General features: G+C 45.3%; 3 protein-coding genes and 3 long non-coding RNA genes across 9 annotated transcripts; 3 read left to right on the top strand and 3 right to left on the bottom strand.

Moving 5' to 3' along the window:
• Positions 1-8,511: 8,511 nt before the first annotated feature.
• Positions 8,512-10,983, bottom strand: LOC148111986 (uncharacterized). Its single transcript, XR_015730006.1, has 2 exons — positions 10,843-10,983; positions 8,512-10,510 (listed from the first exon to the last, which is right to left on the bottom strand). It is a non-coding gene; the product is annotated as an uncharacterized LOC148111986 (long non-coding RNA).
• Positions 10,984-31,583: 20,600 nt separating this feature from the next.
• Positions 31,584-36,093, bottom strand: LOC148111987 (vomeronasal type-2 receptor 26-like). Of its 2 annotated transcripts, none has more exons than XR_015729993.1 (2): positions 32,742-32,855; positions 31,584-32,473 (listed from the first exon to the last, which is right to left on the bottom strand). XR_015729993.1 is itself a non-coding variant. In XM_087879201.1 (2 exons), exons 1-2 carry the CDS (start codon positions 33,781-33,783, stop codon positions 31,631-31,633), a joined length of 981 nt encoding a protein of 326 aa, XP_087735327.1. In that variant the 5' UTR covers positions 33,784-36,093; the 3' UTR covers positions 31,584-31,630. The 2 variants fall into 2 exon arrangements, 1 of the variants encoding a protein (XP_087735327.1); XM_087879201.1 differs by lacking the exon at positions 32,742-32,855 and adding an exon at positions 33,646-36,093.
• A 6,984-nt stretch (positions 36,094-43,077) lies between these two features.
• Positions 43,078-47,797, top strand: LOC148111988 (uncharacterized). Its single transcript, XR_015729934.1, has 2 exons — positions 43,078-43,353; positions 47,025-47,797. It is a non-coding gene; the product is annotated as an uncharacterized LOC148111988 (long non-coding RNA).
• A 2,560-nt stretch (positions 47,798-50,357) lies between these two features.
• Positions 50,358-58,851, bottom strand: LOC117660304 (uncharacterized). Of its 3 annotated transcripts, XR_015729998.1 has the most exons (5): positions 58,388-58,851; positions 57,939-58,081; positions 56,072-57,419; positions 55,094-55,249; positions 50,358-51,277 (listed from the first exon to the last, which is right to left on the bottom strand). It is a non-coding gene; the product is annotated as an uncharacterized LOC117660304 (long non-coding RNA). The 3 variants fall into 3 exon arrangements; XR_015729997.1 differs by having other exon boundaries at positions 55,094-57,419; positions 57,944-58,081; positions 58,388-58,848; XR_015729996.1 differs by having other exon boundaries at positions 55,094-57,419; positions 58,388-58,847.
• Positions 58,852-68,775: 9,924 nt separating this feature from the next.
• Positions 68,776-78,991, top strand: LOC148111989 (vomeronasal type-2 receptor 26-like). Its single transcript, XM_087879200.1, has 2 exons — positions 68,776-70,697; positions 77,979-78,991. Exons 1-2 carry the CDS (start codon positions 70,560-70,562, stop codon positions 78,885-78,887), a joined length of 1,047 nt encoding a protein of 348 aa, XP_087735326.1. The 5' UTR covers positions 68,776-70,559; the 3' UTR covers positions 78,888-78,991.
• A 4,646-nt stretch (positions 78,992-83,637) lies between these two features.
• LOC148111990 (vomeronasal type-2 receptor 26-like) lies at positions 83,638-86,540 on the top strand. Its single transcript, XM_087879204.1, has one exon. It carries the CDS (start codon positions 85,262-85,264, stop codon positions 85,859-85,861), a length of 600 nt encoding a protein of 199 aa, XP_087735330.1. The 5' UTR covers positions 83,638-85,261; the 3' UTR covers positions 85,862-86,540.
• Positions 86,541-143,237: the final 56,697 nt, after the last annotated feature.

A 143,237-nucleotide genomic window follows, 5' to 3' on the forward strand; every position in this document is an offset into this window, starting at 1 on the left:
CTGTTCAATTTGTAGGAGTGCAAAGTTGAAGGCGAAATCTGCGCCCAAGAAGTCTCAGAGGTACTCTGAACACCCATTTCAGCTCGTCCACATGGATTTGGTGGGTCCATTTGCACCTTCCGTGGGTAAGAGACGGTACTTTCTTACCATAGTAGACGACCATAGCAGATTTGGATTCGTTTTTCCCCTAATGTCCAAGAGTGAAACGTTGACTAAGTTTAAGGAATTTTGTAACTTAGTCCAGAACCAGCACCAGGTCAGAGTTAAGAAGATCTTAACTGACAGGGGGACTGAATTTAATTCCAGGCAGTTCTCCAGCTGGTTGAGGAGTAAAGGCATAGTCCACTTACGCACCGCGCCTTACTCTAAGTTTCAAAATGGCGTTGCAGAACAGCGCAGCGATGTATTACAAACTATGATGCGGTGCGCCCTAGAGGATTCCGGACTAGACTTCGCGTACTGGGTAGAAGCAGTTAGATACGCGAATTACACCTTGAACCGAGTGTGGTCTAGTGTAGTGCAGAAGACCCCATACGAGGTGCTATACGGCCATAAGCCTAGCTTGGCACACCTCCACGTTTTCGGGGTGATGGCCGACGTTCATGTCCCGAAGGAGCTCAGGAGAAAGGGAGACCCAATCTCTGTTAAACTGAGATTTGTTGGTTATGAGCAGGGCTCCAAGGCATTTAGGTTTGCCTACCCTAACGGGAAATTAATGATATCAAGGTCTGCCACTTTTCACGAAGGGGCCAACTGGAGTAAGATCCATGCCAATGAGATTCTTACTCGGAACCCTTCCCGTAGTCGTCATAGGCAATCGGAGGATGTATCGGAAAACCTACCCGAGGATAGGGATACATCTGGTTCTGGGAAGCGTGCATCCCAGGCACCCTTGAAAAGGGTATTGAAGCGCAAGATGGGGGTAGCCAGGAAGGATAGGCGCCCAGCTTCTGAGATGCATAGTGATAGTCACGAGGTAGATGACTCATCGGATGACTCTGATGTAAGTGACTCCCCTAAAGGCAGACCAGTTAGGGTTACCAGGGGCAATAAGCCTAAGAGGTACGACGACTTTGTTACCTCAGTCGACCAGGTTTTGGCCACCCCTCAGAGATATGAGGATGTGTTGGCCTTACCTGACCATGAACGACAGAAGTGGCTGGCCGCCATGGATACAGAATTAGACAGCCTGAGAAGGCTTGATGTATTCATGCCAACAAGATTGCCCAAGGACAAGAGGGTGATCGGCACCAGGTGGCTTTTCAAGCAAAAGCCCATTGAAGGTGGGGGCTTTATCTATAAGGCGAGACTAGTGGCGCAGGGATTTTCGCAGAGATTCCCTGACGATTATGAGGACACCTTCTCGCCCACGGTGCACCCTGAGAGCGTGAGAACAGCTCTCACCATCGCTACCATGCGAGGCGAACATGTATATCAGTTCGATATTCAGACCGCGTACCTGCACGCCCAGTTAGACAAAGAGCTGTACGTGAGGATTCCTCAGGGAGTAAGCCATCGGGAAGACGATGTGTGGTTGTTGAACAAGAGCCTATATGGCTTAAAACAATCTGGTAAGCGATGGTACGAGTGTCTCACAAAAAGCCTGAGAGAGATGGGTTTTTTACCATCATCAGCTGACGAGTGTGTTTTTGTCAAGGAAGATCAGGGCATTAGGGAAACAGTACTGTTGTACGTCGATGACATACTATATATTTGTAGATCAGAGAACAGGCTTAAGAAGTTCTCTGAGGACCTAAGTAAGAGTTTCGCCCTAAAACCATTAGGTCACATTAGCAAATTTTTAGGGGTGCAATTCGTAAAAACCGAGAAGGGGTTTCGGCTCTCTCAGGAAGATAAGATTCAGGAATTGCTTAAAAAGTGTAGCATGGTAGAGGCGAAGCCATGCGATACCCCTATGGCAACAGACTTCCTTAAGAATATGTACACTGAGAGTACAGAGTTTGAGGATAAGACCCTTTACAAGTCCGTGATTGGGTCGTTGTTGTACATTGCAAATTGGACTAGACCAGACATCAGTCTAAGTGTAAATGTGTTATCTAGACATTCTGAACATCCCACACAGTACCATTGGAGCGGAATCAAACGACTCCTGAGATATTTAAAAGGTACTGTGAACTATTCATTGTTATTGGAACCAGAAGCAACTAGAGAATTAAGATTGAGTTGTTTTTCGGATGCCGATTGGGCAGGGGATGTTAGATCTAGAAAAAGTACCTCGGGGTACATTGTATACCTAAATAGTAGCCCCGTGTATTGGTACTCTGGGAAGCAGAAGTTAATTGCAACCTCCACAGCGGAAGCTGAGTATGTGAGTTTGTCCAAAGCTTCCAATAACCTAGTTTGGTTTGATGATCTTCTGGTAAGTTTATGGAGGCAGCCCATGCAACCTATAAAAGTTTATGAGGATAACATGGCTGCCATTAACATATCGGAAGCCGATGCTGTAGGCCAGAGATCGCGCCATATTGATATTAAAATCAAACATGTGAGGCAATTGGTGAAAACAGGTTTCATTAAGACTGTGTATTGTGAAACCAAGGAACAGGTAGCGGACGTGTTTACCAAACCGCTGCCCCGTGACCAACACCTCTATCTTCTGGGAAAAATGTCGATGGCTATGTGAATGTACTTACCATTGATGTATATATGTACCCAATGTAGAATGTATGTTTGTTAACCAGTCAAATAGCCGCAGAGAAGGGGATTGTCACGAGTGTTTCCAGGATTGCTGTGGCTATCTGCCTACTCACAAACAGTATGGTTTTAATCAACCCATCTGCTGTTGCCAATTACCTGCAAGCCTTCCCCGCCCTAGTTAATTGCAGGTTGACTCCCTATATAAGCAAGGACCTTTTGCTTGCTACCCGGGCCTAGTCTGATCTAGGCCTAAATGCACAGCTCCTGCAGGAAGCTTGTTGCAACGCCGCAGATGGGAGAAGAATGCAGATAAGGACTCCAGACGCCGCTACAGAGAGACTCCCACGGATGCTTGCCTTTTGCTGTTTTGTAGCACGCAAGCTATCATCGGGACTGCTGTTGCTGGACCTTCTTCCTCCCACAAGCTTCAAGCAATGTTTGCTTTTTGAACTGTTTTTACTTCAGGTGACTTTCAGCTGTGAAGCTCGTGCTGCTCCCATCATGATGGCCTTGATGATGTATCGACGCCGAAGCTGCTTACCTTCATGCTAGCTTTATTCTTTTGTGAACTGTTTTCGGTATTGTGGAGAGGGATCTAGGGAGATAGCCTTGCTTCACATACCCAGATAAGACTTTGTTTTTAATGTGTCTCCTTAAAGACATAGTGCTTTTTAAATGTTTTAAAGTAAATTATATTTTTACACAAGACGCCTCTGTCAGAATCATTTCAGTCTCAGTGTGTTTACTCATGAGCTGGTTCACGGTCCGGGGTACCCCTCAACCCCATTTCGTCACAAGGAGGATTTCTGCCCCCCCCTTGGGCACCTGCATCTTTTCTCTCCTCCCCCAAAGCCAAGGAAGCCCTTCCTTCTCCGGATGTTGCTGGCTACAGTTGTGGGAGTGAAGAAGGGCCCAGTTGTCTCAATCGTCTCCCCTCACCTGCAACTTATACACCCGACCCTGAGATCCGGGTGGAGGGGGAGGTTCAGGAGCCCCCAGGCCTCATCCCAGATGTCGCCCACAAAGGCAGAAGGGAAAGGGGGGGTCTGGCCTTGGGCACAGCTCCCCTCGCCCCTCCCTCCATTCGATTCTCAGGGTCTCCAAGGAAGAATCGCCCAAGTCTGTGCTCCATTGTCCAAAGGCATCGGAATGCAATGGGCTTTTGAGGGGCCTGGAGTCTCTCTGGAGCTGGGATGGGATTCTTTAGGAGGATGAAACACCTTTGGTCAAATTGTCCCTTCCTTGTGTCTCTTTCCTGCCTGATGTGGGCAGCAGGAACTGGCATGGGGGTCAGTGACGGGTGAGCCATTGGCCCTGCGCCCACCTGGCTGGACCCTGAGCTGAGAAGCTGGCAGATCATCAGGGAAGGACCTCCCCATCGCCCACACCCCATGGACCCCTCCCTCCCTCCCTCCCTCCCTCCCTTCCTTTGGGGCAGGGATGGTTAGCTGACTCTATTTCAAGATGGAGGCTAAGAACTCTTGAGCCACGTCTTCATTCTTGGCCTTTTGTGGAGGGTTGGAGGGTTCTTCTGAGGGGCTTGTCCAGAGCAACAGAGGCAGGAGAAGACACACAAGTGGGAGGCCGCCACTCAGGATGACTCATTGCAGGGGATTCTTCCTCTTTCCTGGAACTGAGGAGGGAGGCAGGAAGTGGGGGAGGGGAAAGCGCTCCTGGGTGCAAACATGGAGTCCATCTCCAGGAGGGGATCCAGGAGGCGTCTTGATCTGTCCCTGGGATGGCTTTCCTCATCTTGGCAATTTCAGATAGGTCCAACTACAACTCCCAGAATTCCCAGCAGAGCTTTGATTGCATCATCGTGGATGCTTGTGACCTATGGGCCACCCAGCCCTGGGCCTTCTTGGAATTGTAGTCGATGCACCTGCTGGATGATGGAAGGGAGAAGGGACTCCTGGAGGCCATCCATTCGTGTGCGATTTGCGGACTGGATTCAGGCAAAACATGAGGACGTAAACCCAAAGGAACCAAATTGTGGGCTTCCTATGCTGTTTAATCCAGTGTTTGTCAACTCTGGCAACTGAAATTTATTAATTATTAGTTTTAAATTTCTTGAATTAAGCTGGAGTAGAAAGAAGAAAAGAAGATAAGTATAGAAAAAAGACCATTGCACCACAAGACACAAACACACACACACACACAGAGTTCACAAATCCTTCATCTATGCAAGGTATAAAGGTTTTTGCAAGAGTTTCAGGAAAGGAGACCCATAGTTATAGCAGCCAAAGCCTACTTGACATCTTGAAGTAACTCTTCAGAAGCTGCAATTAAGAGCAGGATTTCCTTGAGGAATCAGGCCCACAAATTTCTCCTTCCAAGGTTGGAGATCAAAAGGCAGAGAGGCCATTTCTGTGCTCCCTCCATCAAGATCCAGAGAGCTGAGATGCCCTTCAAGAGGAGAGGGGCCTGGGCAGTTCCTGGGAGCTACCGGTCCAGGTGAAAGTCCAAGGATCTGCTCACTAATGTTGAGCTCCGCTGTTATTTTAGGTCTCCCGGGGCTTCAGCAGCAGACACAACATCAAAGGTTCGGTCTCCGGTCTACAAACGGAGCAGCACCAGTGTTGGCAAACACATCTGGGTCTTTCTCTGAGGAAGGTGGACTTGTTGCCAAGCATGAATCAGGACCAGGCATTCATTCACATCTGGAGGCCATCAGATTTGGGCAGGCTGTTCCAATTCATTATCAACCACTAACAGAGACTTAACAGCAATGAATGAACAGGCCCCTGTCCAGCAATTAAAGGTCGGTTCTGTCCTATTTTTTTAGATGTGATCACTGCAACCTCAAAGTGATGGTGCATTTCTTTAAGACACAAGAATTGTTCCTTTATCTGAGGAAAGTATTCACTACATGGGGAACAGTCAACTCTATCATATGCCTTTTTAGTCCCCTTCTTGGTAAATCGAATTGCATCAAATCAAGTTTATTACATCAAAGACCAGAGATCAGAACAAATAAAAACACTCAAGGAATATCCAGTTAAAAATCCTAGAATGAAATAATAAACAGATAAACTCTATATTAAAATCACAATTTGGCATCCAGTATCAGTTACACATGGCCTAAGGATATTATAATATCACTCCTTAAACTGTGGGGCCCACAGTCATTAAATGCAAAGGAGGAGTAATGCAAAAGGATTTGCTACCTTAGTTGTGGGAAATAGCTATGGTGGATTATTCCGTGTTTCCCATGAATCCCCAGAGCTGCTGCGGAGAATCTAGCCTCCTTTGCTGTAACCACAGTCTGTTCCTCCTTAAGCAGCCACTGGAGCTAAGCAGCCTCGGAATGGCCAGGATGCCTATTGGTTATTGGTTTAAAATATCTCCATAGAAAGAGCATCATTTCCAACTGTCTGTCCAGGAGAGGATGGAGGATTGGGGGAAGGAGGGAGGGAGGGAGGGAGGGAGGGAAGGAGGTGGGGTGGGGGACTTGCTACCTCGTGTGCCAGGTGAGTCTGGCCAGAGCCGGATCTGGGAGCCAGAACTGAGCAGCCGAATAGGCTGAGCAGTCGGGGGCCGAACAGCCTGCAGGAGAGGAGGAGAGAGGAGAGCAGCCAGAAGCTGGAGGGGAGCCCAGGGGTCTCCAGGAGAGGCCGAGGGGGAGCAAAGACCCCCAGAGGCCACAAGGCTGAGGGAGCAGGGGGGCAGAACGGGAGGACAGGGCTGGGTGGAGGGTCTTGGAGGCAGGCAGAAGCTCCTGCTGCTCCAGAGCCTCTCAGGGGAAAGCAAGAGGAGGAGGAGGCCATGCCTAACATCTACCTGCCCTTTTGCTCCCCCACATCCTCATGCAGACACCCCATACCACCCCATAGATGGCCTCTCCCACCAGTCAGACAAGCCCATCCACACCACACCAGACCCAACTCTCAGCCCATAAAGAAACTGGCAAACCTCCCATTCAGCCCCTCTGGCTCTAAGCCTCTGGGGAGCCCCCCAAACATACTTCATCAAGCCCAGGGAACTCAACCAACAGGAACAGTCCAAGAGGGTTGGAAGGGACCTTGGAGGTCTTCTGGTCCAAGCAATGCTCCAGCAGGCTGAGAGTTGAGTCTTCAGGAGAGCTGACTTCAACAAGCTAAGAGAGATCCAACAAAATGAAATTCAAAGTAGAGAAAAGTAAAAGTCTGACACTTGGGGAAGAAAAACCGAAAGTAGACATATAGACTGGGTGAAAGCAGGCTTAATAGCAGTAACTGTGAGAGGATCTTGGAGTCTTAGTGGACAACCAGTTAAATATGAGCCAGCAGCAAAAAAAAAAAGGCAATGCAATCCTAAATTGCATTAACAGAAGGATATAATCAAGAGAGGTACTAATACCACCCTATAAAGCCTTAGTAAGACCACACCTAGAATCTTTCATCCAGTTTTGGTCACCAGACTAGAAAAAAGATGCTGAGACTCTAGAAAAAGGGCAGAGAAGAGCAACCAAGAGGATTAGGGGACTGGAGGCTAAAACATGCAATGAAGGTTGCAGGAACTGGGCATGGCTGGTCTAGTGAAGAGAAGGACCAGGGGAGACATGATAGCAGTCTTCCAATATTTGAGGGGCTGCCACAGAGAGGAGGGGGTCAAGCTGTTTTCCAGGGCACCTGAAGGCCGGACAAGGAATAATGGATGGAAACTGAACAAGGAGAGGTTCAACCTGGAAATAAGGAGAAATTTTCTGACAGTGAGAGCAATCAATCCACGGAACAGAAGTTGCCTTCAGAAGTTTGTTTGTTTGTTTGTTTGTTTGTTTGTTTATTTATTTATTTATTTATTTATTTATTTATTTATTTATTTATTTATTTATTTATTTATTATTCAAATTTCTATACCGCCCTTCTCCTTTCGGACTCAGGGTGGTGAATAGCCAAAATAAAACATTTATACATAAAGTACGATTAAAAATAGATTTAAAATAATTTAAAATAAATAAAAAGAAGTTGTGGCAGCGTCATCACTGGAAGCTTTCAAGAAGAGACTGGACTGCCACCTGCCAGAAATGATGCAGGGTCTCCAGCTTGGGGGGAAGGGGGTTGGACCAGATGACCTCCAAGGTCCCTTCCAACTCCGTTAATCTGTTTCTAGTTTCTGGAGAGACTGGGAAGGATTCCACGTGTGAATGACCTATACGGTGAATGCAGAAATGCTTAATTCCTTCTTTGAATCTCTTTTTAGGAAAATAGAAAACAAAACAAAATATGAAAAGGACACCGAGAGAGATAGAATCGGGATACAATTCCAAATAGGCACAAAATTCCTAAGGTGGCTGACCAACCGGACACAGTGAGTGGTCCTTCATGGAGCTACATCTACATGGGGGGGGGAAGCATTCGGTGGGGTCCCTCAAGGTTCTGCCTTGGGCCCAGGACTCTTCCACCTCTTCCTCAAAGATCTACGTGAGGGGACAGAAAGGAAAGTCATCAGGTTTGCAGATGGCACCGAGCTTGTGGGAATTATTAGAACATCAGCTCAATTATCCAGAAGGATCTTGACAGATGTGAATGTTGGACCCCACCTAGCAAGATGCATTCACTGGTGAGAAAAGCCGGGATCTGCAGGATCCTTAGCAGGAATCCCCAATGCCTAGCTACAGAACAGGCGGCACCTGGCTCAGCAGTGGTCCCTGTGGAAGGATCTCCTGGCAAAGCACTTGAGGATCTGCCAGAACTCTGCTGCAGCTGACAAAAGAGGCCAAGGCAGCCTTAGGCAGCCATAAAAAGAGGGGTAGATCCAAGATGGCGAGAAGTTCTGGTACCGCTTTATGTCTCACTGGTCAGACCACCCTCAGAATACTTTGTCCAATTCTGGTCACCCCAGAAAAGAAAAAGTTGTGGAGATTCTGAAGAAAAGAGGAACAAAGATGATTTAAGGTCTGGAGTCTAAATCACTTGATGGACAGTTGAGGGAGTTTGCTATGTCTGGCTGAGACAAGGTGGAAAGGATTGGGCAGCCATGATAGAATCTTCCGGCACTTTTAGGGGCTCTGACAGAGAAGAGGGGAGGGGCTCCATCTCCAGAGCACTGGAGGGAAGGAGAAGAGGAAATGGGGGGGGGAGTTTGTTAAAGAGAGACCCAATCTAGAAGTCAGGAGACATTTTTCATACAGTAGGAACAATCGAGCAATGGAATAGGTTGCCTCCCAAAGGAGTGAGGGCTCCATCTCTGGAAGTTTCCAAAGTGGACAAGAGAACCGGAGGGTATAAAGTTCCTGCCTTGAGCAGAGGGTTGGACTAGAAGACCTCCAAAGTCCCTTCCAGCCCTATCAATCTATCTCCTATGTTCTACCATCCCCAAGACGACTTCTCCACCCACTGGCCACTGACCAGCTCTAGTTGGCCTTGGTGGCCCCCGGCTTCCCCCTCCTGTTGCTCCTCTCTTGCAGCCTCTGGAGCAGCAGGAGTTTCTGCCTGCCCCCGAGACCCTCAACCCAGCCCTGTCTTCCAGCTCTGCCACCAGCTCCATCAGCCTTGTGGCCTCCGGGGGTCTCTGCTGCCTCTGGGCATCTCCTGCAGACCCCTCAGCTCCCAGTTCGGCTTCTAGCTGTTCTCCTCTCTCCTCCTCTCCTGCGGCTGCCCTGCTCCCAGCTGCTCGGCTCCTTCGGGTGCTCAGTTCTGGCTCCCAGATCCAGCTCTGGCCAGACTCTCTGCTCTCCCCACAGCAGAGCCCTCACCCTCATCACTGCTGCCCCTCGGCCTCAGCTGGCACTCCGAAGGTTGGATCTGAGCCTGGGGACTCACCTTTACCAACCTCACCTCACCACTGCCATGGCCATCACCCCCACCCTCCTTCTTGGCTCGGAGCCCTGGGATTCCTCCGTGCTCTCAGGCCCTGATGCTGGGTGGCTGGGAGGCTTTCAGCTCAGCTGGCAGTCCTGCAGTGACTGGTAAGGTGGGGGTAAGGGAGGGGCTTCCCCTGGTAAGGGTGGGGCTCCCATGACTCCCCTGGCACACTGGGTGGCAAGTCAAGGGAAGGGAGGGGAAGAGTCTTTTTTCTTTCTCAAATGGGTAAAAGGCCCCCATTCCTCCATTCCAGCTATGGGGAGAGAGTGTCAGCAAAGTTCTGCCCTGTGCTGGTCACTCAGGAGTGCCAACATCATTTCTGAAGAAGCCCACTTGGCTGGTGACCTCTCTGTGGAGATCTTCTCTGACTTTCTCCAAACGCCTGTTCTGAAGCTCTGATTCTTGGATGGCCATTCTGACCTGGTTCATCCTTCTCTGTTGTCCTCCAGAGTTTTCTGCTGGTCTTCCATTGTGGTCTGGTAAACACAGCTCTGCTGCTGATGCCGATTGTTGAGGTGCTTCTTCCCATTTCCCCTCATATTCTGAAGAGGGGTGACTTTCTGCCTCAGTTGGCTGGAGGGGCTTTTCTCCACAAGGTGTAACTTTTGTCCCTCTCAGCCAGTTCATGCTGCAGACTCTAGAGGTGCTTCTTAAGTCCTTAAGAAGGTTCCAGACCTCTTTGAGGAGTTTCTCAGAGGTTCAGAGGCAGCCTTCTCAAGTCTTAGGAAGGCCACTTGGCTAGTAACCTCAGACATTTCTTCAGTGTGTTTCACCAAAGACTTGTTCTCTACCTCTAACTGGGGGATCATCGTGTTGGCATGGTCCAACCTTCCTTTGTTCTTCAGCAGAGTTTTCTGCAGGTCTTCTGTTGTGGTCTGAAGTTGATCCAATGTCTGCTTGAGACAACTGTGCTGCTCCTCCATCCGTTGTTTGTCTTTCTTGAATTCCTGGATCTGAAAGTCAAAGGAATCTCTCAGCTGGTTAATCTGGAGATGGAGGCCATCACTGCTCGCTGAGAGATTCCCCAAGGATCTTCCCTCAAGGACCTTTTCTTCCCTGGTGCTGACCTGTTTGAAAAATGGAGAGACACGGTCACTTCCTCTCTCAGTTCAGGGGACATTTTGCTAACCGGCCTTAAGTCCACAGATGCCTTCAAGGGGCCCAGTTTGAGAAACACTGACAGAATCCATCACAACTGGTCTCCCTTCAAACTGCCCTGACTTCCCATTTGATTCTGGCTCCAATTCGAGGCATCTCATCTATCGAAACTCTCCAAAGGAGTCAGAATCAGCGATTGATCAGTTCGGCCATCTCTGGCACTGCTAGGGGGCTTCTGGTCACAGGGAAAGGGGGAGGTGACCATTCGGATTAGGAAAGAGCCCCCCCTCCAAGAATTTACCAGTCCCATCCAAGGCACGAAAGCCTGGAGGGTCACCTTGGGCCAGTCCCTCCCTCTCAGCCATAGCCTATCTCACAAGGTTCTTGTGAGGGCAAAGGCGTCTTCAGTATGTTCATGCCTTGAGCTATTTAGAGAAACAATAAAGGTGGATAAAAACCTGAGTAATAAAAAATAAAAATATATAAATAAGTCAATCACCAGGCCTAGTCTGTTTGGGAAATAACTACGTCTGGCCAATGGAATCCCTTTTTAGGTTAATTTTTCCATGTCAGTTTTCAGCTTTGGGGCCTCAATGCCTCTCCAACTGGGACATCCGGAAGCCAATTTTTTCCCTAGTTCATATCGCTGCCCCCCAGTCGCTCGGCCCCAGCCCCTTTCCCGAGACAAGGACCTTCGAGATGGTGGATGAGGAGTTTGGAGACAGGTATGGAGGCTGCAGACACGGCAGGTATCAGCACGTCTGTCGTGTTTGGTTGAACCCCACTTCACTCATCTCCCCCCAATTAATTCTGCCTTAAAGGGGAGGGTCTCTCCCTCCTGAGGAGCCCAGGCGAGGGAGGCCCTGCGATGCCCCCAGCGCTGCCATCCAATCCAGCCACTTTCCAGGGATGCTGAGCAGAGCCTCCATGATGTGGTCCAGACTCCCCAAGGATGCTGGTGGTTGCCATGGTGAGCTCCAGCCAATGAGCTCAGGAGGAGCCTCTGATGTCACAAGCCAAGGCTCTGATTGGCCTGGGCCTGAGATTTGAATAATAACCCCCAACCGGCTGCCTTCACCTGGGGGCGGGGCTTATCCACTGAATCTTAAAGGGCTCTTACAAGGAAGCCCTGAATCGCGTCAATCAGAGCTCGTCCATCTGAACGGACAGCTGTCAGTTGTCTGGAGAGCTGGGAAGCCACAGGTTGTTCCCCTTGTTTGGGGGTGCAGTCCAAATTGAAACGTTGTCCCTTGTATCTGGAGTCCGGCATTAGAGAGCCAGGGAATCCAGGCTTTCCTCTCCAGGCCCGGCTGAAGAGGAGTTGGAAGAGAAATGGGAGGAAGGATCAGGGATCATTCAGCTGAAGAAGAGATGGTGAGAAGGTGGCTGAAGAAACGCAGGGATTCAATTTAACACCGTCCCTAATCAAGGACCCCGTAGTCGTCTTCTGCTTACAACCAGGAGAGTCCCAGGTTCTGATGGCCCTGAAAAAAGGGATTTATGACGGGTCCTCGCACGTATGACTGAAAGCAGCATCCCCATGGTCACACGCTCCTGACAACGGGCACGGAAATACGACAAGCAACATCAAAGGTGAAAGCTGAACTTGCTTAATGACCACCTGATTCACTAAACAATGCAGCGATTTGCTTAATAACCATGGCAGAAACATTGCAAAACTGAGAGCAACTCACTTAACGACCACCCAGCTTAGCAATTGCAATACTGGTCATAAGTCAAGGACTATCTTAAGAATGCAGCAGCGGATTGATCTGGAAAAGCTGAAGCAGGCTTGGATTTAAACAGGGTTGGTGACCACCAGGAGATGCCAAGGTTTGGTGGAGAAGGGAGTCGGAAGCCAAGGCCTTTTCTTTCTTTTTCTCCTTCTCCCTCCCCCATTTTTCCTACCATTTTCTCCTTCATTTTATATTATAAACTAAGAAAAAAATAGAAAAGCAGAGAGAGAGAAAAAGGCAGAGGCCGACCTCTCCTGCTCTCAAGAAAACCGCCTGGATGCAGCCGTCCAATTCATGGGGCTGATCCCACCACACCAAGGGCAGGGGGGCTTTCATTCCTCTGGGACCTGCAGAGTGACCAGCTGAAATACTCACTTAATGACAATGACTATTGCAAGGACCCACCTCCAGAACCCAAGGCGTTGGGGGGGAGCTATTTGTGTCGAGGAGTTTCTCTCCTTTGCTCTCGGATGGGGCTGCTCTACCCCAGAAAGACCCAGGGGGGAGGGGATGACTTGGGGTCCTGCTGGAAGACGAGGCAGCAGTGGTGATCAGCAGGGCCTTTGCTCAAAATCCGCCCTGCCTTAATAGTGACAATGGTTAAGGCATCAGGCTAGGAAGCAAGAGATCTGAGTTCAAGTCCTGCCTTAGCCCTGAAAGCCTGTTTGCTGACCTCGGGAAAGACCCTCTCTTTCAGACAAGCCCACCTCACAGGGTGATTGTTGTGGGGAAAAGAGGAAGAGGAAGAAGAGTTGGACATGTTCACCTCCTTTAGTTATTTGTAAAAATAATAAAACACTGGTGGAAAATCTAACAAATATAAAAACCAGCTTTCCTGCTTCTATTTGCATGGAATCTGTCACAGCCTTGTGCAGATACAGGAATTTCTCTTCTCACAAGGAGGAAGAGTTTTTTTATCATCCCTTCCAATTTCACTCACTCCCTTTTTTTCAGCCTTTGGGGGCATTGGACCCCCTCCCAGCCCTGGGACACAGCAGGTTTCCCTGTTTCTTTGGGAAAGATTCCTTCCCAATCAGAGTCCACCTGAGCCCCATCATCCACTTCCCTCCCTGCCTGGGATCAGCTGAATTACTCCATTCAGACAACAGGAAAAAGGGAGTTTGCACAAAATCTCAGGGTCAGCCTCCATTCTTCCACACAGAGGGTCCCACTCACTCTGCAAAGCCAAATTCTCCCTGCCTTCCTGGATACCTCCAGGCATCGCTTGGCTGAGCTCACAGCAGGGCCAGGGAGGCTGAGAATTGGGACGGAAGGGACCACAAACCTTTCCAGCCACAAGAGACTCTTAGACACAGACTGTGGCCTCCCACACACTCCTAAATGGTGCCTTTATGTGGCAGTGGGAAGGGTTATGGGCTCAATCTCACAACACTCACCCTATAGGGCTGCCCCATCTGTTGTCCCTGGTGGCAGATGGAAGATTGTGAATCCCACTCCTGACACCAGTTTCTGTGGAATCAAACACAGGAGCCAAAAAAAACCAATAATCCAGGCTCACTGCAGTTATTATTTATTTAGCATCCATTGGAGGAATTTCCCTCCAGAAAATAGTGGGAGGAAATCTTAAGACAGAAGGGTGCACTCATATTTATACATTCCAGGAAAGGAGGCGAAAAGGACAATCATACATATGTATATTTCATTTAATAGATGATGTAAGCATGAATATTCAGAATTAGCAAGACTCAAGTTACCTCCCCAGCCTTGTATTGTTGCTACCCTCAAGAAAGAGTTATTGTGTAAACAAAAAGAAACATCTCAGTTGCGTTGCCACAACAGTTTGGGTGAGATGTACTGAGAAATGAGGGCATCAACGTTGCTCCATACATTCCTTCTATATTTCTGTCTTGCTAACATGCTCCCATTTCTCCAAGAAATTGGTCTCCTCACAATCTTCCACACACCCTTTATTTATTTCAAGAAAAATAGTTGGCCCACTCATGCATGCAGAAGAGCGTGGATCATTTTCTACGTTTAGAGTGTGGAAAATGTTAAAAGTTGAAATTCCTCAGTCTCACATTTACACATTTCTTCTGGCTGTAAACTGCTCCTTTGTGAAGAATTCAATAATTTCCAAATTTGAAACATATACATACGATTTTCTTTGACTCCTGCATACTATCTAAATGGAAAGAATATCTCCTTTCAAATTCTTCCACTATCATATTTGTTTATATCTCATGTTTTTACATTTATTCTGGCTGTGAGCTGCTCCTTTGTGTTGAGGTCTGGCCTCAGAAGGATAATGTAGCACTTGGGGATGAAGATGCAGCCCAGCAGACCAGCACTGGAGGCCAGGATGGAGAAGACCTGCACAGCCACCATGTATTTCCCTTTGGTGCTCAGGTAGGTGGGCACAAAACTCACCCAGACACTGCAGAAGACCAGCATGCTGAAGGTGATCAGCTTGGCTTCGTTGAAGGCCCCAGGCAGATTCCTGGCCAGGAAAGCCACCGTGAAGCAGATGGCAGCCAGGAAGCCCATGTAGCTGAGGGTAACGTAGAACATGACAACGGCCCCTTCGTTGCATTGCAGGATGATCTCTCCAGGCTGGGAGTGGAGGTCAGAGTCAGGGAAGGGGGCAGAAACTCCCAGCCAGGTGGAGCAGATGATAATTTGGACAGCAGAACAAGAAAGGATGATGGAGTTGGCCAAGCTCTTCCCCAACCATCTCTTCACTCGGTTTCCTGGTTTTGTGGCCAGGAAGGCCAGCACCACCATGATGGTTTTGGCCAAGAGAGAAGAAACGGCAACTGAGAAGATGATGCTGAAAATCATTTGTCGGAGAAGGCAGGTGGCTTTCCTTGGTTGACCAATGAAGAGAGAAGGAGACAAGAAACAAAGCAGTAGGGAAACCAGGAGGATGTAGGAGAGGTCCCGGTTGTTGGCTTTGACCAAAGGAGTTTCTCGGTATTTCATGAAAATGTTTAAAACAAGCCCTGTGGTTAGAAACAAGAATAGGGCAAAAGAGACCAGGATGATGCCCAGAAGTTCTTCATAAGACAGGAAAGTTATAACTTTGGGGATACATTGGACTCTGGCCTCATTTGGATATTTATCATCTGGACATTCAGTGCATTTTTTGGTATCTGAGAAAGCCAAAAAGCAATATTTTTTTAATATTCTGTCCTTTCATATTTCAAGAAATACTTTTTTTGGACAATGCCTGATTCCAAGAACATTTCCAAGATTTGTTGCTTAACCATTCCACAGAAAAAAATGATAATATATTTTTCTAACAGCTATATAGCTAAGGTATATGAAATTCGAGGATTTCTAGTGCATTTTTAAAAAAGGAAGAAAAGAGTTGAGCTTCAATGCGTGTTTTAATTTGCACTTTCATCAAAATGCTGCGGATAAATCCATTTCCACCAGGCCTTCCTTTCCCCTGGTGTCACCCACCTTCCTGAGTGGAGAAGGTCCCCTCCGGACAAGGAACGCAGTCGTAGCAGCAAACTGGCTCTCCTTCTCGAGCCCTCTTGACAAATCCAGGATGACAACTTTCCACACATTTGGACTGAGGCAGGGACTGAGCAGAAGAAAAGGAATGGCAAAGAAAAGAGGTTAGGACTCTCCGTCCATGGAAAATGGGAGGAAAAAAGGACATTAGCCAAGTAGCCTCTATGCTTCACTGAAGTAAATATGAAATCTCTGACTCCTTCTAAACAGGTGTAGGAGATGTGACCCTGGCAGGTTCTTCCTTTAGTTCCTCCCTTTTGCTTCTGGCACAACACGTTGGAATAATAAAGGACTTTTCTACTTAATAAAGTCTGGAAGGTTGGAATTGAGAAAAGATTTAAGCATTGTGACAAAGTTAAAGGTTCCCCCTCATGACTCTATTAAAAGGCATTCCTCCACTCTTCATCTATCTATCCATGGTGATGAGGATCATATTACATTTTTAAATACAGTCGTCAAAGATTCATTAAATTATTTTATTTAATAAAGATTTATTTAAGTAGAGTAAAAGGTTATTAAAAAGGAAACTTCTGACCAGTAGGGTCTGGAAAGGTTTCTTCTGGATTAGTTCACTAGTTCAAAACAGTCTCCCCGTTAAGAGGCAAAGCAAAAATTCCTCATAAATTATAGCGGATGATGTTACCTAGTTGGGTAATGAAACGCCTGGAAGAAAACAAGCAAGCTCAGAGAGCACCAAGGAGCCCTCATGTCAACCCTGAGCTACCAATATTCTCCTTTATTAAGACTGAAGGTTTCTGCATAGTTTCTAGAACTGTAGTGAGATTGAGGGGAGATCATGAGAAGGTGTCCCTGAAAAAGATTAAGTTGCAAATCTTTGGCTGCAACAGAGGGGACATGAGTGTGAGTCCTGGGTCAGAAGGAGATATTTCTGAGGCCCATCCAGTTAGCCAAGAAAAAGTCCTTTGTGTTGAAGAACTCCTATTAAGAGACTCCAACTGGCACGGAAAGACAGACCCACATTTAATAGTAGTTGAATTTGGAGACTCCTTTTCAAGCAGAGGGACTGAAGATAGCTAACACTCACGATCAACAAGGCCATTCATTTTCAGATGAAGAGCCCTCTTAATTATCAAAGGCCAAATCTAAGTAGAATTTCCTGTTACAATCTGTCTCCTTACTTCTGAATCAGGAAGACCTTTTCTTTGAACTAAAGTTGTGTCTCAGGTTTCTGGTCAAGGGATTCTTTCACTGGTCACTCTCATTTTATGTGACCTGAAAGTCTTAGACCTCGTTCCTAGGGGCAGAAGATCAATTGCTCCCCCCAGTTGGGTGAAAGACAGATAGGGCTACCTTTGACCAGGTCTGGACTACTTAAAAACATTACAGACCATGGACCTGCCCTTTCAAGGAACCATTTCCCAATGGCCTTTCCCTAAGCAGGACAAGAGGAAGCTTCTCTCCAATGGGACCCCCAGGAGCTCCATCTAGCCATGATCCAATTTCATCTCATTCAGTCCAAACCTCAATTCAGGGTCTCTTCAACAGAATCCCCTTCTGCTTTGCTCTCTCAGGACAAGGAACAAGCGAACCTGAGGCTGTTAACAACACAACCTCCAGCACTTGAGGGTTTCTCATCCCAGGTTGGACATGGCTGAACCAGCTACAAAGAGTCTTCAGTATTACAGCAGCTGAAGAACAGCTTGGTCGATAGTGCTGAAGGCTCTCAAGTGGCCTATAGAAAGGAAACTATAAGGTTTCTACTCCCCATGTTCAATTCCCAGGGAAGGTCATGGACCCTGGAAACTAGGTTTAGTCCACATGAAATGGGTTCGAAATCTTTGGAAAAAACAGGAATTACACCAAAATTTCTCCCACCTGGTTGAGCAACTTTAGCTGTGAAAGAGCTCTTTGGTGGATAATAAGTCTCTGTCTTTCCAAAATCCCCATTCGAACTTCGATGGGATCCCCCTTGGGGAGAATCAACCAGCTCACAATTGCCAGATCTGCTGCTACATCTCCATTTTGATCTAAGTAGAGTTCTCTCTCAGAAATATTGCAATACTCATTCTTCTGCAGGAAAGGATGGAACTAGAAGGGGAACATCCAGGAAGTTTAAAATCTGAAAGCTTTTTTAAAAAATCCCATTTAGCCTTTACACATTTGAATCTTTTTTCTACAGCTGCCTAACATCAAAATATACATTTAGAAAAATAGGTGTTACTACCTTCATAAATAAAACAAAAGTTCAGCAAATTGCTCAACCCTATATTGGCAAAATATATATTAACAAAATATAATTGATGCAATTGGTGGGGGGACATTCTAGAGCAGATGATAAATGAAATGAATCATAGGAAAAAAGATTATTCATAAATGTCAGAAAACATCAGGTTGATTATGAAAAATGGTTCATTTAGTGACCATTTCAATGTTACAACGGCACTGATCATTTTCCCAGGATCATGGCAGCATCCCCAGGGTCTCCAGGTGATCAGGATCTGAATTCTTGGAATCCACTTATGATGGTTGCAGAGTTTTAGGGTCACCTGATCTCCTTTTGCGACTTCTGACAAGCAAAATCAACAGGGAAGCCAGATTCACTTAACAACCATGTTACTGACTTAACAACTGTGATGATTCACTTAACAAGAAAAGGCAAGAAAGTCATAAAATAGGGCAAAACTCACTTAATGACAGTCTTGCTTAGCAACAGAAATATTGAGCTCAGTTGTGGTCGTAAATCCAATCCTGCCTCTTCCAATAACTGGAAGAAGTTGCACAGAAGCTCCAGATCGCCTCCATGTTGCTCCAGATGCGGGGTGGGGGGTGGATGGGGCAATGAGCTCAGTCAGAAGGGAGGAGATTCTGGCTGAAGGAGAGGAAAAAGACCCTGAAAAGAGGAGCCATTTCAGAGCTGAGCCCCCAAAGCAGAGAAGTTCAGCCTCCCCTTCACTGAGGAGGCAAAGACTGAGCAGCCGTCAGTCAGAGAAGCTTTGACTGGGACTCCTGCAGAGAGGAGGGGTTGGGCTTGATGGTCTTTATAACTTTGAAGTTATAAAGGTAAAATTCAAACCCATAAAGACAATAATTTATTTAAAAATGCATGCATCCTTTTAAAATTAACTGTGTTTCGAACCAAAATCTATCTGTCGTGGGGCCTGGTGCTTAGAAGATGATGTCTCCAGCAATCAGATTGGCCCAACCGTTGACCTTCTGAAGCCCAATGTGGTTGAGAAGGTTCCCCTCCTTCTCCTTTGGGTTCCTTCTCTGAAGGACCTAAGATTGATGGATCCATATTGTTAGAAATAGGAAACCAGCAATAAAGCAAGGAAGGCAATCTGGTACCCAGAAGGAGCAAAAGTTTATCAAAGCATCTGCAATTAGCACAGCCCCCCAACCCCCCCAAGGCTATGTGTTCTCCCCACTTCTCTTCTCTCCGTATACCAATGACTGCATCTCCAAGGATCCATCTGTTAAACTACTGAAGTTCGCAGGTGACACAACAGTGATCGGCCTCATTCGAGACAATGATGAATCCGCATACAGACGGGAGGTTGAACAACTAGCCTTGTGGTGCAACCAGAACAATCTGGAACTGAAGACACTCAAAACTGTAGAAATGGTGGTGGACTTTAGGAGAAACCCTCCCATACTTCCACATCTCACAATACTAGACAACACAGTATCCACAGTAGAGACCTTCAAATTTCTAGGTTCTACCATATCGCAAGATCTAAAATGGACACCCAACATCAAAAACGTCATCAAAAAAGCTCAACAAAGAATGTTCTTTCTGCATCAACTCAGAAAGCTCAAACTGCCCAAGGAGCTGCTGATCCAGTTCTACAGAGGAATTATTGAGTCTGTCATCTGCACCTCCATAACTGTCTGCTTTGGCTCTGCAACCCAACAAGACAGACACCGACTTCAGAGGATCATTAGAACTACAGCTTCAATTACAAAACAGTGTGTCAGTTGGTTACAAGTCTTTTGTGCATCTTAACCAAATTCATAGCTTAAAATTTACAGTTTACCTAAATTCTCATATCATTAACCTAATATGTGTGTGTGTGTGTGTGTGTGTGTGTGTGTGTGTGTGTGTGTGTGTGTGTGTTTATGTTTTCCTCTAGCCAGGTTTTTCCTACGTTACCAAGGTTTTTCTGCAGCCCCAGCTCAGTAGAATCACATCCACTCGATTCTGGGTAATAAATACTTGCAGCCTGAATGAACACACTCTGAGGCGACATCCAACAGCAACCTTTTATCTTTATTAACGAACTACAGTTCGTTACAAAGCATAGCAACAACAACTCCCGCACTTGCCAGCTCCTTTTATACTGAGCTGTCAACGTCTTAACCAATCAGAACAGTTGGAGCAACCAGCCCTTCCACTAGGGGACGCACCTTCACTTTCTTAATATGTAACACTCCTTCCCCCTATAATTGCGCATGCGTTGCCATCAATCACAAATGTAGTCCCTTAAATACGCCGGTCGACGCCGGACCCGCCCTGAACGTCTAGGCTCCACCCCTTCAGCTAAGGTGGGCGGTGGGTTCGAGTACTCAGCACAACTCGGCTCCTCCCCTTGGGGTCTGGAATTTAAGGCTTCCCCTTCCTCCTGCCTAATCTGGTCATTGGCAGGTAAGTGTTCCGATCTTTCCTGGCCTGGGGTGGGTGTGTCAGCTGGAGTCAGGTCATCAGGGTCCTCAGCTGTTGGAGCGGAAGAGCCTACCCCTCATTCTCACTGCTAGATTGACCTGACACAATTCGCCGCGACCTCAATTGGTCCTTATGGCGTTTCCAAATCCTCCCCTGATCCACCTCTATGTGGTAGGAACAGAGTCCCAATATGCTTATGATCTTACCCGGCAGCCATAACGGCTGTCCACCATAGTTTCTGGCGTAAACCAGGTCCCCCAGTTGGAATGGTCGGTATCTACTGTGAGAATCTAACGGTTTGCTCGGGCAATAAAGAGGGTGCAACCGGTCTAACTGTGTGCGCAGTTTGCGGCCCATTAAAAGCTCAGCCGGGCTTTTATTTGTCAGTTGGCATGGCGTGGTATGTTGCGCCAATAAGTATTCCTCCACCCTTTCTAACCAACTCCCCGGTCCTATTTTTGTTAAAGCCTCTTTTGCTGAACGCACAGCTTGCCAGGAACTCCTGAAACGCTGTGGACATAAATTGGGCCCCATTGTCCGACACTAACACGTCGGGCAGCCCATGGGTGACAAACAATTGGCGTAGAGATCTAATTACGGCATCCGAAATGGTGGAACGCATGTGTACAACCTCTACCCACTTTGAAAATGCGTCCGCAACCACCAAGAACGACTGACCCTGCATAGGTCCAGCCAGATCTATATGCAACCGAGACCAGGGGGCCCTCGGTTCCTCCCACACCTGTGGCTGGTCCTTGACTGGCATTGCCATTTGGCTTTGGCACTGCGAGCATGTAGAGACCCATTCTAAGATGTCCCTATCTAGGTGTGGCCACCATATGTAACACCTGCCTAAAGCCTTCATGCGCACCACCCCTGGGTGGCCCAGGTGTAACTTTTTCAATAATGAGTGCCTGAGGGGGGGAGGAATCACCACACGATGTCCCCACAACAAACAGCCGTTCTGGGTGGACAACTCAAATTGTCTCAAAGCATAGGGAGAAGGGACTGGGCGGCCAACCCCGGGCCATCCAATCGAGGACTGTGGATAGGGTTCGGTCTTTCGCCAATAGAGGGGCAACCTCTGCGGCGGTGACAGGCAGCATGGAGTCTTCTATCAGGAACACCGAAGAGGCAGGTACCGGGTCTGCGAGGAGAGCAGGAAGGGGACAGCGGCTCAGTGCGTCAGCGTGCGCGATGTCTTTGCCTGGCCGATGAATCAACTTGTACGAGTAGGCGGCCAAGAACACGGAGTAATGAGTCATTCGAGGTGACAATATCTGCAGGGCTAAGCGGTCGCCGGCCAGGATGCCCAGAAGGGGCTTATGGTGGGTGTATAAATCAAACGAGCGACCGTACAGATAATGGTGGAACCGTTTGACACCGGCCACTAATGCGAGGGCTTCTTTATCGATTTGAGAGTAGTTCCGTTCCGCCGGGGCCAAGGTTTTGGAAAAATATGCTATAGGCAATTCCCGGCCATCGGGGAATTTATGGCTTAGAACTGCGCCTACCCCGTACGGAGACGCATCACAGGCGAGAGTCAGCGGAAGATGATGACAGAATTGCGTAAGGACTGCGTTAGAGGCAAGTAGGCGTTTAACGGAGTGGAAAGCAGTTCGTTCCCTGGCACCCCACTTCCAGGCCGCCCCGCGGTCCAATAAACAGTGCAATGGTTCCGCTACCGAGGCTTTATGCGGGAGGAAGACCGCGTAAAAATTCAAAAGTCCAAGAAAGGCCTGAAGGTTGGCTTTGCAACGTGGAGGCGGGGCATCCATGATGGCAGATGTCTTGGCAGCTGTTGGGTGAATGCCGGTGCTATCCACCAGAAACCCTAAGAACTCCACCTGGAGTACTGCAATGTGACATTTAGCTTTGTTCACTTTGAGACCGGCGTTGCTAAATTGGCGAAGGACCTGGCGAAGTCTGTCCATCAACTCTGGTGTGCTGGTTGCGGAAACCAGAACATCATCAAAGTAGGGTACAACCCCGGGGATTCCATGTAGCAGTCGTTCCATCATGCTCTGGAAAATCCCCGGGGCGACACTGACCTCAAATTGTAGGCGGCGACAACGGAACGTCCCTCCGGTGCATCACGATGGTTTGCACCTCTGCCGTTTTCCTGACTCGATGCGTCGCCAATCCTACTTCTGGGTAACTTGATTGATGATTGGGTGTACTGAGTGCCTATCAAAGTTTCTGTAGCCTTGGTACCGCCCCTTGTGACATTAACCCTTCAGTCTTTTTCACTCAGTGAAAGGGAGTACATCTCAGTGCCTATTCTCCACAGAGAACTTTTCCTTTTTTGTAATCTGTTTGGCTTTAAAATTCAATTTTCTGTACTTTCTGGATTTTTTCTATTTTGGATGCTATTTGGAGGCTTCAGGAGTCGCGGTATTCGGCGTTTGTGGCTAAATTGCCGATCCACCATTTTATCTCTTCATCTTGTGAGTCTGAGGCGCAAGTGGCGGTTTCGGCAGGAATTAAACTGCCGATCCAGCCCGCCTTCCCTAATCGCCGCAAGACAGCTGAGAGGCGCTTTTTGAAGCAGCCCTGCTGTAGGACGTCTGCGGATACCGTGTGAAGTGTCAGAGAGCCGGCCTGGTGGTTTGTGAGTACGGCCGGTAGCATACCGCTCATGGCGGCGTTTGCCTGCAACCTTATAAGTTCCTGGGGGTGCGGTTGGTAGTTGCGCTGATTTCGTGAGGTAATGGATCAGCTTCCACACATGTATTTTTGGGCATTATTGGCTTTGGTTCTCAGGGTCCCTGCGGAATACTTGCATACCCTGCTGCTTTCCCAATGGCGTGGTAACGGTTGTGCTTCCCGCCATTTTATTTTTCAAATGATTGCCCGCTATTAATGCTTTGCTTGTCTGTTTGTGATTGTGGGAAACTGGGGGTTTGCTCCCACCAATTGTTTTATTGCATTAAGAATTTTGGAAGTCTAATTTTGCCTTTTCTCTCTTTTTATGAGGTTTGGCATAGCGGTTTTTCTTTCCAGAATTGCCCTGCGGTCGCCATTTTGCTGAGGTCTCCACAGACAGCTTCCTGACAAAGTGCTGCGTGGCCTGCTAGCAAGATTTTGCAGCCACCTTCTTTTTCGCCCTTCTGACTACCTGGCGATTCATTGGCAGAAGGGAAGTGATTAATTCTAGTTCCTTATTATTAATCCATCTGTATATATATATATATATTTTCCCCAAAAAAACCAACCCAATAATAATAATAATCAAATCAAATCAATCCTTCTGATAATTGATTTCTTAATTTGTTGACCATTCACTTTAAAGTCATTTGATATATATTTTTACAAAAAAAATAAATAAATCTCAAATTAATTGCTGATTTCTTGGGCACATTTCTAAGTCTTCTTTGTGTATCAAGTCCTTTTATACTGTTTATTGAGAGTTATGGGTGATTCCCCTATGTCATCAGATGTTGAAAGGGAAGCTTCCCCTCGCAGGGCTCCTCCTCCCAAGTCTCCTGGTAAAAGAAAGGCCAAAACCAGGGGTGTAGTTAAAGCTGTCACAAAGCCTGTTCCAGCCGAAGCTGTTGTAGACAAGCAAGCTGCCAGTTTGCATAATGCTCTTGAAAAGCAGTTCAACAAGGCTCAGGCTGCTTTACAATCTGGAGAATCTGCTACATCACATGATGAGGACACTCTAGCTCAGCCATCTGGGCATCCTATGTCTGATTCTTCTGAGGCCAACTTGCCTGCTTGGCCACAGGGCGACATTCTTCTCGTACCTCAAGGACACGATCTGCTCTGTACACAGGGTGATCTTGTTATCCATCCATCTCCGGTGCAGTTGCCATCTGGGGCTCCAGATCCTGTCGCCGGTCCTTCCACGTCACAGCCTAATCTGATGACTACTTCTGTTCCGGGTCAAGTATTTGATTTTCAAGCTATGCTTTCCCAAGCATTTACAAATTTTTTATAGACTACTTTTCAACATTCTTCAATGCAGTCTTCAGCTGTGGCTTCAACCGGGCCAGTGCATTCTGCCTCTGCACCTCAACCTTCTACATCCAAGTCCGCGTCTAATGCCCATGGTTTAGAAGGTCCGGATTATGAGGAGGATTATTTTGATGACTTTGAGATGTCTGAGGACGATGAGCCTTCGTCCGACAGACCTCCTTTTCCGGGGCTCTTCAAACCGGCCCTTTTTTCTTCTTTGTTGCGTAAGGCCAAGGCGGCCGCTAATATGGGCAAAGTCATTGACCCTCCTTCTGCCTCACAGGACCAACTGTCTGTGTCTGATTCATTGTTCAAAATGCCTCAACCTGAGCATGAGTATATCCCTTTTCCGGATTTGTTTGGCCAGGTAATCCAACGTCCTTGGGAACGTCCCGGATCCTTGGCTGGTCCGTCGGGCCATAACAAGCGTATGTATTGTGCCACTCCAGACCTGGACTCCTTGCTGCAATTACCATCCATAGAGGAACCGGTGGCTAGTCTCATATCCTCTTCGGTCCTAGCTGGTGATGTCGGGGATGGACTGCAAATGGAGGACAAGCGTGCTGAACTATCGTGCAGAAAAACGCATCAAGAGGCGGCATGGGCAATTCGAGCGGCCACTGCAGCCTCATTTTTTAATAGGGCATCTCTTATTTGGCTTCGCCAATTACGGGACAGGGTGCCTCCAGAGGAGGCCAGAATTCAACAAGATATCACCAAGTTACTGGCTGCGGCTGAATTTGCAGCTGACGCTTCCTTGGATGCAGCAAAGTTCGCTTCAAGGGCCCTTACATCATCTGTTGTTTCTCGTCTTCTATTGTGGCTCAGGCAGTGGCGTGCTGACAATAAGTCCAAGTGGAAACTTACTACTGCTCCATTCAAGGGCTCCTCCCTATTTGGGTCAGCTTTGGACTCCATCCTTGTAGAGGGCCGCGACAAAAGGAAGGTGCTGCCCACATCCTTCAGAAGACTGGATCGAAGAGCTTCTCCTTACGGCCGGCAGTCCTTTCGGGCAGATTCCAACTCCAGCGGATCCTATTACAACCGATCCTACAATCAGGGATACGTCTCCTCAGCAAGTAGATCTTCCTTTCGTGACCGAGGAAGACACCAGACCACTTTCCGTAGACCATTCGGTGGTTCTGGGTCAAAAGTCTTCTGTCGAGGAAAATGACTTCCTGCCTCTCGTGCCGGTGGGGGGCCGTCTTCAGGCATTTTTCCATCAATGGGAGTCCACTTCCACAGATGCCTGGATTCTTCACACTGTCACACATGGCCTCAAATTGGAGTTCCTCTCCTCCCCATCGGATCGCTTCCTTCCATGTCCAACATCAGACAATCCCCTGAAACGTCAACTCATGCTACTCGAGATTCAACACTTGTTAGAAATACAGGCCATAGAACCGGTCCCCATTGACCAACTTGGGACCGGCTACTATTCAATTTTGTTCCTAGTTCCCAAAAGTTCGGGGGGCTGGAGAGGTATACTGAACCTCAAGGACCTGAATCCCTTCATTTTATATCGACGTTTCAAAATGCATTTGCTTCAAACAATTCTTGCATGCATAAGACGGGGAGACCTGATGCAATTTGTAGACATCAAGGAGGCGTATCTTCACATACCTATTCACCCAGACCACAGGCGATACCTCCGTTTCGCCTTCGAAGGACGCCATTTTCAGTACAGGGCCATGCCGTTTGGACTTACGTCAGCGCCCCGAACATTCACGAAAATACTAGCAGCTCTCTCGGCGTCTGTCCAGGAGCGTTCCATCCACATGGTCTGTTATCTGGACGATGTGTTGATCCTGTCATCCTCCAAGATCCAAACAGACAAGGACAGGCAGGTGGTCCTTCAGACTCTTCAGTGCCATGGATTTGTACTCAATCTTCCAAAGAGCCAGTTAATTCCAAGGTCTCGTATTCTCCATCTGGGATCTGTTATAGATTCCCTTCAAGGAATGGTCTTCCTGTCTCTGGACTGGCAAGCGAATATCAGGGACCTGGTGTGACAGGTGATTCTTCAACCAAAGGTGACTGTTTTGCTCCTATCCCAGTTGTTGGGAAAGTTCATCTCATGCATTCAAATAGTGCCGTGGGCTTGTCGCCATTTTCGCCTCCTTCAATGGTTCCTCCTGTCATTCCAAAGGACGGGACAGGCAGACTCTCTACTCAAAGTCACAGTTCCGGACACCGTCAAGACATCGCTACACTGGTGGGAATCCACAGCTCTGCAATGCGGGACTGTTTTTCTGGAACCTCCTCGTGTCACTGTAATGACAGATGCCAGTCTTCATGGTTGGGGGGCCCACCTGGACTCACACATTGCACAGGGCACCTGGGCTCCGTCCGAACTATGACACAGTATCAACTTCTTGGAACTCCGGGCGGTTCGACTTGCACTTCTGTCTTTCCAGCTTCATGTCTACAACAAACACGTCTTAATTCTGACAGACAATGTCACCACAAAGGCGCATGTCAACAGACAGGGGGGCACGCAATCCAAGATCCTGATGGCGGAGACAGAACGGCTGATGGCTTGGGCAGAGGCCAATGTTTTTTCAATAAAGGCAGAACACATTTCCGGCACCAGCAACCTGCAGGCCGATTACCTCAGCAGGAAACATCTGGATCCCTCAGAGTGGCAACTACATCCCCGCCTCTTTCACGACCTCACTCTCAGGTTCGGCAATCCGATTGTGGACCTCTTTGCGACTCCTCGGAATGCTCAGCTCCCCAGATATTCCACCAGATTCCTGTCTCCCACCGCAGAAGGCCACGATGCTCTCCGCTGCCCATGGTCTAATGTATGCCTTTCCCCCGATTCCAGTCCTGCCACGGCTCATCCGGAAGATTCTATCAGAAAAGGCCGAGATTCTGCTGGTAGCTCCTTACTGGCCGAGGAGGCCGTGGTTCGCTGATCTGAAGGGCCTGTCAGTCGGACCGCCTTGGCGAATCCCCAGGGACCAGTTGATACTTCTACAAGGCATGATTCAACATCCAGACCCAGACGTGTTAAAGTTGACCGTCTGGCACTTGAAAGCATCATCCTAAGGAAGGACAATATACCATCAAATACCATTTCAACTATTCAGGCAGCCAGGCGTCCTTCAACTATTTGAACTTATAACGCATCTTGGTCCTCCTTTGCCAGATGGTGTTCTACCAAGCTTGTAGACCCTACTTCACCAACAATTTCGGAAATTTTACAGTTTCTTCAATCGGGTCTGGACAAAGGTTTGGCCCCTTCTACTCTTCGACAGCAAGTGGTGGCCTTGGCCACTGTTTTACCTGGTGAAGGTCGTCAATCTCTCTCTCAAAATTCCAAGATTAAGGCCTTTTTAAGAGGAGCTGCCAATTTATCACCTCTGGTGATCCACCGTTTCCCGACTTGGAATTTGACATTAGTTTTGCAGGCCCTCACATCCGATCCATTCGAGCCCTTGGCCTCAGCCTCATTACGTTATTTGACCCTAAAAATGGCTTTTCTTCTGGCAATAACCTCTGCTAGGAGGGTTTCAGATATTGCTGCTCTGTCGATTCGTCCCGATCTCTGTGTGTTTTTCCCAGATAGGGTCGTTCTTAGACTGGATCCGGCCTTCATACCCAAAGTGAACTCCAAATTTCATAGAAGTCAGGAAATTACGCTCCCTAATTTCTGCCCTGACCCCCGCCATCCTTTAGAGAGACAGTGGTATACTTTAGACGTCCGTAGGGCCTTACAGCGTTATATTAAGCGCACTGCTTCTTTTAGAAGAACAGAGGCCTTACCGGTGTCTTTTTTACCAGCTTCCATGGGACAGAAAGTCTCTTCTCATACTGTAGGTCGGTAGCTAAAAGCCTGTATCTCAACTGCTTACCATTTGCAGGGCAGGGCTGTGCCTGGTGGCATTGTCCCCCATTCCACTCGAAGTGCCGCTACCTCGGCGGCTTGGGCCTCACAAGTGTCTGTGGATGACATTTGTAAGGCGGCGACGTGGTTGTCTTTGTCTTCCTTTGTTCGCCATTATCGTTTAGACTCCTTTGCTTCTGCTGATGCTGCCTTTGGCAGATGAGTTTTACAATCTGTAATATCCACCCAGGGACAGCCAGTGGCTCGACCCCTCCCAGACAATGAGTAAACTTGGGTATGTCCCAGAAGTAGGATTGGCGGCGCATCGAGTCAGGAAAATGGACGTTGTCCTACCTGAACGTCCCTTTTATGCTCGATGCACCGCCAATCCGGCCGACCCGTTTGTCGACCATGGCTGCTGTGGGTGGTGTGTGTTTTTCTTTTGTTTCCTTTTCTGCAGCGTTGCTTCTGTGATCCTGCTTTTGGATTATTCTGACCATGGGTCGGTGTCGTCCTCGTTATCTGCTTCGTGAAAAAGACTGAAGGGTTAACGTCACAAGGGGCGGTACCAAGGCTGCAGAAACTTTGATAGGCACTCAGTACACCCAATCATCAATCAAGTTACCCAGAAGTAGGATTGGCGGCGCATCGAGCATAAAAGGGACGTTCAGGTAGGACAACGTCCATTTCATCGTCCACCCTTAACTGCTGGTATGCCTGGGCCAGGTCTAGCTTGGCGAACACAGATCCCTGGCCCAGGGAATGTAGCAGGTGCTGCACTACCAGAACTGGGTAGGCGTGGCCGAGGAGTGCCTTATTTAATGTCACCCGGTAGTCAGCACAAATTTGGATCCAGCCATCTGCTTTTATAGGTGTAACAATCGGCGTCTCCCAACGGGCAAATTCTACTGGTTCGAGCACCCCTTGCGATATTAGTTTATCCAGTTCCGCATCTGCCCTCAATTTCAGTGCAAAAGGCACACGGTGTGGTTTGAGCCGCCGCGGGGGAACCTGTGGGTCCAGGCTAAATGATACAGGGGTGCCCTTATAACAACCCAGTTTGCCATCGAAGACTGATGGAAACTCGTGGATTAGAGTGTCTAGGTCGGTTGACCGGATGGCATTCACCCCACGAATGGTGAGCCCCAATGCCTCGAACCAATTCAATCCAAGCAAGCTCGGTAACGGGGATTCTACCACCACCAATGGAAGGCGGCCAGTGAACCCCTTAAATTTAACTCTGAAATGTCCAGAACCGATTATTGGAATAGGGGTACCCTGGTTGTCTCGTAAGTACAGGTGACAAGGTGCGAGGCGGCTTTTAGCTATACGAGGAACGAGCTGCTTCAAAGTACTCCATGAGACGATGGACGTCGCCAAGCCCGTGTCCACCTCCATCAGGCAGGGCCGTCCTTCAATTGAGACTGTTAAGCATATTTTCTGACGGACAGGCAGCTTAGCACCAGGATATACCATATTCACTCCCCCCATCTCTCGGCCCCATGAAAAATGGCCTCCTTGGGCACCCGCTCTTCTCAACGGCGCCCGCAATAACCTCTGAGGGGGGGGCGGGGGCGGCGCTGCTGGTTGCGGCGATCTGCAAACCCTGGCGATATGGCCCCTGCGACCACAATGGCGACAAATTGCCTCATTAAAACGGCAAACGGAGCGTGGGTGTTTTCCCCCACAGCTCTTGCAGTCCCCTTGCATCAACTTTGCTTGCCTGCTCGGCTGCTGTGTTTCTTTAATCCGGTCGACGTCCCCCTCTAGATTCTCTTCTCTGTCATCGCTCCACTCATCAGCGTTATAATGAATAGCCTCACATTTTTGTTTAATAAATGACTGTTGTTTAATAAATGACTGTTGGCCCCGGGGAAGGTCGGCGAGGGAGAGAGTGGCTAGCTCAGCGGCACATCAAGGGCCTCTTGGAATGTCAGCTCGGGTTTAGCAATCAGGCCCCATTTAAGATTCTCGTCCCTCACGCCGCTGACCAGTCTATCTAATAAATAGTCATCTAAGTCCACAAATTGGCAATGTCTCGCTGCTTTCCTTAGGGCCGCCACATACTGACTAATTGACTCCCCCTCAGCCTGATCCCGATGATAAAAATGCTGCCTTCTCGCAATCCAGGACGGTGCCGGGGCATAATGTTTTTTTAATTTAAGCATGAAGTCCTCCCAGTTACCAGCGTGAATGGACTGAGGGGCCATTAAAGTCATAGCTGTCTTGAACATTTCAGGCCCACAGAAGCTTAAAAAATACGCACGCTTCCGTTCACTAGACAAGTCCCGATAATCATTGGCTATTCAAACCGGGCTACATATGCCTCCCATGACTCCGTCTTAGGGTTGAACGGGGCAAAATTATGTGAAGCAGCCATTCCCTCCTCAGATCTCTGCGTTAACGTCACGAGAGGACTTTCTCTGTTAATGCAGACTCTCAGACTGCCCGGACACGCTTCTTTTTACTCACGGATGGCCGCCAATACGCATCCCATCCTCGTCGCCACTAATAAATACTTGCAACCTGAATGAACACACTCTGAAGCAACATCCAACAGCAACCTTTTATCTTTATTAACGAACTGTAACAAGCATAGCAACAACAACTCCCGCACTTGCCAGCTCCTTTTATACTGAGCTGTCAACGTCTTAACCAATCAGAACAGTTGGAGCAACCAGCCCTTCCACTAGGGGACGCACCTTCACTTTCTTAATATGTAACACTGGGCTTTTTTCCTTTCTGGCAACCAGTATTCCTGCTTGTTGCGGGGCCATTTTGGGTCTAGCACAGCTGCTTTTACATTGTGGGTGAGCCAGTTGTGTTGTGTTGTGTTTTGTAGGTTAAAAAAGGGCAAAGAAGTGACATTGACTTGGCCACGCCCACCCAGTCACCTTATCACCAAGCCCCGCCCACTAATTAAGCCACGCCCACAGAACCGATAGCAAAAAAAATTAGATTTCACCCCTGACTGAGAGCGTATGCACCAATACAAATTCCTTGTGTGTCCAATCACACTTGGCCAACAAAAATTCTATTCTATTCAAATCCACCAGGTGGACCTGGATGAAAGCATGCAGGAGGTTTTATGCTCTTCCTCCCGTCACTCAACACTGTCCTGTTTCCCCATTGGCTGGGGACTAGCAAGCTCTCGACCTATCCAGAGCTCCTGTTCAACTCCTGGCCTTATTTTCCCCAGCAACCCCGTCTCCATGGCCTGGTGTGATTCTGCATCACTAACTTCCCATTGTTCTTTTGCATAAATTGTTTATTTTTGAAATGTTTCCTGTTAAGCTATTGGTCAGAAAGCCCTCCCCCACTTTTCTTTCTAGACTTTTCTGAACCACTTTGTTCACTGTAAGAACAATACCATTTTAACTAGTTTTTCAAAAAGTTCCTTGACTTTCTAGTTCTTTATTTTCTTTATTTATTATGCAGAAGTGAAAGCTGTAATGAAACATTATTTTAGAAGCAATACTTCATATCCCATAATATCGGAATCCCATACCTGCCACGGCTGCAGCCTTGGAGCCCCCAACCTCCCTTCGCCCTCCTTCCTTCCCCTCCTCCATCTGGAGGAATAGGCAGCGTTCAAGGCCTGGACCAGAGTCTGAATGAGACTGTACACAAGGGGATAATTTGTGATCTTTCTTCTGTTCCATTTCCATTGGGTCTCCAGTGGGGCTTTCTGGGTGCATCTTCTGCGGCCTTTGACAGAAAAGACGTTCTTTGAAAGAGAACAGCGGAAATAAAGATCTTGAAACTTTTCTTCCACAAAGAAATGGGGTTCAAAGGCAGAATCCATTGGCCTTTCTTTTGCCAGATAACCAAAGTTCCAAATACTATGGATGTATTTGTAAAGTCTGTGCTTTGTCAAAATTAATCTTCCCAAAGCTGTACAGATCCAGACTTTCCCTTCAATGGATCCTGGCAAATGCATAAGTGTTAAATGGAAAGGAAGGATTCTGTCCTTAATGGGAACATTTTCTATGAAGTGAACAAAGACGTTGACTTGTCTCCACTTAGAGAGGGAATCCCTGAGGTATGCTGTAAATCCAGTTGTTGACAATCGTTGTGATATAACCACACAAATTCCACTCCTGACAAGCATAGGAATAAAAATCCTCATGAAATTCTCTCCCTTCTCTGTCTCTGAAGCAAAGAGGCCAATCAGGGTCCATCTGAAATGGAGGAGCACTTGGACAATTCTTGGGTACTGGAATCCTTCTTTGGGGAGCATCTGGTGGAAAAAGGGGAATTTCCTTTTATCACTCAGAGCCTCTGAAACAAGGTTATTACTGATCTGAAAAAGCAATGAAGAAAGTTGTGTTATATTGGGGGTCAGATAAAGTCCAAAACTTTATTTTTTAATAAATTCAACTTGGTATTGATGAACAAATTAAATAGATTATTGTTGATTAGTAATTATGCCATATCAATAAACAGAATATTAAGCACAGAGTGTTAACGACACTGTATATAAAAATGGAGCCCAAGAAACAAATTAAATAAAAAAGAATAAGAATAAAAAAACATATTTCTGTATCACAACTTATTACAATCAGACCCACATGTCTATGGAGATTCTCAGTCGTCCAGGTTCTTCAGCTCTGGATGAGAAGCAAAAGGTCTTCAAAGAAAAACCAGGAAGTCCAGTTGCCTCTTGAAAAAAGCACCTTTGGGACTATCAGATCCAGATGTGCAAGTGTCAAGTGAGAGTTTAGTTCCAATAAAGGGCCATATTATATCTTTAATTCTGACTGAACAGCAAATGTGTTGCTTTAACACAAGTTTCCCAATAGGTTGTTTGTCTAATGTGCAGCCCAAGACTCTCATCTCTCTCTTTCTTATGCAGTTGACATTCAATATTCCAGATTCTTGGTGAAGCAATATTTGTTTATTTATTTATCTACCACCTTGATTATTTTTGGGCCTGTTCTCTAGTTACACAAGAGATAGGGAGACCACAGCTCCTAATATAATTTGTCAGTTGCATAATCTTAGAGGGCTTTATTTGAAATTCTGCATCTTCTAACCCAGAGAACTTGGGGACTCTGTCAGGTTCCAGAGATTTAATTGTACACTAAGAAATTCATTATTGAATGTATTACTGAAATAAATGAACTTTTGCATGATATTCTAATTTTTCGAGTTTCACCTGTATATAGGTGCTACTATTGCCAGCTTGAATACAACTGCATATGGCAGGCGTTTTATCTATGTGAAAATCAACATGCCAATAGTTTATCCACAAATAGGATATTTTTTGAATAGCTGAATAGTTGGGAGAAAATCCTCTTCAATGACCTTATTGCTTTTCAGGCCTTGTATGAGAAATTTGAACAAGAACGTAAGAAAAAAAAAACACAACTGACATGTTTGCTAATATGGAGAAAAGCAACTCTTGAATTCCATGATTGCATCTATTGCTCACCCACCACTCACTTTACCAGAGAGAGAAAAACACACACAAACCTGCGGGACTTTATAAGGTGCTGCTAATGTTGACATCTGGATGGAAATTTCCCTGTCAGCTGCCTCAAGAAGAGCCAGGAGGTTCTCCTTCCTTCCACAGCCGTAGTTGGGGACATTGGCTTCTCCAGTGGAGAGCATGTCCAGCAAGGCATCTGAAGTGTGTAAAGTATTCAAATAGTTGTCATGGATGTTGTAGCCCAGTGTGAGGTTGTGCAGGAGCTGGGAGTTCTTGTTGACCCCTTGAATGTTGAAAATGAATAGTAGGGTGTATATAAAACTAGAAGAAAATGTACTGTGGAAAAATGTTCAAGTTATTATCAACAGTAACAACAAACTTTTTAAAAGAATTTATTCCTTTTTGCCTCCACAAACCTACTGAGTCTTAAGCCAATATTGATCCAAAACCAATAATCGGTTATAGAAACATGGGAATGGGCTGGGCAGAGGCAACTACAACTGTTTCAGTCCCTCCTTTAAATAAAATGAATTCAAGTGATGAACTCAGGAGTGAACGGGGAGAAGAAAATAATCTGCATTGCCTTCAGGTTTTTTAACCCCATCTTTGGATTTGAGTCTCTTCTACAAAATAAAAAAGGAGGCAAATTATAGAAATCAAAATCATTCAGGAAATTAGACAAGTCCTATAATATAAAAGTAAGTGAAATAAGACAAAAAAGAAGGAGAGTGTTAGAATGCAAATGGAGGGGATGCAACTCCATCACCGTGAATGACTTACGCATGAGAAGGTATAGAAGGAGCAGTGTGGAAAGGCAACATTATAGGTGATAATTGTGTTTCAGTTAAAACTATACCAACGAGATGGTCTCCTGGTCTGTAAAAGCTCAATGGTGTATTTTCATCCTGGTGGTCCAAACTCAGCAGGCATTTTCTTCCAAGCTTCCCAGAAACTGACTGGGACACCAGCAGCATCAGAAGCAGAAGCAGAAGCAGGAGGTCCATAATTCGTGGAGCTTTATTAATCTTCTTCCTGTTTCTAACACCCACAGCAGGAACAGTTGGGAGAATTCAAAACACTCTCAGAAGATTGAAATGCCAGCGACTTTCCTGATACAGAGAAACACTCAGCTTCACCTGGAAAGGAGAAAAGGGTACAATCAAGAGCACAGATCCTGCCTGCCCCAAAACTTGTTCCCACAGAGCTTGACTGAACAAATTTATCCTTTTCTGATACAAGATCCTTTGCTTATGGCTTCAATCTGATGTCTCTATCACAGGTATGGAGATCTCCAAGGCCCAGATAATCATTATTAATTACAAGGAGAAGCCACTTCTCCTCTTGGGATCCTGAACTTCTTCTGGGCTCCATGTGCAGAGGAGAGGATGGAGAAAAGCTTGTTTGTGAAAAGCCACAACTACACTCCTGAGGTCAATTCCTGTAGTGGTTGTGGTCCTTCCAGTCAGGATGTGTCAGGAAAGTGATGCTGGAGAAAGATAGTCCAATAACAAGGGAATTGACCTCTGCTGTCCTTCAACCGGGTCCCTTGTCTCCAGGGACTTGCAGGAGGTCACCCAGAAGTATGGAGTTTGGTGCCACTCTAGGTTGGTGACCCTTAACTCTTGTGCTGCCTTTCTTCTAAGGCTGAGGAAGCAATCAGTCCCCTTGGATTCTGCCTAAGGTGAAGAGTGGGGCCTCTTTGGGCTTTTCTTTTATGTCAGAACTTCATAAATTGGAACTGATTTTAAAAATGGGGGGCCCCTATGATGTTCCCATCTCTGAGGCTGTGGGGTGAAGCCCCCTTCCCTAAAAAGCCTCCGAGTGCTTTGAAGCTGCTCTTGGGGCACCTGAGTCCCTGGTTCATTGGGATCCATTGTTGACGGATTGTGTCTCTTCTCTGGATGAGGAAGACGGAGACGTCCCCCTTTGCCCAGAAGGGAGAACTGGGGAGGGGGCTGATCTGAAGGGAGAGGAGGGTCCCCATCCCAGGTTCTCCTCTCAGGGCCTGGCTAGGAGGTCCTGGGGGGCTCTGGGTGGAAGGCCAGGCGGAGGCCTGGGAAGGGGCTCCTCTCCTCCCGGAGGGTCTCTGCCGTGTCTCCCTGGAGCCTGGAGGGGCCCAGAGGGGAGGGGGCCAGAGAGAGACGGGGGCCCAGGAGAGGCCCAGGGGAGGGGGGCAGGGGCGGCTGGGGCCGCTTTCCTCTCAGGGAGGCCGGGGGGACCTTTCCCCACACTGGGCGAAGGAGAGTCTGGGCTGAAGAGGAGCCTCGCAGGAGGAAGAGCCTCTCCGGCTTCTCTCCCATGGTCTCCATCCAGGCTCCCACCTTCCTCCCCCCTGGATCCAGAGGCTTCGGGGCCCCCAAAGAGCTTCCTGGGCCGATCGGCCAGCAGGTCCCCCCTGAGGAGAGAAGCCAGGATGGAGGCTCTGAGGGGGGAAGGGAGGCCTGGCCCTTCCTCTCCCCTCGGCTCCCCCGGCTCTGCCTCGGCCTCTGCCCAGCAACGGAACCAGAAGGAAGAAGGTGGAGGCTTTAGATCCTCTGCTGATGGATGAGGAAAATAAACAATTTATATATATATATATATATATATATGTTAAAAAAGAGGGAAAAATCCTTCATTCCCTGGTTGCCCCCCAGTGTCCCATATCCCCCTCCTGCCCCCATGAAATCAGGGAAAAGGGGACGGGGGATTTGGGCCTCCCCCCCCTTGGGGGCCCTTCAGTGGAGGTCATCTGTCCGAGTGTCCAGTGCAGGGCCTCCCAGGGAAGGTGGCTCAACCTCAGCAAAGGCCTCTGGACTTCAACTCCCAGAATCCCCTGTCCAGCACTCGGGTCCTCTTTCCACGCTTTAGCTGTCCCTCACGCTGCCTGTAGGGGGCAGCCTACAGTCCGGCCTTTCAGCCCCAGCTGGCCCCCACAGGCAGTGAACAGGACAGCTAAAGAGGCCAAAGACCCCGCAGCGTCCTCCATTTTGTGGCCTCTTTTTTCCTGAGGCGATTCTCCCTCCCTCCATTTTGAGGGGAGAAAAAAGCTGAGGGAGATTTTCTCTCCTCTCCAGCCAGGAGTCGGGAAGGTTCCCCAAAGGGGGGGAGGGAGGTTGGGGGAGGGGAGATCTGCAGCCCCTCCCGGTTCTTTTGGGGGAGCCCCAGAGGATCCCAGGCACAGAGGGGCCCCCAGAGATCATCCAGCCAGACCCCGGCCCAAGCAGGAGCCCCTCCGCCCTCCTGGAGGTTTCCCTCCGGGGCCTCCGAGCTGCCTGTGGGCCCTTTGAGGGCAGCCTGTGTGGGTGGGTGTGGAGGAGGCCTGCAGAGCGGAGGACCAGGGGCCTCATCCTGGGTCGGCCATGGAGGCCCTGAAAACAGGGACTGAGATTCCGAAATAGGCTCCCTCCGTTTCCCTCGTTCTGGTGGGGGGGAACCTTCCCCTCCCTCCCTCCCTCCTTCCTTCCCTCCCTCCCTCCCTTCATCCTCCCTCCCTTCATCCTCCCTCCCTCCCTGTGTGGCTGAGGCTGAGCCCCGGTCCGGTTGCTGCCTTTGGGCCCTTTGAGGACTCCTGTGGCCCCCACAGCCCTCCTCTCCCCTCCCCCTGGACTCGGGGCCTCCTGTGGCCTCCCTGGCCCCCCCTCGGATCAGGCAGGGGACGATGGGCCTTTGCAGGTGGGACGTAGGGCTTCTGGATCCGGGGCTCTGGGCAGCACCTGCAGGGCTTGGAGGGAGCCGTGGCTGAGCCCATTTCCCCCCAAGTTTCCTCCCTTGAAGGCTCTGCTCCCAAGTGGGGCCTGCGAAACCTTGGCCAGGTGTGTCCTTGGAGGCTGCCTGGAGCCCTGGCTGTCTTTGGGAGGCCGAGGCCTTAGAGAGGCTCCAGAGGCCTTTCACGAGGAGAGTCTCTGCTCCCCATGGAAGCCCTCGGAGCCCTCAGAAGAGAGAAAGTTTAGGCCTGGATGGCCTTGAACTAGGCTGCCTCCCTCCCTCCCTCAGAATAGTTAGTGCAGAAGATCCTCTCCTCCCATTAGGCCCTGCCTGTTCCTGCCCCCTTTGCCTTCCAGTGCCATATTATCCCCTTCCAACCACAGGCCTCCCCTCCCCTCCCCTCTCGACTTCAGCCCTAAGAATAGGAAACGTCTGGAAGTCTCTCCCTGATCCTCTCCCCTTCCACCCTCCCCTGCCTCCCCTGGACCCCCCCCCACTTCTCCAGAGGTCCCTAAGGTCCCCCAGCCCCCCTCCCCTCCCCCTCCCCCCTCGACTGTCCCCACTTTTCTTTTATGTACCCTGAGAGCTTCTGCACCAAAGACAAATTCCTTCTGTCTCCAATCACACTTGGCCAATTAAAAAAAAAATTATTCTATTCCTATTCCTATTCCTATTCCTATTTCTTATTTTTATTCTTATTCTTATTCTTATTCTTATTCTTATTCTTATTCTTATTCTTATTCTTATTCTTATTCTTATTCTAATCCTATCCTATCCTATCCTATCCTATCCTATCCTATCCTATCCTATCCTATCCTATCCTATCCTATATGTACTCATTTCATGTGTTTATGGCTATGTTTTGCTAATTTATATCCATTTATTTGTGCCATTTTTTATGTGTCCATGTCTATGTTTAAACTGATACAAGTTTCCTTGTACTTGCTGACAAATTAAATAAACAAACAAACAAACAAACAATAAGCGAAGGGGGGTTGGCGGGATGTGTGAATCGGATCAGAGTTTGGCATTCAGGGAAAAGAGGTGGGAGAGTGGCAGAGGGACAGAGAGGCGTCTTGAGAGATTTGGGGGGGGGGGGTGTTCAGTGATTTCCCACAATTTCTGGACAAACCTTGATAAGAGACTTGCAGAGCTTTGTGGTTGTGTGTTCAGAGGATGGAATTGGTGACTTTGTATCAGCCGGATCTCCAGCCTGGGATTCTCCTTGGATGCATGCTTGTTATAAGCTGCCATAGTAATGGGAGGGGGTGGGGTACGGCATTTGGGTTGGGGGGCTGAGCTGGTGAGGTGGAGACCCATCTGAACTAAAAGGGAGGTTTGCTCTCATGAATGACTGCGCTGCTCAGTGGAGTTGTTTACACCCAGTCAAGGCCAACCGTCCTAGGACTCCAGGTGGACGAAAACACCTGAAGATGTGCCCCACACGACACTATGTGGGACGGGGATTGGATTTTCAGCCTGGGTCCCTGGGGGGGGGAGGGATGGGATTTGGGGAAACTTTCAACCTGTAACTTTCAAGCCTTTTGAATCAGATCTTGCCTTGCTTTTGCCGCTACCATTTCAAACTCAGTAAAAGGACCTTTTCTCTACTTCAATGGAGTCGGGGGGGGGGACTTTCTCGGGTTTTGAACGGAGGCAGGCCTGACACTTTGATCCCCCTCCTCCCACTTGGAGCCCCAGAGATGGCTTTGGATGCTGGTTTCCAGAATTCCCAGTGAGGCCATGGCTCAGGATACTGGGGCTGCTCCCCAGAGCAGAAAGGCTGAACGTGAATCCCATCAAACTGAAGAAGGGAGAATGTGGCTGTGACCCTCCCTGGGCTCCCTTCTCTCTCTCTCTCTCTCTCTCTCCTGCCAGGCGTTGGGAGGAAGAATGGAGGCTGCTGCTTTCATGAGGCTTTTTCCAAGTCCTTTGCTCAATGTTGGCTTAGAGAGTTCTTAGAACCAACCAGGAGGGCTTCCAAACCAGGATCAGGGTCTTAAGAGTTATTAGTCAGTCCAATTAATTGTGGCACTTCTGATGGCCATAACAAATCACAGTTTCTGCATTATGCAATCACTGGTGGTCTCTTCAGGCGTCCTTGTTCTTTTCCAAAATGGAGGCAACATGCGGAGAGTTGTTGGCCTGCATCCGTGTTTTTCAAACTTTAAGATGAATGGACTTCAATCCCCAGAATTCCCCACCCAACAATGCAGGGACTTCATCATGCTGGCCAGAAAATTCTGGGAATTAAAGTCCATTCATCTTAAAATTCCAAGTTTGAAAAATGCAGCTCTACATTCTTCCCTTCTATAAGGAGTTAAAGCCCTGCACCAAGAATTGGCTAACTCACACGTTGCTCAATAAGCCAGACACAATTTTTTCCCTCTCTCTCTCTCCGGGCAACCCCGGATCCCCCTTGGAAGACCCAGCCCTGCATGGCTTCTCCCCCAAAGGAGCCTCTCCTGGAAAGACATGGAACCCAAGGGAAGCTGGAGAAACCTGGGGGCTGCATCCCCCCAACATCCAACCCTGGACCCATAAACCAGTTTCGTCTCTTCCCAGTGTGGGAAGCCCCCCCCCCCACTCCTAGAAGAATGAAATATTTTGGGAAATATGAAAAAGGCAGAATATTATATTTCCCTAAAAGAGAAATGGAGAAAGAGGCTTTTAAAGACAGAAATCAGACTCGGTCTTTAGAATTAACCCACCACCACTTAGCAGAAGACACTACATGGCACAATTTCCTAAGGGCATTTCAGGCATTTAACAACCCCTCCCCCCCCAGCAGCAGCATTTCAGGACCTGCACAAAATCCTGGCATTCGTCCAGCTAGTTGTCCAGCAGGTCCAGAGCCCTGGTGGTTCTGCTTCATCAATCAATGGACCTTCTTCCCAAGGAGCCTCCATTTTATTTCCAGCGTCTTTCTCCGGATTGGAACTGAACCAGATGGATTTTCCCTTCCAACACCAGGAATGGGTGGGTGGGGGGGAGGATGGAGGGGGGGAGCTGCCCCAGATCCCCTCCTCCTTCCTGGCCATCCTGGGCCTTCTCTAGGGGTCTGGGCTTTGCTCCCCCCCCCAAGTGAAATGGAAAGAATATATGGAGAGAAGTAGCAGTGGAACATGGGATATGGTCTCCCCCATTTCCAGGACTCAGAAGATGGAACCTGGAGGGAGATTTTGCTCTGCTTTCCTTCCCCAACATGAGGCTCCCCAGCTTCCTTCTCCCAAGAGGGGCTCCCCACTCATCCAGGCAGAGTCCTGTCTGGCATCCCTGCAAGAGCCCCCTTGCCTGGCCTGGGCATGGGAAAGGGAGGCAGGGGAACATGGGATATGGGCTTCCTCATTCCCTGGTCTCAGAGAATGGAAGTTTGAAGGGGATTTTGCATAACTGCTTTCCATATCCCTCCCTCCCTCCCTCCCTCCTTTCCAGGGGTGAGTTGCTTCCTTTATTTCTCCATCTCTTTTCACTTGGTTTTCTCTCACTTCTCCCTCCCTCTGTTTGTCTGTGCATGTGGGGTGTTTTTCCAATTATACAAAGTTATGATAAGTAGTTTTTCACTATTTTTTCATTTAGTTCTTGGAGTCAGGCTACACTATTACATCAGCCCTTTTGTCATTGAGCATCAGCTTTCAAAGTAAAGTAAAGTTTGGCTCCAACTCAACAAGCAGATCCGTGACATGCTTGGGCATTAACTGTCCCCCGAGGTTTTCTCTCTAATTGCTATGCCAACAAATGTCACATTTCTTTTTATCTTCAGCCACAGGTGCCGTGTATTCCCTCTGGGGCCAATTTCAAGGCTGTAGATCCCAAAGCTCTCAATTCTAGATGACAGATTTAATTCCATCTCTACTCTACCATTATGAACCACATGGGGATTATTTCCCTCTCACTTCCCTCCAGAGAAACGCCCAACAATCTCGGAGTCCAAGAACTCGTAGAATTATCCAGGGATCCCTCTTGAGAGGGAGAATTATTATCCTCCGAGTTTCCTCTCTGCTCTTTAGCCGAATCTTCTAGGGGAGACTTTGGGCAGAGACCCGGGGAGTTGTGGGCAGCTTCTCTCTTCTCCCCAAAGGCCCCGAATGGAAAACTTTTCCTGCTGGAGAACTTGGCTTCAGGCAAAAAGTTTCACTGAACAATTTCAGACTCTGGACCTCCCTCCCCACTAAAGATCAGGGCTGCCCGGATCCCTTCCAATCAAAGGGGGCTTCCCTGGGGAAAAGAAGAGCTGAGGGCAAAGGGAACCCTCTTTCTGCCACCCAGGTTCACCCCCCAAAAGATCCCCCTTTTCCATCTTCCCAAAAGAGAGCTCTGCTTTCTTCCAACGGATGCAAGTTTCTTCTTGAGTCCCTTGTAATGTCCCCCTTCAACACCCCGCCCGCAAGCCCCTCTTTATGGTGTAGAAGGGTTGGGGGTCCTGAGCCTTCCAGATGTGGTGGGGTAAGAACTTTCCCCTTCTTCCACTGGGGAATGGGACCTTTGGGGCTCCTCCAGATGTGAAAGGGAGACATCACTTTGCTGGGCTGGGTAGTTATCAATATTCTACTCTGCCATTTGTGATAGTTTGTGTCTGTGTGAGAGGAGGGGGAGGGGAAAAAGAAAGAAACGCTAGAACAACCCCAGAACTCCACCCTCTAACAGATATCCTGGACCACAAAACCCATAATTCCCTCTTAATACCAGATTTCTACCCCCTCCCCCCATGGGATAATCCACTGCTCCTTTCCCATGGGGAGGGGCACCCAGGCCCTTTTAGCAGCGCCCTCCAAGAATCCCTCCTTTCCCCCCCTCTGCCAAAGGGGGGACCCAGAAAGGCCCCTTGTAGCCCCCCCACAGGCCCCTCAAACCCCCCGCGGCGCCCATCCAAACAGTTCAAGGCAGGGAAAAGGGAGGGGCCAAGGAGCCTTGGTAGTACTAGGGTTTAAGGCACCCTGTTATTAAGCTGCTTAAGACCAGCTGCCTGCAATTACTGCAGGGTTCGAATCTTGCCAAGGCTCAAGGTTGACTCAGCCTTCCATCCTTTCTAAGGTAGGTGAAATGAGGACCCAGTTGTGGGGGCAATAAGCTGACTTTGTATAAATATACAAAAGGATGAAGGCTATTGCTGAGCACATTGTAAGCCGCCCTGAGTCTTCGGAGAAGGGCGGCATATAAATCAAATTAAAAAAAAAAAAAAAAAAGTTCCCCTGGCCCCGCCTCCTTGCGGGGGGGCAGAGTTGAGCCGGATTACCTCTCCTTCCCCCCCCCCACTCCCCAGTTTGAGGGAAGCCTCCGAGCCTCACGCGCAGAACGCCCGGGAGAAGCGGCCTTGGCAGCTTCAGTGGACAAACGGAGCATGCGCAAGAGAGCGTTGCCCACAGTCACTCCCGGATGGAGGGGAGAGAATTCCACGTGGGAGGATCTTTTGCAAGGAAGCCAGAATTCCTTTCTGCTCTAGGACTCAACACCTCTCTGGCCTTAACCCTTGCGCTGCACCTCAGTCAGACCGGCATAGATGCTGTGGCCTATGTATGCAGACTACAGGCGGTCAGTTGGTGTTGGGGCTTTTCTCCTCTGTGTCCCGTCATCCACTCCCCCCACCCGTCAGATCTCAACCCCGCTTGGATGGCAGTGCGAAGGAGGCAAAGGCGCGTCTTCTGCAAGCGGAGCTGCTGTGGCCGGCGGGGACCACCAGGGGGCTCCCTCCGCAGGCGACGAAGTCCTGGCAGCCTGTGAGCCTCAGAAGGGAACTGAGCATGTGCCTGTGCCCTTTGCCCATCTCTGCTTCTCTCGCTCCCTCAACTGATGGAAAAACACGGGGGTCCCCTCCCCTCAGCCCTTTGCACTCAGACGCACCCCCAAACCCCCTCCGGGGCCAAGAGGCTGCAAGGGGGCCTGGCAGGGAGGGAGGGGCTTGGAGGAGCATCCCCAGGAAGGGGTTCCCACCAGATGGAAGGCTGCAGTGGGGGGGGGTCTCCTATCTCCTCCCAGCCACAATCACAGCCAACGCAGGAATTTCTCTCCTTTTAGGCTTCTTTTCCTCTCCATGCCAGGAAAGTTTGGATGCTCTCTGGGAGCCCCAGGTAGGAATCCCTCCCACCTTTTGGGGGTCTCCCCAGCATTGCCAAGCAAAGGGTGGGTGGCCATTGTCCCCCCCCCCACTTCCCCCCTGGAAAATCCAGGATTTCCCTGCAGGAAAGGAGCTGCTGGCAGCGTGTCTGGGTTTATTATTATTATTATTATTATTATTATTATTATTATTATTATTATTATTATTATTATTATTATTATTATTATTATTATTAGATTTATATGCTGCCCTTCTCTGGAGATTCAGGGTGGCTTACAATGTGCTCAGCAATAGCCTTCATCCTTTTGTATATTTATACAAAGTCAGTTTATTGCCCCCACAAACTGGGTCCTCAGTTTACCTACCTTAGAAAGGATGGAAGGCTGAGTCAACCTTGAGCCTGGCGAGATTCAAACTTACTTTAATTGCAGACAGCTGGTGTTAAATTACAGTGCCTTTGTCTGCAGAGCTATCCAGGTTCCCTGCAGGAGGCTGGGAGGGGGGCATTTTGGGACAAACCCCCCCCGGGAGGGAGATAGAGACAAGCCTTCCCCTCCCTCTGTCTGTGTGTGTCTGTGTGTCTGTCTGGGGCCCTTATGGCACTCCAGCAGAAAGTTGGGTGGGTCAATCCTCTCCAAGACTCAGAGTGGAGTGAGGTTGGGGGATCCTCGTGGGAAGGAGTGGGATCTAAACCTCCATATCATTAAATCTGTCAATCAGTCTGCCTGCCTGGCCCCTTATGGCCCCTCAGATGGACTGTGAGGTTGATGGGCTAATTCCGTCCAAGACTCAGCCTGGCTGGATCCCCCTCCCCTCCGCAGGTGGGAGACCAGAAGGGAGGGAGAAGGTTGGGAAGGGCCGTTTCTGCCCAACTCCAAGGAAGGGAGCCCTGGGCAGACTCCCTCCATCCACTTAGGGGACCCACTTGGGACCCCAGAGAGGGATGCTTGCTTGGTCCTGAAGAGCCAGCCTGGAGGGACCAGAGATCCCAGGCACTTTGGACGCCCTTCTCAACCAGAGACCCTGGAAGAACCGCTGGTGCTGGCCCAAAGGGATGGAGGCAGATTCTGTGCCCGGAGCAGGTGGGCAGAGGCCCCAGAATGTGCTGCTGGCTGCCCTGAACCCTTTCAGATCAAGGGAAATGAGAAAAATCCCCCTTTGCAAAGCCAAAGGAGAAAACAGCCTAGCCAGGACTGTGTTGGGGGGAATGCTGGTTATTTGGGGGGAAGAGGGGCAGCTGCATCCCATCGGATTGCACCCCCCAAAATACTCTTTCACCTGGAGGTGATCCGTGGGATCGGTTGGAAAGAGGAAAGGATCTCGTGTGACAAGGAAAGCTTCTCCCTGTCTGGAGGGGTAAAGAGCTCCTGGAACAGGCCGAGGGAATTCCTGGTCTCCAGAAACCACGTTCCTCTTGGCAGCTCCAGGAGGTTCCATGTCAGCCCCATGGAAAAGGGGCTTTGCAGGGCAGCAGAGGTGGGAAAAGCCCCCCCCATCCTTCTCGGAAATGGGCCCCTTGAGAAGCTCTGGCCGAGCCCCCACTTCAAGAGTTGTGTTACCTGGAGGGGCCCTGGGAAAACAGCAGCTGCCTCCACCATCCTGTGTGGCTGAAGCAGGAAGACCCCAGAAGCTCAGATGGGGCCCCTGGGGGTCCCAGAGCATCTCCGGCCATCCTGTCCCTGGAGACCAGAGCTGGATTTGGGACGGGGGAGGGGAGACCTTTCCCCAGCAGAAGGCTTCTTCCTCAGCCCGGAAGAGGAGGAGGAGCCGCAGGGGGAGGATTCCCAACAGGGGATAAGAGCTGATCCGTTTTCCTGCATCTTCCATGCCTCCCTGCTGGTCTTTTCTGGGACGGAGGCCGGGAAGAAAAAATCTCTCTTCCCCTTTGCTTTGCCCGGATCGTTTCCCTTCTCCCGGCTGGCTCAGAGCCTGCAAAATGGCAGCAGAGAGTTCAAATTCAGCCCTTCTTGGCTGCTGCCTTTGACTCCCCCTTTTCTTGGCTTCCAGGTGAAGAGGCTGTCAGGGAGGGGACCCCTCCCAGGCAAGAGGGAACCTGCACAGCCCCCCCCCAACAGCCACACTCGTGTGTGTGTGTGTGTGTGTGTGTGTGTGTGTGTGTGTTTGTGTGATCTCCCTGGGGGATCTAACTTGGGGCTCATCCCAGGGGAGGAAGGGATCCGTCTGAAGGCAGCAAAGTCCCAGGACTTCCCACCTGCCTCCATTCATCCCCTTCAGTCACAGTCGCACTCTGGCCCTTTGTGTGTGATTGTGTGTCTTTGTGTCGAATGTCACTTCACCATTTGGGAAGGAGGCCTCCAAATAGGTCCTCATCTTATGACCACAATGGAGCCCAGAATTTTATGTTGCTAAATAAGGCAGTCATTAAGTGAGTTTTGCTCCATTTTACAACCTTTCTTGCCACAGTTGTTAAGTGAATCACCACAGTTGTTAAGTTAGCAACACGGTCGTTAAGCAAATCTGGCTTCCCACTGACTTTGATTGCCAGAAGGTCCCCAAAGGCCATCATCTGAGTCCGAGACACTACGACCGTCATAAATTTGAGACAGTTACCAAGCATCTGAGTTTTGATCCCATGACCATGGGGATACTGCAATAATTGTAAGTGTGAAAAAGGGTCATAAGTCCTTTTTTAGTGTCCTCGTAACTTTGAACCATCACTAAATCAACCGTTGTAAGTCAAGGTCCCTTTGTTCTTTGTCCATCGCTGTTTCAGCAGAGACACAACTGTCCTTGCAGCTGCCTTCTGCCTCAGTCGGAGTCCCCAGATGCTCTCCAAGGGCAGCCCCACAGAGAAAGTTCTGCAGTAGTCCATCCTGGGGGCGAGCAGGGCGTGAGTGGCCATGAAGGGAGCCAGGTGGCCCAGGAAAGGGAGCGACTGGGGCAAAACCCAAAACTCTGCCATGGCCCCTCCTAACTACGGCTGCCCCCTGATCCTCAGGCAGGAGTTGTGGCTCCAGAAGGACCCCCAGATCAGGCCCTGGGGGGGGGTCTGGGCTGGTGCCCCCCATTCATCCATCCTCAGAGGTGATAAAGTCCCAGAACCAACAGGAGAAAACAACTCAGGAGCCTCCTTCACTCCTGCCAGGTTCAGCTGAAGGTTTTGTCCCCCATCCAAAGTGCTGGGACCTTCAGGCGCCTGGAGAAGGACCCTGGTCTCTCTTCTCGGGACCCCTTTGTCTTCCCAAAGAGAGGAAAGGAAAGTTGTGGGTGCTCCAAGAAGCAAAGTCTCCCCTTGTGGAGGGGCAGAAACAAAGACGAGGAGGGGGCTTTATAGAAGCAGGAGGGGCTCCTGGAGGAAAAGCTCCTTCAGGCCGCATTTCACTCCCCTCTGCAGGAGATGGAAAAAAGGTTTATGGTTTCTTAGAGGTGACTTTTTTCTCTTTAGTCCGGTCTTTCCTGCCACTCCCTCATTCTCTGAATCTAACGGAAGTGGGACCCACTTAGGAATAGAGACAAATCAGTTTCTCTTGGGACCGACAGGAAAGGCCCAGCAAGGAGGCCTTAAATTGTCTGGGACGGAGTCAGAAGGAAAACAATCTCAGGGTCCTCCAATTATAAGCAGAGAAGAAAAATATAGTGGTGGTGGTAAAAGAAGACACACAAAGTAGGTAGATGGATCTCTTGTTCTTCTATTTTAATGGGAGTTTCTTTATTTGTGTCTAGGAGTGGAGGAGCCAAATCTTGCAAGGAACTGGACGTAACCAGAGGAAAAGCATCCAGAGAGCCAAGAGGAGAAACCATTTCAACCCTTGATGGGTGGAAAGAGTCTCAGGAAGAGGCAATCCCTCCTTCCCATCAAAGGATCCTCTCAGGAGGAAACCAGATCCATGCACGGAGTGTGGAAAGTGTTAAGTGTGGGTTGAGTGAAGAGGCAAGACTCTCGGCTAAGACAACAGCTCGTTTATTTGGTAGACTGGTACAAGAAGTGAGTGAGTGAGTGTCCGGCAGCTCCCTCTTTTAAAGGGAGCTGTCTGACAGCTCAGCCACTGAGATCTCTATAATTTCCCACCTGTAGTGTGAACCAATCGATTTAAACCACCTGTCAGATCCCTAAAAGTGATACTGCCAATCAATTGGGAGAAGGAGAAGGCTTGAATTCAATTTACTTAGCATTGCCTGTGTCAACAGATATTTTACAACCTATATCCTGGCATCAAAGAGCCCTGAGATTCTCTTAACGTGGAGGAATGTTTATGATAGCCATGTGGGTAGTTTCACTTTAAAGGATAACGGTCGGAATGCATGTTTGTTCAGGTTCTCAGGGAAACTAGTAAAGAAAACATCTTCACACTTGTGTATTGGCTAAAATCTGCATTCTGACTTAAAGGGAGGGGTCTCTACTGCTTTAATCCTACTTATCTTGCCTAAGGGTATTCAGCTCTTTCTTTAACTGGGTTGCTATCACTTCTGCTTAATAAAAGGATCCTTTTGAACTATCATGTTTCAAGAGTCTTTACTTTCTTAAGTTGGAAGGAGAGGCAATCATTACAGATGGAGAAGAGGCTGAAGAAGCCAAGCCAAAGGGGGGGGGGGTCAAATAAAGAGCAAAATTCAAAGCTTTGGGGAGATGAGAAAGAGGCAAAAGCTCCCACAATTGCAGAGGGAGGGGGCTTAAGCCCCTTCCCCAGAAAAGGCTGCAATGAAGAGGATCTCCTCAGCTGGTGGCTCTGGAGGGGCCACAGGGGACCCCCAACTTCCTCAGAATCACGGAGGGTCCCCTCCAGGGTGAGGCTGGCTATCTTTTCCCCCAAGGCAATCCTGGATCCCCCTTGGAAGACCCAGCCCTGCATGGCTTCTCCCCACAGGAGCCTCTCCTGGAAAGACACAGAGCCCAAGCGAGGCTGGAGAAATCCTGGGGGCTGCGTCCGCCCAATATTCAACCCTGGGACCCATAAACCAGGTTGGTCTCTTCCCTGTAATGCACCAGATCCCCTCCTCCTCTCTGGCCATCCTGAGCTTTCTCCGTGGGTCTGGGCTTTGCTTTCCCTTGAGTGCCCCATGCATGGAAAGAGGTGGCTGAGCAACATGGGATATGGTCTCCCCCGTTTCCAGGATTCAGAAGATGGAACCTGGAGGGAGATTTGCAGATCTGCTTCCCTTCAGAAGTCAACGTCTTTATTCATTTCATAGAAAATGTTTCCATTTGGGAGAGAATTCTTCCTTTCCATTTAATATTTATGCGTCTGCCAGGACCCATTGAAGGGAAAGTCTGGATCCTCACAAATTTTCTACAGTATCCAATAGACAAGCGCAGACTTCTCAAATACATCCATAGTATTTTGAACTTTAGTTATCTGACAAAAAAAAGGCCAAGGGATTCTGCCTTTGAACTCCATTTCTCTGTGGAAGAAAAGTTTCAAGATCATTATTTCCGCTGTTCTCTTTCAAAGACCTTTTTTTCTGTCAAAGGACGCAGAAGATGCACCCAGAAAGCCCCACTGGAGACCCAGAAGAAAAGGAACAGAGGAAGGTTCCCAAATCACTATCAATATTACAGTATCATTCAGACTCTGGCCCAGGTCTTGAATGCTGCTTATTCCTCCAGATCGAGGAGGAGAAGGAAGGAGGGAGAAAAGACTTTGGGGTCTCCAAGGCTGCAGCCGTGGCAGGTATGGGGGTCCCTATATGGATCCATCAATCTTAGATCCCTTGGAGGAGGAATCCAGAGGAGAAGGAGGGGAACCATCTCAACAGATCTGTCCAATTCAATTACTCAGGGAATAATGGTTCCAAAGAGTAGATACCATGGCATTTTGATATTAAACTCTGCTCATTTGAAAATGCTGTATTCCTTCTTAGATGAATTCCTGTATTTGTGGGTTTGTGATTAGAATGGTGGAATTTCCCCTTTGTTCCGTCCCCACTGCAGGTGGGTCTGTGTGCAGCTCAACAGGCAGCTCAACCCCCCTCTTCTCCTCCAGTGAAAGGGAGCCTGGGGTGGATCTGGGTGTTTCATTGGGAGAAAAGGGCACGGAGAAACTGAGGAGATGCAAAGAGTGAGAATCAAATATAAATAGGAGATAGGCAGCATTAACTAACAGCCAACAAAGAAGCGGCTGGAACCTCTCCAGGGATGCACTGTGTCAACTAGGTGCGGCTAGAGCAACAACAGCACAACAGCACAACAGATACATGTTGTGGCGTGACAACCTTTATAAATTTTGAGGAGACCCTGAGACCATCTAGCCCAACCCCTCCTCTCTGCAGGAATCCCAGTTAAAGCTTCTCTGACTGATGGCTGCTCAGTCTCTGCATTCAGACAATCCATGAAGAGGAGACTGAAATTCTCTGCTTCACTGGCTCAGCTCTAAAACAGCTCATCCTTTTATTATATTTTTTTTCTTTCATTCAGTTAAAATCTCCTCTCTTGTAACTGAATTCCTTTTTCTTTGTTTGACACTCTGGAATAATAGTGAGCAGATCTTACACTCGTGTGTAACGTGTGTCAGTGATTGGAAGAGGGCTGCATCCTCCCTTCTCCAACCGAGAGTTTGTGTCAGTTGGAAAAGGGGCTCCCAGACTCCTCCTGATCTTCAGCTCTTCTCCTTGTTCTCTTTCCTCAAGGCTAAGAGCAGCTCCTCTGATCTCTTCCTTGGCTTATTTCTCCTTCCCTGAAGTTCACACGTAGATTTTGTGCAAATTCTCCTCCAAGAGTGGTGCCTGCAAGGGGACCTGGTCCTTGAGTTGGGGTCTCCCCTAACCAGAATGTTCACTTCCTGAGTTTCTTATGGCTGCAGTTGCCTTCTTTCCATGACCATCTCCCTACTGACTCAGATTCTGTTTCCAGTTAATTACGATTTTGAGATCATTTCCACAAACATAAATATCAAGTTTGGTATCCCTCATCCTTCTTCCAGTCCCTCATTAATGTTCTTATATGAGACTCTATTTTTAGTCAAGTCCTAGTTGCTAAAAATCAGATATTTTTCTATTGCTTTTTACTCATACATCTTTCTCTGTGTCCTAATCATAAATATTGTCTCTGGAAACTTGATATTCCTCTTATTAAATTTTATTTTATTCAAAAAGGTAAAATACAAGTTTTGGAAAATAAAACTATTACAAAGACAAAACAAAATTAGACAATTTTTTTTAAAAAAATGTGCATTAATAACATACAAAAACTTGCATATTGTCCCCCCAGTTGAATACAATACAGCAATAATAGTTTCTCCCCCTTGCAAAATAGGCCCACAGTTATAAACTACACATCTATTTGCAACTACTTGACGTGTCATCTATCTGCTGTATATAAAAAACGAAGTTAACAGGCAATCCAACAATAAAGTTAAATTTCAAAACTTCAAATTTCAAAACTGTCTATTATCTGCTATTGTATTTAACTCAGAGAAAAATTACAGGAGCTTCTTATCTACCACAGACCATAATCATTACCTCTGAGCCATCCAGAATCTGTCCAGGATTAAACATCATTGTTTGATTCTTAATAATAATGCATTTCCTTAAAATTTTAATTAGGATCTTTTCCAAGAACTGCTTTCCATTCCCCAAAGTCACAGGACCTTCTGTAAATTGAAACTCAATGACTCTTAAGATTTGTTTTCCAGTTAAATATGACAAGTCCATTCCCTCAATCTTCCTGAAAGAATCCATTTCTTCAGTCATCCGTTCTGCCCACTTTGAGTCTTCAGGGTCCATGGCCTCTCCAGCCCTCTCCAAGCAGCCTGCCTTCAAACCAGACTCCTCCTTCAGGGATGCCAGCAGCAAATTCAGTTCCAGTCCATCCATCCATCCAATCCATCCGATTCAACAATTGTTGATTGCTTCTGATTATCGCCTTTAAGTTGATTTAAAACCATTGTTATTTTATCAAACTTTTTAAATGATGTTTCAAATAAGGCTTGTAGAAAAATTGATGAGCAATGGCAAATGGTTATCCATCACCTTCAGGTTTCCTAGGAAAGATTTAAAAGGGTTAAAAATTATTTGTGTATCATTTTGGAGACAGTTTTTATCCACTTAGCTATCATACCATCCGCCTCTCAGGTTTCTAATCATACCACAAAATTGTTTGTGAGTCCTTTACTGAAATCCAGTTATGTCACCAGAGTTCCCATAATCTATTTAGGAAGTGTAATGATGGGTGAGAATGACTTTTGGGATGAGGGGAAGAGAGGCTGCCTAGGGAAGGATCAGAGAAGAGGGGAGAATCCTGCAGCTGCATAATGGGAGAGAAAGAAACTCAGAAAGGATCCTGGCTAACTTTTCAGGCTGAGAAAAGAGTTGGTGGGAGATTTGTTCTTTCAGATCTGCAACATTTTGTTAATTTTGCATTAAAATTAAATAAAATTAGCACATCTGGAGGTGTTTTCCGTCAGGATGACCAGGGATAAGATTAGCTTGACAACTTTCTTCTTGATCAACCCATGCTGCCTGGGAATCAACCTCTTTATTTTCAAAGAGTTTATGAATCATCTTTTTTTCTCTGTTCATTTTATTTGTCATCTGCTCTAGAATGTTCCCTATAATTGATCAGTTGTGTCACTTATATTTTCTCTATATTTTGTCAGTATTTGATTGACAATTTTTTCTCAAACTTTTTCATTTACTTTTGAAGATAATGGCAGTATTTGTATCCTAATTAAGCATATTTGGAGATTAGACAATTGTAGAAGAAAGATTCAATGTGGGATGAGAAACAAAGTTTTCTGTTTTTCAAATTCTTGGATGTTCCCATTCTAGTTTCATCCCTTTCTGGAGGGATGAAATATTTCAATATTTCCAGCATTAAACTGTACTTGGACCAAAATGGAGAGATAACAGCAGATCTGGGCATTAAAATTTTCTTGGTTCTCCCCAAGGAGGATGTCAGGAGAGAGATTCTGGCGTATTTTGAAAGACAGAGATTTACTATTCACCAAGATGCTTTTTCAAAGTTAAAGTTGCTCAATAAGGTGGGAGAAATTTTGGTGTCTTTTCTCTGTTTTCCAAAGCCTGAGATCCCATTTCCAGTGGGCAAAGCCAGGATGGTTGGCCTTCCATTGCAGTTGGTGTCATCTAATGGAAGTTCTTCAACAGACGGGACCTACTGTATTTTTTGGAGTATAAGATGCACCTTTCCCCCCCCCCAAAAAAAGAGGCTGAAAATTTGGGTGAGTCTTATACTCCGAATGTAGCTTTTTCGAAGTTTTTTTTCCGGCCCTAACGAGGTGCCAGCCAAGTGAAGCGCTCTCCCCCCCGTGCTTTGCCTGCTTCTCTCATTGCTGCTTCCTCTCAGCTGTGCCTTAAAAGCTGTTTTTCATCCCCAAGCAAGGAATAAAAAGTCAGCAAACTAATGTGCTGAGCTGACCAGACTAAGGACGCTAGCCAGATGAATACCTGGTAGGAAGATTTCCCCCCCACATTTTCCTCCCCCAAAATTAAGCTGCGTCTTATACTCCGAAAAATACGGTAAGTGGAGTAGCTTTGCCATGTTTTATGGAAACCTTTCAAGATCTTACTGGTCAGAGGTTTCTTTCTTCATCACAGTTTAATTTCGTATTAAAAAATCTAATGGAATAAAAGTTTCCTAAATATTTTACAGTAAACTTTTTTCAATTCCATCCTTCTTGACTTTGTTAAGTAGAAAAGTACTTTATTGTAATGTTTAATTCCAAAAGAAAAAGGGAGGAAATAAATGAAGAATCTGCCAGTTGTTTTACCTCCTGCATCTGTTTAGTCAGAGGTTTCATATTTACCTCAGTGAAGACCAGAAGCTATTTGTCTCCATCCATTTCTCCCCCCATTTTCCATGGATGGAGATCCTAACATATTTTCTTTGCCATTCCTTGTTTTTCTGCTCAGTCCCTGCCTCAGTCCAAATGTGTGGAAAGTTGCCATCCTGGATTTGTCAAGAGGGCTCGAGAAGGAGAGCCAGTTTGCTGCTATGACTGCGTTCCTTGTCCGGAGGGGACCTTCTCCACTCAGGAAGGTGGGTCACACTGAGGAAAATGGGAGGCTTTGTGGAACTGGATCCATCCAGAACCTTTTCATGAAAGTGCAACTTGAAAGACAGATTGAAGCTCACCTCATTTTTTATTTTTAATCTGCACAATTTCTCATCTAAAAGGAAGTAAATCAAAAAGACTTGGAAGGAGGGGCTGGGAAAGAGATGGGAGGAGGGGGTGGCCGACTGGGCAAGCTTTACTAACAGCAAAGGAAATATCTCTTCTGCTTTTTAGTTTGGATATGTGCTGCTAAGTTTACCTTTCTAGGAACCTCTGAGATCTTTGAAACTAGATAAATTGTTTCAGGTCCACCTTCTGAAAGACCTTTCAAGCCACTGTATATTGGATCCTCCCCTTGAGGATCACTGAGAAGGTGTCACTGGGCCATAATGGGGTGCTGTGGATAGTTATGGGGGGAACTCATTACACAATTATTCTGCCAGTCATGTAGATCAATCAATCAATCAATCAACAAATCAGAAAAGACCTGGAAGGGACTTTGGAGGTCCTCTAGCCCAGCCCCCTGCTCATGCAGGAGACCCTATACCATTTCAGAGAAGTGACTGTCCAGTCTCTTTTTAAAAACCTCCAATGTTGAAGCACCCACAACTTCTGGAGGCCAGCTGTTCCACTGGCTAATTCCTCTCACAAAGGAAGTTTTTCCTTAATTCCAGGTTGCTTCCAGAGGTTACAGGATATTGTAGGAATCCTCCAAGTCCAGGATATTAACTGCCATGGGGCAGGACTCAGGATGTTTGCCTAAACAGATTATATGATTCATTATTTACCTCTAATCATGTAGGTTCCTATGAAGATTCTACACATTACACAGGAAATAATTAACATCCTAGGACTTCCCTCAAGTTCATATACCTAGCTACATTTTTTAAAAAATATCCCTCTTATGCTCTTTTTAATGAAATAGCTAAGAAATACTTCTTGGAAAATGTCCATGGTAACAGCTGTCATCCAAAAAAGGTATTTCTTGACATGTAAAAAAAACCCAGTATATTAAATAAATATTGCTTTTTGGCTTTCTCAGACACACAAAAATGCACCAAGTGTCCAGATGATAAATATCCAAATGTGGACAGAGTCCAATGTATCCCCAGAGTCATAACCTTCCTTTCTTATGAGGAACATCTGGGCATCATCCTGGTCTCTTTTGCCCTATTCTTGTTCTTAATCACAGACCTTGTTTTCATCATCTTCATGAAATACCGAGAAACTCCCCTTGTCAAAGCCAACAACCGGGACCTCTCCTACATCCTCCTGGTCTCCCTCCTGCTTTGCTTCTTGTCTTCTTCTCTCTTCATTGGTCAACCAAGGAAAGCCACCTGCCTTCTCCGACAGACAGTCTTCAGCATCATCTTCTCAGTGGCCGTTTCTTCTCTCTTGGCCAAAACCATCACGGTGGTGCTGGCCTTCCTGGCCACAAAACCAGGAAACCGAGTGAAGAGATGGTTGGGGAAGAGCTTGGCCAACTCCATCATCCTTTCTTCTTCTGCTGTCCAAATTATCATCTGCTCCACCTGGCTGGGAGTTTCTCCCCCCTTCCCTGACTCTGACCTCCACTCCCAGCCTGGAGAGATCATCCTGCAATGCAACGAAGGGGCCGTTGTCATGTTCTACGTCACCCTCAGCTACATGGGCTTCCTGGCTGCCATCTGCTTCACGGTGGCTTTCCTGGCCAGGAACCTGCCTGGGGCCTTCAACGAAGCCAAGCTGATCACCTTCAGCATGCTGGTCTTCTGCAGTGTCTGGGTGACTTTTGTGCCCACCTACCTGAGCACCAAAGGGAAATACATGGTGGCTGTGCAGGTCTTCTCCATCCTGGCCTCCAGTGCTGGTCTGCTGGGCTGCATCTTCATCCCCAAGTGCTACATTATCCTTCTGAGGCCAGACCTCAACACAAAGGAGCAGCTCACAGGCAGAACAAATCTAAAAACATGAGATATAACACCATTATGATACTGGAAGAATTGTTAAAGGTTTATTTTATTTGAAAGGAGATATTCTTTACATTTAGATAGTATGCAGCAATCAAAGAAAATCATATTTATATGTTTCAGAATGGGAAACTGTTGAATGACTGGAATTCTTTTAGCTCCCTTTCTTTCCAGCTCACTAAATCAGCAACAGCTACTGAATGTGACACTTTATAAAAAATAATTTGGGCCCTTGTTCCTACTGACAGCATCTAAAAGTGTGCCTGAGAGAGAGAGAGAGCAAGCAGGAAAAGAGGTCAGGAGGAAGCTGTGGGAACCAGCCTGGTTGCCTGATCCTCTCCCTGAGAATGGCAGAATGATGTGAAATGCAGTGTTTGACTGGCTCTCAGCTGGGGAGGGAAATCTTCATCACTCTTATATTGTTCTGTCTTGATTTCCTGATTAAAACCTCCTTTGCAGAAAGAATTCAGCAGAATTGCTGTCTGGGATTTCAGTTTGGGGTTTTTATCTTGGTGTATACTTCACACCAAAATAAAAATAAATAAAAGAAATAAAAGAATAAAGTGTATAAAGAAATTTCCACTGTGTTTTTAACTTTCCTTCACCAGAGAAATAAAATAGCAGTTTTCAGGCCCTTTAATTTTCCACTCTACAATTTCTACCTAAAGCTTTTTCTCTGCTCCTTTTCCAAGCTTGCCTTGTCTGTGAAGGGCTGGAGAAGATGCCCAGAGAAAGGGGACCTGGAGACTCTCCCCAGGAGGAGGTTGAGGGGATCCTGTCTAAAGGCAGCCGCATCACTGACCAGGTCACAAACCTTCAATGCTGTATATTCATCCAGGTCCAAGAAGGGGGTGAATAGAGGGGGAAGGCGAGAACTTCCAGGTTTCTAGGAAGAGGCACCCATGGAAGCTGTTCTGCTCTCCAACCACAGATTGCTGATCAATTGGGAATCAATGTTTATGTTTCAGAATGGCTCCTAATTGCAAATAGGATCCCTTTGAAGCTCAGTCTAAGATCCACAATGAACACTCTGGTTCTCCCACAAGCAGAAGACAGAGAGACTTATGGCTTCACCCAACATGGAAAAGGCATCTTCCCACAATTTCACTTTCCTCCATCAAACCACACAGTTTTGGACACTCAGCCATCTCACACTCTAGGAATCCCCAATTCTGGTCTCCCACATTAATCTGAAAAAATATTTCCAAGTTTCACACCCGCAATCAAAAAGCACTAAGGCGGGACTGGAACTCAAGAGTCTCCTGGGGATTGGCCCAAAGTCACTCAGGAGATTTCATGCCTGTGGGAAGGTTAGAACTCAGAGCCTCCTGGACCTTGGCCCAAACTCCCCCAAGTGGCTTTCCTGCCTGAGGCAGAGCTAGAACTCCCAATCTCCCCGTGATTGTCTCAAAGGCGCCCATTTGGATTCTATTCTAGAGCTGCTTTGAAAACTTTAGTGAGGGGAGAAAAGTCCCTCGGCTGCCTTTGCTTCTCTGCACCCTCCCCGGACACTCCTGGCCCCCCTTCCCCCCCCCAGCACCCAAGGCTCCTCCTGCCCCTGCGCCTCCTGGCTCCCCCCTTGCCTCGCCCAGACAGACAGCTGTCACTCAAGCCCCTGTCCTGCAGCGCCACCCCCAGCAGGCGATCTGCCCGAGTCCCTCCCCTCCCGCCGCCTCGTCCCCGCAGAAGCCGCCTCAGGAGCCGGTCGGAGGGCAGCGGGCGGGCGGGCGGGCGGGCGAGTGCCTGGACGGGCTTCCTCCCAGCCACGCTGCGTGGGTGATTGGCGGGTCTCCCTGCGCTGCTTCCCTCCCAGCCACGTCGGGGCTCCGTCTCCAGAAGCTGCGGCGGCCCAGCCGAGGAGAGCGGCCCGCGGAACTGGGGGCAGGAGAAGCTCCGGGCGGCCTCTGGGGCTCGGAGCCCCCCGGGAAGCCTCCCTCCCTCCCCGCAGACTCTGCCAGGCGGGCGGGCGGGCGGGGGCGGCGGCGGGGGCGTCTCGGGAGGAGAGGAGCTGCCCCCGCCGGACTCCGGGCCAGGCTGCAGCCGTCGGGCGGGCAGGGGGGGAGGGGGGGCTCCGGCTCCACTCCAGGACAGGCGAGGCAGGAGCAGCAGCAGCTGCACAGGTGGAGGCTCTCGGAAAGGGGGGGGTCTTCTGGTGGCCGTGGCTGTGTGAGAGAGAGAGAAAATCCCCCCCTTTTTTTACTTGAATTCCGGCAAAGGGGGCTCCCTCTGCCCCTCCCGCCCCCTCAGTCCCTCCTCCGCCCTGCCCCTCCCACCCCGGCGCCCCTCCTGCCTGGCAGCTGGGAAAGCCCTGGAGGGGCAGCCGAGGCCCTCCCCCCCAGGACTGAAAAGCCCCCCCCTGCCCCTGGTTCCCCCCCCCTTCAGAGCCCTGATCGGAGGAGTTGGTGGTTTGGTGGGACGGTGCAAAGAAAGGTTTCCAGACCTCAAGGGGGGGGAGGGGAGGGGAGGGGGGAAAGGCGGGGGGAGGCTGCAGGGGCACCGCAGGCGGAGGCTCCCCAAAGGACAGCCAGGGGTTCGGGCAGCGCGGGGCGAGGCCTCCGAAGGCAGCGGAGGGGCTGCGGTGCCCTGTTCCCACTTTCCCCGGGTGCAAGAGGGAGGGGCGGGCAAGGGGCGGCCGCCACGGCTCTGTCTTTGGGCAGGGCGAGGGGGAGGCGGGGAAGCACCTTACTGTCCATCCGTCCATCCGTGTCTGAGACTAGGTTGAGCGTCCGTCTCTCTCTCCGCTAAACCAACAAAGGGAAGGCGGGGTTTCTATTTAGCCTCCTGTCCAACGGCCTCATCCAGGCCCTCCGGGAGGAGGAGGAATCTGCGGGAAACGAGAAGGAAAAGAGGGATTGAAAGAGAAGGAGGGAAGGGAGGGGGAGGGGAGGGAACCCCCAATCCCCTTTCCTTGTCTTTGGATGGTTTTCTAAGTTCAAACACCCGAACAAGAATCTGCCTGACTTGCTCAAAACTTCCGAGATCAAAGCAATGGGAAGGCCGCTCTCTTCAGAAGGGACCCCCTGCAGCTGTCTGGGCTTCTGGGCATTGCCTGATTTCCCTCCCTCCCTCCCTCCCCCTCTTCCCCCTCCCTCCCGTCTTTCCTGTCCACGGACTTTTCCCCCCTCCTCACCTGCCACCAGGTGTCCACAGAGTATTTGTCACGTTCCCTTACGCAGCTCTTACCCAGCAGAGCAAACCCCACTCAGACAGCCAACCTCAAAACCAACCCAAAGTACCCAGGAGCTGTCAATCATCCCTGCCCAGGTCGAGGTCCCTGCCACAGTTGAAGAGGAAGGGATCCAGTGGGACGGCCGAGGAAGGGAGGGTCTCCTGGGACTGAAGGGGCCTCTGCAGATCCCCAGAGCCGGAAGGTCTGGACAGGGAGGAACTGGGTCCGCCTCAACTCGAACAAAAGGAGGATTTTTGGGGGCCCTGAATCTGGGCAGCTGCATCTTTTCTCTCCTCCCCCAAGGCAGAGGAAGCCCCTCCTTCTCCAGATGTTGCTCTCTACAGTTGTGGGAGTGACGAAGGGCCCAGTTGTCCCAATCACCCCTCCCCCCCACCTGCAACTTCCTAATAAACCCGACTCTGAGATCGGAGGGGGGGGGGTTGGGAGCCCAGCCGCCATTGAAAAAGGCAGAGGGGGAAAGGGGGTTTCTGGCCTTGGGCACAGCTCCCCTTGCCCCTCCCTCCATTCGCTTCTCAGCCAGCAGGGGGCAGGAGGAGCGCAGCAGGCGAGGAAAGACGGGGGTGGGGGTGGGGGTTGGATGGGTTTCCTCCCAGGCTGGATGCAGGATCGGGGAGGCAAGGGCAGTCTGCGCCTCTTCCCCCAACCCAAAAACCCCTCGGCCTCCGTGGGCAGCGCAGAGCAAGAAAGAGGGTGGAGGGTCCGGAGGCTGAACCAGGGGGTGACGGATGAAGGGACGGGGAATGTCCGGTCTAAGGAAGGGAAGGGCTGCAGGGGATGGGACAGCATCGCCCAATGCTTGGGTGGCTCTCAGGGAGAAGAGGGGCTCCATTCATCCTCCGGAGCCCCTGAAGGCAGGAAGAGAAGCAACGGGTGGAAGCCCAGCGAAGAGAAATGCAACCTAGAAGTCAGGAGAGATTTCCTGACAGGGAGAACTAATAATCAGGGGAAGAGTTTGCACCCCAGAAGTTGTGGCTGCTCCATTGAGGGAGGTTTTCAAGAAGAGATTGGACAAGCCTTTCTCTGGAATCCTTTGGCATCTCCGGCTTGAACAGAGGGTTGGTCTTGAGGACCTCCAAGGTCCCTTTCAAATTCTATCCTATCCTATCCTATCCTATCCTATCCTATCCTATCCTATCCTATCCTTTCCTTTCCTTTCCTTTCCTTTCCTTTCCTTTCCTTTCCTTTCCTTTCCTTTCCTTTCCTTTCCTTTCCTTTCCTTTCCATTCTCCTTTCTTCCTCCACCTCCTCCTCTCCTATCATATTCTCTAGTGAATAAAGAGATTTTAAGCTTTATTATTAATTGAAGCAAATTAAACCAAAATGCAAATGTGAAGCCTAAGAAAAATAGGCGAAGTAGGATGATACCCAGCCTCCCCCAAACGTTTCTTACTGAGGACAATCAAGAGACCTGAAGGGTGACTAATTTCCAGAGGACCCAGCGCCAAGCTCCATCCAGAGGCTCCCAGGTCAAAGGCAACTTTGGGGCTTCCATCCCACTCTGGACTCAGGACCTCCTGCCTGTTTGTAGGGCACCTCAACTGGGGGAGCCCAGCCTGGCTGCATGGGAACCCTGGTTAAGCAGGTTAGCTCAGAAGGAACTCTTAATTTAGGGAATCTTCTTAGTGTTCAGAAGAAAGCAAAACCTGTCATTTGGAACAGGCAGCTGTCACTCAAACCCCTGTCCTGCCCCTCTCCCTGACGCCCAGGTCGGGCAGGGCCACCCCCCCCCGGCGCGGGGAGGGTTGGGGGCTCCTGGAAGGGGAGACGAGGGGTGGGGAGCCAACCATCTCTTGCGTGGGAGGGGGGAGATCTCAGTATCCCCCCCCTTTCCTTTTCCTTGCCTCGATCCCGGTAAGGCCAGAAGAGCAGAAGAGCTTTTCATCGGCTATAGATTCAGCTGTCTCAATTCTGCCCCTCCCCCCATCTGGAAAGCCCCCCACTTTCTTCCCCCTCCCCCCATAGTGGCTTCCCCGAGCCGGCGCTCCTAGGGCGGTGCTCCTGCCTGGCAGCTGCCTGCTGAGCAGCCAGCGGAGAGTCAGCCGAAGACCAACCCCCCCCAAAGGCCCCTTTCTCCCTCGGCCTTTCTCAGCGGCTGCGCCCAGGCCCAGGAACTCCCGGAGCCCCCAGTTCGACCGTCTCTTTGCTGGGCAGTTGCCGGGGGAGGATGGGGAAGGCTCAGCTAGTGAGGGCAACACCTGGGCCAGGTGGGGCTTCTTCTGACTTAAGGGGGATGCTGAAGGCGGCAGCCCTCGGGGCACAGGGGGCCTGGAACCGGCCTTTGCTTCGGGGTGAGGGGAGCCAGTTCCTCCCGGTCCAGACCGTCCCAGGCATCTCCCTCCGGCCATTCGGCAATGCCCGCGAATAGCATTGCTCACCCACCGGGTTCAGCGGCTGCTGCTGCCTTTGATGAACGCCGGCGTTTTGCGAGACCTTTGGGCGAAGACTTTTGGGGGAACAGGAGGGCGCAGGAGGAGGCCCTTCTGGAGATCCCCCGGAGCACGGAGGGAGAGGAAGCAGCTCCCATCGCTCAGAAGGAAAGGGACAGGAGGGGGCCGGGAGACTTAAGGGACTCCCCACTCTCTCTCTGAGGGTCCCTGCCCGCCTCCCCGAGCCAGAGAGGGGGAATCCCTCCAGATCCCCTCCTTTCTCGCGTGTCCTCCGGGAAGATCAAGCAAGCTGCCCCTCCCGTCTCTCCCCCCCCATTATTCCACCCTGGAATTCAGCAGCAGCTGACACTCATTCCCCCCACCACCCCCAATTCTTTCGAGACCTTGTCATGTATAAATGCCTCACTCATACCAAATGAGAAAGTATGTCTTGGGATGACTAGGGTTAATCCTTTCCCCTCTTCTGAATGTATCATTCCCAAACCACTCCCTACCTTTAATCCCGCCTCCTTGATATAAAAGGTGGAGTAAATCTCTCCTTCTGTCTTCTTCCTTCAATCACTCTGTGAATGAAGAATGACATCTATAAATAAAATATCTTCTGATTGAATAAAACAAGCCTGAGCATATTATTGAGTCTGATCCTCGAATTATGGCAACAATATGGTAGCAGAGGATGGTTTGATGACTCAATAAAAAGCAGACATGCCAAAGAAAGAAAACTCCAGAAACAAAAAGGAAAGACCCAACACCAGGGCACACACCAAAGAAATGGAAACAGATCAGTGAAATTACAATGAAAATGACAAAAGAACCCGAAAACCTCACTACAGACGAAGAGGTAATCGATGAATCCAGCGACCAAGAAGCAAGCGAGACAGAAAGCAACACACTTAGATTAGAAATACTAAGACTACTAAAGAGCCAAAAAGACGACAAAAATCTCATCGCGAACCTCCAAGACATCATGAAGGATAGCGGAGCAGCGAGAGAAAACTACACCAACACATCAGAGCCAAAAGACCACGAACTGGTAAGCGACTTACACATAGACGAAAATATGACTAAGGCAAAGGCTAGTGATCCCACGCAAAATTTCAAATGGCAGCCATCTTTGATTTGTCAGCCCGCCAAAATGACTGACCCAGAACCAATCAGAAAGCAGAGTTCAAAATGGCCGGCGCGAAAAACTCTACACAGCAAGAAAAATAAAAAAGAAAAATTCTACTGATCAGAAGAATCAGACACAGACACCGAAGAGACACCAACTGAACTACAAATCGAAACAGCTATGAAAACACTTTTCGCAGCCTTCGGTCCGAATTTAAAAATTTCAAAAGAACCACCAAAAACGCCAAAGACAGCCAATCAAATAACAAAGAAAAGACAAACTGTAAGCTCTAAACAAGAAGATACAGAAACAAACAAACAAACGTCCCAGCATCAATTAAAATCAACTCCGATCCGACCGACGAGGCCACTAACACCTGAACCCAGAGGATCATGCAAGTACTCACCCACACCACAGACACTTCCGGGAGCCAGAGACCTCAGCCAGGACGATTACAAAGAAAAAGGACAAGCCCCGCTTCACATCTGGACACCCAAAGCCGAACCAGAAAGCGAATCTTCAGAGGAAGACCACTACGAGGGAGCTACAGCGGCGAGGCCCTTCCCCGACAGCTTCAGGAACAAAATGATCTATGCGCATGCACAAATACATCCAGACGAACATAGAAGCAGTAAAGAGCAGAAAGAACCGTTCAGACTAGCCGCGAGTATTCCTACACCATTCTGCAATTATCAGCATATACAGGACCATGGACAGCCACCAGCTGTAAGTAATGCAACAAATAACATTGGAAATTTGCCTAGTGATTTTCCCAAATTAAGGATAGACGGTGTTAATTTACAGGAATGGAGTCAACAACTCCAGGTTGTTTTTTTAAAAGAAAATTTATTATTTTTCATAACTAACCCTCCTAAAAAACCATGGACACTAAAATTGGACTGCCTACATCACAGAGCATTTTATTTACTAATCTCCAGTATCTCACCTGCTATTTATCATAGTATTAAGCATAACTTAACTGTTTCAGAAATAATTCATTGTATGTTTAAACTGTTTCATAGTGAGAGTGTAGCAACCACAACTAGAATGTCTAAAAACTTTTTCTCAGCCAGGATAAAATCTGGAACTATTATAAGTGAACATCTATTATCACTAAACACTACTAGAGCAGAACTACATTTAAGAGGAGAAATAATATCTGACCAGACAATGAAAAGCGTCATTATTAATTCATTAGACTCATCATGGGACAACTTCATATCACATCTAGATACAATTAACTTAGGCTATCTATCTATAGAGAGTTTATCAAACAGACTAATTGCTGAGGATAATTTGAGAAAAAGCTGCTAAAATATACATAAAGAGCATAGACAAGTCAAAAGAGTAGCATTCCAAGGCAGGCACCAGGACACAATAGAGTGTTATAACTGTGGGTCTAAAGAACATTACAGAAGAGACTGCCCAAAACTTCCTAGAGAGAGACAAAGACATGACACAAGAAACAGATATCATGATAGACAATCATCCATTGACAGATATAGACACAGAAATTCACCAAACTTTAGAGAACATAGAGGGGGCAGAGACAGCTCAAGGGACAGGAAGTCTGGGTCATTGTATGGAATAGATAAATACACTAAAATCAAAAATCAAGACACAAAAGACAGTGCTTGGCTCATTGATTCCGGAGCAACAAATCATACAACACATGATAAGAAAATATTATCTTCTTTCATTGAAGATAAATTTTTAATTAAAGTAGCAAACCAAGACGAAGTTCAAGTTGTCGGAAAAGGAAATGTAGAATTACCCGGCCTAGGGAAAATAGAGGGGGTACTATTAGTACCTAAAATACCCCATAACATTCTCAGTGCAATAAAATTAAGCAGGGAGTCTAACATAGACATAACATTTTCAAAGGGAAAAGTAACATTAGAAAGAAACAAAACAAACATAAGCAACATAATTATCAAGGGAGATCTACCATATTTAATTACAGAAGAAAAATGGCTACACAACATAAATTCAAACATAGAATCAAACACCAACACAGAAATAGAAGATGGTATAGATAGTGACAGTGAAGAACGTGAAACAGAACATGGTGATGAAACTATACCAGATAACAACACATACACATACAGGAAACCCATAATTGGAAAGCCAATTCATGATGAGTGTGCGCACATATTACATAGAAAGTTAGGACATGCCAAGTTTCCTGTAATACAAAAAATGAGTGAACATGCTGAAGGTATTAAAATAAAAGACTGTAAAAATTACTTGGAATGTTCAGTATGTAAATGTTCAAAATTGAAAACCAAGCCCAGGCCCAAAAAGGCAACAAGGTCAACAAATCATATTTTCAATCTAGTACATATGGATCTAGTTGGTCTATTAACCCCATCAATTTTGAAAAGAATCGGAAAAGACGCCTGGAGAGCAGTTGGAGGGCCAGCCGTTCTGAATCTGACCGAACACTGGTAAGGTCTCATATTAAGACCTACCTGGTAGCAATAAAAGCGGCAAAATGTAACTATTTTTCCGCTCTTATTGCGTCATTAGATAATCGCCCGGCCGCCCTGTTTAGGGTGACCAGCTCCCTGCTCCAACAGGAAGCGCGGAAGGACCCCTTGGAGGGTAGAGCCGAGGACTTTGTACAATATTTGTATGACAAAATCGCTCAGATTCGGGAAAATTTGGACTCTGACTGGGTAGATTCGGGAGGGAGGATGGAGGCAAGTCTTGAGAATATTATCTGGGAAGAGTTTGATTCTGTGACTCTGGAAAACGTGGACAACATACTGGGCAGACTAAGCGCGGCCACATGTTTATTGGACCCGTGTCCCTCCTGGCTGGTGCTGGCCTCTCGGGAGGTTACACGAGGCTGGCTCCAGGGGATTATAAATGCTTCCTTGAGAGAGGGTGTCTTCCCTGCTGCCTTGAAGGAGGCGGTGGTGAGGCCTCTCCTCAAGAAGCCTTCTCTGGACCCAGCAGTGTTGGCTAATTACCGTCCAGTCTCCAACCTTCGCTTCATTGCGAAGGTTGTTGAGAGTGTGGTAGCACGACAGCTTCCTCAGTACTTGGATGAATCGGCTTATCTAGATCCGTTCCAGTCGGGCTTCAGGCCTGGATACAGCACGGAAACGGCATTGGTCGCATTGGTAGATGATCTCTGGAGGGCCCGGGACAGGGGTTGCTCCTCTATCCTGGTCCTATTAGACCTCTCAGCAGCTTTTGATACCATTGACCATGGTATCATGCTGCACCGGTTGGAGGAGTTAGGGGTGGGAGGCACCGTGTTGCGGTGGTTCTCCTCCTTTCTATCTGATCGGTCGCAGTCTGTGTTGACAGGGGGGCAGAGGTCGACCCCGAAGCCCCTTGTATGTGGGGTGCCACAGGGGTCGGTTCTCTCACCCCTTCTGTTCAACATTTATGTGAAGCCGCTGGGTGAGATCATCCGTGGTTTTGGGGTGAAGTATCATCAGTATGCTGATGATACTCAGCTATACATCTCCACCCCGGACCACCCCAATGATGCCCTTAAAGTGATGTCCCAGTGCCTGGAGGCTGTACGGATCTGGATGGGGAGGAACAGACTCAGGCTCAACCCATCCAAGACCGAGTGGCTGTGGTTTCCGACGTCCCGATATAGTCAATTGGTGCCATCACTGACTATTGGGGATGAGTCATTGCCCCCCACGGAGAGGGTTCGCAACTTAGGCGTCCTCTTGGACTCACGGCTGTCTTTAGAAGAACACTTGACGGCTGTGGCCGGGAGGTCTTTTTATCAGGTTCGCCTGATTCGCCAGTTGCGTCCCTTTCTGGATCGGGACTCGTTAAAAACGGTCACTCATGCCCTCGTCACTTCACGCCTGGACTACTGTAATGCTCTCTACATGGGGCTCCCCTTGAAGAGCACCCGGAGGCTCCAGCTGGTCCAGAATGCGGCCGCGTGGGTAGTTATGGGAGCATCATGGCGCTCCCATGTGGCTCCCCTCCTGCGCGAGCTGCACTGGCTCCCTGTGGTCTTCCGGGTGCGCTTCAAGGTCTTAGTTACCACCTTTAGAGCGCTCCATGGCTTAGGACCGGGGTACTTACGAGACCGCCTTCTGCCACCAATAGCCTCTCACCGCCCAGTACGTTCCCATAGAGAGGGGCTTCTCAGGGTGCCGTCAGCCAAACAATGTCGACTGGCGGCCCCCAGGGGGAGAGCATTTTCTGTGAGGGCACCCACCATCTCGAACGAGCTCCCCCCAGAGATACAGAAGATTCCGGATCTGCGCACTTTCCGCCGTGCCCTCAAAACATTCCTGTTTCAGCAGGCCGGCCTGGCCTAACTTTCCCTTTATATTGCTTTTTGATTTTATTTTAAACTGGGATGTCTTGAATTATCTAGGACCAGAATGTTTAGTATATTTTAATTGTTTTTTTTATTATTAACGTTTGTATTACATGTATTTTTATCGTTTGCTGTTCACCGCCCTGAGTCCCTTAGGAATAGGGCGGTATATAAATTTAATAAATAATAATAATAATGATGATGATGATAATAATAATAATAATAATAATTACATACAAAAAATGATATTTTCTTACTGTTGTAGATGACTTCAGTCGTTATGGTTTTGTCTACACTCTAAGACATAAAGATGAAGCATTCCAAAAATTTAAAGAATTTCATAAGCGTGTAGAGACACAACATCACATACATATCAAACAAATCATGACAGACAGAGGGTCTGAATTCATGTCAAAAGAATTCTCTCATTGGCTTAAATCAAAGGGAATGGTGCACTTCAGCTCTAGTCCTTTCTCAGCTTTTCAAAATGGAGTAGTAGAACGACGGAACTCGACATTACAAACCATGATTAGATGTACATTAGAAGATGCAGAATTAGGTAAGCATTTCTGGTCAGAAGCCCTGGTATATTCCAATTATGCACTCAACCGACTTTGGTCTAGCGTCATAAACAAAATGCCATACGAATTGATGTATAACAAAAAACCTCAGATAGCTCATCTGCATGTGTTTGGAGTTACAGCAGATGTACATATACCAAAACAATTACGACGTAAGGGAGACAAGGTATCCAGAAGGCTTAGATTCATGGGTTATGAAACGGGCACAAAAGGATATAGGTTTATTGACAGTAACAACAAATTCATAGTTTCTAGGACTGCTGTATTTCATGAACAAACAAATTGGTCCAAATTACATCTCAATGAAATACTTCCAATAACAAGGCCCAACGTTAATCAACAAAATAAAACTAAGAAAAAGGAACAGACATACAATACACAGGAAAACAATACTAAATTATGGATAGGAAATCGTCCCAAAGTCAAAATAGATTCTCTAACACAAAAGGAGGCGAGATACTTACATGATAATAATGATAGACCAGAGAGGACAATTAGATGTAACAGAAATCAAGTACCTGAACGTTTCAAAGACTATATAATGCACATACACAATGAACCAACAACTCCAAACACTTATGAAGATGTATTAAAACTCCCTTTAGAAGAAAGAAACAAATGGGAACTAGCCATGACTAAAGAAATGGACAGCTTACGGGAACTTAACGTATTCACTCCAGCCCCAGTTCCAAAGGATAAAACAATCATAGGCACTAGGTGGATATTTAAGATTAAAAATTTGGAAGAGGGTAACACACTATATAAAGCACGATTAGTAGCACAGGGTTTTGCCCAAAGATATCCTGAGGATTATACCGACACATACTCTCCTACAGTGAGAACGGAGAGTGTTAAGACAGCTTTAGTGATAGCTTCAGCACTCAATCTTGAAGTTTTTCAGTATGATATACAAACTGCATATCTATATGCCAAACTTGATAAAGAAATTTATGTAAGAGCTCCACACAGCAAAGACACAAATAAAAATGACACATGGTTGTTGAACAAAAGTCTATATGGATTAAAACAATCCGGCAAACATTGGTACAAATGTCTGGTTAATGTACTTAAAGCCATGAACTTTAATGCCACAACAGCCCTGGGGGAAAAGACAGCCAGCCTCACCCCGAAGGGGACCCTCAGTGACTCTGAGGAAGATGGGGGTCCCCTGTGGCCCCTCCAGAACCCCCAGCTGAGGAGAGCCTCTTCATTGCAGCCTTTTTTTCTTTTTTTTCTTCCTCAGAGTAAACGGGGGGTCCCCTCCAGGGTGAGTCCAGTTGCCTTTTCCTCCCGGGCAACCCCAGATCCCACTTGGAAGACCCAGCCCTGCATGGCTTCTCCCCCACAGGAGCCTCTCCTGGAAAGACACGGAGCCCAAGAGAGGTTGGAGAAACCCCGGGGGCTGTGTCCCCCCCAACATTCAACCCTGGGACCCATAAACCATGTTAGTCTCTTCCCAGGAATGCCCCAGATCCCTTCATCTTTCCTGGCCATCCTAGGCCTTCTCTGTGGATCTGGGCTTTGCTTTCCCCTGGGTGCCCCATGCATGGAAAGAGGTGGCTGAGCAACATGGGATATGGTCTCCCCCCTTCCCAGGACTCAACATGGAACCTGGAGGGGGATTTTGCAGATCTGCTTACCTTCTCCACCACAAGGCTCTCCAGCTTCCTTCTCCCAAGAGGGGCTCCCCACTCAGCCGGGCAGAGTCCTGTCTGGCATCTCTGCAAGAGCCCCCTTCCCTGGCTTCTGCATGAGAAAGGGTGGCAGGGGAACATGGGACATGGGCTTCTGTATTCCCAGGTCTCTGAAGATGGAAGTTGGATTTTGCAGATCAGCTTTTTCATCTGCAACACGAGGATCCTGAGCTCCCCTCCCCACATGGGGTGAGAGGCAGCCTTGATTTCTCCATCTATTTTCACTTGGCTTTTTTCTAACTCCCCCCCCCTCTGATTTTTTTTAACTCTGCAAAGTTCGAAAAACTAGTTTTTCACTAAAGTTTATTTTGTTCTAAGAGACTGGCTGCACTATTGCATCAGCCCTTTTGTGTCTTGCCCTTGAGCATTAGCTTTCAAAATAAAGTAAATTTTGGTTCCAACTCAGCTGGCAGCTATTTCAGATCTGTGACATGCTCTGGCATTAACTGGCCTCTGGGATTTTCTCTTTAATCACTATGCAAACGAATATCAGATTTCTTTCTTTCTTCAGCCACAGGTGTCGTGTATTCCCTCTGGAGCCAATTTGAAGCATGGAGACTCCAAACCTCTCAATTCTAGATGACCGATTTAATTCCATCTCTGCCCCTGTTATTATGAATTACATGAGGATTATTTCCCTTTCATTTCCCTCCAGAGAATTTCCCAACAATCTCCAAGTCCAACAACTAGTTGAATTATCCAGGGATCCCTCCTGAGAGGGAGAATTATGATAAAAGTTTCAGCTCTGCTCTTTGGCCGAATTCTTCAGGGGAGACTTTGGGCAGAGAAATATGGAGTTTTGGGACAGGCAGAGTCTGTGCTCTTGAATGTACGTCTCTCTCCTTTCCAGCTGAAGCTGAGTGTTTCTCTGTGTTGAGAAAAAGCAACTGGATGTTCCACCTTGTGAGAGTCCTTTGATTCTTCTAATTCTTCTTTAGAAACAGGAAAAAGATTCATTGATTCACGCCATGAATTATGAACCTCCGGCTTCTGCCTCTGATGCTGCTTTTGTCCCATCCAGTCTCTGGGAAGCTGAGAATGAAATGCCTGCTGAGTTTGGAGCACCAGGATGGAAAACCATGGAGCTACTACAGACCAGGAGACCATCTAATCAGTATAGTCACCAGTGGAATGGAAAGATTGCATACAAAGTTGCTTTTCAACGTGGCTCCTTCTCTTCAGTTTGTTTTCCATGATCCGTAAGCCATTCAGTGTGATGGAGTTGCAGTCCCTCCATTCTAACACTCTCCTTTTCTGATTTTTATTTATCATTTATTCCTATATGAATTTATTTATTTATTGGTTCAATTTATATGCCACCCTTCTCCGGAGACTCAGGGCAGCTTACAATGCGTTAAGCAATAGCCTTCATACTTTTGTATATACCTGCTTAGTATGGCTTTCGGCCCCCCCTAAGCGGTGTTCTTTTTTATACAAGGTCAGCTTATAGCCCCCACAAACCTGGTCCTCATTTTACCTACCTCGAAAGGATGGAAGGCGGAGTCAATCTTGAGCCTGGTGAATATTGGAGAATATGTCTAATTTCCTGAATGATTTTGATTTCCATGGCTTCTCTCTTTGGTCTGATTTTGTGAAAGAGACTCAAAAAGGGGTCTAAAAAAAAGCTGAAAGGCCTGCAGATTATTTTCCTCCTTCAGTTCTATCCTTAATTTATCACTTGAATAATGAATTTTATTTAAAGTAGTGGTGGAATCAGTTGTAGTTGCTGTACCTCAGCCCATTTCCATATTTGTGTAACTGATCTTTGCTTTTGGATCAATGTTGGCTTAGGGCTCAGTAGGCTTGTGGAGGATTATATATATTATATATAACAAAACTATTTGTTGTGGCTGTTGATTATAACAACTTTTTTTTTCAATAGGACTTCTTACGATTTTTATTATTGCTTACTATTCATTTTCAACATTCAACTGGTCAACAAGAATTCCCATCTCTTGCACAATCTCACATTTGGCTACAACATCCACGACAACTATGTGAGCCCTTTCTGCACTTCAGATGCCTTGCTGGACATGCTCTCCACTGGAGAAGCCAATGTCCCCAACTATGGCTGTGGAAGGAAGGACAACCTCCTGGCTCTTCTTGATGGAGCTGACAGGGAGATCTCCATCCAGATGTCAACATTAGGAGGCACCTACAAAGTCCCACAGGTTTGTGTGTTTTTCTCGGCCTGGTAAAGTGAGGGGTGGGTGGTGGTGGTGGGTGAGCAATAGATCCAATCATGTCTTCTCCATGGAATTCAAGAGCTGCTTTTCTCAATATTAGCAAAAATGTGAATATTTTACCCCATTATGTTCATGTTGAGATTAATCATAAAAGGCCTGAAATGCAAGCAATACATTCCCTGGAGAAGATATTCTAACAACTATTTAACTGATCAAAAATATCCCTGGTTGTTGGGGCCTCTATTGGCATCTTCATTTTCACGCATAAATGATGCCTGTCCTATCCACTCAAATTGAAGTTGGCAATATTAGCATTTTACCTAGTACTCAGTACTCTTCAACATCTTCATGAATGATTTGGATGAGGGGAGAAATGGGGAAATCATCAAATTTGAAGACAACACTAAAGTGGCAGGAATAGCCAACACCCCAGAAGATAGGCTGAAGATCCAGATGGATCTAGGTAGGCTTGAACCCTGGGCCTATCTAACAAATTGTAATTCATTGTAGAGAAAAGTAAGGTTTTATACTTAGGCTAGAAAAACCAAATGTCCACTTACAGATGAGGTGAAACCTGGCTCAATAACTGTAACTGTGAAAGGGATCTTGGAGTCCTAGTGGACAATCACTTAAATATGAGCCAGCAGCAGCTATAAAAGTCAATTCAATCCTAGGCTGCATTAACAGAGGGATAAAATCAAGATCACATGAAGTATTGGTACCGCTTTATAATGCCTTAGCAAGACCACACTTGGAATAGTACATCCAGTTTTAATCTCCATATTATAAAAAAGATGTAGAGTCTCTGGAAAGAGTGTAGAAAAGAGGAACTAAGATGATTAAGGGTCTGGAGACTAAAACATATGAGGAACAGTTGCAGTAATTCAGGATGTCTAGTCTAGTGAAAAGGAGGAGGGGTGACATCATAGCAATGTACCAATATGTGAGGAGCTGCCATAAAGAAGAGGAGCTCCATCTATTTTCCAAACTACTAGAAGGCAAGACAAGAAACAATGGATGGAAACTAATCAAGGAGAGAAACAACCTAGAACTAAGGAGAAATTTCCTCATGGTGAGGAATGGAACGTCTCCCCTTCAGAAATTGTGGGTGGTCCATCACTGGAGGCTTTTAAGAAGAGACTGGACAGCCACTTGTCTGGAATAGTATAGATAGATACAGATTAACAGAGTTGGAAGGGACCTTGTAGGTCATGTAGTCCAAGCAGACCCTACACCATTTCTGACAGATGACGGTCCAGTCTCTGCTTGAAAGCTTCCAGTGATGAAGCTCCCGCAACTTCTGAAGGCAAGTTTATCTCTTTATTTCCAGGTTGAATCTCTCCTTGTTCAGTTTCCATCCATTATTCCTTGTCCGGCCTTTGTCCGGCTTTTGGGTGCTTTGGAAAACAGCTTGACCCCCTCCTCTCTGGGGCAGCCCCTCAAATATTGGAAGACTGCTATCATGTCTCCCCTGGTCCTTCTCTTCACTAGACCAGCCATGCCCAGTTCCTGCAACCGTTCATTGTATGTTTTAGCCTCCAGTCCCCTAATCCTCTTGGTTGCTCTTCTCTGCACTTTTTCTAGAGTCTCAACATCTTTTTTATAGTGTGGTGACCAAAACTGGATGCAGGATTCTAGGTGTGGTCTTACTAAGGCTTTATAGGGTGGTATTAGTACCTCTCTTGATCTTGATCGTATCCCTCTGTTAATGCAATTTAGGAGTGCATTGACTTTTTTGGCTGCCGCTGCACACTTTTCACTCATATTTATGTGGTTGTCCTCTAAGACTCCAGGATCCTGTCACAGTTACTGCTATTATGCCTGGTTTACTGCTTGAACAGGGGGTGGAGTAGAAGACCTCCAAGGTCCCTTCCAACCCTTTTATTTTGTTATAAATTCTGTTATAGGTACACATGTTTAGCCTGCTAAATTCCTATTGGAATACACTGATTTATACAGATAATGTGATATTATCATACTTACACATTGGATTGTTTTGTCTTAATAATTATCTGATAATTTATAAATCAAGTTCAAAATTTATGGTCTTTGGGAAATGACATCATAGCCATAGACGGTCAGCCATTAGAGCAAGTAACACCTTTCCTTACCTGGGGTTGTTTTCTCTGAGCCTGAATCTTGGCTCCCTCATCATCCAAGGAGCTCAGTTAGAGAAAGGGCAGGAGTGAAAGTGGTGCTTAAATGAAAACCTCACAGCTCTCCAGCTTCCTCAGCCCCAGTGATTAAAGTATCTGAGGCCCAGTTTTCCCCCATGTTCTTACATCAATCTGATGTTTGGGGCTCCAGAGAGAAACCACCAGCAGAACCAACCCAATCTCAGCCTCTGAGGAGGATCTTGGGGTGGACAAAAGGACTCCAGCTGCTGCCCTCAGAGCAGATTTGGGAATTTACACAATTTCTGCTTTGCCTAAATTCAGAAAATATGGGTATTATTGGCATAAAATGTAATCTATGGAAACTGACAGACTCTGAAAATTGTGGCTGTTGGAACAGACAAAACTTCAATTAAAGACCAAACTTGGATTATGCAACCGACAAATCTTATTAGGCTTTGAGGTCTGCCTGTTTCTTGTATAACTGGAGAAAGAAGTTAAAAAATTTCCTCCAGGAAGAATCTGGGATAGAGAAGCAAAAAAAGATGCATCAATCCTGGGAAATTATAATACCGTATTTTCCGGCGTATAAGACGACTTTTTAACCCAGGAAAATCATCTCAAAAGTCGGGGGTCGTCTTATACGCCGGGTACCCGAATCTGAGTTGCTGGCGCTGACTGATGACACTTTGGGAGCGCCGGCAACATTGAGGGGAAGCTGTACTCTGAATTAGTTCCAACCTACAAGAGGTGCCAGGCAGTGCGCGGCCCACGAGAAAGGAACGCGTCCCCACTCTACCCCGGAATTCGGGTCACCTTCCTTCCTTTCCCAGCAGTCCACGGTGAAAGCGGCGGCGCGGTCGACCTGGGCCAGCGCCTTGCACACCTGGCTCTGAGTCTCCATTATGAGAAGCTCCATGCGACTTCGCATGTCTCCGCCCCAGTCGCGCAGCTCTCGCAATCCGCTCACTGGAGGAGCCATGAAGTGCTCGCACCGCCTTGCCAGATCTTCCTCGTCCTCCTTTCCCCACGGCTTTTCCCGTTGTAATTGCTGCTGCTGCTGCTGCCGCCGAGGCTGCTCCTTCATCTCCGCCCACTGCACCAGACCCAGCCCGGCCAGCACCGCCGTGGCTCCCGCAGTCCAAGAAGATCGGCACCTGGGCTCGCAGGCGAAGGGTGGGAGTGCGCAGCGATCGACGCTGATCGCAGCCACCCACCATCGCCCCAACGGGAAGAACCGCCCGGCAGCGATTCCAAGGAGCCCGAAGCGAACATCCTGGAGCAGCACGGGCTGGCCCAGAGGCTTAAACCCCGGGAGCCCAGGTGCCGAACCCCGCACAGCAGAAAAGACATGACAGCCGGTGCCCAGTTCGTTCTGCAGCCGTCCGGATCAGCGTCCGGGCTCGCAGGCAAAGGGTGGGAGTGCGCAGCGCATTTTCCTGGCTTGGCGCCGATCCGGACGGCTGCAGAACGAACTGGGCACCGGCTGTCATGTCTTTTCTGCTGTGCGGGGTTCGGCACCTATGCTCCCGGGGTTTAAGCCTCCGGGCCAGCCCGTGCTGCTCCAGGATGTTAGCTTCAGGCTCCTTGGAATCGCTGCCGGGTGGTTCTTCCCGTTGGGGCGATGGTGGGTGGCTGCGAGCCTGGAAGAGGTGGTGAAATGCAGAGCAATACCTCGTGGGGAAGGAGTCCGCCGTGGCTCCCGCAGTCCAAGCGACGCCGATCGCTGCCACCCACCATCGCCCCAACGGGAAGAACCGCCCAGCAGCGATTCCAAGGAGCCCGAAGTGAACATCCTGGAGCAGCACGGGCTGGCCCAGAGGCTTAAACCCCGGGAGCCCAGGTGCCGAACCCCGCACAGCAGAAAAGACATGACAGCCGGTGCCCAGTTCGTTCTGCAGCCGTCCGGATCAGCGTCCGGGCTCGCAGGCAAAGGGTGGGAGTGCGCAGCGCATTTTCCTGGCTTGCTTACCTTAGCTCAGTGGTTGGGGGGGTCAAACAACCCTTTCACAGGGGTTTTGATGGTGGTGCAATACAGAAAAACGAGCGCGCAGCCTTCGCCATCCGGAATGAATGGTGCTGTTGTGGCGGTGGGGGAGGGGGCGGCAGAAGCGGGAAGAAGCGGCGTTTGTGATGGCTGGAAGCTGTGGGAGTGAAGCACAACTTTCATTTGTACGGCAGCAGCATTCCGCCTTGGTATATTTGTGTCAGGAGTGGCGCAAGGCAGCCTTTGTTTCCTGCTGCCTGGGACTCAGAGTGGTAAATGGCGTCTGATCCGGAGAGCTGCTGGATTTTGCTCTCTAATCCGGATGCCAAATCGGCCCCCTGCAAACTCTCGTCTCTCAAGGAGCGCTCCCTGAAGCGGGGCTGGAAACTTTGGTTGGACTGCTTGAGAGAGGAGAGCTTGCAGGGGGGCGATCTGATGTCTGCAATGGAGAGCGGCATCCGGCTTTTTCTCTCCGCTGTAAGAGCGCTGTAAGAGTGGCAGCCCTCATCTCCTAATGCTTGGGACTGCAAAATCCAGCTGCTCCCTGGACCAGTCACCATTTACCGCTCCGAGTCCCAAACATTAGGAGATGAGGGCTGCCGTTCTTACAGCGCTCTTACAGCGGAGAGAAAAAGCCGGATGCCGCTCTCCATTGCAGACACCAGATCGCCCCCCTGCAAGCTCTCCTCTCAAGCAGTCCAACGAAAGTTTCCAGCCCCGCTTCAGGGAGCGCTCCTCGAGAGACGAGAGTTTGCAGGGGGCCGATTTGGCATCCGGATTAGAGAGCAAAATCCAGCAGCTCTCCGGATCAGACGCTATTTACCGCTCTGAGTCCCAAGCAGCAGGAAACAAAGGCTGCCTTGCGCCGCAAATATAGCAAGGCAGAATCCTGATGCTGCACTTTCAGCAGACAGATGAGGGCTGCCTTGGCCATCGGCTGGCGCAAATATACCAAGGCGAATGCTCATGCCGCACAAGTTCAAGTAGTGCTTCGCTCCCACACTTCTTCCGGCCCTCAGTCTCTCAGGGAGATGCTTGACTTCCTCTCAGCCCCAAGACACTGGCTGGCCCATGAGATGAGAGAGAGAGAGAATGAGAGAGAAAGAGAGAATCAGAATAAGACAGAGAGAGAAAGAGACAAAGAATGAAAGAGAGAGAAAGACAGAATGAAAGAGAATGAGAGAAAGAGACAGAGAGAATCAGAGAGAGAGAGTGAGAGAGAGAGAATGAGAGACAGAGAAAGAGACAGAATCAAAGAGAACCAAAGAATCAGAGAGAGAATGAGAGAGAGGGAGAGAAAATGAAAGAGAATCAGAGTGAGAGAATCAGAATGAGAGGGAGAGAGTGGGGAGAGAGAGAAAGAGGGGGAGAGAGAAAGAGAATGAGAGAGAAAGTGGGAGAGAGAGAAAGAGAAAGAGCGGGAGGGAGAAAGAGAAAGGGGGGGAGAGAAAGGGGGACAGAGAGAAAGAGAGAATGAGAGAGAGTGGGGGGAGAGAAAGAGAGTGGGAGAAAGAGAGAGAGAAAGGGGGGAGAAAGAGAATGAGAGAGAAAGAGTGGGAGAGAGAGAGAAAGAATGAGAAAGAGGGGAGAGAAAGGGAAAGAGTGGGGGAAAGAAAGAATGAGAAAGAGAGGGGGAGAGAGAAAGAGAATGAGAGAGGGGGAGAGAGAAAGAGAGAATGAGAAAGAGTGGGAGAGAAAGAAAGAGAGGGAGAGAGAGAGAAAGCGAAAATGAGAGAGAGAGACAGAGAGGATGGAGAGTGCCTGAAGGACCCCATCCCGTACTGGGAGTCCAGGTGCTTCAGCAAGCGGGGCACTGGATTCGTATTAGTGGTCTGCGAAATTTAAAATTATGAAGTTGGTGGTCCCTGAGGTCCAAAAGGTTGGGGACCCCTGGCCTAAGACCATCGGAAAACACATATTTTTGATGGTTTTAGGAATAACTTTATCGTTGGGGGTCACCACAACATGAGGAACTGTATTAAAGGGTCGCGGCATTAGGAAGGTTGAGAACCACTGCCTTAGCTGCTTGCCTTGCTTCGCTTGCCTGAATCCATTCCATCAGCAAGCAACTCCCTGCCTACAACCAAGCAGGCAGGGAGTTGTGGACTTCAACTCCCAGAATTCCTCAGCCAGCAAAACAAAGCTGGCTGAGGAATTGTGGGAGTTGAAGTCTACAAGTCTTAAAGTTGCCAAGGTTGGAGACCCCTGTTCTATTGGGTACGTAAGTTTTTTTCCCCTTTGGGATCTTTAAAAAAAAATAGTTAATTGGGTTTTTTTTAAGTTCTTTTTTAGACCTAGCCATTTAAAGTTTAGGAAGTTTTAAATTTAGCTTTCATATAAAAATAAAATAAAATAAAATAAAATAATATTTGTGCAGCTTTCTGAGATTTAGTGTGTTTCTGTAGTGTTTCACTCTAACTACACAAACACACAAAATCTCACAAAGCTGTATGTGGAATTTTGTGTGTGTAAAGTGTGAAAGTTGGGTTTTTGGGCTTTTTGTGGCTGTGTGAAGTTCCTGCTTGTTGCAGGGGCCATTTTGGGTCTAGCACAGCTACTTTTACATTGTGGATGAGCCAGTTGTGTTGTGTTGTGTTGTGTTGTGTGTGTGTAAAGCATGAAAGTTGTTTTTTTGGGCTTTTTGGGGCTGTGTGAGGTTCCTGCTTGTTTCAGGGGCCATTTTGGGTCTAGCACAGCTGCTTTTACATTGTGGGTGAGCCAGTTGATGTTTTTTTAATTTTTATTTGGTGTGCGTTGGAAGAGGGATAGTCTTATACGGCGAGTATAGCCCAAACCCTATATTTTAACAGGAAAAGTAGGGGGTCGTCTTATACGCCCAGTCGTCTTATACGCCGGAAAATACGGTAGATCCTTTATTGGAATAGAATACTCCAGTTGGCATTTGCACGTGTTAATCTAATTGTGATAAACTGTAGGGGTGATAAAGTAATATGGTTTACATTTTTATTGTTTTTTAATTTGCTTATTATTTTCCATTATTATGATACAATTTTGTTAATATTCTGTCTTTAATATTTTAAACAATGTCTGATTAACAAACTATTCTAATACATTCAGGAGAACCAGGTTGGATTTATTAAAATCTAACATTTTGGACTTGATCTGACCCCAAATATAACACAGCTTTCTTCATTACTTTTTCAGATCAGCCATACAATTGTTTCAGAGGCTCTGAGTGATAAAAGGAAATTCCCCTTTTTCTACCATATTCTCCCCAAAGAAGGATTTCTGTACCCAGCAATTGTCCACCTGCTCCTCCATTTCAGATGGACCCTGATTGGCCTCTTTGCTTCGGACACAGAGAAGGGAGAGAATTTCATGAGGATTTTTCCTCCTGTGCTTGTCAGGAGTGGAATTTGTGTGGTTGTATCACAACGATTGTCAACAACTAGATATACAGCATCCCTCAGGGAGGCCCTCTCTAAATGGAGACAAGTCAACGTCTTTATTCATTTCATAGAAAATGTTTCCATTTGGGAGAGAATTCTTCCTTTCCATTTAATATTTATGCGTCTGCCAGGACCCATTGAAGGGAAAGTCTGGATCCTCACAAATTTTCTACAGTATCCAATAGACAAGCGCAGACTTCTCAAATACATCCATAGTATTTTGAACTTTAGTTATCTGGGAAAAGAAAGGCCAATGGATGATGACTTTGAACCCCATTTCTTTGTGGAAGAAAAGTTTCCAGATCTTTATTTTCTCTGTTCTCTTTCAAAGACCTTTTTTTCTGTCAAAGGCCGCAGAAGATGCACCGAGAATGCTCCACTGGAGACCCAGGAGAAAAGGAACAGGATCTGGATCCCAAATCACTATCACTATTACAGTATGATAAAGACTCTGGCCCAGGCCTTGAATGCCGCTTATTCCTCCAGATCGAGGAAGAGAAGGAAGGAGGGAGAAAAGACTTCGGGGTCTCCAAGGCTGCAGCCATGGCAGGTATGGGATCCTGATATGGATCCATTAATCTTAGATCCTTTGGAGGAGGAATCCAGAGGAGAAGGAGGGGAACCAACTCAACAGACCTGTCCAATTCAATTGCTGAAGGAATAATGGTTCCAAAGAGTACATACCATGGCATTTTTATATTACACACTGCTCATTTGAAAATGCTATATTCCTTTTTAAATAAATTCCTGTATTTGTGGGTTTGTGATGAGCATGGTGGAATTTCCCCTTTGTTCCGTCCCCACTGCAGGTGGGTCTGTGTGCAGCTCAAGAGGCAGCTAAACCCCCTCTTCTCCTCCAGTGAAAGGGAGCCTGGGGTGGATCTGGGTGTTTCATTGGGAGAAAAGGGCACGGAGAAACTGAGGAAATGCAAAGAGTGAGACTCAAATATAAATAGGAGATAGGCAGCCTTAACTAACAGCCAACAAAGAAGCAGCTGGAACCTCTCCAGCGATGCTCCGTGTGAGGGACGGAGGCCTCCGGATGACCATGTGTCTCGGTCAAACCGGCTGCTTCCGTCTCCTCCAAAGGCTGAGAGAAAAGGGAGTCTGGCTTCAGACCATACAGTTAGGCTTATCTGCCCCTGGCCACTAGGTGGGGCTAGAGCAACAACAGCACAATAGATACCTGTTGTGGCATGACAGCCTTTATAAATTTGGAGGAGACCCTGAGACCATCTAGCCCAACCCCTCCTCTCTGCAGGAATCCCAGTTAAAGCTTCTCTGACTGATGGCTGCTCAGTCTTTGCATTCAGATGATCCATGAAGAGGAGACTGAACTTCTCTGCTTTACTGGCTCAGCTCTAAAACAGCAAATTCTCCTCCAAGCGTGGTGCCTGCAAGGGGAGCTGGTCCTTGAGTCGGGGTCTCCCCAAACCAGAACTTTCACTTCCTGAGATTCTTATGGCTGCATTTGCCTTCTTTCCATGAACTTCTCCCTGCTGACTCAGATTCGGTTTCCAGTTAACTATGATTTTGAGATCATTTTCACAAACATACATATGAAGTTTGATATCCCTCATCTTTCTTCCAGTCCACCATTCATGTTCTTATATGAGACTCTGTTGTTAGTCAAGTCTTAGTTGCTAAAACTCAGATTTTTTCTATTGCTTTTTACTCATGTACCCTTCTCTGTGTCCTAATCATAAATATTGTTTCTGGAAACTTGATATTCCTCTTATTAAATTTTATTTTATTCAAAAAGGTAAAATACAAGTTTTGGAAAATAAAACTATTACAAAGACAAAACAAAATTAGAAGAAACATTTTTTTAAATTGTGCATTAAAAAGAGACAAAAACTTGCATATTGTCCCCCCAGTTGAATACAATTCAGCAATAATAGTTTCTCCCCATTGCAAAATAGGCCCACAGTTATAAACTATACATCTATTTGCAACTACTTGACCTGTCATCTATCTGCTGTATATAAAAAACGTAGTTAACAGGCAATCCAACAATAAAGTTACATATCAAAACTTCAAAATTATCTGTTATCTGCTATTCTATTTAACTCACAGAAAATTTACAGGAGCTTCTTATCTACCGCAGACCATCACAATCATTATCTCTGATCCATCCAGAATCTGTCCAGGGTTAAACATCATTGTTTGATTCTTAATAATAATGCATTTCCTTAAAATTTTAATTAGGATCTTTCCCAACAACTGCTTTCCATTCCCCAAAGTCACAGGACCTCCTGTAAATTGAAACACAAAGACTCTTAAGACTTGTTTTCCAGTTAAATATGACAAGTTCATTCCCCAATCTCCCTCAATCTTCTTGAAAGAATCCATTTCTTAAGTCATCCCTTCTGCCCACTTTGAGTCTTCAGGGTCCATGGCCTCTCCAGCCGTCTCCAAGCAGCCTGCCTTCAAACCAGACTCCTCCTTCAGGGATGCCAGCAGCAAATTCAGTTCCAGTCCATCCATCCAATCCATCTGATTCAACAATTGTTGCTTGCTTCTGATTATCGTCTTTAAGTTGATTTGAAACCATTGTTATTTTATCAAACTTTTTAAATGAAGTTTCAAAAAAGGCTTGTAAGTTGAAAGACTTTATATTCTTTAAATCACATCAAATTAGCTTATTCTAAGATCGTATTAATTACCGTATTAATGACAACATAGAAAAATTGATGAGCAAATTGTTATTCATCACCTTCAAATTTCATAGGAAAGCTTAAAAAGGCTTAAAAACTATTTGAGTATCATTTTGAAGACAGTTTTTATCCACTTATTATCCAGCCCTCAGGTTTCTAATCACATCACAAAATTGTTTGTGAGTCCTTTACTGAAATCCAGTGATATCACCAGAGTTCCCATAATCTCTTTAGGAAGTGTAATGATGTGTGAGAATGACTTTTGGGATGAGGGGAAGAGAGGCTGCCTGGGGAAGCATCAGAGAAGAGGGGAGAATCCTGCAGCTGCATAATGGGAGAGAAAGAAACTCAGAAAGGATCCTGGCTAACTTTTCAGGCTGAGAAAAGAGTTGGTGGGAGATTTGTTCTTTCAGATCTGCAACATTTTGTTAATGTTGCATTACAATTAATTAGAATTAGCACATCTGGATGTGTTTTCCATCAGGCTGACCAGGGAGAAGATTAGCCTGACAACTTTCTTCTTGATCAACCCATGCTGTTTGAGAATCAACCTCTTGTTTTCAAAGAGCTTATGAATCATCTTTTTTTTCTCTCTGTTCATTTTATTTGTCATCTGCTCTAGAATGTTCCCTATAATTGACCAATTGTATCAATTATATTTTCTCTCTATTTTGTCAGTATATGATTGACAATTTTTTTTCAAACTTTTTCATTCACTTTTGAAGATAATGGCAGTATTTTTTTTAAAAAAATGATTTATATGTCGCCCTTCTCCGGAGACTCAGGGCGGCTTACAATGCGTTAAGCAATAGCCTTCATACTTTTGTATATTTATACAAAGTCAGCTTATTGCCCCCACAATCCGGGTCCTCATTTTACCTACCTTAGAAAGGATGGAAGACTGAGTCAACCTTGAGTATTTGTATCCTATTTAACCATATTTGGAGATGAGACAATTGTAGAAGAAAGATTCAATGTAAGAAATAAAGTTTTCTGTTTTTCAAATTCTTGGATGTTCCCATTCTAGTTTCATCCCTTTTTGGAGAAGAACGAATTTTGGAATATTTCTGACAGAAAACTGTACTTGGATCAAAATGGAGAGATAACAGCAGATCTGGGCATTGACAGCTTGTTGGTTCTCCCCAAGGAGTCTCCCCGAGAAGAGGCTCTGGCGTATTTTGAGAGACAGAGACTTGCTATCAACCAAGATGCTCTTTCACAGATAAAGTTGCTCAATAAAGTGAGAGAAATTTTGGTGTCTTTTCTCTGTTTTCCAAAGCCTGAGGTCCCATTTCAAGTGGCCAAAGCCTAGAGTCTCCAGGCTGGTTGCCTTCCATGCCAGGTGGTGTCATCTAATGGAACTTCTTCAACAGACGGGACCTAAGTGGAGTGGAAGTGTTTTAGGAAAATCTTTGAAGATCTTACTGGTCAGAGGTTTCTTTCTTCATCACAGTTTAATTTCATATTAAAAAAATCTAATAGAATAAAAGTTAAAATAAAAAAAATAAAAAGTTAGAATAAAAGACCTACCGTATTTTTCGGAGTATAAGATGCACCATTTCCCCCCCCCCCCAAAAAAAAGATGCTGAAAATTTGGGTGCGTCTTATACTCCAAATGTAGCTTTTTCAAAGCTTTTTTTTCAGCCCTAATGAGGCGCCAGCCGAATGAAGCGATCTCCCCCCGTGCTTTGCCTGCTTGTCTCATTGCTGCTTCCTCTCAGCTGTGCCTTAAAAAGCTGTTTTTCATCCCCAAGCAAGGAATAAAAAACCAGCAAGCTAATCTGATGAGCTGACCAGACTGAGGACGCTAGCCAGATGAATACCTGGTAGGCAGATTCCCGCCCCCCATTTTCCTCCCCAAAAAGGAAGCTGCGTCTTATACTCCTAAAAATACGGTAAGTGGAGTGGCTTTGCCATGTTTTATGGAAACCTTTCAAGATCTTACTGGTCAGAGGTTTCTTTCCTCATCACAGTTTAATTTCGTATTAAAAAATAAAATAAAAGTTTTCTAAATATTTTACAGTAAACTTTCTTCTCGGTTTTAATAAAATATATCATCATACATAAATCTATTTTCAATTCCATCCCTCCTGATTTTTATTAAATAGAAAAGTCCTTTATTGCAGTGTTAAATGCCAGAAGCGAAAGGGAGGAATTAATTGAAGAATCTGCCAGTTGTTTTACCTCCTGCTTCTGTTTAGAAGTAGTCAGAGGTTTCGCATTTACCTCAGTGAAGACCAGAGGCTACTTGTCTCCATCCATTTCTACCTCCATTTTCCATGGACGGAGAGTCCTAACATATTTTCTTTGGCATTCTTTGTTTTTCTGCTCAGTCCCTGCCTCAGTCCAAATGTGTGGAAAGTTGCCATCCTGGATTTGTCAAGAGGGCTCGAGAAGGAGAGCCAGTTTGCTGCTACGACTGCGTTCCTTGTCCGGAGGGGACCTTCTCCACTCAGGAAGGTGGGTCACACTGAGGAAAATGGGAGGCTTTGTGGAACTGGAACCAAATTCAAAAACAGATTGAAGCTCACCTGGTTTTTTTATTTTTAACCTGTACAATTTCTTATCTAAATGGAAGTAAACCAAAAAGACTTGGAAGGAGGGGCTGGGAAGAGATGGGAGGAGGGGGTGGCAGACTGGGTAGGTTTTACTAACGGCAGAGGAAATATCTCTTCTGCTTTTTAGTTTGGATATGTGCTGCTAAGTTTACCTTTCTTTTTTTTTTAATATTTTTTATTGTAATTTTTTCTTTGCCAAAAGATTAATATGTGGTCAAACAGACAGTGTCATTAATTATAGAAATTGGATTAACACTTCGTATAAACACCACACTATATACATATGTAAATACCTCTTCAACTTCCATATAAATATTATCTATTTTTATTTCTGTTCTCTAGCCACCTATCCCATTTTTCCCACACCGCATAGTATTCTGAATTATCTTTTTCTCTTAATTCTAAAGTTAATTCGTTCATTTCAGCACATTCGAATACTTTTTGAATAATCAGTCCATCTGATGGTAGGTTGTGTTCTTTCCAATATTGCGCAAATGCGATTCTTGCTGCAGGAAGTATATGTAGAATTAACTTATTTCTAAGTTTTCCTTTCTAGGAACATTTGAGGTCTTTGAAACTTGATGAATTGTTTCAGGCCCACCTTCTGAAAGGCCTTTCAATCCACTGTATATTGGATCCTCCCCTTGAGGATCACTGAGAAGGTGTCACTGGGCCATAATCTGGTGCTGTGGATAGTTATGGAGGGAATTCATTACACAAATATTCTGCCAGTCATGTAGATCAATCAATCAATCAATCAATCAGAATAGAATAGAATAGAGCTGGAAGGGACCTTAGAGGTCTCTTAGTCCACCCCATATACCCTAAACCCATGATGTGCGGGGGATGGGGTGTGCGCAGGGATGGGAGGCACGCGCTATGCGCTGGGGCACATGCCATGCACAGCGTGCACACACAGGGGCCGTGTGCGCATTGCATTTTGGGGGTTCAGGCACACGCACACACATTCGCGCACGCACACACTTTGGGCACACGGTCCAGAAAAGGTGAGCCATCACTGCCCTATAACATTTCAGACAAGTGACTGTCCAGTCTCTTCTTAAAAACCTCCAATGTTGAAGCACCCACAACTTCTGGAGGCCATCTCTTTCCACTGGTTAATTGTTCTCACTGCTAGGAAGTTTCTTCTTAATTCCAGGTTGCTTCCAGATGTTACAAGATGCTGTAGGTATCCTCCAAGACCAGGATATTAACTGCCACTCAAGATGCTTGCCTAAAAAGATTATATGATTCATTATTTACCTCTAATAATGTAGGTTCCTATGAAGATTCTACACATTACACAGGAAATAATTAACATCCTAGGACTTCCCTCAACTTCGTATACCTAGTTACATTTTTTTAAAAAATCCTTCTTATACTCTTTTTAAAGAAATCTTTAATAAATACTTCTTGGAAAATGCCACTGCTATCAGTTGTTATCTAAAGAAAGCATTTCTTGTAAGATAAAAGGACAAACTATTAAGGAAAGTTGCTTTTTGGCTTTCTCAGATACAAAAAAATGCACCAAGTGCCCAGATGATAAATATCCAAATGTGGACAGAGTCCAATGTATCTCCAAAGTTATAACCTTCCTGTCTTATGAAGAACTTCTGGGCATCATCCTGGTCTCTTTTGCCCTTCTCTTCTTCCTAACCACAGGCCTTGTTTTAATCATCTTCATTAAATACCGAGAAACTCCCATTGTTAAAGCCAACAACAGGGACCTCTCCTACATCCTCCTGGTCTCCCTCCTGCTTTGCTTCTTGTCTCCTTCTCTCTTCATTGGTCAACCAAGGAAAGCCACCTGCCTTCTCCGACAAATGGTTTTCAGCATCATCTTCTCAGTTGCCGTTTCTTCTCTCTTGGCCAAAACCATCACAGTGGTGCTGGCCTTCCTGGCCACAAAACCAGGAAACCGAGTGAAGAGATGGTTGGGGAAGAGCTTGGCCAACTCCATCATCTTCTCTTGTTCTGCAGTCCAAATTATCATCTGCTCCATCTGGCTGGGAGTTTCTGCCCCCTTCCCTGAGTCTGACCTCCACTCCCAGCTTGGAGAGATCATCCTGCAATGCAACGAAGGGGCCGTTGTCATGTTCTACGTCACCCTCAGCTACATGGGCTTCCTGGCTGCCATCTGCTTCACGGTGGCTTTCCTGGCCAGGAACCTGCCTGGGGCCTTCAACGAAGCCAAGCTGATCACCTTCAGCATGCTGGTCTTCTGCAGTGTCTGGGTGACTTTTGTGCCCACCTACCTGAGCAGCAAAGGGAAATCCATGGTGGCTGTGCAGGTCTTCTCCATCCTGGCCTCCAGTGCTGGTCTGCTGGGCTGCATCTTCATCCCCAAGTGCTACATTATCCTTCTGAGGCCGGACCTCAATACAAAGGAGCAGCTCACAGGCAGAACAAATCTAAAAACATGAGATATAACACCTTTATGATATTGGAAGAATGGTTAAAGTTTCTTTTATTTAAAAGGAGATATTAATTCTTTCCATTTAGATCGTATGCAGGAAAAGAAAAAAATATCTGTTTCAAAATGGGAAACTGTTGAATGATTGGAATTCTTGTAGCTCCCTTTCTTTTCAGCTCAATAATTTTTACTAAAGAGAACTCTGTGAAAGTCATTCAGAGGAATTTGCTATTCAGCAACAGCTACTAAATATGACATCTTATAAAAGATGTGAGCACTTGTTCCTACTGACAGCAGCTAAAAGTGTGTGTGTGAGAGAGAGTGAGGAGGGAAACAGGCCAGGAGGAAGCTGTGGGAACCAAGCACCAGCCTGATCACCTCCGTGAAAATGCTGGAATGATGTGAAATGCCATGTTTGACTGGCTCTCAGCTGGGGAGGCAAATCTTCATCCCTCTTATATTATTCTTTCTTGATTTCCTCATAAAAACCTCCTTTGCAGAAAGTGATCAGCAGAAGAGCTGTCTGGGATTTCAGTTTGGGATTGTTTTTATTTTGGTATGTACTTCACACCAAAATAATAATAAAAGAATGAAGTAAATAAAAAATAAAATGTATAAAGAAATTTCCACTGTATTTTTTTTTCTTTCATTAACCACAGAAATAATAGAGCAGTTTTCAGAGCCTTTAATTTTGCACTCTACAATTTCTACCTAAAGCATTTTCTCTGCTCCTCTTCCAAGCTTGTCTTGTCTGTGAAGGGCTGGAGAAGATGCCCAGAGAAAGGGGACCTTGAGACTCTCCCCAGGAGGAGGTTGAGGGGATCCTGTCTAAAGGCAGCTGCATCATTGACCAGGTCACAAACCTTCAATGCTGCATAATATTCATCCAGGGCCAGGAAGGGGGTGAACAGAGGGGGGGGGACTTTCTGGTTTCTAGGAAGTTCAAATCTCACCAGGCTCAAGGTTGACTCAGCCTTCCATCCTTTCAAAAAAAAAAAAAAGAGGACCCAGATTATGGGGGCAATAAACTGACTTTGTATAAATATACAAAAGTATGAAGGCTATTGCTTAACGCATTTTAAGCCGCCCTGAGTCTCCGGAGAAGGGCGGCATATAAATTAAAGTCAATTAAAAAAAAAGAAAAAGGAGGCACCCATGGAAGCTGTTCTGCTCTCCAACCACAGATTGCTCTTCAATTTAGGCCTCAGAATGGCTCTTAATTGTGAATGGGATCCTTTTGTGAATTTCATTTTAAAGATAATAAGAAAAGCTCTGATGGATCAGACCAAGATCAGTCTAAGATTCACAGTGACCACACAGATCCCTCTGGTTCTCCCACAAGCAGAAGGCAGAGAGACTTATGGCTTTTCCCAACATGGAAAAGGCATCTTCCCACAATTTCACTTTCCTCCATCACACCACACAATATTGGGCACTCGGCCATCTCACACTCTAGAAATCCCCAATTCTAGTATCTGAGAAAATATTTCCAAGATTCACACACCCAATCAAAAAGGACTAAGGCGGGACTGGAACTCAAAGGTCTCCTGGTGATTGGCTGAAAGTCCCTCAGAAAGTTTTCATGCCTAAGGGAGGATTAGAACTCAGAGCCTCCTAGACCTTGGCTCAAACTCACCCAGCTGGCTTTCATGCCTGAGGCAGGACTAGAACTCACAATCTCCTAATGATTGTCTCAAAGTCACCTATTTGGCTTTTATTCTAAAGCTGGTTTTAAAAGTTTAGTGAGTGGAGCAAAGTCCCTCGGCTGTCTTTGGTTCCCGCACCCTCCCCAGGCAGTCCTTGCCCCCCCCACAGCACCAAAGGCTCCTCCTGCAGCTGCACCTCCCTTCTCCCCTTCCCCCTCACTGAAACAGACAGCTGTCACTCAAGCGTCCTGCCCCGCTCCGTCGTGCCCAGGTCAGGCAGGGCCACCCTCCACAGGCAGTCTGTCTGAAGCCCTTCCCTCCCGCCGCCTCGTCCCCGCAGAAGCCTCCTCCGTGCTGGCCAGGAGCCTCACCAGACTCACGAGTGACTCAATGGGTTCCTCCCAGCTCGGCTGTGGGGTTGGAGGGGATGGGCTTCCTGTGCCTCTTCCTCCTGGGCCACATCGGGGCTCCGTCTCCAGAGGCTGCGGAGAGAGAGAAGCGGAGAAAGTGGGAGGGGGGAGACTCTGCCCGGAGACTTGCACAATTGTTACTTCAGGGGCCAATCGGGGTTCTAGGGAGAGGAAGTTCCAAAGGGCCACAGAGGGTGTTGGGGTCTGTTGGAGGGAATGGGGAACTCTGCAGGGGCCACAGAGCCCCCCCCAAAGAATGAGGCCCCAACCCCTGGCCTTCTTTCCACCTTCCTTTCTTCCTTCTCACCATCATTTGGGCACTTTGGGGGAAAGAGATTTTCCGCCTTTGGAATCCAATCTTTTCACACATCATGTACCGGACAGCCTCTCTCCTTCCCAGCTGCCCCGTCTGCCTCCCATGTCCCACTTCCCAAGAGAAATCTCCCAGGAAATGAAGGGAAGCCAGTCAGTGTTATGAAAGGAGTGGGCCAGAGGATCCAGGACAGAAAGCAGCAGGAGGGGAGATGATGGACTGAGGGGAATCTGAGTGATCCACTTAATCCCATTAACCTTGGACAGAGAGATATTCAAAGGTGCCTGCAAGAAACTCCTGCAGTCTTCACAGTTCAAGGATAGGAAGCCACTAAAGCTGTTGCGAAATTTTGAGGATCTGACTCAATAAATGATTCAAGAGTGAAGTATTCAAATATAACACTTTTTATTTACAGTAGGCATTCTATATTCTCTGAAGTATTGTAGATAGAAGCAAGGAGGAGGTGCATACAGCCCCTTATATATTTACAAGGCGGAGCAAAGGAGGGGAGTGGTTACATATGAATATATTAAGGGAGAAAGAATAAATTAACCCCTAATACCCCATGTATATACAATTCACCTATAAGAGAATAAGGCATTTACTTGTGACAAATCCCCCTCTAAATGCCGATTCGATATATAACAATAATTACATTCAGATTCAGAACAGTACAGAACTTGTAATTTAGAAGTTAAATATTTGTGTTGTTTAGATGGCAAAGGCTTAGTCAAAATATCAGCTATTTGCTCTGAAGTTTCGCAATGAACTGCTTTAATAAATCCATCCTGGGATAATTGTCTCACGTGCTTGAATTTTATATCTATATGTCTAGATCTTTGACCGATAGCATCAGATCTAGATATTTCAATAGCAGCTTTATTATCTTCAGGTATGATAAATGGTAATGAAGGATTTTTCCAGATATTTGATAATAAATCTGTCAGGTTTCGGTTCTGTCTTAAATAAGTTCCATTATCAAGCGCAGAGTCTCTAATAAATCACTTTTTATTAAGAACAGAAATAGCCGACATTCCTAATTCTAATTGCAGCCAAACTGGCTCCTCCTTCCAACCCCCTCCTCTTCCGCTCTCCAACCCGATGTCCCATTGGCCATCATGCAGATCCATCTCTACGTCCCGGCACGTACTTCTCACAGGAATGTGGCCCCCACCCTCGTCCCCCAGGAAACCCTATCTGTTGCATGCAGAAAACTAGGTAAAAGTTCATCTCAGCAATAAATCAGCGCTTCTGGTCTTGGCTTCATGTCTTCATGTCAGAACTGGAAGAGAGCCTAATTTGGAATGCTGACATCCGGCCCCTCTCCCTTCACTTCTGCGACATCACCTATCCCATAGGGAAAACACAAGAAGATTAGTCCCATCAGCCCCTCCCTGGCTGTGCACCCCCCCTCCCGGCTTTCCCGGGTGGTCTGCATGGAATTTTGCTATAAGGCGATCAGCTTGGATGTTTGCACTCTTCACCCAGGAAGCCTCTGACAATGGGTAACCCCTCCATTTAATTAAGTACTGAAGGCGCCCCCTCTGCCATCTTGAATCAAGAATCCGCTGCACTTCGTAGTGCGTTTGGCCCCCAACAACCAGGGGCCCAGGGGGCTCACGTGGCGTTGGCCTTAAAGTAGTTTTAGAAGGCTACTGTGAAAAACAGGGTGAATTTTCCCCAAAAGCCGTGGCAACTGCAATTGCACTGTAACGGGGTTAATTATTTTTATTATAGGAAATGGTCCTATAAATTTTGGGCCCAATTTCCTGCTCGGGAGTCTAAGTCTCAAGTACTTGGTGGAGAGGTAAACTTTCTCTCCCAGCTGAAATGGTCTTTGGGGAGTTCGGTGCTTGTCTGCTTGGTCCTTATAGGATTGAGCCGCTTTTGCCAGCGCCCTCTTAACATTTTCCCAAGTTTGTCTCAACATTGCCATCCAGTCGGTCAAACTGACTGAGGAAGGGGGCTCCCTCGGGTATTCTGGCATGGGAACAAAATCCATGCCACTCACTATTTTGAACAGGGTTAGCCCCGTGCTGCTGTGGACAGCATTATTATATGCAACCTCCGCAAAAGATAGGAGGTCTGCCCAATTGGACTGCTGGTAGTCGACGTAGCTTCTTAAATACTGTTCTATCATAGCGTTCAGTCTTTCTGCCCCCCCATTGGTGCTCGGGTGAAAAGCTGAGCTGAGCCCTTGGGATGAACCTATGGATCGTAGAAACTCCCTCCAGAACTTTGCTGTGAACTGGACCCCTCTGTTGGAAATGATTCTCCTGGGGACTCCATGTAGGCGGTAAATGTGCTTCAGGAACAGTTTGGATAACTGACGGGCTGAAGGCAGTCCACTACAAGGAATGAAGTGTGCCTGTTTGGAGAATAAGTCTATTACAGTCCAGATCACTGTATTTCCACTGCTCCTCGGTAGATCTACTATAAAGTCCATTGCAATCTCCTCCCATGGTCTTGTTGGCTCAGCTACTGGTTGCAACAATCCAGGCGGGCACCCTGGCCTTGTCTTCATCGTGGCACAAATGGTGCAGCTTTTTACATAACTGTCTACGTCCTTTCTCATATGTGGCCACCAGAACTGCCTTCGTACTAAGTGCAACGTCTTTAGGAACCCGAAGTGTCCTGCTGGTTTGACATCATGGCTCCTCTTGAGAATCAGGATGCGTAAACTTTGTGGGACATAGAGCTTTGTCCCCCTCCATGCTAGTTCATCTCTTTTTGTTAAGAGATGTTGATTGTCCCGATACCAGGGGTCTGTCAGCATTTCATTTTTTAATTTTGCAGTTAAGTCGCTAGCAAGTTGGCCTTGCTGGTCACGTCATTGCCGTCTGGTGATCACTTGGGCTGCAGCTTGGGTGGAGGGGATGATGGCATTCACTACCTGCTCTCGCTCACTGTTGTATTGGGGCATCCGGGAGAGGGCGTCAGCCAGGAAATTTCTCCCTCCTGGGATGTGCTTAAGCTCGAAATTGAAACGATTGAAGTATTGTGCCCACCGCACTTGCCTGGGTGACAGTTTTCGTGGGGTTTTTAGGGCCTCTAGGTTTTTATGATCAGTCCAGACTTCAAATGGTTTCTGGCCTCCCTCTAGTAAGTGCCGCCAGGTCAACAAGGCCCATCTTACTGCAAACGCTTCCTTCTCCCACGCAGCCCATCGCCTCTCCGTATCGGTGAGTTTGCGGGAGGTGTAGGCGCAGGGTTGTAGCTCACCTTGGTTGTTCTTTTGGAGCAACACGGCTCCTACTGCCACATCACTTGCGTCTGCTTGGATGACAAAAGGCTGTTCCGGATCCGGGTGTTTTAAGACAGGTTCTTTCGCGAACAGTCCTTTTAGTGTCTCGAACGCCTGTTGGCAGGTCAGGTCCCACTGTAAGGGTTGTCCCGGGTGAGGTTTCATCTCTGGACTTCCTGTCTTTAGGAGGTCCGTCAAAGGTTTGGCAATCTTCGCGAATGAGGGGATGAATTGTCTGTAGAAATTTGCAAAGCCTAGAAAACTTTGCAGTTGTCTGCGGGTGCGAGGGGGTTGCCATTGTAGAACTGATTGGACCTTGGCTGGGTCCATCTCTATCCCCTTGTTTGATACTCGGTAGCCCAGGTAGTCTAGCCGTGATTGGTGGAAATCGCATTTTGACAGTTTGACATATAGGTTTGCCTGTAGCAGTTTTTTCAGTACTTGGCGGACGAGGGGTATATGTTCGTCTATGGTCTCCGTGTAGATAAGAATATCGTCCAGGTAGACGAGGACCCCTTTGTAAAGGTGTTCACGTAAAACTTCATTTATTAACTGCATGAATACTGCTGAGGCTCCTTGCAAACCAAAGGGCATTACTTTAAACTGGAAACTACCCAGGGGGCAGTTGAACGCTGTTTTCCATTCATCCCCTGCCTTTATGCGTACCCGGTAATAAGCTTCTCGAAGGTCTAGTTTGGTGAAAATCTTCCCTTTAGCTAGGTGGGCTAGCATGTCTTTCATGAGGGGGAGGGGGTACAAGTTTTGTACGCATACAGCGTTGATACTTCGAAAGTCAACCACCAATCTCATGGAGCCGTCCTTTTTCTCTTTAAACATGACCGGCGCCGCTACTCTTGGTTTTACTGGCTCAATAAATCCCCTTTGTAAGTTTTTGTCTATGTAGTGCCGCATTTCCTGCATTTCTCGGGGCGTCATGGCATACATTTTTGGTTTGGGTAGTTTCGCTCCCGGAATAATCTCGATGGCACAATCGGTCTCACGGTGGGGGGGCAGAATGTCACAGTCGGCCTCGCTGAATACTTCGGCAAGGTCTTGGTATTCCCCTGGGATCTGATCTGCATTACAAGCGGTGGTGGGTGCGGCTGCTAATTGCTTTACTGTACCTTCTCGGAGGGACCCTTGTGTTGGTGGTGTTTTGTTTTGTGGTGGAGGGCTGCTTTGGGGTCTCAGCGTGGGAGGGAATTCTTCTGGTCGGGGCGGCAGGGGTTGGGGCCCCTTTGCTATTCTCAATCTGTGGGTCCCCTCTTGCCACCAAATGATTGGACCCCATTTGTCCAACCACGAGAGTCCCAATATGACTGGTTCTGTCATCTTGGGGGCTATTATGAAGCGGATCGTCTCCCAGTGATCTGCTAGTTCTAGTCTCACGGGTTCGGTCAAGTGTGTGGCGTACGCTCCCCCCACTAGGGACCCATCAACTTGCTCAAAACGAATTGGTTGTTTGAGCTGTTTAGCTCGGATTCCCAATTTCAGAACTGTGGGTAGGCTGATTAGGCACCGTGTGCTACCAGAGTCTATTAGGGCTTGGAAAGTCTCTTGGGCCCCTGTTTTGGGGGCTGTTAGGCGTATGGGGAAAAGAAAAGGATGAACAGGTCCACTCACCATCGGGTCGTCTTCGCCTTCGTCCTCTGTGTCGTAGAGTTCGGGGAACTGATCTCCCTCATCTGGGGTTCCTCTGGTTTCGGTCAGGTGAGCGAAAAACTCCGGGCTTTGGGGGTTTTCCCGCGATATGTGGGTGGCGCGCTTGGGCCCTCGTTCCGGTCGTGCTTTGGGCGGTGGAGCTGGTCCCGGTCTAGGCGTTCCACATCTTGCTGCTATGTGGCCGCTCCCCCCACATCGGTAGCATTTCAGTGAGCTCCGTGGGGCAGTTGGTCTGTGGGAGGGCTGTGATGTTGGGGTTTCCCGTCTGTTGAGTGGCCCTTGGTCTGATCGACCTCTCTCCTTTCCCTCTGGTGGTTTCGGCGTGTTGCTCGCCCGCAACCCTCTGTCGACTTTTATCGCTACCCGGAACCATTCAGAGAGTCGGTTTGGGATGTCACGATAAGCAGTCACTTGGGAAATTCTCTTATCTAGGCTTGTTCTAAAAAAGTACACCAGCAGTCGCTTGGGTAGGGGAGGCAGTGTCCCAACGACTCTCCTGAATTCATGGATATGCTCTTTGATGGGCTTCCCCTTCTGCATTAGGTTTCTGAGCTCGTCTTCCACATAGGGGTCGTCCTCCTCCTCCTCATAACGGTTTCTCAATAGTTGCAAGAATCCATCCGCATCTTGCAGCTGGGGGGCCCTGTTTTTATAGAGGGATGCTGCCCACCTCTTTGCTTCTCCTTCCATGTCAGGGCATTTATTAATCCCATGTTTGGCTCTGGGACTAATTACCCTGGTTTAAAGGAGGAGATGAATCGAGGCTTATTCCAAGTTGCACTATTCTGATAAAGAAACGCGAAGAAAAGGTTTCTAATAAAACTCATTTATTTGTTATAAAGAAAATAAAACACCTCACTAACTAAGAAAAGTTAATTGTTACATTTTTGAAAATAATTCTTGCCGGCTATCTGAGCCGGACCTCTGGCAAGAGAACAAAGGAAAAGTGTGAAGGAATGTGGGTGGATGCGGAAACACGTAGCTTACTGATAAGAAGTTGGCAAAGCTACGGAGAGTCTGACAGTCCAGAAATAATGAGCTCAGCTGGTAAATAAAATAACGCAGTGACATTCCCCTTCTTTTGCCAGTTGAGCGAATATCAGTACATCATCAAATAAGGCACATCTTCTCACGCAGATACTCGTGTTGAGCTGCTGGAAGTGGTTTGTTGAGCATATCAGCAATTTGATCATGTGTAGATACATATTGCATTTTGACAAAACCTTTTTTCACTAAATGTTTTATGTTTTGGTAACGAATGTCAATGTGTCTGGACCTAGAACCTGTAAAATGAGATTCAGAAATATAAACCACCGATTCATTGTCTTCCATCACTGTGATCGGTCGGATCGGGTGTGTCCAGATATCTGTGACTAAAGCATCAAACCAAGTTAGGGAATTACATGCATCTGAAACACAAGCATATTCAGCTTCAGTAGATGAACAAGAAACAAAATTCTGTTTACGTACTTGCCAATAAACAGGACATCCATTTAAGAACATCATATAACCTGAAGTACTTTTGCGTGATTTCTTATCACTTGCCCAATCAGAATCTGCATAACAACATAATTCTGCATAATCAGGATGTGTTGGTTCTGACAATAACTTCATGTGTTTAGTGTATTTTAGGTATCTTAATAATTTCTTAATACATGTCCAATGAAACTGTTTTGCCTTACCTACGTGTCAAGATAAGAGATTAACACTAAGTGCAATGTTGGGTCTGGTCCAACTACTAATGTACAATAGTGACCCAATGACTGAACGATAAAGTGTTTGATCCTCGAACTCAGGACTTTCTTCTTGTGTCAAGTTGTGAAAATCTGTTTGCATGGGTGTCTTTGTTGTGTTAGCATCTTTCATGTTGCAATGATGCAAAATTTGTTCAATTTTATCTTCTTGTGAAAGACAAAACCCCTTCTGTGTTTTTTCAATCTGAACACCTAAATAAGTGCTAATATGACCTAATGATTTCAATGTGAAGTATCTCTGCAAAGCTTTGGCAAAAATTTCACTCATTTGCTTATTTGGACCAATATAAACAATATCATCAACATAAACAAGAACTATCTCATATGCATTGTTAGATCTTTTTGTGAACACGCACTCATCAGTTTCGGACTTAATAAAGCCCATTGAATTTAGTTTGTCAGTAAGACATAAATACCACATTAAACCAGATTGTTTCAGACCATAGAGACTTTTGTTTAGGAACCAGGTATCCCCTTCTTGCTGTCGGAACCCTGGAGGACTTCTCACGTAGATCTCTTCATCTAGGTCTGCATGTAGATAAGCCGTGTCAACATCAAACTGGAAAACTTCTAAACCAAGGATAGTTGCAGTTGCTAAAGCAATTTTTACACTCTCAGTTCTGACTGTGGGTGAGTAGGTATTTGTGTAGTCCTCAGGATAACGTTGAGCGAAACCCTGAGCTACGAGTCTGGCCTTGTACAGTGACTCACCATTTGGTTTCTTTTTGATTCTGTAGACCCATCGAGTGCCAATGACCTTTTTGTTTGCTGGAGGTTTTGCAGGTGTAAATACTTTAAGTTTCTTTAGACTGTCCATTTCAACCTGCATTGCATCATACCATTTGTCTTGCTCTGAATCAGGGAGCTGCTTGATTTGTGTGAAATTATCAGGTGGAAGTGTAACATTGCAAATCAAAGGCAAGGGTGCTTTTGTCAGTTGCCAAGAATATCGTTGTGGAGGGATCCCTTTTGTGGCCCTCTTAGAACGTCTTGGAACAACTGTCCAATCTTCTTCTGCTTCGTCCTCGTCCTCACTTTCGTCGCCAGCGTCAGCATCCGCGGCTTGCGAAGACGGAGCATCGGGTTGAGAAGAATCAGTGGAATCTTGATCATCAATCTGCGTAGCATCAGCAGTATCATCTCTAGGAAAATAAACTCCAGGATCATTGGAATGAATCCTGGACCAGTCAATATCTTCCTCAAAATTAGCAGATTGGGAAATCACAATTGCATGTTTAGAGTCAATAAATTTGCTCCATTTTGAATTATCATCAATACCCATAAATCTCAGTCTCTTTGCTGCTGGACTTCCTTTTCTTCTTTGAGCTAAGGGAATGTTCACCATAGCATATGAACCAAAAATATGGATGTTTTTAAGATCGGGCTTGTAGCCATACAACATGAAGAAAGGAGTCTGATTTGTTACACTGCTCCAAGTACGGTTGACAATGTAATTTGCATACTTGATAGCTTCACCCCAGTATATCTTACCAAGGTTGGCGTCTTCTAGGAGACAACGCATCATGGTTTGCAGTACCCCTTGTCTTCGTTCTGTGACTCCATTATGAGCCGGTGTGTAAGGCGCCGAAGTCTGATGAAGAATTCCATTCTTACGCATCCAGTCCTGGAAACGCTGAGACATGAACTCGGCACCACGATCACTCTGGATTCTGGCGATGCGAACTTGGTGTTGGGTAGAAACAAGGGTTGCAAAGTCTTTAAAGATCTGAAAGGTCTCTGATTTTTCTTTCATAGGATATACATATCCATATCTAGAGTAATTATCAACAATTGTTAGAAAATATTTTCTACCACCAAATGATGGTGGGAAAGGACCAACTATGTCAATGTGAACCAAATCAAAAATGCGTGTTGACAGGCGTGTAGCACGTTTGGGAATGGCTGCTGCTTTGGATTTGGCCTTCTTGCATACAGCACAATCCAAAAACACCTTACACCCCTTTAGATCCAAACCTTTTGCGAACTCCGGCATCTTCCTAAGAACACGGAAACTGGCATGCCCCAATCTTCTATGCCATTTGTGGATACACCTGGAATGCAAAGGTTTACCAGTTAGTGAATTCTCAACATTAACATTTTTATGCGGAACCTCAGGCTTGCTCTGAGCAACCTGTTTACCAATTCTATTTTTGTTGGCTTTAGGAGCCTTAGGGGTAGCAACAGGATCTCTCTCTGGAGCATCTCTATCTGGGCCTGTGCCTTCCCTTTTTGGAGTTTGCATATTTGCCTGTGTTTGTGTTTTAGGCTTTGGCTTTAAGTAATAAACACCACCAATTAATATGGTTTCAGCAACAATATCTCCATCTTTAACTATGTAACTTGCTTTTTCAAGGTGGTGAACTTGGAACTTTAACATTCTAGACAAGTGACACTGACTAAGCAAATTACTGGTTGCTGTTGGTATGTAATAAACATCAGGAATGAATGCATCGAGCTCTTCAACATAAACAGTTCCTTTTCCTTTGACCTGACAAGGATGATTTGAAAAAGAATAAAGTTCACGTAGTTCTGGTTCAGGCTCGTGCATCTCTGTGAAAAGTTCCTTTCTGTAGGTAACATGCAATGCTGCACCACTGTCCAAAGTCCACAGGAGTCGTCTGTCGTACTCTGGTTGAGGTTGTGGATCATTGGTTAAAGCCAGTGTAGCGAGTGGAGTTTGTGGATCACGCCGGGGACCACGACGACCTTGTCTACCGCCTCTGCCTCTGCCTCTGGAATCTGTTCCTCTGGGCTGGTGCGTGACGGGAGCTGGAACTCGTTGGGGACAATCCCGGGTGGCATGTCCCACACGATTGCAGGTGTTGCATCTTGGCATCCTTGGAGCGTAGGTCCTTCCTCGGAAGGGGCGTCTAGCTGGAGCTCTTGATGCGGGTGGTCCTCTCAAGTGTGGCGTGGCCAACATGAATGCCTCTTCTTCAATTAAAAGTCTACAGACATTGTCCACTGTGCGTTGAGCAATTGGGACTTGGTTAATTTTTGTAACAGCATCTTTCCATTCATAATTCAAAGAGTTAATAATGATGCTGATCATTTGAATATCTTCAATGTTATGGCCTCTTTCTCTCAATTCTGTTCTCAGACCTTTCAGTTTGGTCAAATGTCCTCCAATTTGTTCACCGGGTTTCAATCTCGAACCGTGGAGTTCAGACATGAGTAAACATGAAGATTCAATTGAGATAGGCCTGTAGCAATTTTCCAATTCAGCCCAAATTTGTCGGGCTGTTGTATTTGGTGGAAAAGTGACCTGCAGTTCAGTATCCATGGACATCAATAATGTTGTACGAGCCCTTATCTCTAGATCTCGTATTGCAAAGTCCCATGGTTGTGCAGGAGGGTTAAAAACCATAAAATGAGTGCCTTCTCTAAGAAGCAATAGTGTAATCTCACTGACCCAGGCTTTGTAATTGTGTCCTGACATTTTTAGTTTTGACTCACCAGTTAGTGGAGAGACAGAAAATGCCTGGTGAGGAGCCTGCACTTGGTATGCTGGCTGTGCTGGCAGAAATGCCTGTGGTATTTGCTGTGCCTGTTGTGGACCTAAAAATGGTCTTGGTTGTGCCATTGGAGGTGGGCCAGGAGGTGGCCCTATTTGCACTTGTGGCTGGGGCACATATGCAGGCATTTGTAGCTGCTGTGGCTGATGCACTGGAATCTGCTGTATTCCAGTTGCCATTTGTGCTTGAGCTGCAATATTGGCATGACCTGCTGGAGATGCAATCATTTGCCTTTGCTGTGTTCCATCTAAAAAGGCACCATCACCACCAGGGGGTGTTGGAGTTTGAGCCCGTGGAGACACTTGTGGCGTTTCAGCTTGAATCTCTGAGTGAGTTAGAGACAGGTTTGCCAGGGTCTGCTGTAGTAATTTAAAATGTTCATCTAAGCTCCTTTCTCTTTCAGCTTCCTGTAGTAAATTACTTTCGCCAGCAGATGGTGCTGCACCTTTAGCTTCAGGCAGCTCAGTTTCAAGAAATGATTGCGTGGCAGGTTTATATGTAACTTGATCAGGGAGACTTTCATGTGACGTATGCAGTGCCCTCTGTCTTAATTGGCCTGACACAGAATCCACCAGGGGGAGTGTCTTTGGCTCTGAGCAAGAAGACAAGATGGCCTCTTTTGAAAATCTTAAGTCACGGGATTCTTCCTTATCATGCTCAAGCATAAACAAATCTCTCTTAAATCGAGACAGTTCATTTTCATAATATTTTACATGCTCACGATAGGATTTGATGGCCATCTCACGCTGGGTGAGCTCAGGGCTTTGAGAAGAATAATGAATTACTTCTCTCTCTGCGTGGGGGTGAAAAAGCTTCGCCGTTTGTGGAAACTTTCTTGGCCTGGCACCAAGCACATCGTAATCTGTGGGCTCTGGTAGAATAGATTCATAGCATGCAAATTGAGAAGAAAAAGCTACCGACCTCAGTCGCAGTTCATTATCTTCAAAAGCAGCTGTTCTGATATCTGTCCTTTGATGTGTTTCCGAAAGCATTTTCAGATCTTCTTCACCCATGGCACCTTCTTGTTCCAATTGCGTAGCCGTAGCAAGAGGCTGGAATCTTGAGGGCGTTACTATCTCCTGTTCTTCTTCCAAAGAGGATAAAGCTCTATGCTTCATTTTTCCTTTTTTCTTCTTCTGTTTCGGCATCTTAGCAAAATAATTAGCGTACCTCAGTAGCTAAAAACTAATTGCCTATGCGCTCTTATCAGAAGTAACAAAAACAAGGAAAAAGCCATAAATCAGACCATCCTCGTGCTACCAGAATGTCAGGGCATTTATTAATCCCATGTTTGGCTCTGGGACTAATTACCCTGGTTTAAAGGAGGAGATGAATCGAGGCTTATTCCAAGTTGCACTATTCTGATAAAGAAACGCGAAGAAAAGGTTTCTAATAAAACTCATTTATTTGTTATAAAGAAAATAAAACACCTCACTAACTAAGAAAAGTTAATTGTTACATTTTTGAAAATAATTCTTGCCGGCTATCTGAGCCGGACCTCTGGCAAGAGAACAAAGGAAAAGTGTGAAGGAATGTGGGTGGATGCGGAAACACGTAGCTTACTGATAAGAAGTTGGCAAAGCTACGGAGAGTCTGACAGTCCAGAAATAATGAGCTCAGCTGGTAAATAAAATAACGCAGTGACATTCCAGCCCTTCCGAAATGGCATTCACTAGGGCTCTAGGGAAAGGGAAAAGGTGTCCAAAACGCTCTATGTATATCTCAGCTGAATCGAGAAATTGGGCGAGGTTGTCTGGGTCACCGTCGAACTTCCCTCTGAACTGGGGTGGCTCCTCCCTGTCTACCCTCTCCTCTCTGTGCTGAGCTGTGTAAGGCCGGCCTCGGTGTTGAAAGTCCTCTGCTTCGCCTCTCATCCTGGGGTAGGGAGGTGCTGCCTCAGCTAGGCTTTGCTGCTTTCTGGGAGGGGGGGGGACCCATGGATGCATCGTTGGGCTCCTTCTCCTCCTGCTGTGAAGGGGGGAAGGGCTGCGCCTTGGGGAGGGGCTGCGCCTTAGGGAGGGGCTGCGCCTTAGGGAGGGGCTGCGCCTTGGCCTGCGCCCTCTCGGGTCCACAGCCCAGACTGGTTCTTTCTTTTCTTTGGGTCTGCAGGATGGTTCCTTCCCCTGAAGGGTGGCACGGTCAAATTTTTCTTTCAACTCATCTATGGGGCTTTCGAGTGGCTTCCTTAGAATTTCTTGGCGCTTACTTTGTTTTCTGGCTTGTTCCCACTCCCATAGCCAGGAAGCTCTGCCCAATTCACTTAGGGGTTTTCCCTTATCTCTCACGTTGGGAAAGGGAAATTCCGCTTCTGAAGCTTTTGGCACAGCCCCTGGGTACTTATCTGATTCAGGCTTCTTTGTTTGAGGTTTTTCCGAGAAGGAAGGCGGGGAGAGTTGAGCCTTCGTAGTTTCCAAACTGGCTGGAGTCACAACCGCTTCTCCTCCACTCGTTGCTTGAAGCAGGCTTTCCTCCGAGAGCTTCGCTTCAGCCATAGTGTCGGGGGATAACCTCCAATCCGACCATACGTCTGGGAGGGAACGGGATGATTTAAACTCAGCCAGCCTGGCTTTGAGGGAGTTTGGCTGTCTGTCAGGTTTCGGTTCTGTCTTAAATAAGTTCCATTATCAAGCGCAGAGTCTCTAATAAATCACTTTTTATTAAGAACAGAAATAGCCGACATTCCTAATTCTAATTGCAGCCAAACTGGCTCCTCCTTCCAACCCCCTCCTCTTCCGCTCGCCAACCTGATGTCCCATTGGCCATCATGCAGATCCATCTCTACATCCCGGCACGTACTTCTCACAGGAATGTGGCCCCCACCCTCGTCCCCCAGGAAACCCTATCTGTTGCATGCAGAAAACTAGGTAAAAGTTCATCTCAGCAATAAATCAGCGCTTCTGGTCTTGGCTTCATGTCTTCATGTCAGAACTGGAAGAGAGCCTAATTTGGAATGCTGACATCATCATTAAACCATACAAGATTATTGGATGCTTTAGACAAACAAACATATTCAGCCTCGGTTGTTGATGTAGCTACTAAATCCTGTTTTCCAGTGTACCAGTAAACTGGACAATCATTGAGGAAGAATATATAACCTGATGTGCTTTTTCTACATATGGTATCACCTGCCCAATCCGCATCAGTGTAGCAAATGAGGATGGGCTCTTTGACATTGTTAGGTTCCAGTAGTAAACAGAAGTCTAAGCTATGCTTTAGGTACCTTAATATTCTTTTGACGGCTTCCCAATGGTACATTAAAGGTTTGCTAACGTACCTGGATAACAGATTGAGGGGCAAAGCAATATCAGGTCTAGTCCAATTGGAGATATATAAGAGGGAACCAATAACTGATCTGTAAAGTGTATTATCTTTAAACTCAGGGGATGACTCATCTATGTTTCTTAGGAAATCTGTTTGCATAGGAGTGTCACAAGTTTTAGCATCATTTAAATTACACTTGTTTAGGAATTCTATAATTTTATCCTTTTGGGAAAGTTTAAATCCTTTTTTGGTTTTACTAATTTGAACTCCAACATATTTATTTACCTTTCCCAACGATTTTAAAGAGAAATGTTCATTTAGTTTTGTTGCGAATGTATCTCTTTTTTCTTTGTGTTTACCTATGTACAAAATATCATCCACATAAATTAATACAAATTCTAAGGAATCATTTTCCTTTTTGACAAAAAAACAGTTGTCTGCAGTGGTGGCATTGAAATTCATAGTTTTGAGTACTTTGACTAGACATTCATACCATCGTTTGCCAGATTGTTTTAATCCGTACAAACTTTTATTCAATAACCAAGTTTCATTTTTGTTTGTGTATTGACTATGAGGTGCTCTTACATATATCTCTTTATCAAGTTTTGCGTGTAGATACGCAGTCTGTATGTCATATTGAAATACATCAAGGTTAAGTGCAGATGCTATAACTAAAGCTGTCTTGACACTCTCAGTTCTTACAGTGGGAGAGTATGTGTCTGTGTAATCCTCAGGATATTTTTGAGCATAACCTTGTGCAACTAATCTAGCTTTATATAATGTGTTACCTTCTTCCAGATTTTTAATTTTGTATATCCATCTGGTACCTATAATAGTTTTATCCTTAGGTGCAGGGGTAGGTGTAAATACATTTAATTCTCGTAAACTGTCTATCTCCTTAGTCATGGCTAGTTCCCATTTTTTTCTTTCCTCAGTGGGGAGTTTTAATACTTCCTCGTATGTGTTTGGTGTTGATACTTCACTATCCATGTACATTACGTAATCCTTATACTTGTTTGGCATTTGATTTCTGTTACTTCTGATTGTTTTTTCTGGCTTGCTATCGTTATTGTGTAGGTATCTTGCCTCCTTTTTTGTTAATGAATCTGTCTTTATTCTGTTTTGACTATTTGTCCAGGTTTTAATTTTGTTTCTATGTGTGTTGTGACTGTGTTCCTCTCTATCTATTTTGTCTTGATGCTTAGTATCTAAATTTGTAGTTGGGAATATTTCATTAAGATGTATTCTAGACCAATTGGCCTGCTCATGAAATACAGCTGTTTTAGAAATTATAAATTTGTTGTTATTATCAATAAATCTGTACCCTTTTGTGCCTGTTTTGTATCCCATGAACCTAAGTCTTCTGGATACGTTCTCTCCTTTACGCCTCAATTGTTTTGGTATGTGTACATCCGCTGTGACTCCAAATATGTGCATGTGTGTTATTTTGGGTTTTCTCTTGTACATTAATTCGTAAGGTGTCATGTTTATAATGCTGGACCAAGTTCTATTTTGTGTATAATTGGAATATTGTAATGCTTCTGACCAGAATTGTTTTCCTGAGCCAGCATCTTCTAATGTGCATCTAATCATGGTTTGTAATGTCGAGTTCTTTCTCTCTACTACTCCATTTTGAAATGCTGAGAAAGGGCTAGACGTGAAATGTAGCATCCCTTTGTCTTTTAGCCATTAGGAGAATTCTTTGGACATGAATTCAGATCCCCTATCTGTCATGATTTGCTTTATTTTAATATTATGTTGTGTTTCTACACGTTTGTAAAACTCTTTAAATTTTTGAAATGTTTCATCTTTGTGTTTCAAGGTGTAGACAAATCCATAACGACTATAGTCATCTACAATAGTCAGAAAGTAACGTTTTCTATATGTGATTGATGGTGTTAATGGGCCAACCAGATCCATATGTACCAAATCAAAAATTTGATTAGTTGATCTTGTTGCCTTTTTTGGTCTAGGACTAGTCCTGAGTTTTGTGGACTTACATACTGAGCATTCCAAATAGTTTTTACAATTTTTTATTTTAACACCTTCAGCATGTTCAATCATTTTTTGTACTACAGGAAAACTGGCATGCCCCAATTTCCTATGCAAAATATGTGCACACTCATCGTGAATTGGCTTTCCAATTGTAGGTTTTTTGTCATTGGATGTGTCATTCATAGATGTGTCTTTGTGACTATGAATTGTTTCATGTTCCTCATTATCACTGTTGCTATTATCCTCATTTTCTATGTTGGCATCAATATTGTGTAACCATTTCTCTTTTATAACCAAATATGGTAAACCTCCTTTGGTAATCACATTACCCAAGCTTGTTTTATTTTTCTCTAGTGTTGCTTTTCCTTTTGAAAAAACTATATTTATGTCAGAATCCCTACTTAGTTTTATTGCACTAAGTATGTTATGAGGTATTTCTGGTATTAACAATACCCCCTCTATTTTTCCTAGACCGGGTAAGTTTATATTTCCTCTACCAACAACTTGTACTTTTTCTTGATTGGCTACCTTAATTACAAAGTTATCTTCTATAAATGAAGATAGTATATTTTTGTTATGTGTTGTATGATTAGTTGCTCCAGAATCAATGAGCCAATCATTGTCATCTGAATGTTGTATGTCGGTTGTATTGTGTTTATTTAGTCCATTTAGTGATCCAGACTTTCTATCTCTTGAATTATCTCTGCCCCCTCTATGCTCTCTGTATTTAGGTGGGCTTCTATATCTATGTCTATCAATGGATGATTGTCTGTTATGGTATCTACTGCTATAGTCATGTTTTTGTCTTTCTCTAAGGAATTTGGGACAATCTCTTCTACAATGTTCCTTGGATCCACAGTTGTGACATTCTATTGATTCTCTAAATTTTTCTTGAAATATTACTCTCTTACTCTGTCTGTGTTCTGTGTAATTATTATAGCGACTTCTTCTTGAATTATCTTCATCTATTAGCTTATTTGATAAGTTCTCTATGGATAAGTATCCTAAATTAATTGTGTCTAAGTGTGATATATAGTTATCCCACGAAGGGTCTAATGAGTTAATGATAACACTTTTCATTGTTTGATCTGAAATTATCTCTCCCCTTAAATGCAGCTCTGCTCTGATTTTGTTTAGAGATATCAAATGTTCACTTATGGTAACCCCTGGCTTTATCCTAGCTGAGAAGAAATCTTTAGACATTCTTGTAGTAGTTGCTACACTTTCGCTATGAAATAATTTAAACATGCATTGAATAATTTCTGAGACAGTCAAATTATGCTTAATACTGTGATACATAGCAGGAGATATACTAGATATTAATAGGAAGAATGCTCTGTGATGCAGGCAGTCCAATTTTAGAGTCCAAGGTCTCTTGGGGGGGTTAGTTATAAAGAATAATAAGTTCTCTTTTAGAAAAACAACCTGAAGTTGTTGACACCATTCCTGCAAATTAATACCATCTATTCTCAGTTTTGGGAAATCATTGGGCAAGTTCCCAACACTATTAGTTCCATTACTTACAACTGGAGGCAGTCCGTGATCTTGCAGATGTTGGTAGTTGCAGAATGGTGTGGGTATGCTTGCAATGAGTCTGAATGGCTCTTTCTGTTCTTCATGTCGTCCGTAGTTGTCTGCGTGTGTTTGCGCATGCGCGTTGCTCATTTCGCTTCTGAAGCTGTCGGGAGAGGTTCTCGCCGCTGCAGCTCCCTCGTAGTTCTCCTCTTCCGATGATTCGGTCTCCGGTTCGATCTTGGGTGTCCAGGTGACGGCAGACGTTTGTTTCTTTTCGTTGAAATAGTTCTTGTTGAGATTTCTGGTTCCTGGAATTGTCTGTGGCGTGGGAGAGTATTTGCAGAATTCTCTGGGTTCAGGTGCCAGTGCTCTCGTCGTTCGGATAGAAGCGGGTTGATTCTGGGGTGTTTGCTTGCTTGCTTGTCTTTTCTTCATTTCTTGATTGCTAGCTTTTGTTGATTCTTTAGTAATTCTTAATTTTGGGCCAAATGTTGTAAAGAGAGTTTTCATTGCTGATTTTATTTGCATTTTGATTGAAGTTTCTTCGATGTCTGTGTCAGATTCTTCTGAAGAGTAGATTTTTTCTTTTTCGCCTTTTGCACTATGCAGGGTTTTTCGCGCCAGACATTTTAAATTCTGTCTTCTGATTGGCTCTGCTTCACTCATCTTAGTGGTCTGTTGAAACCAAGATGGCTGCCATTCAAAATTTTGTGTGGGACTGTTAGTCTTCTTTTTAGTTATATTCTTATCTACAGGCAATTCGCTCACCATTTTTGATTCTTTAGATTCATCTGTTACGATGTGTTTCTCTCTCGCTGCTCCGCTGTTTTTTATGATGTCTTGGAGGTTCGCGATGAGATTTTCGTCATCCTTTTGACTTTTCAAAAGTCTCAGTATCTCTGACCTGAGTTTGTTGTTTTCTATCTCATCTTCTTCTTGGTCATCAGCTTCATCAATTATTTCCTCGTTGTCTGTAGTGCAGTCTTCAGATTCTTTTGATATTATAGTTGTGGATTCATCGATCATTTCTTGATCCTTGAGCCTGGTGAGATTCGAACTTGCAGTAATTGCAGGCAGCTGGTGCTAATTAACAGCACTTTAGTCTGCTGCGCCACCAAGTTACATACACCTAACTTTTAAAATGAAGTTTAAGATCAGGAGAGATCCCAGTCCATCCTTCCTTGCCCGGAATGTCTTCTCCTCCACCTTTGGCCCTTTGCCTTTTCTATGGAGAGGGGGAAGAGGACGGAGGGCAGCAGGAAGCCTAGAGAAAGCCCTGAGATGCCCTCACCCACCCCGGATTTTCTAAAAAAGCTTCTGGAGGCCATAGAAGCCTTCATGGAAATCCCCTTTCATGAAGATTGGCGCTCTGCTTTGCAGCACCCGAACTCTTGACTGCATCTTTGCTTTCGGCATTTAGTTTTTACATCCAAATCGGCTGGCAGAGACCTTGATGGATGTCTGTCAAACTCTGGTCCCCCATCCCCTTCTTAAAGGCAGATCAATGGTAGGATGGAGGAAGAAGACTAAGGAGACCTCAGCTCTACATGGATGCCTCTTCTGATCAAAGTTTCAGGAAAAAGGCTGGGACTAGCAATAGGCTTTATTGCTTGAATTTTAATTGACCCATCACAGTTTTCACTATTGTGACTGTTCCTCTAGCTCCTTTAGGACAGGAATATGATTTATTTGCTCACCATAATTTGCCCCGGCTGTTCAACAATTATCCCAAAGGATCATTAATCTTCATCTCTCTTATATAATTCTTTGTTGATTTCCTCATAAAAACCTCTGTTGCAGAAAGAATTCAGCAGAACAGCTGTCTGGAATTTCAGTTTAGGATTGTTTCTTTTTTGGTGTGTATTTCACACCAAAATAAATAAATAAACAAATTAAAGTAAAAAATGAAAAGTGTAAAGAATTTTCCACTGTGTTTTTTTCTTTCCTCAACCAGAGAATTAAAATAGCAGTTTACAGGCCCTTTAATTTTCCTCTCTACGATTTCTGCCTAAAGCATTTTCTTTATCTGTGAAGGGCTGCAGAAGATGCCCAGAGAAAGGGGACCTTGAAACTCTCCCCAGGAGGAGGTTGAGGTGATCCTGTCTAAAGGCAGCCGCATCACTGACCAGGTCACAAACCTTCAATGGTGTATAATATTCATCCAGGTCCAAGAAGGGGGTGAATTGAGGTGGGGGGGGGCACTTTCAGGTTTCTAGGAAGAGGCACCCATGGAAGCTGTTCTGCTCTCCAACCACACAGTTTGTTGATCAATCGGGAATCAATGTTTATGTCTTATAATGGCTCCTAATTGCAAACAGGATCCCTTTGCAAATTCCATTCTAAGGAGATAAGAAAAGCTCTGATGGATCCGACCAAGATCAGTCTAAGATTCACAGTGACCACACAAATTCCTCTGGTTCTCTCACAAGCAGAAGGCAGAGGGATTTGTGGCTTTGCCCAACATGGAACTTGTCTTTTCCCACAATTTCACTTTCCTCCATCAAACCACACAATATTGGACCATCTCACACTCTAGGAATCCCCAATTCTGATATCCCACATCAATCTCAGAACTTTTTTCCAAGTTTCACTCCCCCAATCAAAAAGTACTAAGGCAGGACTGGAACAGAGGTGGGTTTCAGCAGGTTCTGACCAGTTCTGGAGAACCGATAGCGGAAATTTTGAGAAGTTTGGGGAACTGGTAAATTGCACCTCTGACTGGCACCACCCCCAACTATTCTCTCCCTCCAGAATCCCAGCTGATCGGGAGGAAATGGGGATTTTGCAGTAACCTTCCTCTGCCACGCCCACCAAGCCAAACAACCTCTAGTTCTTGCATCTTGTAGCATTTTTATGTTAATTTTTGCTCTCTTTCCTTGCCACACATATTTCCATGTTATTTTCTTCAGCTCTTCAAAGTATTTTGTCTCCAGTTTTATTGGTATAGTTTGAAATAAAAATAATATTTTTGGTAATACATTCATTTTTATTAATGCTATTCTATGTCAGCGTCTCACCGCTGGCATAGAGAGGAGAGAGATAAGCCCTGAACTTTTGCCTGCTAAATCCCTTTGAAGCTGGGTCGTCGTGGAAATGAAGGGAGGGGGGACATTCCTGTGAAATGACGAGACAAGAAGTCAGAGAGTAACTTGGAAGATAGCCAATGAGAAGCAGATAATTGGGGATCGGAAAGGGAGGATTGGGGGACAAAAGGTCAGTCTTGTCCGCATCGAGTCATGATCCGGTTGCTGTGCTCAATTAAAGAGAAGATTTCCTTAAAGATTGGCAGTTTGGAAATTCATTTATTTTGAGATAACATCGAAGTCTGACATTCTACCCATTAGTGATAATTGCAAGATTCTCCATTTCTCCAGTCTGTTTTGATTTGTTTTTTCAGTTTATAATGATTGTCTTCCTTGAGCATTGCACATCTTGATGTCAGATGGATGCCCAAATATTTCACTTCCTTCACAATTTGGATGTCCAGTTTCTCCGTCATCTCCTTCTTTTGATTTTCTCTCATATTTTTAACTAATATTTTTGTCTTATCTTTGTTGATTTTCAGTCCTGCTACTTTCCCATATTCTTCTATTTGCTCTAATAGGTTTGGCACTGTCTCTATTGGAGCTTCCATGATAAACACCAAATCATCCACAAATGCTTGTAGTTTATATTCTTCTTTTTTGATTCTCATTCCTTTTATTTCCTTTTCCTGTCTCACTTTTCTATTTAAAACCTCTAATGTCAATATAAATAATAATGGAGATAAAGGGGATCCTTGTCTTGTTCCTTTTCTGATATCTATTTTCTTTGTCATTTCACCTTTGCCACTTGGTCTCTCTATATAGTTTGGATCATATTTATGAATCTGTCTCCAAAATCCATCATTTTCAACTGTTTTATCATAAAGTGCCATAATTCACGTTGTCAAACGCCTTTTGTGCATCTGAAAACAGCAGCGCTATTTACTTCAATGGGGGTAATTCATAATATTCTACTTCTGGGGAGCCAGGAGGGGATCTGAGGGGAGAAGCTCTGGCCTTGGGACTCAGGGGCTCAGCCGGCCTGAGGGGGAGACAGGGAGGCCCTGAGGAAACTCCGGGGCTTCAACCAAGGTGGACTTTATTCAAGGAGCCAAAAGAAGAGATTAAGTTCCACACACAGAACAGAGTTTAGAAAGGGATGAAAAAAGCCACAAAGAGAATTCTAGCTACATCCAGTTTCCTCCTTTCCCTCTTTCTACTGGAGGTTCCCGCCACAAAATGGAGGAGGCTGCACTTTAGCTGACCCTCTAACTGCCTGTAGGGGGCAGTCTATACTCTAGCCTTTAAGCCACACCTGGCCTCCGCAGGCAGCGAGAGGGACAACTAAAGCTGGAAAAGACCCCGCATCCTCCATTTTGTCGCCCAAGTCCCTTTTTGGAGAGGATTCTTTTGCCCTCCGTAAAGAGACGAAGAGTTAGAATAATGGACAAATGGAGTCGAAAGAGACCTCAGAGGTCATCCCTCCAACTGCCCAGTGAAGGGTTTACTAGAGCGTCTTTCTCAGCCTTAGCAACCTGAAGAGGTGTAGACTTCAACTCCCAGAATTCCAATCAGCACTCAGGGTCCTTCCTCCACTGGGTCCTTCCACTCACCGCCTATAGGGGGCAGCCTATACTCTGGCCTTTTAAGCCATACTTGGCCTCTGCAGGCAGCGAGGAGGACACCTAAAGCTGGCAAAGACCCCTGTGTTCCTTTAGGTACATTTTCACAAGGCCTTTTGGATACGAATAATATTTAATCTTTTGTGGTGTTTCCCTCTCAGCTCCCCTTCATCATCTGGGCCTGGAGAGGAAAACCTGGACTCTCTGGAGCTTTCATTCCAGATCCAAGGGGCGACATTTCAATCTGGGCTCCGCCCCCACAGAAGAATTCAACTCCCAGAATTCTCCTGGCAGCTTTAAGACTTGTGGACTTCAAGCACGGCTGGCTGGAGAATTCTGGGAGTTGAAGTCCACAAGTCTTAAAGCTGCCAAGTTTGGGGGCCCCTGGACTACAAGGCCTCCAAAGTCCCTTTAAGCTCTGTTATTCTCTTACTCCTAAGCTAAATAGCTGAGACCAGAGGTGGGTTGTTCCCGGTTCTCCCCAGTTCAGGGAGATGGCAGGCAAAGCGCATGGACGAAGGGAACCGGTGGTAATAGCGGTTGGAACCCACCACTGGCCGAGACCCTCACTGGGACCCTCCCTCTTTCGCTCCCTCCGGACTGAGGAGTTCGAGAGCTGCCTCCAGACGTTCCTTTCAAGGAGAGTTTTAGAATCCTGCAGTTGAAAGTTCTTCATGTCTCCTTTCCCTGAAGACCCCGTTTCATTTGGACTTTAATCCCAAACTGATTGGCCTTTTGGCATTTCTCTTGACGCTTCTCCAAAATGCACCCCCAAGAAGCCCCCTCCCCCTCTCTCCCTCCCTCTCCCTCCCCCTCCCTCTCCCCCTTTATCCCTCCCTCTCCCCCTCCCCCTCCCTCTCCCCCTCCCTCTCCCTCACACACACACACAGAGAGAGGTTGGCTTGGGTCTCCCTCTCCCACCCTCCTTCCCTTCTGCTTCAGGCTTGGAGAGTCTGCCAGGGCTGCTCCTCATGTGGCAAGGCTGAAGGGGAATCGGGGGCTGGAGCCAGGTGAGGGTCTCATCTCTGCCACAGGTGAGGCTCCCGGAGAGACTTCCTGGCAGGCAGCCAAGCCTTCTCCTCAGCCTCTCCGCACTCAGGAGAGATGCAGCTCTACCGCCCAGCAGAGGCAAAGCTTCTCATTTTCTACAAACCATTTGCAGGGATTTTTTTTAAAAAAATATTTTCCCTAGGAAAGGGGGGGGGCTACCGAAATGGGCAGGGTGCCTCTGCCCAGGGGGAGACTCTCCACCCCGCAAAAGCCAATGGCTTGAAAGCGGCTCCTCTGCCCCCCCCATTCCCCCCCCCGCCTTCCCCAAACCCCTCCCCCCATGGCAAAGGCGGCCTGCCCTTCGGGTGGGAAACGCCTGGAACGCAGTGAAGCCCCCCGACTCCCCTCCGGCTGGCAGGCTGGCTGATGGGGGGAGAGGAGAGGCGGGGGAGCCGATCGGAGGGAATTGCAGGGGCTCCAGGATGCTGCGGCTGCCCTCGCTCGCCCTTTGCCTGCCTTCCCTCCGCAGGGCTCGCTCGGGCTCCCCCCTCCCCAGTCCAGCTTGCCTGCAGGCGGAGCCCCGGTGCCTTGTGCGAGGCCGCTGTCGGAGGAGCCGGTGGGGGCTCTTTGCATCCTTTGGTCCGGCTGTCCGGGGAGCGTGGCTTCCTCCCTTCCCTCCAGCCTTTGCCCAAAGCCCCGTGCTGCACCGGGAGCCCGAAGTTTGCATTTCTTCCCCCTCCGACCCGCACGTACCTTGGGACCCTTTCTCCCCCCCCCCTTTCCCAGCTGCTGCATCAGCTTTGCTGCCCATTGCAGCCAGGAGCCTCAAAGCCCCGGAGGAACCTTCGTGCTACACGCAGCCCCGGATCGGCCTCCTGCCACCTCTGCCTCTCCAGGAGCCCCGCCGGACTTTCTGGCGCCACTGGCTGCGGCGGAGGCTGGGCTGGAGCTCCTGGGGGCCCCAAGGACCCGTCCCGTCATCGGGACTCCTGGAGCCTCCGCGGGGGAACCTTCGGCCGGGCTCCTCGGAAGACCCCGGAGCTCGCAGTCTCCTGCCTGGCTAGTGCCCAGAGTGGCGGCTGCAGCACCAGGATTCCTTCCGGGCGTTACGTGAGGTTCCCAGCCAAGCTCGGACCGGCCCCGGCCGCCTTTCCCCCCCAGGAGCCTCTGCTGGCCGGGAGAGAAGGCGCCGCCTCCCCCTGTGCAAGAGCGGAGGCAGGAGGGCAGAGCCAGCGGTGCTTCCGAAGAGCCGGCTGGCCCCTTCCTTCCCCCTCGCTCCCCAGGCAGCCGGGAAGCCCAACAGGAGGCCGCAGAGGCTGCGCAGCGTTGCTGGGACGACGGAGCTGCTGCTGCTGCTGCCCTTCCAGAGGGGGGGGGGGGATAGCTGGGAGGCCAGGCTCTCCCAAAACCTGACCGGGCGGATGGCGGGTTTGGGCTGGGCTGGCTGGATGGCTTGCACATGGTGGCAGGGATCATCGCTCAGGGTGGGGTTGGGGGTGGCTCCAAAATTAAATGCACAGGAGGGAGACCCGCTCTAGACCTGCTCGTTCGGCCAAAGGCTGACCTTGGGGGCAACATGGCAAAGCCATTCTCAGACATATCAGCCTCATCCGAGGCGAGTGGCTGGGAGGGACAAGGGGAGTGGCTGGGCTTGGTTAGCTACCGGTTTGGGCGAACCAACTGAATCCCACCACTGGCTTTCACCCAATCACCAGGAGGCCCCGATTTCAATTCCCAGGGCCCAGCTAGGACTTCAGGGCCAGACTCTATGCTGCCCCCTACAGGCAGTGAGTCTTACTGAACCCTGGCAAGAGGGAGGGGCTTTGATGGACGGAGGAGCTCTCTGTGTCCAGGAGTTTCTCTCCTTTGCTCTCGGATGGGGCTGCTCTACCCCAGAAAGACCGGGAAGAGGGGGGGACTTGGGGCTTCCTGCTTTGCTTTTGCCCAAAATCTGCCCTGCCTTAACAGTGACAATGGTTAAGGCATCAGGCTAGGAAGCAAGAGATCCTGAGTTCAAGTCCTGCCTTAGCCCTGAAAGCCTGTTTGCTGACGTCGGGACAGACCCTCTCTTTCAGACAAGCCCACCTCACAGGGGGATTGTTGTGGGGAAAAGAGGAGGAAGAAGAAGAGTTGGACATGGTCACCTCCTTTAGTTATTTGTAAAAATAATAAAACACTGAGGAAAAATCTAACAAAAATAAAAACCGGCTTTCCTGCTTCTGTTTGCATGGAATCTGTCACAGCCTTGTGCAGATACAGGAATTTCTCTTCTCACAAGGAGGAACAGGTTTTTTTTTAGTCATCCCTTCCAATTTCACTCACTCCCTTTTTTTCAGCCTTTGGGGGCTTCGGACCCCCTCCCAGCCCCGGACACAGCAGGTTTCCCTGTTTCTTTGGGAAAGATTCCTTCCCCAATCAGAGTCCCCCTGAGCCCCATCATCCACTTCCCTCCCTGCCTGGGATCAACTGAATTCCTCCATTCAGACAACAGGAAAAGGGGAGTTTGCACAGAGCCTCTAAGTCAGTCTCCATTCTTCCACATGGAAAGGTCACTCTGACCCCTCCCCCCCAAAGCCAAATTCACCTCGGTTTCTGGACACCTCCAGACATCGCTCGGCTGAGCTCACAGCAGGGCCAGGGCGGCTGAGAAATTGGGACGGAAGGGACCACAAACCTTTCCAGCCACAAGAGACACTTGGACACAGACTGTGGTCTGACAGAAGCTCCTATGGTGCCTTTATGTGGCAGTGGGAAGGGTTATGGGATCAATCTCCCAACACTCACCCTATAGGGCTGCCCCATCCGCTTATTTTTAATCCTTTTTTTCTGTTGCTCATTCCTTTCGCCTGTCAAATCTGCGTTGTCACTGTGGATATTAAGCTTCACTCCGATCACTGTCTCAATATTTCAAGTGGAATTATTATAAATAAGATCATATAACTCAATTATTAAATATCAACATATTAATTTACCCTCAACCAAATCAGTGTATGAAAATTTGGGAAAAAATAATACAAAAAACAAAGATGACAACACCTTCAATAACAATAACTAAAACAGGGAAAAAATTAACAACAAATTAAACACCTACACAATCTTCACCTGCACAACAAAAAACCATAGATACGATGCTAACTACAGACAAAGAAAAAGCTTCCACCGCACTCAATATACAGAATATACAGTTTATACTAGCCATGATTCAGGAGGGGATGAACAAGACCCAAGAAACAATAGCGAATAATATGAAGAAACAAAAAAGAACCACGAGGAACTGAAATCAGAAGTAGGACAAATAAATGATAATATAAAAAAAATGGATGACAAGATTGAGAGAATACAACAAAACATAGTTAAAAATGAAGAACGAATTCAAAACATGGAAGCAAAAATGGTCTTAACCGAGAAAAAGATGGATAATATCGAACAAAACCAAATGGAGCTAAATAGAGAACTCGAAGAGTCGATTACCCACCTAGAATTAGAAAAGGCATCATTCTTTTTACGGTTTCAAAATATCGCAGAAACAAAAGAAGACTTAAGGGACCTGATGATGGATATATTAGTAGAGACTACCCAGAAAGAAAAAAATGAAATCAGTAGGGAAATTGACGAAATTTATAGAGTTCATACGAACTATGCTCGTAGGAACAAATTACCTAAAGAAATACATGTTAGATTTGCACGCAAAACTGTAAAAGAAGAGATCTACACATTAATGAGAGTGGGCAAACCTTGTTATAAAGGAAAGGAAATAATAACCCTAAAACAAGTCCCAAGAAGAATAAGAGAACACAGAAAAAACTACAATTTCTTGACAACCCTACTGAATCAACATAAAATAATGTTCTGCTGGCTGGTGCCAGAGGGAATTCTAATATCCTGGGACGATAAAAATATAAAATCGACACGATAGAGAAGGCACAAGAATTTTTTGATACTCACTTTATAATAGAAGAAGAACTGGAAACTAGACGTGATTCGGAAAACACAAACCAGGAACACTCCACGGAGGAAACAAAAAAAGAAAAGGCAGAGAAGGAGTCTAGGGAAAGGGAGAAGATGGAGAGAGAAGGGGCCAGGGGGAAAACACAAATGGTAACAAGGAACACAAGTAGACTTAGACTAGCAAAAAATAAATAAATAAATAAGGAAAATGGGACGAGAATTGAAATTAATTTCAATCAACATAAACGGCCTTAATCTACCAACCAAAAGAACACATACTTTCAAAAAACTACAAAAATTAGACACAGACATTATCAATTTACAAGAAGTACATATCAAAAAATAACATCAACAGTTACTAGAAAACAGAAGACTAGGAACATTATTCACCTCATTATCAGATCAAAAAAAAAAAAAGAGGCATTGCAGTATACATTAAAAGTCATATTCAGGCAAAACAAATTTACACAGATGGAGAAGGCAGGATATTAATGATCGACATTAAGATGGAGGCCCGAAACATGTTACTGATATCAATATACACTCCGAATGGGAACCAAAAAGAATACTTTAAAAAAATACACAATAAAATTAAGGAATTAGATTACGAACATATATGTATAATAGGGGACTATAATGTGATCGTTGACATGGATTATGATTATCAAAGTAATAAAAAAAATAAATCTAGGAAAAAGACACTACCCGATACCTTTAAGGATATGACTCAGGAGTTACAATTGAAAGATGCCTGGAGAGAACTGAATAAAACCAAAAAACAGTATACATATTACTCAAATCCCTACCAGTCCTGGTCCAGACTAGATATGGCCTGGATGACTGCAGAACTAAGAGAAAACATAAAAGAAATCGAAATTACACCGAACGTATGGGCAGATCACAGTCCTATAACAATAGTCTGGAAAGGCCAGCAAAAAAGAGGAAGATGGATGATGGACAGAGAGATTATCAAAGATAAAGAATACATAGAGATGATAAAGAAAGAGATGGAGATATTCTTTCAAATAAACAAGAGGGAACAAACATCATTGCAAGTCCTATGGGACACTACAAAAGCATATATAAGAGGACTAACAATTTCATTCAAGGCGAAGAAAAATAGAGAGAAGCAGCAAAGAAGAAACAATTTATTGATCGATCTTGGAAAACAGGAAGCAGAATTACAGAACACACCCGACAGGAAAGAGATCAAGGAAAAAATAAATCTTATTAAACATGAAATAAATTTAATAACAACAACAGAAATAGCTAGGAAAATCAAAATGGCAAAACAAAACCAATTTGAATTCGCAAATAAAACAGGACGTTGGTTGGCCTACAAGTTAAAGAAAGAAAAGGAAAAAAGACTAATACATCAATTACAAGACGAATAAGGGCAATTGCAGCATATGGATGAGGGAAAAAAGCGAATCATAAGAAACTTCTATCAGGAACTATATGCACAGGAAGAAATCCAATTGGAAAAAGTAAAAGAGTATATAAATAACACCAACATTCAAGAAATAAAGGAAACTCAAAGAGAACTCTTGAACAGACCAATATCGATGTCAGAATTAATCGAAGCAAAGAAGAAGCAGAACAACAATAAAACACCAGGTCCAGATGGCATCCCGGCGGAATTTTACAAAATTGAATACCAGCCAACAGATGATATTCTATTACAAGTCCTGAATGAAGCAATTTTAGAAGCCAAAATTCCTAAATCATGGATAGAGACAATTATTACATTGATACCTAAAGAAGACTCAGATCTCACCCAAACTAAAAACTACAGACCCATATCACTTCTAAACGCAGATTATAAATTATTTACATCAATCATGGCCCAGAGAATGAAGAGAATTATCGTGGATTACATCCATTCAGACCAAAATGGATTCATTCCAAATAGGCAAATTAATAAGAACACAAGAACAATAATCAATATCCTGAAATACTATGAGCAAAAATCGGATGAAAAAATGGCCTTACTCTTCCTTGACGCACAGAAGGCGTTTGACAACCTTAATTGGGGATTCTTAACATTGCAATTAGAAAAAATGGGAACCGGCGATAAATTTTTAAATATGATCAAAACAATATACTCCGACCAAACCGCAAAAATATGGATAAACGGAGAGACAACAGACCAATTTAAAATATCCAAGGGAGTGAGACAAGGATGTCCCCTCTCTCCTATATTATATATATTAGCATTGGAACCACTGTTGAATGAAATTAGGAATGACAATGAAATAAAAGGATTAAGAACAAAAAACCAGGAGTATAAATTACAAGCATTCGCGGACGACGTAGTATTTATTTTAGAACGACCAAAACAATCAGGATTGAATTTATTAAGGAAGATAGAACAATATGGTGAAGTGGCAGGATTGAAAATTAATAGACAAAAAACAAAACTACTAACTAAAACTTTGACAAAAATCCAGGAGAAAGAATTGGAAGAGACGTTAGGAATACAAATAACAACAAAAATAAAATACCTAGGAATTTGGCTCACCAATAAGGTATCATCCCTTAAAGAAGACAATTATATTAAATTGGCCAAACATATTCAAAAGGACTTAGAGGCATGGAGTAAATTGAGACTATCACTATTAGGCAAAATTGCTTCAATCAAAATGACAATTTTACCGAAATTATTATACCTATTTAGAACAATACCGATAAATCCAGGAAAATCATATTTCAAAGACCTTGATAAAATGACATTAAAGTATATATGGCAAGGAAAAAGAGCCAGGATTAAACTGAAACACCTGCAGGACACTAGAGAAAGGGGTGGCCTGGGACTACCAGATTGGCAAACTTATTACACTGCAACAGCTTTAACTTGGATTAAAGATTGGATGACACTTGAAGATAAACGAACGTTAGCATTAGAAGGATTTGACCTGTCGAAAGGCTGGCACGCATTTTTATGGGAGGAAAAATCCAGACAACATGAACATTTCAGGAGACACTATATCAGAGGAGCATTGGCAAAAATTTGGACCGAAATAAGGAGAAAACACTACAACAAAATCCCAAGATGGTTATCAACCATGGAGGCCCAAATTTATCCGAACACAATGGATATAGACAAGATGAAAACCTATGATGAATTGTTGAACACAGAGGGAGAAATGAAAACAAGAGAGGAATTGAGACAGCAGGGCACGGACATTGACTGGTGGAGGTATTTACAGATAAAATCAAGATATAAAATTGACATGAAAAAATTTGGAATCCAAAAAGAAAGAAATGAATTAGATAAAATTATAATGCAATCAGACAATAAATTAATAACTAAAATATATAACTATTTACTAAAATACAAATTGGAAGAAGAAGTGGTGGAGGAAAATATGATTATTTGGGCTAAAAATTTTGGATATAATATCAACTTAGAAAATTGGGAGAAAATGTGGAAAGTAAATACTAAGCTGACAATGTCCGTGCCCTACAAAGAAAATACATACAGGATGTTTTATAGGTGGCATCTCCCCCCTGTATGTCTGGCAAGGATGTTCCCCAATACTAATCAGAACTGTTGGAAATGCAAAACACAGAAGGGGACCTACTACCACATGTGGTGGTCATGCCCAAAAGTCAAAAATTTTTGGAAAACAATTCAAAATCAGCTGGAAGAAATCACTACCCAAAAAGTGCCCCTCAGACCGGAAACACACCTATTAGGAATACTGACAAAGGACTATAAAAAAGAGACACGATACTTGATAATACACATCCTGACAGCAGCTAGAATCACTTTCGCACAAATGTGGAAACTGGAGGATACGCCATCAGAAGAAAAAATAATACAAAAAACAATGGAATGTGCGGAAATGGACAAACTTACCAAAGAAATACAGGGAAAAGAAGACTCAGATTATTACTTAATTTGGCAAAAACGGTACAACTGGTTAGACAAAAAGAACACGAAATAAGGGAATACCACCCAATGATACAAAAATAAGGAAATAAAATGAAATATCGTTGTATAAACATTGATACATGATGAAGGATAATATATACAGATATATAGATATATAATTACCGAAGTAGCTCTACTTTCAAAGTTCAAGCTTTATGACTTGATTTTACTGTAGAGTTAGTTTATGTATAGTTTGTCTAAATGTTTACGTCTGTATATGTATGTTTGTTTAATAAACACCCCCCCCGCTTCTGTTTGCATGGAATCTGTCACAGCCTTCTGCAGATACAGGAATTTCTGTTCTCACAAGGAGGAACAGTTCTCTTTTTGGTCATCCCTTCCAATTTCATTCACTCCCTTTTTTGCAGCCTTTGGGGGCACCAGTGGGGGCATCAGACCCCCTCCCAGCCCCGGGACACAGCAGGTTTCCCTGTTTCTTTGGGAAAGATTCCTTCCCCAATCAGAGTCCCCCTGAGCCCCATCATCCACTTCCCTCCCTGCCTGGGATCAGCTGAATTCCTCTATTCAGACAGCAGGAAAAAAGGGAGTTTGCACAGAGCCTCTGGGTCAGCCTCCATTCTTCAACAGAGGGTCCCACTCACTCTCCAAAGCCAAATTCCCCCTCAGTTCCTGGATACCTCCAGACATCGCTCGACTGAGCAGGGCCAGGGCGGCTGAGAAATTGGGATGGAAGGGACCACAAACCTTTCCAGCCACAAGAGACACTTGGACACACAGACTGTGGTCTGACAGAAGCACCTATGGTGGCCTTTTATGGCAGTGGGAAGGGTTATGGGACCAATCTCCCAACACTCACCCTATAGGGCTGCCCCATCTGTTGTCCCTGGTGGCAGATGGAAGATTGTGAATCCCACTCCTGACACCAGTTTCTGTGGAAAGAAACACAGGAGCCAAAAAACCAATAATCCAGGCTCACTGCAGTTGTTATTTATTCAGTGTCCACTGGAGGAATTTCTCTCCAGAAAATAGTGGGAGGAAATCTTACAGACAAAAAGATGCACTCATATTTATATATTCCAAGAAAGGAGGAGAAAAGGACAATCATACATATGCATATTTCATTTAATAGATCATGTGAGCATGAATATTCAGAATTAGAGAGACTCAAGTTACCTCCCCAGCCTTGTATTGTTGCTACCCTCAAGAAAGAGTTACTGTGTAAACAGAAAGAACCGTCTCAGTTGCCACAGCAGTTTGGGTGAAATGTACTGAGAAATGAGGGCATCAACGTTGCTCCATACATTCCTTCTATATTTCTGTCTTGCTAACATGCTCCCATTTCTCCAAGAAATTTGTCTCCTCACAATCTTCCACACACCCTTTATTTATTTCAAGAGAAATAGTTGGCCCACTCATGCATGGAGAAGAGCTTGGACCATTTTCTATGTTTGGACTGTGGAAAATGTTAAAAGTTGAAATTCCTGTCTCACATTTACACATTTCTTCTGGCTGTAAAATGCTCCTTTCTGAAGAATTCAATAATTTCCAAATCTGAAACATATACATATGATTTTCTTTGACTCCTGCATACTATCTAAATGGAAAGAATATCTCCTTTCAAATAAAAGAAACTTTTAACAATTCTTTCAATATCACATTTGTGTTATATTTCATGTTTTTACATTTGTTCTGGCTGTGAGCTGCTCCTTTGTGTTGAGGTCTGGCCTCAGAAGTATAATGTAGCACTTGGGGATGAAGATGCAGCCCAGCAGACCAGCACTGGAGGCCAGGATGGAGAAGACCTGCACAGCCACCATGAATTTTCCTTTGGTGCTCAGGTAGGTGGGCACAAAAGTCACCCAGACACTGCAGAAGACCAGCATGCTGAAAGTGATCAGCTTGGCTTCGTTGAAGGCCCCAGGCAGATTCCTGGCCAGGAAAGCCACCATGAAGCAGATGGCAGCCAGGAAGCCCATGTAGCTGAGGGTGACGTAGAACATGACAACGGCCCCTTCGTTGCATTGCAGGATGATCTCTCCAGGCTGGGAGTGGAGGTCAGAGTCAGGGAAGGGGGGAGAAACTCCCAGCCAAATGGAGCAGATGATAATTTGGACAGAAGAAGAAGAAAGGATGATGGAGTTGGCCAAGCTCTTCCCCAACCATCTCTTCGTCTGGTTTCCTGGTTTTGTGGCCAGGAAGGCCAGCACCACCGTGATGGTTTTGGCCAAGAGAGAAGAAACGGCAACTGAGAAGATGATGCTGAAAACCGTTTGTCGGAGAAGGCAGGTGGCTTTCCTTGGTTGACCAATGAAGAGAGAAGGAGACAAGAAGCAAAGCAGGAGGGAGACCAGGAGGATGTAGGAGAGGTCCCGGTTGTTGGCTTTGACAAGGGCAGTTTCTCTGTATTTAATGAAGATGATTAAAACAAGGCCTGTGGTTAGGAAGAAGGGTAGGGCAAAAGAGACCAGGATGATGCCCAGATGTTCTTCATAAGACAAGAAGTTTATGACTTTGGGGATACATTGGACTCTGTTCTTATTTGGATATTTATCATCTGGACACTTGTTGCATTTTTCTGTATCTGAGAAAGCCAAAAAGCAATATTTCTTTAATATAATGGTTTTTTAACATGTCAAGAAATACCTTTTTTGAATGACAGCTGTTACCATGGGCATTTCCCAAGAAGTATTTCTTAGCTATTTCATTAAAAATGTAGCTAGGTATATGAAGGTGAGCAAAGACATAGAATGTTAATTATTTCCTGTGTAATGCATAGAATCTTCATAAGAACCTATATTATTAGAGGTTAATATTGAATCATAAAATCATTTTAGGCAAACATTTTAGGCAAACTTCCTGAGTCCTGCCCCATGGCAGTTAATATCCTGGACTTGGAGGATACCTACAGCATCTTGTAACATCTGGAAGCAACCTTGAATTAAGGAGAAACTTCCAATCAGTGAGAACAATTAACCAGTGGAACAGCTGGCCTCCAGAAGTTGTGGGTTCTTCAACATTGGAGGTTTTTAAGAAGAGACTGAAGAGTCAATTGTCTGAAATGGTTTAGGGTCTCCTGCTTGAGGAGGGGGCTGGACTAGAAGACCTCCAAAGTCCCTTCTACTCTATTCTGATTGATTGATTGATTGATCTACATGACTGGCAGAATATTTGTGTAATGAGTTCCTCCCATAACTATCCACAGCACCACATTATGGACCAGTGACACCTTCTCAGTGATCCTCAAGGGAGGCCGATAAACAATGAATTTCAAAGTCTTTCAGAAGGTGGACCTGAAACAATTCATCTAGTTTCAAAGATCTCAGATGTTCCTAGAAAGATGAACTTAGCAGCACATATCCAAACTAAAAAGCAGAAGAGATATTTCCTCTGCCGTTAGTAAAACCTACCCAGTCTGCCATCCCTCCTCCCATCTCTTTCCCAGCCCCTCCTTCCAAGTCTTTTTGATTTACTTCCATTTAGATAAGAAATTGTGCAGGTTAAAAATAAAAAAATACAGGTGAGCTTCAATCTGTCTTTTAACTTGCACTTTCATGAAAAGGTTCTGGATGGATCCAGTTCCACAAAGCCTCCCATTTTCCTCAGTGTGACCCACCTTCCTGAGTGGAGAAGGTCCCCTCCGGACAAGGAACGCAGTCATAGCAGCAAACTGGCTCTCCTTCTTGAGCCCTCTTGACAAACCCAAGATGACAACTTTCCACACATTTGGACTGAGGCAGAGACTGAGCAGAAGAAAAGGAATGCCAAAGAAAAGATGTTAGGACTCTCCGTCCATGGAAAATGGAGGCAGAAATGGAAGGAGACAAGTAACCTCTGGTCTTCACTGTGGTAAATATGAAATCTCTGACTACTTCTAAACAGATGCAGGAGGTAAAACAATTGGCAGATTCTTCCTTTAGTTTCTCCTTTTTGCTTTCAGAATTTAACATTACAATAAAGGACTTTTCTATTTAATAAAGTCAAGAGGGATGGAATTGAAAAAATATTTATGTATGATGATATATTCTTATTAAAACTGAGGAGAAAGTTTACTGTAAAAGATTGAGGAAATTTTTATTCCATTAGATTTTTTAATGTAGAATAAAACTATGATGAAGAAAGAAAGCTCAGACCAGTAAGATCTTGAAAGGTTTCCATAAAATATGACAAAGCCATTTCACTTAGGTCCCGTCTGTTGAAGAACTTCCATTAGATGACACCATCTGGCATGGGAGGCCAACCACCCTGGAGACTCTAGGCTTTGCTCACTGGAAATGGGACCTCAGACTTTGGAAAACAGAGAAAAGACACCAACATTTCTCTCACCTTATTGAGCAACTTTAGCCCTGAAAGAGCATCTTGCTCGATAGTAAGTTTCTGTCTTTCAAAATACGCCAGAGTCTCTTCTCTGGGATTCTCCTTGGGGAGAACCAAGGAGGCCTGAATGGCCAGATCTGCTTTTATCTCTCCATTTTGGTCCAAGTACATTTTCTTCTCAGAAATATTCCAAAATTCATTCTTCTCCAGAAAGGGATGAAACTAGAATGGGAACATCCAGGAATTTGAAAAACAGAGAACTTTGTTTCTTATCCCACATTGAATCTTTCTTCCACAATTGTCTAATCTCCAAATATGCTTAATTAGGATACAAATACTATCATCATCTTCATAAGTGAACGAGAAAGTTTGAGAAAAATTTGTCAATCATATACTGACAAAATATAGAGAAAATATAATTGACACAATTGGTCAAATATAGGGAACATTCTAGAGCAGATGACAAATAAAATGAAGAGAGAAAAAAAAAAGATGATTCATAAATTCTTTGAAAACAAAGAGGTTGATTCCCAGAAGGCATGGGTTGATCAAGAAGGAAGTTGTCAGGCTAATCTTCTCCCTGGTCATCCTGACGGAAAACACCTCCAGATGTGCTAATTTTATTTAATTTTAATGCAAAATTAACAAAATTTTGCAGATCTGAAAGAACAAATCTCCCGCCAACTCTTTTCTCAGCCTGAAAAGTTAGCCAGGATCCTTTCTGAGTTTCTTTCTCTCCCATTATGCAGCTGCAGGATTCTCCTCTCTTCTCTGATCCTTCCCTAGGCAGCCTCTCTTCCCCTCATCCCAAAAGTCATTCTCACACATCATTACGCTTCCTAAATAGATTATGGGAACTCTGGTGACATCACTGGGTTTCAGTAAAGGACTCTGTAAAGTCCGGCCTCTCCTCCTCATTCAGGAAAGTACAGACTCTTGAAACTTGGCCTTTCAAAAGGAAGCTTTTATTGGGAAGGAGTGGTGGAAGGACGGAATCAAAGGAGGCTCTGGGGGCCCTCAGGCAATACAGTTAGAATAAAGGAAAGTAGAAACCCTCCCAACAGTCCAGTGGGGATTCAGCCAATCCACAGGTGTGAAGATGTTATTGTACCCGCGGCTCTGAGAAAGTGATAAGGGAACTTTCCCAGGGTCCTCTTCCGACACATGGCCCTCCCTCCCCTTACGCTCCCCAAAAGGTGAGAAAATGCCAGGCCGCTTAGGCACCAGGCTAAAGGTTATAAATCAATGGGCTGCAGGATACAAGATACATGGGGGGAGGAAAGGGGTAGAAGGTAAAGTATAAATGTAATCCGGGGTCCCCTCCTTCCCCCGAATAATGGCAGATTCACGGATCTGACAGACTCACAAACAATTGTGTGATGTGATTAGAAACCTGAGGAGCGGATGGTATGATAACTAAGTACATCAAAACTGTATTCAAAAAGATACCGAAATAATTTTTAACCCTTTTAAATCTTTCTTATGAAACCTGAAGGTGATAGATAACAATTTGCCATTTGTCATTAATTTTTCTATGTTGTCATTAATACGGTAATTAATATAATTTTAGAATAAGCTAATTTGATCTAATTTAAAGAATATCAAGCTTTTCAACTTAACAAGCCTTATTTGAAATTTCATTTAAAAAGTTTGATAAAATAACAATGCTTTTAAATCAACTTAAAGACGATAATCAGAAGCAAGCAACAATTGTTGAATCAGATGGATTGGATTGAATTGAATTGGATTGGATGGTCGGATGGATTGGAACTTAATTTCCTGCTGGCATCCCTGAAGAGGAGTCTGGTTTGAAGGCAGGCTGCTTGGAGATGGCTGGAGAGGCCATGGACCCTGAAGACTCAAAGTGGGCAGAACGGATGACTGATGAAATGGATTCTTTCAAGATGATTGAGGGAGATTGGGGAATGGACTTGTCATATTTAACTGGAAAACAAGTCTTAAGAGTCATTGTGTTTCAATTTACAGGAGGTCCTGTGACTTTGGGGAATGGAAAGCAGTTGCTGGGAAAGATCCTAATTAAAGTTTTAAGGAAATGCATTATTATTAAGAATCAAACAAAGATGTTTAAACATGGACAGATTCATGATGGATCAGAAATAATTATTGTGGTGGTCGGTGGTAGATAAGAAGCCCCTGCAAATTTTCTGTGAGTTAAATACAACAGCAGATAACAGACCATTTTGAAGTTTTGAAATTTAACTTTATTGTTGGATTGCCTGTTAATTACGTTTTTTATATACAGCAGATAGATGACAAATCAGGTAGTTGCAAATAAATGTGTAGTATTTATACAATATAACTATTGTGCTGTTGTTGCTCTAGCCCCACTGAGTGGCCAGGGACAGATAAGGCTAACTGTATGGTCTGAAGCCAGACTCCATTTTCTCTCAGCCTTTGGAGGAGACGGAAGCAGCCGGTTTGACCGAGACACATGGTCATCCGGAGGCCTCCCTCCCTCACACGGAGCATCACTGGAGAGGTTCCAGCTGCTTCTTTGTTGGCTGTTAGTTAATGCTGCCTATCTCCTATTTATATTTGATTTTCACTCTTTGCACTTCCTCAGTTTCTCCGTGCCCTTTTCTCCCAATGAAACACCCAGATCCACCCCAGGCTCCCTTTCACTGGAGGAGAAGAGGGGGGTTTAGCTGCCTGTTGAGCTGCACACAGACCCACCTGCAGTGGGGACGGAACAAAGGGGAAATTCCACCATGCTCATCATAAACCCACAAATACAGGAATTTTATTTAAAAAAGAATACAGCATTTTCAAATGAGCAGAGTTTAATATTAAAATGCCATGGTATCTACTCTTTGGAACCATTATTCCCTGAGTAATTGAATTGGCCAGATCTGCTGAGTTGGTTCCCCTCCTTCTCCTCTGGATTCCTCTTCCAAAGGATCTAAGATCAATGGATCCATATCGGGATCCCATACCTGCCATGGCTGCAGCCTTGGAGACCCCAAGATCTTTTCTTCCTCCTTCCTTCTCCTCCTCGATCTGGAGGAATAAGCGGCATTCAAGGCCTGGGTCAGAGTCTGAATGATACTGTAAAAGTGATAGTGATTTGGGGCCAAGATCCTGTTCCTTTTCTCCTGGGTCTCCAGTGGGGCTTTCTGGGTGCATCTTCTGCGGCCTTTGACAGAAAAGAGGTTCTTTGAAAGAGAACAGCAGAAATAATGATCTTGAAACTTTTCTTCCATAAAGAAATGTGTTTCAAAGGCAGAATCTTTTGGCCTATCTTTTACCAGATAACCAAAGTTCCAAATACTATGGATGTATTTGAGAAGTTTACGCTTGTTCATTTCATACTCTGCAAAATTTGTGAGGATCCAGACTTTCCCATCAATGAGTCCTGGCAGACTCATAAATGTTTCATGGAAAGGAATAATTCTCTCCCAAATAGAATCAAATTCCATGAAGTGAACAAAGACGTTGACTTGTCTCCATTTAGAGAGGGCCTCCCTGGGGGATGCTGTTGTGTATCCAGTTGTTGAGAACAGTTGTGATATAACCACACAAATTCCACTCCTGACAAGCACAGGAGGAAAAATCCTCATGAAATTCTCTCCCTCCTCTGTGTCTGTAGCAAAGAGGCCAATCAGGGTCCATCTGAAATGGAGGAGCAGTGGGACAATTGCTGGGTACTGGATCCCTTCTTTGGGGAACATCTGGTGGAAAAAGGGGAATTGGCTTTTATCACTTAGAGCCTCTGAAACAATTTTATGACTGATCTGAAAAAGCAATGAAGAATGCTGTGTTATATTTGGGGTCAGATCAAGTCCAAAATATTAGATTTTAATAAATCCAACCTGGTTCTCATGAATGTATTAGAATAGTTTGTTAATCAGACATTGTTTAAAATATTAAAGACAGAATATTAGATTGTATTATAATAATGGAAAATAATAAACAAATTAAAAAATAATAAAATTACCAATAGAATTATACAAAGGATTAGGGGAATCATTAAATTGGATACTATTAGAGGTTTACAATGAGGCACTGAGAAAGGCAAAGCTGCCAGACTCTTGGAGGGAAGCATACATCTCGCTAATCCCGAAAGAAGGGGCAGATACAACACAGACAAAAAATTATAGTCCGACCTCCTTACTAAATTCCGATTACAAGATTTTTATGAACTTGATGGCAAACAGATTAAAGGCAATATTAAACCATAGAATACATTCGGACCAGAACGGATTTTTGCCGGCAAGACAAATTAAAAACAACATAAGGACTGTGATTAATGTAATAGAATACTATGAGGTGCATCCAGAGAAACAGGTAGCCCTGATTTTTCTGGATGCACAAAAAGCATTTGATCGGGTTAATTGGAGATTTATGACACAATAAATAAAAAATATGAAATTCAGGGAGAAATTTGAAAAGATGATAGTTTCAATATACACAAAACAGAGAGCAAGGATACTAGTCAACGGGGAACTAACAAATTTTTTTGAAATAAGTAGAGGAGTATGACAAGGGTGCCCACTTTCACCACTACTTTTTATTCTAACTTTGGAAAATTTACTCAGAAGAATTAGGTTAAACAAAAACATAAAAGGACTCAAGGTAAAAGGAGAAGAATACAAGGTCCAAGCATTCGCTGACGACCTTTTATTCTTCATAGAAGACCCACTAGAAACAGAATTAAAATTAACAGAAGAAATAGAGAAATTCGGCAAAGTGGCAGGTTTAAAAATTAATAAAGATAAGACCAAAATATTAACTAAAAACCTAACAGTAGAATAAATGGAAGAGTTAGAAAAACAATCAGGATTACAAGTAGTTAAGAAGATAAAATATTTAAGTATCAATTTGACAACTAGGAATGTAGCCATAAAAGATAATAATTACAGAGAGTTAGTATAACAAATTAAAAAAGACTTAGAAAGATGGGGGAAACTAAAGCTATCATTGCTAGGAAGAATTGCGGCGAAAAAGATGAATATACTGCCAAGATTTCTCTACTTATTTCAAACTATTCCGGTTAAACTAGAGAAAAACTTCTTTACAAATCTGAATAAAATAACATCAAAATTCGTATGGGAGGGAAAAAAACCAAGGATAAATTTAAACATATTACAGGATGATAGGAATAGAGGGGGTTTTGGCCTACCAGCGTGGGAAAAATACTATAAAGTGGCGAGTCTAACATGGATTAAAGAATGGGTCAATTTGGATAATCATAGATATTAAAATTGGAAGGCCATGATTTATTGAAGGGGTGGCATGCCTTCTTGTGAAATGCGGGAACAAAACGTATAAACATTTTAAAAATCATATAATAAGAAATTCATTAATTGGCACTTGGCTGGAAATTAAAAATAAACATTATATGAAGGTTCCCGGCTGGATATCCACATTGGAGGCGGCAGTGCACCCCAATACACTAGCCCCCCATAAATTAATAAGATATAAAGAATTACTGGATCCTCATGGAAGATTAAAAACACGGCAGGAACTTAGGGAACAAGGTATAGAAATGGATTGGTGGCCCTACCTACAAATACAAACTAGATACAATAAAGATAGTGAGGAAGGAGGAATCGAAATAAACCCCAATTGGCTAGACAAATTATTAGGAGCTAAAGATGGAAACTTGATTTCAAAGATTTACAAATATCCCATAAGCTGCTGGGCTTCCGGTGGCACCGCAGGTGCTGACAGACACTCCTTTCGGACCGTCAGCCCTGCGATTTCGTTAAAACCACCAAGACAGCGCAAATCAGCTGTCTGGCAGCTTGGAAACCTTCCCCACGGGAGAAGAGAGGAAGGCAAGCAGCCGGACTAAGGTAGAGCTCCCCAAAAGCCCTAGGAGCAATTCTGGGGCTTGGAGGGTGAGAACTCCCTGGTAGTTCGACTGAGCTCCGAATCCAAGGCTTTTCTGCTTCAAGCAGAACAAGACTCCGCGACCACCCCTGCAATCAACATTCAGATTCAAAACAAGCTCAAAGCAGGCAGAACAAAAACAGGAGTCCTAGTAACTGCAAGTACTGAACTTTAACTCTGTGTCTATACTTCTTCCTTCTAAGACTTTTAAAACGAAAGCAAAAATGGCGCCTCAACTGTAACAGGGCGTAAAAGTGAAAGTTATAGTGAAAGTGATAGTTAACATCATTAGCGCTCCTAAGGCTGTTTAAGATTACTGGATTCTACACCAAAGAAAGAAAGATTTAAAGTGGAAAGGCTACAGTTTGGATTTTAAATAAACTATAATACTTACAAAAGATTTAAAAACATTTGGACTTATTGATTTGGTTGCTGTAGGAAGTATAAATTGAAGGCTAAAAATGGCTTCTAAGCAAATCAAATCTGGCTTTAAAAGTGCTGGAGGATCGCCAGCAGAACCATTAAAATTACAATCTTTGTCTACTTCAAACCCACAAATATTGACTTTGGAAGTTCTACGGGAATCTCTGCAGGATGCTTTGAAGCAACAAACTTCCTTTTTAGAGGGGAAAATTAAGGGAGTGTCTGAAGAAATGACTGAAATTAAAGAAGTTATACAAACTCGGAATAAAGAAATAAGAGAAGACATAGTAATGGCATTTCAGGGTTTGGCAAAACACATTGAATTGTTGGATGAAAGAGTCGAAGAAATTAATCAGTCCAATTTGAATTTGGAAAATAAAATGAATGAAGTTCAGACCAAGGTGGACAGGCAGACGATGAAGTGGTGATGTTACAGTATAGAGCGATGGAATTTGCCCTGAGAGTAAGAGGTCTGAGAGAACACAATCGAGAGAACTTGAGAGAGATCTTTGCAGAAGCTTTTGCAAAGATAACTGGGGAGCAACAAGCAGATCTCTCTTGGCAAATTGACAAAATATATCGTATCAATTCCTGGTTTGCCAGACAGAATCAATTGCCAAGAGACATTGTGATTTACTTTATAACGAGGAGGACCCGAAATGAAATTTTACAAGTTTTCTATAAAAATAAACTTCAAATTGAAGGACAAGAGGTTTTAGTGCTGAAAGAAATTCCCCCCAAAATGTTGAGAAGCTGAAAGGAGTTTGCTTTCTTAGTGGATGAACTTAGAAATCGACAGATTCAGTTTAGATGGGATGTTCCAGCTGGATTGGTGGTGAATTATATGGGAGAAAGGTATCGCCTTAACACAATTTGGAAGGCAAGAGTTTTTTATACTAATGTATTAAAGGCTGGATGCCCACCATCTCAGAAATGAGGAGAAGAAAAGAAGAGCTGGCAATACAGGGACAGAAGGAAAGTAAACAGCCACAAGCTGCAGGAGAGACCTCGCTTATTGGAGAAGATTTATTACAATTTTTTGGTACTGATCAACCTTTGGAAATAGCTGAAAAAAGAGAAGAACCACAAGAACAAAGGCAGACCCGTGCAGCAGCAAAGCGAAAAGAACAAGATTTAAAGACACAGCAAACTCAAATGAAAGCTCAAGAAGCTACAAAAACAGAAGCGGGGCGGGGTGGGGGGGGCAAGGCCGAAGAGAAAGGTGAAGGAGGATCTTTAGCTGGCCCTTTTAAAGCTTCAAGGTGCCAAGAATGGCAACTAAATTTTTGACTTGGAACGTCAATGGTTTAAATTCATCACAAAAGAGAAAGAAAATATTTCATTATCTGAAACAGTTTAAAAATGATATAATTTGTCTGCAAGAAACACATATTAGAGTGACAGATCAAAAATATTTGATAAATTGAAGATTGGGAACACACTTTGTTGCATCTGCCCCAGAGAAGAAAAATGGTATAGTTATATACTTAAGGACAGATTTAACAGCTAAATTAATTGAGGCAGATGCTCAAGGAAGATATATTGCAATTGAACTTTTAATAGAGGGGAAGAGAACACTTTTAATTGGAGTATATGCTCCCAATCAACAGCAAAAAAATTCTATAAGCTTTTGCATAGCAAAATAATACAATGGGATTATAAATCGTGTATATTAATGGGTGATTGGAATGGAGTACTGAACACTCAAAAGGACAAAAAAGGATTACTTCAAAAATGTGTAAGACTGCCCAAATCTTTTTTTGATATGATGGATGATATGGAGTTGAGAGATTTTGGCGAGAACGAAATCCAAAAGAAAAGGATTTTACTTTTTTTTCTGACAGACATCAATCCCTTTCCAGCCTTTATTTCATTGATTCCAAAGGAGGACCAAGATCATAGTCAACCTAAGAATTATAGGCCAATATCGCTTTTAAATACTGATTATAAGATTTTTGCTAAAATACTAGCAAATAGGTTAATGGTAATTATGCAACGAATGATTCATAATGACCAATCTAGATTTTTAAGTGGGAGACAAATGAAAGGTAATGTAAGACAAATTGTAAACTTATTGGAATATCTGGAAAGGAACAACCAAGTCCCTGCAGTACTTATCTTTTTGGATGCGGAGAAGGCATTTGATCGATTGAATTGGCAATTTTTATTGAAAATAATAGAAAAGATGCAGTTTGGAGAATACTTTACATAATCTATTAGGGCAATATATCAGAGACAAACAGCACAAATAATAATTAATGGTGGTTTAACAGAAACTTTTAAAATTGAAAAAGGAACAAGACAGGGATGCCCTTAATCACCATTATTGTTTATTTTAACTTTGGAACCACTACTGAATAAAATACGAGGGTCAAATAAAATAAAGGGAATTAAAATTAGACATCATGATTATAGATTAAGAGCATTTGTGGATGACTTGGTTGTTACTTTAACCCAACCAGTACAATCAGTTATAGGCTTACTGGATATAATTACCCAATACGGTCAAATGTCTGGATTTAAAATAAATAAACAAAAAAAAAAGATAATAGCTAAAAATATGACGGTAAAGCAAAAAGAAGAACTAGAAAGACTAACAGGATTTGAAATAGTAAAAAGGTTAAATATCCTAAATATTTAGGAGTATATATTACAGCCTCAAATGTAAAATTATATAAAAATAATTATGAATTGCTATGGCAAAAAATACAGAAAGAAATGGAGAATTGGGGAAAATTACAATTATCTTTGTTGGGGAGAATAGCAGCAATAAAAATGAATGTTTTACCTAGGTTTTTATTTTTGTTTCAAATGATACCAATACTTAAGAAAGATGATAATTTGAGGGAATGGCAGAAGGGTATTAATAACTTTGCTTGGGCAGGGAAAAGACCGAGAATAAAGTTAAAAATAATGCAAGATATATGTGAAAGAGGAGGTCTTAAAAATGCCTAATCTAAGATTATACTATGAAGCAGCTGTCCTAACAATAATTAGTGACTGGATTAATTCAACAGAAGAAGGAATATTGAATATTGAAGGATATGATTTGTTATATGGCTGGCACGCTTACTTATTATATGACAAAAAGGTGGATAAGGCCTTTAAAAGCCATATATTAAGGAATGCCTTGTTACGAGTTTGGAAGAAGTATCAATATAAGTTAAATTATAAGATACCTATATGGGCAATACCCAGACATGCAATAGAGAATATAAGTGTAGAACAAAAGCAAGAGGTGATTACTTATAAAGAGCTTCTTAAAATGGAAGGGGGTATATTGCAGTTAAAATCTATAAAGGCATTAAAAGAAGAAAAAATAATTCAAACTTGGTTTCAGTGTGGACAGTTGCAAGCTAGATGGAAAGAAGACCAGAGAACTGGTATCATGCAGAAGGAGGAAAATTTGGTAAAACAAATTAGAGATCAAAGTCAAATGCATATAAAAAGATTATATAATATACTGATAGAAATAGATTCAGAAACGGAATTAGTTAAGGATTGCATGATAAAATGGGCACAAAACATTCAGGAACCAATAATGATGGAAATTTGGGAAAAAATATGGGTTAGAAATGTAAAATTTATGTAAGCACAAAATTTAAGAGAAAATTTTTATAAAATGTTTTACAGATGGCATTTGGATCCTAAAAAGTTGGCTTGTATGTATCCGAATTTGCAATCTAAGTGTTGGAGACGTGATTGTGACAATGCTACTTATTATCATATATGGTGGACTTGTAAAAAAGTTAAAGCATTTTGGATTAAAATATGGTGGGTTATCCAAAATATTCTTAAAAAGAAGATAAAGTTTACTCCACAATTGTTTTTGTTGGGTATAATCACAGATTGTACAGTTATAGAGACTAAATTGATTTTAAATTTAATAACTGCAGCTAGACTTTTGGTGGCGCAATACTGGAAGAAGGAAGAATTGCCTACTATTGAAGAATGGACATTAAAAGTGGCAAATTTGGCAGAAATGGCAAAAATTTCAGCATATTTGAAAGATCATTCACAAGAAAGATATATATCGGAATGGAGAAGATGGATTGATTACATTCAAAACAAATATCAAACTAAAAAGTATCAAATAGCTTATGAATGAATAGAAAAGTTAAGAGTATGTATATTTAGTTAAGTAAAAGGCGAGTTAAAGTGTTGATGGGGGGATAGGAATCTGTACTTAGTTAGCTTAGCTTAGCATATGATTGTTAATTGTTTTACCCTGCATTTTGTTCTGGGAAGTCCGGAGGCGGAGGGAGAGGGGAGGGGGAAGGAAGGGAGGGAGGAGAAGAGGAAATATTTGAATTTTTTTCTTTTTTGTAAAACTTTTCAAAAAATAAAAAATAAAAAAAAAGATTTACAAATATTTATTAGAATTCGACCTGGCAGAAAATCTAGTTAAAGGACAAATGATAGCCTGGGCAAGGAATATTGGTAAAAATATACAATTGGAAGAATGGGAAAGGGTATGGGAAACCAACTATAGAATAACAAAATCAGTAGCATATAAGGAGAACCATTATAAGATGTGGTACAGATGGTATCTAGCCCCTGCGAGATTGGTGAGGATGTATGCAAATCTTAATCCAACATGTTGGAAATGCAAACAAGCACAGGGAACCTTCTTTCATGTCTGGTGGCTTTGCCCAAAAATTAAGAAATATTGGATAAAAATAAGAATTTGGATATCAGAAATAACTGCGGAAGATATTGAGCTAAAACCAGAAATCTTTTTGTTAGGAATGCTTAAACAAAACATTAGAAAAGAAACAAAATACCTAACATTACATATAATCACGGCGGCTAGGTTAGCCTTAGCACAAGTCTGGAAAACAGATCAATTGCCAACGGAGCAGCAAATAATTCAAAAAATTTATACATGTGCAGAAATGGATAGACTAACATTGAAATTGAAAGACAAGGAAGACTCACAGTATTTTAAGGTATGGGATAGTTGGTATGAGTGGATAAACCAATGGAAAAGAAGGTAAAGTTAAAATTTAGTAAGAAATTAAAAGTAATAATCATACACCATCATTAAGATAAAAGAGGAAATAAGTCACTGTGTATATTTGTACTTATATATATTACATATATTTAGTTTGTTTTGTTATGATTAGTATTGTTGATTGTATTTTAAGGTTGTGAATGTTTTATATCATTTTATCTTTTTAAATTTAATAAAGTTTGTTTTTTAAAACTAAAAAAAATAATAAAAATGTAAATTATATTAGTGAGTCACCCCTACAATTTACCACAATTAGATTAACACGTGCAAATGCCAACTGGAGTATTCTATTCCAATAAAGGGCCTATTATAATTTCCCAGGATTGCTGCATCTTTTTTTGCTTCTTTATCCCAGATTCTTTCTGGAGGAAATTTTTTAACTTCTCTCTCCAGTTATACAAGAAACAGGCAGACCTCAAAGCCTAATAAGATTTGTCAGTTGCATAATCCAAGTTTGGTCTTTAACTGAAGTTTTGTCTGTTCCAACAGCCACAATTTTCAGAGTCTGTCAGTTTCCATAGATAAAATTTCATGCCAATAATACCCATATTTTCTGAATTTAGACAAAGCAGAAATGGTGTAAATTCCCAAATCAGCTCTGAGGGCAGCAGCTGGAGTCCTTTTACCCACCCCAAGATCCTCCTCAGAGGTTGAGATTGGGTTGGTTCTGCTGGTGGTTTCTCTCTGAAGCCCCAAACATCAGATTGATGGAAGAACATGGGGGAAAACTGGGCCTCATATACTTTAATCATTGGGGCTGAGGAAGCTGGAGAGCTATGAGGTTTTCTTTTAAGCACCACTTTCACTCCTGCCCTTTCTCTAACTGAGCTCCTTGGATGATGAGGGAGCCAAGATTCAGGCTCAGAGAAAACAACCCCAGGTAAGGAAAGGTGTTACTTGCTCTAATGGCTGACCATCTATGGCTATGATGTCATTTCACAAAGACCATAACTTTTGAACTTGCTTATAAATTATCAGATAATTATTAAGATAAAACAATCCTAGTCTATACAATTCAATGTATAATAATATCACATTATCTGTGTAAATCAGTCTATTCCAATAGGAATTTAGCAGGCTAAACATGTGTACCTATAACAGAACATATAACAAAATAAAAGGGTTGGAAGGGACATTGGAGGTCTTCTAGTCCAACCCCCTGTTCAAGCAGTAAACCAGGCATAATAGCAGTAACTATTATGTGAGAGGGATCCTGGAGTCTTAGTGGACAACCAATTAAATATGAGTGAAGAGTGTGCAGCGGCAGCCAAAAAAGCCAATGCAATCCTTAATCGCATTAAGGCCGGACAAAGGCCTGACAAGGAATAATGGATGGAAACTGAACAAGGAGAGATTCAACCTGGAAATAAAGATATAAAGTTGCCTTCAGAAGTTGTGGGAGCTTCATCACTGGAAGCTTTCAAGAAGAGACTGGACCGTCATCTGCCAGAAATGGTGTAGGGTCTGCTTGGACTAGATGACCTACAAGGTCCCTTCCAACTCTGTTAATCTGTATCTATCTATACTATTCCAGATAAGAGGCTGTCCAGTCTCTTCTTAAAAGCCTCCAGTGATGGACCATCCACAATTTCTGAAGGGGAGACGTTCCATTCCTCACCATTAGGAAATTTCTCCTTAGTTCTAGGTTGTTTCTCTCCTTGATTAGTTTCCATCCATTGTTTCTTGTCTTGCCTTCTAGTACTTTGGAAAATAGGTGGACCTCCTCTTCTCTGTGGCAGCCCCCCAAATATTGGTACATTGCTATTATGTCACCCTTAGTCCTTTCACTAGACTAGACATACTGAATTCCTGCAATTGTTCCTCATATCGGGTCCACCTGATTCGCCAGTTGCATCCCTTTCTGGATCGGGACTCGTTAAATACGGTCACTCATGCTCTCGTTACTTCCCACCTGGATTACTGCAATGCTCTCTACATGGGGCTCCCCTTGAGGAGCACCCGGAGGCTCTAGCTGGTCCAGAATGCAGCCGCGCGGGTGGTTATGGGAGCGACGTGGCGCTCCCATGTGACCCCCCTCCTGCGTGAGCTGCACTGGCTCCCGGTGGTCTTCCGGGTGCGCTTTAAGTTTTTGGTTACCACCTTTAGAGCACTCCATGGCATCGGACCGGGGTATTTACGAGACCACCTTCTACTACAAATAGCCTCTCACCGACCAGTACGCTCCCATAGAGAGGGGCTTCTCAGGGTGCCGTCGGCCAAACAGTGTCTGTGGGGGCACCTACCATCTGGAACGAGCTCCCCCCAGAGATACGGAGGATCCCGGACCTGCGCACGTTTCGTCGTGCTCTCAAAACTTTTTTATTTCAGCAGGCTGGCCTGGCCTAACTCTCCTCTTTTAAATTTTTAATTCATGTGATTTTATAAATTGGGTGTTTTAATCTGTGTTTCGGCCGAAATATTTAATAATTTTAAGGGATTTTTTAATATTTGTATTATCTGTATTTTATCTTGGCTGTTCACCGCCCTGAGTCCTTCGGGAGTAGGGCGGTATAGAAATTTGATTAATAAATAAATAATAAATAAATAAATATGTTTTAGTCTCCAGGCCCTTAATCATCTTTTCTGCACTCTTTCCAGAGTCTCTACATCTTTTTTATAATATGCTGGCTAAAACTAGATGCACTATTCCAAGTGTTGTCTTGCCAAGGCATTATAAAACGGTACAAATACTTCATGTGATCTTGATTTTATCCCTCTGTTAATGCAACCTAGGACTTAATTAGCTTTTTTGGCTGCTGCCACACATTGCTGGCTTATATTTAAGTGATTGTCCACTCGGACTACAAGATCCTCTCACAGTTACACTTATTGAACAAGGTTTCACCTCATCTGTAAGTGGACATTTGGTTTTTCTAGTCTAAGCATAAAATCTTTCTTTTCTCTACATTAAATTTCATTTTGTTAGATAGGCCCAGGGCTCAAGTCTACCTAGATCCATCTGGATTTTCAGCCTATCTTCTGGGGTGTTGGCTAATCCTGCCACTTTAATGTTGTCTTCAAATTTGATGATTTCCCCATTTCCTCCCCTCAACCAAATCATTAATGAAGACGTTGAAGAGAATTGGGCCTAAAATGGAAACTTGGGGTCCCCCACTGCTTGTTTCCCTCCATGCAGACGTAGTTCCATTGAGAATCATAGGCTGACTCCATCTGGGGCTGATGCTGTCCATCCCATATATTTTCAGCTTCCTGAGAAATAGGTTGTGGAAGACTTTGTCAAAGCCTTTCTGAAATCCAAGTACTGTATACTACATGCACTGCATTTCATTGGTCCACTAATTTAGTCATTTTTGTCAAAAGATGAAATAACATTTATTTATGATCTGTTTTTTGATTCTGCATTACTCCTAGTAAGTCATTCATATCTACACTGAATAAGAAGGGTTTAAATATGCATCTTTCCCTTCCCCCTTGGTAAGCATAGATCCTTCTTCTCATGGCTCCATTGAGCCCAAACCTCCCTCTCAAACAAGGGCTTGGATCAGGGCCAACAGGCTGAGCTCCATTTTGAGGGTCATCCATTTTCTCCATCAGATTTCTCTGTTTATTGAGTCAAATGCTGCACTAACATCTAGAAAGCAGCAAACCTTGTTTTACCTCACTGATATAGATTAGATATTTCAAGACAAACTTGTTGCCAATATTGGATTATTAACATGAATTATTTCTTACAAAATCTATATAGCATTTAACTCTACCTAAAACCTTCTGCAAGGAATGCATTTTTCTCAATTTTAACTAAGAGGATGATGGCATAAATTTTATCCACAATATCTGCTAGTCTATTTGGCCTATAACTGCTGGAGTAATTTTTATTCCACTTTTTAGATGGATAAAATGCTACTATTGCCAACTTCAATCCGACTGGATAGGGCAGGCATTATTTATCTGTGAAAATGAAGATGCCAATAGAGGCCCCAACAACCAGGGATATTTTTTGATGAGTTAAATAGTTGTTAGAATATCTTCTCCAGGGAATGTATTGCTTGCATTTCAGGCCTTTTATGATTAATCTCAACATGAACATAATGGGGTAAAATATTGATGTTTTTGCTAATATGGAGAAAAGCAGCTCTTGAATTCCATGGAGAAGACATGATTGCATCTATTCCTCACCCACCACCACCCACCCCTCACTTTACCAAAAGGAGAAACACACACACAAACCTGTGGGACTTTGTAGGTGCCTCCTAATGTTGACATTTGGGTGGAGATCTCCCTGTGAGCTACATCAAGAAGAGCCAGGAGGTTCCCCTTCCTTCCACAGCCGTAGTTGGGGACATTGGCTTCTCCAGTGGAGAGAATGTCCAGCAAGGCATCTGAAGTGTGGAAAGTGCTCAAATAGTTATGATGGATGTTGTAGCCAAGTGTGAGGTTGTGCAGGAACTGGGAATTCTTGTTGGCCAGTTGAATGTTGAAAATGAATAGTAAGGAATGATAAAAATCGTAAGAAGTCCTATTGAAAAAAAAGTTATTATATTCAACAGCCACAACAAATACTTTTGTTATATATAATATATATAATCCTCCACAAGCCTACTGAGCCTTAAACCAACATTGATCCAAACGCAATGATCAGTTACACAAATATGGAAATGGGCTGAGGTACAGCAACTACAACTGATTCCACCACTACTTTAAATTCATTATTCAAGTGATAAATTAAGGATTGAACAGAGAGAGGAAAATAATCTGTAGCCCTTTCAGCTTTTTTTCAGACCCCCTTTTGAGTCTCTTTCACAAAATCACACAAAAGAGAGAAGCCACGGAAATCAAAATCATTCAGGAAATTAGACATATTCCCCAATATAGGAATAAATGTGGAAAAAAGCAGAAAAGAAGGAGAGTGTTAGAATGGAGGGAGTGCAACTCCATCACCCTGAATGACTTACGGATCATGGAAAACAAACCGAAGAAAAGGAGCCACGTTGAAAAGCAACTTTGTATGCAATATTTCATACCCAGTGAGGACTATACTGATTAGATGGTCTCCTGGGCTGTAAAAGCTCTGTGGTTGTTTTCCATCCTGGTTCTCCAAACTCAGCGGGCATTTCATTGTCAGCTTCCCAGAGACTGGATGGGACAAAAGCAGCAACAGAAGCAGAAGCAGGAGGTCCATAATTCATGGCATGAATCAATGAATCCCTTTCCTGTTTCTAAAGAAGATTTAGAAGAATCAAAGGACTCTCACAAGGTGGAACATCCAGTTGCTTTTTCTCGACACACAGAAACACTCAGCTTCACCTGGAAAGGAGAGAGACGTACATTCAAGAGCACAGATTCTGCTTGTCCCAAAACTCCATATTTCTCTGCCCAAAGTCTCCCCTGGAGGATTTGGCCAAAGAGCAGAGCTGAAACTTTTTCCATAATTCTCCCTTTCAGGAGGGATCCCTGGATAATTCAAGTAGTTCTTGGACCTGGAGATTGTTGGGAAATTCTCTGGAGGGAAATGAAAGGGAAATAATCCTCATGTGATTCATAATAACAGGGGCAGAGATGGAATTAAATAGGTCATCTAGAATTGAGAGGTTTGGAGCTCCATGCTTGAAAGTGGCCCCAGAGGGAATACACGGCACCTGTGGCTGAAGAAATAAATAAATCTGATATGTGTTTGCATAGTGATGAAAGACAAAACTCAGGGGGCCAGTTAATGCTGGAGTATGTCACAGATCTGAAATAGCTGCCAACTGAGTTGGACCCAAAATTTACTTTATTTTGAAAGCTAATGCTCAAGGGCACCGCCCCAAAGGACTGATGCAATAGTGCAGCCAGGCTCTAAGAACAAAATCAACTTTAGTGAAAAACTAGTTTTTTGAATTTTGCAGAGTTAAAAAAAAATCAGAGAGAGAGAGAGGGAGGGAGAAAGAGAGAGAGACAGAAACACGGAGAGGTTAGAAAAAAAACCAAGTGAAAAGAGATGGAGAAATCAAGGCTGCCTCTCAGCCCATGTGGGAAGGGAGGGAGGGAAGGGGAGCTCAGGACCCTCGTGTTGGAGATGGAAAGCTGATCTTCAAAATCCAACTTCCATCTTCAGAGACCTGGGAATGCAGAAGCCCATGTCCCATGTTCCCCTGCCACCCTTTCCCATGCAGAGGCCAGGCAAGGGGGCTCTTGCAGGGATGCCAGACAAGACTCTGCCCAGCTGAGTGGGGAGCCCCTCTTGGGAGAAGGAAGCTGGGGAGCCTTGTGGTGGGGAAGGGAAGCAGATCTGCAAAATCCCCCTCCAGGTTCCATCTTCTGAGTCCTGGAAATGGGGGAGGCCATATCCCATGTTGCTCAGCCACCTCTTTCCATGCACTGGGCACTCAGGTGAAAGCAAAGCCCAGACCCACGGAGAAAGCCCAGGATGGCCAGGAAGGAGGAGGAGATCTGGGGCATTCCTGGGAAGAGACGAACCTGGTATATGGGTCCCAAGGTTGAATGTGGGGGGGGAATGCAGCCCCCGGGGTTTCTCTAGCCTCGCTTGGCCTCCTTGTCTCTCCAGGAGAGGCTCCTGTGGGGGAGAAGCCATGCAGGGCTGGGTCTTCCGAAGGGGATCCAGGGTTGCCCAGGAGGAAAAGACAGCCAGCCTCACCCTGGAGGGGATCCTCCGTGACTCTGAGGAAGATGTGGGTCCCCTGTGGCCCCTCCAGAGCCCCCAGCTGAGGAGACCCTCTTCATTAGAGCCTTTGCTGGGGAAGGGGCTTAAACACCCCACCCTCTGCACTTCTGGGAGCTTTTGCCTCCTTCTCATCCCCCCCACAAAAAACTTTGAATTTTGCTCTTTATTTGACACCCTCCCCCCCCTTTTTTTGGCTTGGCTTCTTCAGCCTCTTCTCCATCTGTAATGATTGCCTCTCCTTCCAACTTAAGAAAGTAAAGACTCTTGAAATGTGAGAGTTCAAAAGGATCCTTTCATTAAGCAGAAGTGATAGCAACCCAGTTAAAGAAAGATCTGAATACCCTTAGGCAAGACAAGTAGGATTAAAGCAGTAGAGACCCCTCCCTTTAAGTCAGAATGCAGCCAATACACAAGTGTGAAGATGTTTTCTTTCCTAGTTTTCCCGAGAACCCGAACAAACATGCATTCCCACCATTATCCTTTAAAGTGAAACAACCCACATGACTATCATAAACATTCCTCCACGTTAAGAGAATCTCAGGGCTCTTTGGCACCAGGATATAGGTTGTAAAATACCTGTTAACACAGGCAATGCTAGTAAATCGAATCCAAGTCTCCCTCTTCTCCCAGTTGATTGGCAGTATCACTCTTAGGGATCTGACAGGCGGTTTAAATAGATTGGTTCACACTACAGGTGGGAAATTCAAGAGATCTCAGTGGCTGAGCTGTCAGACAGCCCTTTAAAAGAGGGAGCTGCTGGACACTCACTCACTCACTTCTTCTACCAGTCTACCAAATAAACGAGCTGTTGTCTTAGCTGAGAGTCCTGTCTCTTCACTCTTCACTCGACCCACACTTAACACTTTCCACACTCCATGCATGGATCTGGTTTCCTCCTGAGTGGATCCTTTGATGGGAAGGGAGGGATCTCCTCTTCCTGAGACTCTTTCCACCCATCAAGGGTTGAAATGGCTTCTCCTCTTGGCTCTCTGGCTGCTTTTCCTCCGGCCTTTTGAGGTCCCCATTGAGATGGAGGAGACTCTCTTCCTGGGTTACGTCCAGTTCCTTGCAAGATTTGGCTCATCCACTCCTAGACACAAATAAAGAAACTCCCATTAAAATACAAGAACAAGAGATCTGTCTACCTACTTTGTGTGTCTTCTTTTATCACCCCCAATATATTTTTTCCCTCTGCTTATAATTGGAGGACCCTGAGGTTGTTTTCCTTCTGACTCTGTTCCAGACAATTTAAGGCCTCCTTGCTGGGCCTTTCCTGTCGGTCACAAGAGAAACTGATTTGTCTCTATTCCTAAGTGGGTCCCACTTCCGTTAGACTCAGAGAATGAGGGAGTGGCAGGAAAGACCGGACTAAAGAGGAAAAAGTCACCTCTAAGAAACCGTAAACCTTTTTTCCATCTCCTGCAGAGGGGAGTGAAATGCGGCCTGAAGGAGCTTTTCCTCCAGGAGCCCCTCCTGCTTCTATAAAGCCCCCTCCTCATCCTTGTTTCTGCCCCTCCAAAAGGGGAGACTTTGCTTCTTGGAGCACCCACAACTTTCCTTTCCTCTCTTTGGGAAGACAAAGGGGTCCCGGAAAGAGAGACCAGGGTCCTTCTCCAGGTGCCTGAAGGTCCCAGCGCTTTGGATGGGGGACAAAACCTTCAGCTGAACCTGGCAGGAGTGAAAGGGGGGGGGAGCTCAGTTGTTTTCTCCTTTTGGTTCTGGGATTTATCACCTCTGAGGATGGATGGGGGGGCACCAGCCCAGACCCCCCCCAGGGCCTGATCTGGGGGTCCTTCTGGAGCCACAACTCCTGCCTGAGGATCAGGGGGCAGCCGTAGTTAGGAGGGGCCACGGCAGAGTTTTGGGTTTTGCCCCAGTCGCTCCCTTTCCTGGGCCACCTGGCTCCCTTCATGGCCACTCACGCCCTGCTCGCCCCCAGGATGGACTACTGCAGTGCTCTCTCAGTGGGGCTGCCCTTGGAGAGCATCCGGGGACTCTGACTGAGGCAGAAGGCAGCTGCGAGGACAGTTGTGTCTCTGCTGAAACAGCGCTGGACAAAGAACAAAGGGACCTCGACTTACAATGGTCCATTTAGTGACGGTTCAAAGTTACAAGAACAATAAAAAAGGACTTATGACCGTTTTTCACACTTACAATTATTGCAGTAGCCCCATGGTCACGGGATCAAAACTCAGATGCTTGGTAACTGTCTCAAATTTATGACGGTCGTAGTGTCTCGGACTCAGGTGATGGCCTTTGGGGACTTTCTGGCAAGCAAAGTCAGTGGGAAGCCAGATTCACTTAACGACCGTGTTGCTAACTTAACAACTGCGGTGATTCACTTAACAACTGTGACAAGAAAGG

This window comes from Pantherophis guttatus, chromosome 15 (genome assembly GCF_059756535.1).
Source record: "Pantherophis guttatus breed Tessera chromosome 15, ASM5975653v1, whole genome shotgun sequence".
Lineage (NCBI taxonomy): Eukaryota > Metazoa > Chordata > Lepidosauria > Squamata > Colubridae > Pantherophis > Pantherophis guttatus.

Excerpts from the sequence above, each read along its gene's own strand:
- LOC148111987 (XM_087879201.1), bottom strand. The coding sequence starts at position 33,783 with ATGCTCTCCACTGGAGAAGCCAATGTCCCCAACTACGGCTGTGGAAGG. Across the intron at positions 32,474-33,645 it reads CACCTTATAAAGTCCCGCAG|ATCAGTAATAACCTTGTTTC; the intron begins GTTTGTGTGTGT and ends TTGCTTTTTCAG.
- LOC148111989 (XM_087879200.1), top strand. The coding sequence starts at position 70,560 with ATGCTCTCCACTGGAGAAGCCAATGTCCCCAACTATGGCTGTGGAAGG. Across the intron at positions 70,698-77,978 it reads GCACCTACAAAGTCCCACAG|ATCAGCCATACAATTGTTTC; the intron begins GTTTGTGTGTTT and ends TTACTTTTTCAG.
- LOC148111990 (XM_087879204.1), top strand. The coding sequence starts at position 85,262 with ATGGTTTTCAGCATCATCTTCTCAGTTGCCGTTTCTTCTCTCTTGGCC.